The sequence below is a fragment of the Notechis scutatus genome, chromosome 3 (assembly GCF_049901735.1).
Source record: "Notechis scutatus isolate UNSWTSFEM ecotype Mainland chromosome 3, rNotScu1.2, whole genome shotgun sequence".
In the NCBI taxonomy this organism is placed as follows: Eukaryota; Metazoa; Chordata; class Lepidosauria; order Squamata; family Elapidae; genus Notechis; species Notechis scutatus.
Window position 1 is genome coordinate 111,571,512 of NC_142011.1, and position 144,179 is coordinate 111,715,690.

A 144,179-nucleotide genomic window follows, 5' to 3' on the forward strand; every position below is an offset into this window, starting at 1 on the left:
AAAACTATAATTGATAAAACACAGCTGTCTGTTTACTGTAACGTGTAACAACACAAAAATCTCACTTTTTATATAAACCTGTTTTTATCCTAGTTAAACTGACTTTGCAGTCTCTCTGGGCCCATAACCAGTGTTAAGCCTGGATTCCCCAACGGGTGTTAAGGAAAACAAACTAAACAGAATGTACAGCGAAGTCAGATAGGAAGACAGGTAAATGTGTGAGATAAGTTTTCTAGTTAACACGCAGTAAAAATACAGATACGCTTGTGCTATCAAAAATTATAATTTATTCCATTTAAGAATTATAGCATAGTCATTATAAACAGTCCATTAGTCATATATCAATTTCAGTCAAGTCTTGTCGAGGATACTCTAATTGCAAAGTCCGTGTCGAATAGCCAGTGTCAGTACACATATAATAAATCTGTCCAAAACTTATCTTCTCTCCGTTGAGAAATATCTTCAAAGTAATCCAACACTTCTTCTCCTCCCCGATCCAGCAAGAATGCAGTAAGAGCCAGAGAGTGCCTTGCTGCTTATATAGTACTTTTACAGCTGCACCCTTAATTACATTCCTTTAGCTTAAAGTCACATACACTTTATCTGACAAACCATGATTCATCATTTTATTATCTTTACCCAAAACAGTTAGGGTAAAACAATGTTATCCCTAACAGTAATCATATATTGAATAATGTTGTTAACTCAACAACAGGTGAATTACCATTCACACGGTGGCATGGTAGAAAACCTGACCTAAGCTACATGCACACATTTGGAGCACCAGCATGGGTGCATATTCCTACACAACTGAGACACAAGGGGCAGCATAGGGCTAAAAAGTTATTCTTTGTAGGTTATGAATCTAATCACAAATCATACAGATTCTGGGAAAAAGGTACACCTAGAGTTTACTGTAGTGTTAGTGCACAATTCCTTGAACATGTAGAATGGGAAAAACTGGAACAAGATTCAAGTAAGGATGTAATCATAGAAACCTACAAAAGACCAAAATCACATATCAGTAATAAGAAGAGTACAATTAAAGAGGAAGTACAGGAAGAGCACATAGGACCAGAAGAGGAAGAAATAGGTGAACAGGAAGAAATAGATAACCAGGAACAGGTAGTACATGAAAGTCCACCTGTAAGCCCTGTAATACCTAGACGATCAACACGTGAAACCAGACCACCTGACAGGTACCAAGCAAGCGTAGTTTGCCAAGTTAGTAAAGTTCCAACTACTGTTGAAGAACTTAAAATGTATCCAGCAAAGGAACAGGAAAATTGGCAAAAAGCAATGGAGAAAGAATTAAATTCATTAAAACAAATGGAAGTTTATGAAAATGTTAAATTACCTCCAGGTGAAAAGTCCATTGGCTGTAAATGGATATTTAAATTAAAAACAGGTACAAATGGGACTGTTACCCATAAGGCTAGGTTGGTAGCTCAAGGATTTAATCAAACTGCATGTGATTATGATGAAGTATTTGCACTGAGTCTAAAAGCAACAACCTTGAGAGCAGCTTTAGTGTGGGCAGCTAAGAAGAATTATATTATAAATCACTTAGATGTAGAAACTGCCTATCTGCATGCACCATTGCAGGACACTATATACTTAAAGAAACCTGTAGGAATTAAGGATGATAAAACAAATAATGACTGTTGGAAGCTTAAAAAGAGTCTCTATGGATTAAAACAATCTGGTTACGAATGGAACCAATATATTGTTAAAGAGTTAAACAATATAGGATTTAAAGCAGGTTTAGCTGATCCATGTTTATTCAAGAGAGAGACAAATGGAATAGTGTCATTATTATTGTTGTTTACAGATGATATTGCCTTAATTACAAAAACTAATAATGAAGCTACTGAAATAATATCATTATTAGGTAAGAGGATAAAATTAAAGCAATTAGGAGAGATAAAACAGTATCTAGGATTGACAATAAATAAAACCAAAAGTGGCTATAAGATATCTCAAGAGGATAAGATTTATCAATTACTAAAAACATACAAGATGGAACTTTTTAAACCGGCTAAAACTCCAATGAGTCAGGAATTTGGCCACACTGATGCTCAAAGTCCAAAATTCGATAAGACTATTTATCAATCACTAATTGGTAGTTTATCGTACATTAGTAATTGGTCAAGGCCAGATATTGCCTATGGTGTTAATCAATTGGCAAGATTCAACGCTGAACCCACTGAACAACACTGGCAAGCAATAAAGCGTATATTAAGATATCTTAAAAGGACAATGCAATATGCATTGTATTTGGAGCCAAAAGATGATCTGATTTTAAGTGCATATGCTGATGCAAGTTTTGCAACAGACATTGTTAGGTATAACATTGATACCCAACAAGGTTTGGGTGGATAAATATATAAACTAAGGTATAATAGTTTAAGTGTTTGTAACTTTAAGCACCACACTGCATGTAATTAGCCAATTAAGGGTGCGGTTAGAAACTGCAATAAGAGGAAGCAGTAGAAAGCTTGCTGCTTACTGCCTACTGTTTTACTGTTTACCGTTTACTGTTTTACTGTTTACTGCTGTTTACTGCTGGATACAACTGTTTACTACTGTTTTACTGCGACTGTCTACTGTTTGATCGTTCTACTGAATATCCAGCGTTATCCTCTGGAGAAAGGCATCGGAGGAGGAGAAGATATCTTTATCGGCTGATAAAGATATAGTAAGGACTATTATCTGGACTGAGTTAGTGAGTCTTACTGAATGGATATATTGTGAATGACATACGGACTGATTGACAATGCTTAAACTCTAACTAGATTAAAAACTATTTAAACTACAAACAGTGTTTGTGTTCAGTGTGTGTATACTCTAAAACCCTTCCTCTCTCATTTGGCTGCCTGGCTTGACTGCTGCTGCATACCTTGCTAGGGGTTTATCCCCAAACACTAACAATGGTTATGGGCCCAGCTGCACAGTCTAACTAACCAGGATATAGCAGTGAGAGTTGGTGTGAGTTGCACATTACTGTAAAAACAAACTGTTTTTATTAGTTTAAAATAGTCATATATCTGAAGAGTAATGGCACAAGTAAATCTACCACATCTGTCCCTGATATCCAGGCTGGATGGAACAAACTATGTTTCATGGTCAATGAAATGTGGTTTACTTCTACGTAGAGAAGGTTTGTGGGACATAATAACAAACCCACCAGATGTGAGTAGCTGGGATCCTGATGATGAAGAGGATAACCAAAAGTTACAAGACTATAAACGGAAGAATGAGCAGGCTTTATGCATCATAGGACTGACTCTCTGTGACCAGCAGCTTGTCCATATTCGTGGAGAAGAAAATGCTGCAAACTGCTGGGAGAACCTCAGGAAGATATATGTTCGGGACAGTGTAGGAGCACATATAAATCTTACACGGAAGCTGTTTCGAACACATCTTGAAAGGAATGGAGACATGTTAGCTCATTTAAACTGTATGAAGAGCATTTTTCAAGAATTACAAGAAAAAGAGCTTATCTTTAATGAGCTGCAACAAGTATACATTATATTATCTTCATTAGATCAAAGCTATGATGACTATGTGACTTCGTTGGAAGTATTCCCTAAGGATAGCCTCTCATTAACCGAGATTACAGGCAGGCTACTAGAAGAAGCCAGAAGAAGGTGTGAACGTGACCAGCTGAGAGAAGATAAATCTAAGAAAGAAGAGAAATTATCTTCAAAGCTTGATAGAAACCAGCTTAGTAAAGGAAAGCACCGGAAGAAGAGAATTTATCTTCGACGGCATACACAATTAAAAGTGTTTTAATTGTGGAGGAAGAGACATTTGGCAAGTTTCTGCAAAAAGGGAAAAAGCCAGAATGTAAAAAAGCCCAAGAAAGCCTTTGAACTAACCATGTTTAGCAACTGTGATGTGAAGAATGATTTATGGGTGGTGGACAGTGGTGCATCCCACTGCATCACGAGAGATAAGACAAAATTTGTAAAAATGTCTACAAGCTCTCAACATATATCACTTGCTAATGGCTGGAACCTGAAAGCGAAAGGAGAAGGTACTGCACATTGTCCGTACATAAATCAGGATATAAAAATGTTGTATGTACCGCAACTAAAGTTCAACTTGCTTTCTGTAAGGGTATTAGTCAAACTAGGTTATGTAATTACATTTAAAAATAATAATTGCATAATTGAGAAGGATAAAAAAAGGGTAACTGCAGCTTTAAATGGAACGTTATACGTCTTAGATGATAGTAAGAAAGGGAGGCACAGACTGTATTTAACAATATAAAGCCTCATAATGAATGTATCCATTTATTGCATAGGCGTTTGGGGCATGTAAATTTTAAAATGCTAAAGCGTACAGTAGAGTTATCTGATGGAATAAGGTTAAAACCTTGTGATAAATATTTGCGTTGTAATGTTTGCTGTGAAGATAAGAGCAAAGTATTACCTGCAAATAGGTTAAATGGTTTCAAAACCAAAGAACCTTTAGAAGTGATATTTGCAGACATCATAGGTCCAAAGAAACCCAGTATGGGGGTGCTCGATATATACTGAGGCATTATGGACCACCATTCTAGATATGGGTTTTGCTACTTAATGAAGAGCAAAACTGAAACATATAAACATTTTTTTCAACTGGCTTAAATTTGCAGAAAGAAAGACTAAACGGCAACTGATAACCCTGGTGACAGATAATGGTACGGAATTTGTTAACAACAAATTCCAGAACAGACTTAAGGTAGCTGGAATAGAGCATAAGAAGTCTGCACCATACAGGCCAGAACACAACGCATTCATAGAGAGAAGAGGCCAAACACTACAGGCAATGGTTAGAACGATGTTAACTGATTCTGGATTACCTGATTCTTTGTGGGGGGAGGCTACAATGTGTGCTAATAACATATTGAACAACGTTGTTAACACAACGACAGGTGAAATACCATTCACCAAGTGGCACGGCAGGAAACCTGACCTAAGTTACCTGCACACATTTGGTGCACCAGCATGGATGCATATCCCTACACAACTCAGGCATAAAGGGCAACACAGAGCTAAACGATTTTTCTTCGTTGGTTACCAGGCAAACCATAGGGCATATAGATTTTGGGAGAAAGGCACATCTAAGGTGTTATGTAGTGCTAGTGCCCAATTTCTAGAGCACGTAGGATGGGAGAAGTTAGAACAGGATACCAATAAAGAAGTAATTATTGAATCCTATAGAAATCCCATTAGTTATCCCTGTAACTTTAAGAATAAAGTAAAGAGAGAAATACAGGAAGAAATAGAGCCCATAAAGGAAGAAATAGATACAATAGCTGAGCAGGATGAGGAAGATGAACAGGTAGTAGTTCAAAAAGTCCTCCTGCAAGCCCTGTAATTCCCAGAAGAACTACACGAATATCTAGACCGCCTGATAGGTACCAGGCTAACACAGTGTGCCAGATTAATAGAGTTCCATGTACTGTAGATGAAATAAAAATGTATCCTACTAAGGATAAGGAAAGTTGGTATGCAGCAATGAATAAGGAACTGAACTCATTAAGGAATATGAAAGTATATGAGAATGCGAGATTACCTGTAGATATGAAGTCCATTGGCTGCAAATGGATCTTTAAGGTAAAATCTGATAAAGATGGAAATATAATCCATAAGGCACGATTAGTAGCCCAAGGTTTTAGACAGAATGCCAATGACTATGATGAGGTGTTTGCACCTAGTCTTAAGGCAGCAACCTTGAGGGCAGCTTTAGTGTGGGCAGCTAGCAAAAAATATATAATTAACCACCTAGATGTGAAACACAGCTTACTTGCACGCCCCCATTAAAACACACACTATATATATGAAAAAACCTGTTGGAATTAAAAGTGAAATAATAGATAATAATGATTGTTGGTTGTTTAAAAAAGCATCTATGGTCTTAAACAATCAGGCTATGAATGGAACCAGTATATTGTAAAGGAACTAAACAATATAGGATTCAGAGCTGGGTTAGCCGATCCATGTCTATTTAAGAGGAGACAAATGGGAAAATATCATTATTATTGTTGTTCACTGATGATATTGCATTGATTACTGAAACTAATGATGAGGCCAATAAAATAATAGCATCATTAGGAAAGAAAATAAAGATTAAGCAATTAGGGGAGATAAAAAAATATCTTGGTTTAAATATACAGAAAACACAGAAGGGCTTTAAGATATCTCAGGAAGATAAGATATGCAAATTGCTAATAGATTATAAAATGGAGCTTTGTAAGCCGGCTAAGACTCAATGAGTCAGGAGTTTAGCAACACTGATGCACAAAGCCGGGTTTGATAAGGTAATTTATCAATCATTAATAGGTACTTTGTCTTATATTAGCAATTGGTCTAGACCAGACATATCGTACAGTGTGAATCAGTTAGCTCGTTTCAATTCTGCACCAAGTGAAAGACACTGGATTGCAGCTAAAAGAATATTAAGATATCTTAAAAAGACAATGAATTATTCATTGTATCTAGAGCCAAAAGGTGATCTAATTCTGAGTGCTTATGCTGATGCTAGTTTTGCATCAGAAAGAGACCAAGAAAGTCGACTTCAGGAACAGCCATAATGCTGGGTAAGACATTAATAGGTTGGAAGTCAATAAGACAACAGCATATAAGTTTGTCAACTATGGAGGCAGAATTCTCCTGTTTATCGCTATTATGTACAGAATTGATTATGTATAAGCAAATGATGAATGATATAGGCATAACTGTGAATTATCCTATAATTATACATGAAGATAATCAGGCAGCAATTCAAATGGCCACAAATATTGCAGTCAAAACTAGGAGCAAGCATACAGATTTAAGGTACCTAAACGTTAGACAATCTGTGAGAAGTAAAATGATACAGCTGGAGTACTGCATGTTGGAGGACAATGTAGCTGATAATTTTACAAAAGCCCAAGGTGCCGGGAAGCACCAGGAGAGTTGTGAAAACTATGGGGTTAGATTGTAAAGGTATTATATATTTATATCACCCAAAAGGGGAGAATGTTAGGTATAACATTGATACCCAACAAGGTTTGGGTGGATAAATATATAAACTAAGGTATAATAGTTTAAGTGTTTGTAACTTTAAGCACCACACTGCATGTAATTAGCCAATTAAGGGTGCGGTTAGAAACTGCAATAAGAGGAAGCAGTAGAAAGCTTGCTGCTTACTGCCTACTGTTTTACTGTTTACCGTTTACTGTTTTACTGTTTACTGCTGTTTACTGCTGGATACAACTGTTTACTACTGTTTTACTGCGACTGTCTACTGTTTGATCGTTCTACTGAATATCCAGCGTTATCCTCTGGAGAAAGGCATCGGAGGAGGAGAAGATATCTTTATCGGCTGATAAAGATATAGTAAGGACTATTATCTGGACTGAGTTAGTGAGTCTTACTGAATGGATATATTGTGAATGACATACGGACTGATTGACAATGCTTAAACTCTAACTGGATTAAAAACTATTTAAACTACAGTGTTTGTGTTCAGTGTGTGTATACTCTAAAACCCTTCCTCTCTCATTTGGCTGCCTGGCTTGACTGCTGCTGCATACTTTGCTAGGGGTTTATCCCCAAACACTAACAGACATAAACACTAGAAAATCAACTTCAGGTACGGCTATACTATTAGGAAAAGCACTGATTGGTTGGAGGTCAATTAGACAGCAACACATAAGTATGTCCACAATGGAAGCAGAATTTTCATGTTTATCTTTATTATGTACTGATTTAATTCTGTATAAACAGTTGTTATTGGATATGGGAATAACTGTTAATGATTCCATTGTAGTTTATGAGGACAATCAAGCAGCCATACGGTTGGCTACAAATATTGCTGTAAAAATGAGATCTAAGCATACAGATCTTAGATATCTGAATGTAAGACAATCTGTAAAAAATGGTTTGATAAGATTGGAATATTGCATGACTGAAGAAAATATTGCTGATCAATTTACCAAAGCCCAAGGTTCAGTCAAACATAAGGAAAGTTGTGACAACTATGGTTTAAAGATGTAAATATATATATATATATATATATATATATATATATATATATATATATATATATATATATATATATATATATATATTATTATATTACCCAACTATGATAGTGAATTTAAGTGTGTGTCACTTTAACTGCAAAGCATGTAATTTTGGGTGCAGCTGTAAATCGCCATAAGAGGGAGCAAGAGAACTGGATTGATTGCTGGCTTACTGGATTGCTTGCTGACGATAATGGATTGATGGTTTAATAACTGCATTTTTCTCTGCTGTTGCTGAAGGAAGAAAAGAGGTTTGACTTCTTCATATCTCTACTGCGAAGAGATATATTGCTGGACTGATATTTGTAAGTTTACTGATCTCTTTTTCGACACTGGACTTTGCAACTGAATAATCCCCGGACGGACTGAACTAGTGTATAATATATGGACTGTTTGACTATGCTAAAACTATTACTGGAATAAACTATTTAACTAACACTGTGTATCTGTTTTACTGAGTGTAAGCTACAAAACCGTTTGTCTCATATATTTGCCTGCCTGCCTGACTGCCGTGCAGATTCTGCTAGGGTGTATATCCCTAACAAGTACCTGTCAAAATCTTATCTAAGTCAGTCAATTTGTGATAGAATCCTTCTGTTTTGAGATCTTCATCATACCTTGAATGTATTTGCACATATGAAAACCAATTCATCTTTATACCTTGTTCCTCAAAATTTTGCATCGATTTAAGTTCACCCTTTTCATCCAATATTTCCCCATATCTAACTGTTTGTTCCTTTTTATATATTATAGGATAGGAAAATGCTTCAATAGTCGATAACCAGACTGGAATTTTCAAATAACATTGTCTTTTAATCTTTTCCCAATTTAACCACAGAGACTCCCGTATGTGATGTCTTCTAAAATAACCCTGTGTTTTAGTTCCCTTATACCATAAAAAAGCATGCCACCCCAACAACAAGTCATGTCCTTCTAATGTCAACAATCTAGTATTTCTTAATGTTATCCATTCCTTGACCCACATCAAGTTTGTAGCTTGGTAGTACAACTCCCAATTAGGCAAACCAAATCCTCCTCTAATTCTAGCGTCTTGCAAAAGTTTTAACTTTATTCTCACTTTCTTACCTTGCCATATATATTTCAAGACAATTTTATTTAAATCTTCAAAATAATCCTTTCCAAGCCTAATTGGTATTGTTTGAAACAGATATAAAATTCTGGGTAGGATATTCATCTTGATTGTTGAGATTCTCCCTGTTAATGACAATTGTAGATTTTCCCATTTCGTCAAATCTAACGCTATCTGTTGTTTAAGTTTAATGTAATTGTTCTCTTTTAATGTACTACATCTTTCTGTCAAATGTATCCCCAAATACTTGACCTTGCTTGTAACTTGAATTTTCAATAGATCTGCCAGTTCTTCATTTTGTCTTAACAGCATATTCTTTGTCAGGATCTTTGTTTTATCTTTATTTATTTTCAAACCAGCCACCTTACCATATGCCTCTATCTTTTCCAATAATTTTGGTGCTGTCTCTAAAGGATCTTCTAATATGAAAGCCAAGTCGTCCGCAAAGGCTTGCAATTTAAATTCTTCTTTTTTAATTTTCATTCCTTTTATACTCTTATCGTCTCTGATATTTTTATTCAACACTTCCAAAGTTAATACAAATAGCAAAGGTGATAGTGGGCATCCTTGTCTTGTACCTTTTCTTATATTGATGGGATCTGTCAATTCTCCCTCTATCATTATCTTTGCCGTTTGCTTATGGTATATGGCTTCTATTGCTTGAATGAATTTTCTAGCAAAACCCATCTGTTCCAATTCACATTATCAAATGCCTTTTGTGCATCTAAAAATATCAATGCCATTTGCTTTTTGGGGTGTGCCTCATAATATTCCAAAGTATCCAAAATTACCCTCATATTATCTTTAATTTGTCTCTTTGGCAGAAATCCATTTTGATCAGGGTGAATAAAGTTGTTTAAGTATTTTTTAAGTCTTTCTGCCAAAATTGAAGCAAAAATTTTATAGTCTGCATTTAGTAAAGAAATAGGTCTATAGTTATTAATTTGCAGTGGATCAGCCTCTTCTTTTGGAATAAGTGTAATATAGGCTTCTGACCATGTTTTAGGTATCTTCTTCTTTAGCATAACTTCATTCATGACTTCTAGAAGTGGAAGGCTCAACGATTCTTGTAATGTCTTATAAAATTCTGCCGGAAGCCCATCTGGACCTGGTGCCTTTCCATTATTTTGCTTCTTAAGTGCTTCAGTTAATTCCATCATTGTTATATTGCTTTCTAACATTTTTTCAGTCTCTTTAGGTATCTTAGGTAGATTAGCATTCTGTAAGTACTGTTTAACTCTTTCCTCATCAATATTCTCTTGTTTATATAGTTGTCCATAGAAGTCTTGAATAATTTCCTTTTTCTCTTTGTTGCCATAGCAAACTTGACCTTTATTATCTATTAACTGCAATATTTTCCTTGATTCTTTCTCTTCTCTCAATTTGTATGCTAACCATCTACCTGGTTTGTTTGCATCTTCAAAGTAGTTCTGTTTAGCACTTCTAATTTTTTGTGCTAATTCCTCTTTCTCTATTTGACCGATTTTGTGTTTAATTATGTCCAATTTTAGTTTAATGTCTTTTTTCTGTGGCATTTTCTGTAGCTCTTTTTCAAGTCTTTTATGCTCGTCTTCTAAAACTTTAGTGGCTTGCCTTTTCCTGATGTTCCTTTTCCTTGTATAGTCTATTATCAAGCCTCTGGCGTATGCCTTCATTGTATCCCAAACATTCTGAGTTGAAGTATCTTCTTTTCTATTTTTTCTAAAGAAGGCCAATTCTTTCTCCATCTGCTGTGTAAAGTCTTTTTCCTTTAAAATAGTATTATTTAATGTCCAACTTGATCTTCTTTTTTGTCCTTTCCATTTAATTGTCACTGGATTGTGGTCTGCCCAAGTACTTGTTTCAATGTTTGCTTCTTGAATATTAGATATTAGTTCTGTTGAAATCCAAATCATATCTATTCTGGACCATGATAAATGTCTATTTGAGTAGAAAGTATATTGTTTGGTTTTAACATTTCTTTCTCTCCATATATCTTTTAAGTTTATTTCATCTGTCATTTTAAAGAAGGATTTAGGAAGAATCTTTCTATTTTGTTTTGTTATTGTTGCTATATAGTCCAATTTATTGTCTACTATTCCATTGAAATCTCCCATCATAACTATATTAACATAGTCCAGTTCAATTATTTTCATATGTAATTTTTTATAGAATTCTTCTTGTTTATCATTCGGAGCATAAATTGCAATCAGGAGTGTTTTCATATTATTGTCCATTATTTCCACCATTAATATTCTTCCATCTTCATCAGAATGAATCAATTTTGCTGAAATAGTCTCTTTAATATATAAAACCACTCCTCTTTTCTTACATTGAGTCAAAGAAGTAAATATTTTCCCTAATTTTGGCTGGACCAACAATTGTTCATATTGTTTTTTAATGTGTACTTCTTGTAGACAAATTATATCAAATTTTAATTTCTCTAATTTGTGAAAAATTTTCCTTCTTTTAATGGCCGAATTAAGTCCATTTATATTCATTATAATCAGTTTTTTCTCTTCCATGGTTATACTTTGTAGTTAGGTTTGGTAGCTCTCGTGGATCTTGGTTCACGTTCTTTAATTTCCACCTGTCCACCTACTGCGCCTTCTTCTTTTCCAGTCTCCATTTGGTCCTCTTGAAATTCAATTAATGATAATGAAGCAACCTCGAAACAAAATATTTGGGATACATTGAAGGCAACTATAAGAGGAATAACAATCTCTTATAATGCCATGAGAAATAAAAGAAAATACGCTCAACAAAACAAATTACAACAACAAATTAAGGAATTAGAAATTCAATTACAAAAAACCCCTAAAAATCAAAGAATACATAACCAGTTATTAACAACTAAACATGAATTGAACTTATTCGAACAAGAAAAAATGGAAATAAATTTGAAAATGACTAAACAAACTTATTTTGAGCATGCAAATAAACCAGGAAGATGGTTATCTTATAAACTTAAAAAAGGGAAAGAAAAGAGATTGATACATCAATTAATGGACGAGAAGGGTGATTTACAACATGAGATAGAGAAGAAAAAAGACATCATTCATAAATACTTTGAAAAATTATACAAAAAGGAAGTAGTCAACGAGGATAAAATAAGAAACTATCTAGAGAAAACGAATGACAAAGTAATTGGAGAGGAATGGATAGAACTACTAAATAAAGATATTACATGGTCCGAATTGAAAACAGCAATAGAGAATCAAAGTAATAATAAAACTCCAGGGCCAGATGGGATTCCGGCAGAATTATATAAAGCAATCATGGAACTAATTGGACCACTGATGTTGGAAGTGTTCAATGAGGTACTATTAGCAGCTAAGATGCCAGACTCGTGGAGGGGAGCACTGATTTCACTGATCCCGAAGGAGGAAGCTGATCATAGATACATTAATAATTACAGACCAATCTCACTCCTAAACGCTGATTATAAAATATTCTCCTCCATCATAGCCAATAGATTAAAACAAGTTTTAAACCCACACATCCACGAAGACCAAAATGGATTCCTCCCGTCTAGACAAATAAAGAATAACTTAAGAACAGTTATAGATGTCTTAGAATTCTATGAAGCCCACCCGGAGAAACAATTCGCACTTATGTTTCTAGACGCAGCAAAAGCATTTGACAATTTAAATTGGCATTTCTTAATTCAAAAAATTTACAATATGAATTTAGGCACCAAATTCGAAAATATTATAACAACAATTTACGACACACAACAGGCCAATATCTTAATAAATGGGGAACAAACAGGTCCAATAAAAATAGGAAAAGGTGTTAGACAGGGCTGCCCTCTCTCACCACTTCTCTTCATATTCGCCTTAGAATCACTTTTAATACGCATTAGGCAAAATTCCGAAATTAAGGGATTGAAGATTAAAACAGAAGAATACAAACTACAAGCGTTTCCCAATGACATGGTCTTCTTTTTGGAGGAACCAATAGAAAAAGGATATAATTTAATAAAAGAATTAGAATGATTTGGCGCAGTAGCAGGACTTAAAATCAATAGAAAAAAAACAAAATTAATGACCAAAAACTTAACAGAAGATCAGAAAAAAGAATTAGAGGCAAGGATGGGAATACAGGTAACCAAGAAAGTCAAATATCTAGGAATATGGTTAACACCACAATGCAAATCACTTAAAGAGAAAAATTATGACAAATTGCTCCAACAAGTAAAGAAAGATTTAGAATCCTGGAGCAAGTTGCAGCTTTCCTTATTGGGCAGGATTGCTTCGATCAAAATGAGTATTTTACCAAAATTCCTATACCTATTTCAGACAATTCCAATTAAATTACATAATTTTTTTTTTGAAGAACTAAACAAGATAACACTTAAATTCATTTGGCAGGGAAAGAAAGCTAGAATTAATGTAAAGGCATTACAAGACCTGAAGAGTAGAGGGGGATTTGCACTTCCAAATTGGGAATTATATTATACAGCAGCCACCTTATTATGGTTAAAAGATTGGGTGAACTTACTCAATAAAAGAACATTATTATTAGAAGGCCACGATTTGCAGAGAGGTTGGCACGCCTTCTTATGGGAGGTGGGGAAACCCAAGCAGTCATATTTTCATAGACACCTTATTAGGGATTCTCTATTAACTAACTGGAAAAAAAGTAAGGAAAAAACACTATCTAAAAGTACCGATTTGGCTATCAACAATGGAGGCAATGGTTCACCCCAACAATTTGGATATCTCAAAAATGATCAAATATAAAGACTTATTAGACTCACAAGGAAATCTGAAAACACGACAAGAATTACAAGAACGAGGATTTAAAATTGATCATTGGGTTTATCTCCAAATACACAGTAGATATAAACAAGACAACAAAGACTTTGGAATTTATAACAAACCTCAGCACTTAGATAAAATTTTATTAGGACCAAACAAAAAGAATATAACCAAATTTTACAAATACTTACTGGAAGTAGAATTAGAACAAGAGATAGTCAAAGGAAATATGATAGCCTGGAGCAAGAATGTTGGACGGAGTATTACATTAACAGTATGAGAAAGGATTTGGAACAGAAATAACAAGATCACAAAATCGGCAGCCTACAAAGAAAATGCATACAAAATGTTTTACAGATGGCATCTTCCCCCTTCGAGGTTGGCGAAGATGCACCCCAACACGAGTCCAAAATGCTGGAAATGCAAAAGCATAGATGGAACTTTTTTCCACATGTGGTGGTCATGTAAGGAAACCCAGAAATACTGGCAAAGAATCAGGAAATGGCTGGAGGAGATAACCCAAGAACAAATCGAATACAAACCAGAGTCCTTCCTTTTAGGGATTTTTGACAAACAATTATCAAAAAAGACGAAATACATAATTATACATATCTTAACAGCGGCTAGGCTAGCGTTTGCTCAGTGCTGGAAATTACCCCATACACCCAAAGAACAGGTGATTATTCAGAAAATTTTAGATTGCGCAGAAATGGACAAATTAACTCTAGCTTTAAAAAACAAAGAGTCCTCAATATATTACAATAACTGGAATTCCTGGTATAATTGGTTAAATCAAAGATAGATTGTGCATAAGATAAACTTAGTCAAGGGTAATTCAAATATAGATACCAAAAAGATGTGCGTATACGATATAACTTAAGAAGAAAAGATCTTACAAATTGTCAAAAATGAAGAAGTTTTTAATTGTTCACTTTCTTCTCTTCTTTCTTCTTCTTTCTTTTTTCTTCCTTTTTGCGTTTCCTTCTTTCTTTTTTGCTGGCCTTTCTTGGCTGTGTTATTTGTGTATATGTTGTAGATGTGTTTTTTTAATTGTAAAATTAATAAAATTTGTTTAAAAAAAAAGAAATTCAATTAATGAGACCTCTTTTTCTGCCTCATCATCTCTCTTTCCAAAGAATTCTGCGTAGAATAATTCTGCTTTCTCAATTGAATCAATTCTATGTCTCTGTTCTTGCCATGTAAACATTAATCCTTCTGGAATTAGCCATCTGTAGTTCACCTCTTTCTTCAGTAGCATTTTAGTTAAAAATCGATATTCTCTTCTTATCTCTCTCACTTTTCTGGGTATTTGTTTTAAAACCACAATCTCCTTGCCCTTATATTTTAGCGTTTTCTCTCTTGCCACTTGCAATATTTGGGTTTTAATGGCTTTTTTTGTAAATCTAATATGAACTAATATGAACTTCTCTTGGTAGGTTATTTCTAGGTAAGTTAGCATTCTGTAAATACTGTTTGACTTTTTCCTCATCAATATTCTCTTGTTTATATAGTTGCCCATAGAAATCTCGAATAATTTCCTTTTTCTCCTTATTACCATAACAAACTTGGCCTTGGTCATCTATTAACTTCAATATTTTTCTTGATTCTTTCTCCTTTCTCAATTTATATGCTAGCCATCTACCTGGTTTATCTGCATCTTCAAAATAATTCTGTTTAACATTTCTAATTTTCTGTGCCAATTCTTCTTTCTCCATTAATTCAATTTTATGTTTAGTTATATCCAACTTCAATTTAATATCCTTTTTCTGTGGCGTTTTCTGTAATTCTTTTTCAAGTCTTTTATACTTATCTTCCAAAGCCTTAGTGGCTTGCCTTTTCCTAATATTATTTTTTCTTATATATTCTATTATCAAACCTCTAGCATATGCCTTCATTGTATCCCAAACATTCTGTATTGAAGTATCTTCTTTTTTATTTTCTTTAAAGAAGAAAGCCAATTCTTTCTCCATCCATTGTGTAAAATCTTTTTCCTTTAAAATAGTATTGTTTAATGTCCATCTCGACCTTTTTTTTGTCCCTTCCATTTAATTGTCATTGGGCTGTGATCTGCCCACGTGCTTATTTCAATATTTGTTTCTTGAATATTAGATATTAATTCTGTTGAGATCCAAATCATATCCAATCTGGACCATGATAAATGTCTATTTGAGTAAAAAGTGTATTGTTTAGTTTTAACGTTTCTTTCTCTCCAAATGTCTTTTAAGGATAATTCGTCTGTCATTTTAAAAAAGGATTTAGGGAGAATCTTTCTATTTGCTATATAGTCCAGTTTATTGTCCACAATTCCATTGAAGTCTCCCATCATAATTATATTAACATAGTCCAGTCCAGTTATTTTCACGTGTAATTTTTTGTAGAATTCTTCTTGTTTATCATTCGGAGCGTAAATTGCAATCAAAAATATTTTTATATTGTTATCCATTATTTCCACCATTAATACTCTTCCGTCTTCATCAGTATAAATCAATTTCGCTGGGATGGCCTCTTTAATGTATAGAACCACTCCTCTTTTCTTACATTGAGTAAAAGAAGTAAATATTTTCCCTAATTTTGACTGTACTAACAATTGTTCATGTTGTTTTTTAATATGTACTTCTTGTAGACAAATTATATCAAATTTTAATTTCTCTAATTTATGAAATGTTTTCCTTCTTTTAACAGCTGAGTTGAGTCCATTTATATTCATTGTAATCAATTTTTTTTCTTCTATGATTATGCTTTATATTTAGGTCTAACAGCTTTCGCGGATCTTACTTCCCGCTGTTCTTTACTATCCACCTGTCCACCTACAGCGCCTTCCTCTTTTTCAATCTCCAGTTGTTCCTCTTGAAACTCAATTAATGAGACCTCTTTCTCTGCCTCTTCTTCTCTCCTTCCAAAAAATTCTGCGTGGAAAAGTTCTGCTTTCTCAATTGAATCAATTCTATATCTCTGTTCTTGCCACGTAAACATTAATCCTTCTGGAATCAGCCATCTATAATTCACTTCCTTTTTCAATAGCATTTTGGTCAGGAATTGATATTCTCTTCTCATCTCTCTCACTCTTCTGGGTATTTGTTTTAAAACCACAATCTCTTTGCCTTTGTATTTCAACGTCTTCTCTCTTACAGCTTGTAATATTTGTGTTTTAATGGATTTTTTGGTAAATCTGATATGAACTTCCCTTGGTAAGCTATTTCTCATCGCGTATCTTGTATAGACTCGGTATACCTCGTCTACTCCATCCATCATCTTTTCCTCTGTAATTTCCAAAGCATCCGCCAACAATTCTATCATTATCGCAGCCAAGTTTTGTCCTTTTTCTTCTTCGATATTTTGAAATCTGAGATAGAATTCTGACCTCTCCATCTCCCACCTCAACATCCCACTTTTATCTTGTTCAACCACTGTTAATCTGCTGTCAATATTTCCAATCTTCTCCTCTCTTTGTTTACCTTCTTCCTCAATTTTTTGGAATCTCTCATCATACTTCACCATCATTTGTTGAATATTTTCCACTTTTTCATCTGTCTTTTCTGTTCTTTGTTCAATAGTATCTGTTTTTATCTTGAGATTTTGGATTCCCTGCATAATCATCTGTAAAGTCACTTTTTCTTGTTCTTTATCTTGCTTCAACATTGTCTGAATTAAACGTTGTCCTCCAGCTGGTGGGGAGGCAGAGGTAGAGGTAGAAACGCCAGAAGATATGGGTTTCCTGCTCATTTTGACGCTTCAAGACCTTCAAATTCTTTTTAACTTTTAATCCAACTGGTAGAATAGCCAATTATAATCCAAAATGGAAAAATCCAATAGTAAAAAGCCCGATGCCAAAAAAGAAAAAGGAGAAAGAGAAGAAGAAAAATCTTCAGGTTCTTCTAAACCCTAATCCAATTATGAAGTAGTCCACCATAAAAAATAAAAAATAGAAAGAAGAAAAAAGCCCAAAAATAATAATAATAATTAAGAAGAAAAAGAACAAAAATAAGGAAAAGAAGAAGAAATTCCTTCAGGTTCTTCACACCTTAATCCAATTGGGAAGTCTCAATAATAAAGAGGAAAAGGCAGAATGGTCCAAAAACATGGATGGAAAAAGCAAAAAAAATCCCAGTAAAAAGAAGGAGAAGAAAAGAAAAATAAAGAAAAAATTCTGAGGCTTTCCCTTTAAAATAAAAAGCAAAAATAAGAATATTACTAGAATTAACATTTACAAAGAGGCTGGTGAGTAGGGGTACCACAGCTGAAAAAAGATAAGAAAACACACTGCACTTTGTTTAGTTATCCAAGGCTCTTATTATGACTCTCTTCTCCACAAGCTTCAAAGCCAAGCCTCAAGTGTTGAAATGTTGATAAGAGTCCAGGAAAGCACCTGTAATAATATTCTGCTGCGCTCTCCCTCTATCTTATCAAATTGAAATGTCCTTGAGAAGGAGTCTTTTCACAGTTCTCTCCAATTCAAATAAAATATTTTCAAGCCTCTAGTTGGCAGTGTGACAAAGTTTCTTAATACACTCCCCCCCCAGCCAGAAACACATAGTTTAAGTTAAGAAAAAAGAAAAAGTATTTACACATATATATATATATAAAGAGAAAATAGCCAAAGGGAGCCTCTATCCTAAAAGAAAAGTAAAAAATCAAAAATGAGCATAAGAATATATATAAGAGAAAATTCAGTCCAGTTAACTACAAAGTCACGCTGAAGTCCAAAGAAAAAAAAGTAAGAAAAAGAAAAAAAATCCAAGCCTCAATTTGACATCCCTTTAAAAAACGCCGCTCATAGTTTTGTCAAAAAAAAAAAAAATCTCACAGATTTCTTCTCATATTCAGAGTGTCCTTTCAAATCTCAGCGAATTAACAAAAAAGAAGTTTCTCACCCAGCCGACACACTTTCACTTTCAGCCTCTTCCTTCCGGAGCTGTCCCGACTTCAGCAGCTATGGAGGCTGCCTCTCCGCCGCCAGCAAAAGGACTTCTCCCGGATCTAACCAGGGACTTTGCGATGTCCCTGGGATCCAGGGAGTGTGCCCTTCACGGTCACCGTCTCTACGGGATGGTTTAGGTCCGTTGGGACTGACCAGGGGCGAAAATATCAGCTGCGATCTCGGAGCCCCGAGATTGCAGCTGTATCGCCGAGACGAAGCTCCGCCTCTGTCCATTTTTTCTAACGTTGTACTGCCCCCCTACAAATAGTATTTCATAACCCTGCCTATCTAATTTGGATATACTCAACATATTATGTTCTAATTCAGGTACATACAAGACATAGTACAATGTATCACGTATTTCTGGTACATAAACATTACCTTCTCCTTTTACAGCAGCTCTTTGTCCATCAGCCAGACTAACCCACATTTGTTTTGCTGGTTTCAAACCAGAAAACGCTTGTGGATTGTTAGCAATATGCTGGCTTGCCCCACTGTCCAACAATCACGTATTCCTGGTGTGTTCATTCGTTGACGCTGCCAGGGAAAAACGATGCTGGAGAACTACTCCACATGTGATTAGTCCTGCTCCCTTGTCTCGCTGCTTCTCTGTTCCTCCTCTCAGGGCAGCGTCTCTGGAGATGCTCAGTAGAACCACACGTGTAGCATCTCTTCACAAAGTTCACTGTCTCAGCTACTCTGCTGCCATCCTGGACCTTTGTAGATGCTGGTCTGTGCTGAACGCTCTCTCCTCCCTTTCCTGTTCTCTCCAGCCATTTCTGCTCCTCCTCTAACAATGGACCAGTTAAATATGCCATGGTTAAATCCTGCTCTTGCACAGACTCTAGACTGGTCACAAGAACGTCCCATGAACTGTCCAAGGAACTGGGCACAACATACACCTTGTGTGCCTCAGTAAATGTCATTCCTCTTTCCTCCAACTCAAAGAATGTTCTTCTCATATTCTGCAAATGTGTGGACATACACTCTCCCAGCTTTAGCTGTGCCTTATACAGTCTCCTAGTCAGCAACACTTTACTGCCCACAGTTTATCTCATGTACACACTGCGCAATGCCTCTGAGCACTCTTTCGCAGACTGGAGACCCCTCACATGTATCAGCTGACTGTCCTCCAAAGCCAAAATTATGCTGGCTAAAGCCTTTTCATTTTTCCTCTGATCCCCATCATCTAGGACTGCCAGTGGATCAGCAACAATCATCCACAGCTCCTCCCTCCGCAGGTACATCTCCATCTTCACATTCCAGGAGAGGTAGTTTGTCTCATTCAGACAAGACACCAAGAAACCTCCTCCCATTACGCTGACGGATGCCATGCTGCCTGGTTTCTTTTACAAGCCACTAACCACGATTTAAACCACTTACTCTGGTGCAAGCTCCCACTGGGTTTCTCTTCTCTCTAGGCTCTCCAGTCACTCTGACCTTCTCTCTATACTGTGCCCATAACCTGTCAGAGCGTTTGCAGCATGACTATTATTATGAGACAACCCAGGAGCAAAACACAGCACACAGAAACTTAGATTTTTAACAGTGGTGGTTTATATACAACAGTTATATACAGAAATATATGTGGTAGGCAAGATACCTTTACAAGCAATCTTTCTTCTTAACTCTGCTCGGAGAACTTATGCAATGAATACTGGACACAAGGAGAGAGAACCACGCCCTCGAATGTCTGCAATATATAAACACCTCTTATTCTTATTGCATCAGCCATATCTGGTAAGCTTCACTGTTGGTCAGCTCTTAAATCCCAAGACCTGAACAGATCTTTTGTTCCTCTGCTGTTTGGGTGGTTTTCTTTCTGCTCAGGTGGAAAAAGCTTGTTTTCAACTAGATACTGTTGGACTGCATCAGCTACCACAACAGTTAGCAATTTGAAAGTTCTTGGTAAGCAAGTAATTGGTCTGTAGTTGCCTGGGATTGTCCCTTTTGTTGGATCTTTCATTATCAGGTAGGTTTTGCCCATCTTCAATTTCACCTCCTTGCAGTATGTTGTTAAACTGCTTGGCAATGAATGGGCGTAGACCAGTCAAATGTTTCAACCAAAAACCATGCAGTTCACCTTCACGTGGTGCTAACCAATTCTTGATCTTCCTTGTCCTTTTCTCCGCTATTTCTGCTGGACCAAAACTTCCCAAGCAAACTTAACTTATGATAAATGGCTTAATGTATGTCTACCCTCTCCCTTAAACAATTCTTTAAAATAAGACTTCTTTCATTTGATGTAGAGTTTGACAAATCAACTTTGTGACTAATTGGAGAAAGTGTAAAATCTGTATAGTATGGGTCTCCAAACTTGGCAACTTTAAGAACTGTGGATTTCAACTCCCAGAATTCCTTAAAATAACCATGCTGGCCAGGGAATTCTGGGAGTTGAAGTCCACAAGTCTTAAAGTTGGCAAGTTTGGGGACCCCTGCTGTATAAGATATAAATATGTATTAAATGTATTATAGATGAATCAGGTCACTGTTTTGAACATTTAACATGCTAAATTTTGAAAGGATGTTTTGTTTTTCTTTGCGCTGAAAAAAGTGATCCTTTCATAGGAAAAAATGATGAATTCTCTAGTCAGCTTAACTTGGTATTGAGATTGGCTGATCTGGCAAAGATTACTGATCATGCTGTCAGAACTGCAGAATATCAAGATGGGCAGTGATTTCTATGAGAAGTCTTCATCTTTCATGAAGTGTTCATCAAAGCAGCAGCTTAGAATTTTGACCATTTTCATTTCCCTTTGTAGTAAAGAGGGAATGTTGTACTTCAGGAGTCATATTCCTGATTTGATATTTTTTCCTTATGAAATAAACTTGAAATAATGTGTGTTGAAATAATGTGTGTGTGTGTGTGTGTGTGTGTGTGTGTGTAAAAAGAGAGAGAATAGAATTAGAATTAGAATTAGAATTAGAATTAGAATAGAATAGAATAGAATAGAATAGAATAGAATAGAATAGAATAGAATAGAATAGAATAGAATAGCAGAGTTGGAAGGGACCTTGGAGGTCTTCTAGGCCAACCCCCTGCCTAGGCAGGAAACCCTACACCACTTCAGACAAATGGTTATCCAACATCTTTTTTAAAACTTGCAGTGTTGGAGCATTCACAACTTCTGGAGGCAAGTTATTCCACTGATTAATTGTTCTAACTAACTGTCAGGAAATTTCTCCTTGATTAGTTTCCACCCATTGCTTCTTGTTTTGCTTCAGGTGCTTCAGAGAATAGCTTGACTCCCTCTTCTTTGTGGCAGCCCCTGAGATATTGTAACACTGCTATCATGTCTCCCCTAGTCCTTCTTTTCATTAAACTAGATGTACCCAATTCCAGCAACTGTTCTTTATATGTTTTAGCCTCCAGTCCCTTATTCATCTTTGCTGCTCTTCTCTAAACACTTTCTAGAGTCTCAACATCTTTTTTACATTATGGCGACCAAAACTGAATGCAGTAGGACTCTGAGATCCCTCTCACAGTTACTACTATTGAGCAAGGTACCACATATATTGTACCTGTGTATTTGATTTTTCTTGCCTAAATGTAGAACCTTACATTTTTCACCATTGAATTTCATTTTGTTAGATAGTGCCCAATCTTCAAGTCTGACAAGATCCTTGTTCTATATTACCATTCTCCAAATCCTAAATTCTGATTGGTCCGCACGGACCGTAACCTGATTGGCCAACTAAGCGACCGTGATTGGCGCGCTAAGAATCTACCGCGATTGGCCGAGCCGATCACGGGAGATTCAAAGCGATGTCATTGGCCGCCGAGCCGCGCACTAGCTCTATATGAAGAGCCGCCGCGAAGCACAGGTCTTGTACAGAACTGTATATTCAATAAAGAGCTGACTGTTCACTTTGGTCTCGCATCTCAATGGGACCGATCTACCCGATCTAACACTGGCGACGAAGGTGGGATCGTGAGACAAAGTGACCAACCAAGCACGTGGCGAATGGCGTGAAACGACCACCAAGATGGCCAGCAGCACCTCGCCACCCGCACCCTTCAACCCGGCCACTGAGGACTGGGAGTCCTACACCGACAGGTTCCAGATGTTCCTGGAATGCAGCAACCTCAAGGATGCCAACGGGCAGAGAAAACGGGCCGTGTTCCTGACACACTGCAGGCCCGCAGGGTTCAAGATGGCCAAGGCCCTGGCAAAGCCCGCGGACGTAAAGGAAATGGACTGGGCCGACCTCGAGCCCATCCTACGGAACCACTATGCCCCTGCCGTGCCCACTCTCATTCAACGGCACGAGTTCTACCGACGGGACCAGCGCGAGGGCGAGGGCATCAGCGACTTCGTGGCTGAGCTGAGGGACCTTGGAGGCCTGTGCAGGGTCACCGATCTGGACGAGGCTCTGCAAGACCGAGTAGTCCTCGGACTCAGAGACCCCATCCTACAGAGCAGGCTGATGGCCAAAGGCGACATCTCCCTCGCCGACACCGTCGCAGAAGCAACCGCGGCCAAGGCCACCCACAAGTTAGCGGCCCGGATGCAGCAAGCGAACGGGGCAGACCACCCGGCAGCCATTGAGATGGGCCCAGCACCGGAGAGACACGTGGAGACCAGCCACCGGGCGACCACCACCACCCACCACGGCGACGTCGATTCCCCTCCGACACCGATGACGAGGAGGAAGAAATCCACTGACTCCAGGCGGAGCGCGATCGGTGGGACCAGAGAGGACGTAAGTCGGGGTTCCAGTGTGCCGGCTGCGGAGGCGATCACCCCCGCTCCAAATGCCGTTTTCTCGATGCCATTTGCTGGCATTGCGAAAAGCGGGGGCACATCGCCAAGGTATGCCGGAACAAATGGAACCACAGTCCCCGGCATCGAGGCAGCAGCCCCAGGCAACGAGACGGCACCCCCCCAGGAACCGAGACCGCCAGACCGAAAACCGATGGAGCCGGGACGGCTGGAACAGACGACTCAGCGAGGTGCAGCGGAGAGAGGAAACCCACCAGACGGTCGTCATCGGCCACTCCTCAACCATCGATGCCCGGAAGGTACGCGTGGAGGTAGGCATCGAGGACCAACAATGCGAGATGGAGGTGGATTCCGGGTCCTACCTCTCCATGGTTTCCTGGCGCACTATTAAACGCCTGGTGCCTACCATCCGCCGCCACGAGCTGAACGACCAAAAACTGACCCTGAAGGACTATCAGGGAAACCGTATCCCTGTAGTCGGCATCGGACATTTTAAAATAACTTTCAAAGGCCACACCGAGGTACTGCCGCTCACAATCATGGACAAAGACCGTCCCAGCCTGCTCGGACTACAATGGTTCACGCTGCTGTGAATCGAGGTGACGGGCATTCACCACACCGACGAGGCGGACTGGGAGGCAACGCTCGTAAGGGACTTCCAGGAGGTCTTCGACGACACCCTAGGCAAGTACAAGGGGTCCCCAATCTCCTTCAACATTAGCCCAAACGTTGCCCCAATTCGCCTTAAGCCGCGGGGAGTGCCATTTGTGCTCAAGCCCAAAATCGATGAGCAATTAGATAAGCTCATCGCACAAGGGGTCTTAGAGACAATTGACCATGACCGTTGGGAAACACCCATAGTCACCCCCATCAAACCGGATGGCTCCATAAGAATCTGTGGTGACTATAAGGCCACCCTCAACCATGCCCTGCAGCAAAGTGCCTACCCTGTCCCAGTGGTACAGCACCTTCTGCACTCACTGGGGGGAGGCCGGGTCTTCGCGAAGCTCGACCTGGCTCAAGCCTATCAGCAACTCCCGGTCGACGCCGAAACCGCCGAGGCACAAACAATTGTAACACACCGAGGGGCATTCTGATGCAACCGATTCCAATTCGGAGTCAGCGTCGCGCCAGGAGTCTTCCACAGCCTCATGGAAAGACTGCTGCAGGGAATAAAGGGAGTGGTGCCGTACTTTGATGATGTGCTGGTGGCAGCCACCAACAAAAAACAATTGGAAACCCGCCTAAGGGCGGTACTGCAAAAATTCAAAGACTCTGGCCTTAAAGTTAAAAAGGGGAAATGCCAACTCTGCACCGAGAGGGTCGAATTCCAGGGGTATCTCCTAGACAAGCACGGAATCCACCCCACCGAGAAAAAAATCAGAGCCATCAAGGAAGCCCCTAGACCAAAAAACAAGGTGGAACTGCAGGCGTTTTTGGGACTTATTAACTTTTATAATATTTTCCTACCCCAAAAGGCGACCGCGGCGGAACCTTTGCATAGGCTGTTGGACAAAACAGCCGCCTGGACTTGGGGGAAGCGGGAGGAAAACGCATTCCAACAGACCAAAAACCTACTAACGTCTGACGCAGTCCTCATTCAATATAGTGAGACCCTGCCACTGACGGTAACATGCGATGCATCGCCCTTTGGCGTCGGGGCGATCCTCAGCCACACGTTACCGGACGGGAAGGAAGCACCCATCGCCTTCTTTTCAAGAATGCTGTCCCAACTGGAAAGAAACTACAGCCAGCTGGACAAGGAAGCCCTAGCGATCATCTCCGGAGTGAAAAGGTTCCATGAGTATCTCTACGGTAGGACCTTTTCAATCGTTACCGATCACAAACCATTACTAGGGATACTGGCAGGGAAAAAAGCCACCCCGAACATCCTGTCACCCAGGATGACAAGGTGGCCCGAGTTCCTTGCCGCCTACAGTTACCAGCTGACACACTGGCCCAGCAAGGACATCTCGCATGCAGACGCACTGAGCCGCTCCCCCCTACCAGACCTGGAGGATGACCCAGCACCCACAACAACAACCCTGCAGATAGAGACTTTACCCAGCCCACTCCTGACCATGCCAGACATTGCCCGAGAAACAAATAAAGACAAGCGGCTGGCGCGAGTCTTGAGCTGGGTAGAGAAAGGATGGCCAGAAAGCGACGGGAACGAACACTTCAAAGTGTTCAGAAACCAACAAACTGAACTTTTCTCGCAGAAGGGGTGCTTACTTTGGGGAGACCGGGTGGTAATACCAGAGACATTACAAAAAAGGGTACTAGCCATGTTGCATGAGGGACACCCGGGCATCGTCAAGATGAAAGCCCTGGCCAGAAGTTACGCTTGGTGGCCAGGGATGGACAACAAATCGAGACATGGGTGGCCGCATGCAAAAGGTGCCAGGAAACGCGATCCACCCCCCACCCCGCCGCACCAGTCCTGGAATGGGAGACCCCTAGAGGCCCCTGGTCGCGAATCCACATAGATTTCACCAGGCCTACCAAGGGACACACATTCCTGGTCACAGTAGATGCTTACTCCAACTGGCTGGAAGTAAGCACCATGAAAACCACAACAACAGAAGCCGTCATAAAAAACTGAATAAACTCTTCGCCACACACGGGTTGCCAGATGTGCTAGTGTCGGACAACGGACCACAGTTTACGGCACTAGCGTTCGAAAAATACCTGGCCGAACAGGGCATAAGGCATGCCCTAACATCGCCCGCTCACCCGGCGGCGAATGGGCGGGCGGAGCAAATGGTTCAGTATACAAAAAAAAACCATACAAAAATTAGAAACCGGCGACATACAAGAGAAAATAAATAGAATGCTGCTCGTACAACACATCACACCCAACACAACTACAAATAAAAGCCCAGCAGAACTACTGATGGGTAGAAAACTAAGGTCCCCACTAGACCGATTGCACCCCACGTACAACCCGGAGAAACCCCCAGACTCATCCAGTAAACACCGAATGTTTAACATCGGAGACACCGTCTACGCAAAAAATTTCACGGGAGACCCACTCTGGGTACCGGCACAGATAACCCAGGTAACGGGCCCCCAGTCGTACCGACTGCAAACCACTGACGGACGGAGCTGGAAGCGGCACATCGACCAGCTACGATCAAGACTAGCCACTGACAGCACCAACACCCCGCAAACAACCACTAATGAAGAAATCAGAAGGGGGGGACCCCAAACGCCAGACAAAGGGAAGAGGAAAGGCCTAAAACGCAAGCAGAACACCCCCCCAACCAGAACAAGCCAAACCCAAACAATAAACCAGCCATACTCACCAGTAGACCTCGAGCCGTTGCAGACGGGAGCTTCACCTGGAAGGAGCAGCCGAGCCAGCTCAACCAGCCCGGAGAGACCAGGCGGGAACGGCGGAGCCGACAACTCGACCGACCCAGGTAGACCGGGTGGGAGTTGCAGCAATGGGCCCGGCTCACCATTCCAGGCGGTTCCATTGAAGGGTTTGAGAGCGACGCGGAGCCCGTCCGAACCGGTCGACGACAAGACACCTACTGAAACGTGCAAGTCAACTAGGCAAGTACGAAGACCCACCTACCTGCGCGACTACGTCACCACGCTCCGTCGGGCGAAACCAAGAGGGGAGGGGTGTTCTATATTACCATTCTCCAAATCCTAAATTCTGATTGGTCCGCACGGACCGTAACCTGATTGGCCAACTAAGCGACCGTGATTGGCGCGCTAAGAATCTACCACGATTGGCCGAGCTGATCGCGGGAGATTCAAAGCGATGTCATTGGCCGCCGAGCCATGCGCTAGCTCTATATGAAGAGCCGCCGTGAAGCGCAGGTCTTGTACAGAACTGTATATTCAATAAAGAGCTGACTGTTCACTTTGGTCTCGCGTCTCAATGGGACCGATCCTGACAGGAGGAAGAGATTTGGCTATTTGACCGTTTTAAAGAATATAAGTTGATTGTACTGTAATGTCAGCAGTGAGTACTTTGAAATATCTGTTGGTGATTGTTGATCATTTGACTGGATGGTTGGAAGCTTTTCTGTGTGTGAGAGCGAATGCACAAATGACTGTGAAGTTAATATTGGAACAGATATATACAATTATAAATATATGTAGATATGCATTGATAGTGCATTTATAGTAATAGAAGTATACATTTTACTTTTCATGTGGTAAAAGGGTATAAGGAAAGAATTGGAAATAGATTGGCAATAGACCTGTTGGGCCTTTTTCCTCAGGTAGGGTGAAAAATAAGAACTATAAAACAATACATTAAATAAATTAATGTTAGAACTTCAATTACCCTGGATGAAATGTTTACCTCTAGTTCTATTGTGAGTGTGTACTTGTTTGAGAAAAGATGTTGAAATTTCACTGTGTGAAATGATGTTTGGAATACCTTATACTGGAAGTGTGGGTATGTCTAGAATTGTACTTGAAGATATATTTTTTTAGAAAATACAGTATATACAGGGACTGTCCCAGTGTTTTTCTCTTTTAAGGTCTGAAGGACTTTTGGCGCAAACACCACCATTTGATTTCCAAGTGCATGATTTTAAGAGTGGAGACTGGGTCCTGATAAAGCAGTGGAGAGCTTTGGGGAAGCTGAGGCCTATCTGGGAAGGACCATTCCAAGTATTGTTGACTACTGAGTCAGTTGTGCGGACATGTGAGTGAGGTTGGACACATCATTTGTGTGTGAAAGGACTTGTGGATCCGGTTCCTGTTTCCAGTGGAAGCAAGCTTCAGAAGGACTGGACTTTTTATTTTCTATTTCTTTTAGACAGTGGGGATAGATAATTACATGTCTAGTTTAGCTTAAGTTTGTGGAACTTTGAGATGTATTGTTGATTATTTGGTTGAGTGTAATACATGTTTTCCTTGTATTGTTGATTATTTTAAGACATGAAATAATAGATTGTTGTACAAAGGTATTGTGTCCTCTGAGTGTGGAAGAAGATAAAGAAGTGGATGTAAGTCCCCAAAGACTGGTTGTAAGTTTTGAAGTGTAAAACTACATACGTTAAGGTGGGTTGGGGGCCTAGTCTATTTGTTAATATGATGTAGATAGTGATTATTGCCTTATGTGGGGTAGGTATGGAGGCTTCTGAGGTATTGCCTGGTTATCCATTAACGTGGCAATGGTTATGTTTCCAAACTGAACCCGACAGTATAGAATATGAAGTGCAGATATCACTAACATTGATGAAACCTATGGCTGAGGTTGGAATCTGTATAAGATCCACCTTAGATGATGGTTTGTATTTGAGAAAATATCCAACATGTAACCGCACATATGACATAAGGACTTGTCTAAGAGGATGGAACAACTATATGATCGTTGTTTTGACATGTATGACAATTATTCTCCTTCCTATATGAGATTTAGAGCTTTGGAGAAGGGATTGTTTATGCCATTCATTGAATTAAGAAGTACTCTAATGAAGTTGATGTTTTTGTGTGACAGTTTAGCTATTGCAAAAGTTCATTTAACTGGATAGGTAGATGTACAGTTGGATGTTTTGAGTACCAAGGGTTTTACATAGAAGTGTAAGATACTGAAGGAAAAGAGCCTGTTGTTGCTAAGAGTGAAAATGTTTTTCTGGAATTAATGAGACTAGCTTTGAATAGTTTTTCTTTTTGTGTGAAAGGAGAGACTACACTTACAGACATCATGTCTACTTGTTTTATAGAAGTTCCAGTGTCAGGAAGATTTTTTCTGATAGCAGAATTTAAGATTATTATACATCCTGATGCTTATATTTTGGATAATTTGTCAAAGATGATATTTTGTTTGGATTTCCTGTGAAGCCAACAAAATAGACTAATCAGAAAAAGCTTACAGTTTTTCCAGCTTATGATTAAGTATAAACATCCAGGTGACAAAACAATTTATACTTATTTGCCTACTGAATAAGTTTTTTTATTGTATGGAGGTTGAAGACGTAGGTGGAATGACACATGTGTTGTATTTACCTAGAGGTTGGTTTATGTTTTGTGGAATATATGCATATGTATTTATACTAGTTAATACAATGGGTGTGCAATTGGTCGCTTAATGACTGTTACGGCAACTGCCCATGTTAAGGATATAAACAAAGAAATTAAGTTATATGATGAGATGCTGAATATGAATCTGTGGGTGAACATGTGAAGAAATATAGAGGAAAAACATTAGTGTTTAATGATGCTTCTTTTATAGAATGTGATGATATGTAAGTTGTGTTTCCGCTGTTGTAAGGTTAAGAAACCTGTCGTAAAACGTAAAACATTTAGTCAGCAGGAAGTTTGGCTTATGTTGCGAGAGCCTGATGGAAATTCTCAGGTGTAAATTAGTTACAAAAGAAAAACGGTGGATTTGTTATAGGTGAAAATTTGGTTATTATACCTGAGAATGTGAAGAGCTGAACTGAAGCCATTTTGTGTTCGCAGTCTGAACTTTTGAAGCTCAGAACATTTATGTAATGTGTTTTCTGCTAGAAATTATACAAAAGTGAAAAACTATGTACTTGGCATAAGTTAGAGGTATGTGCTGGGGTGATCTGACATTATAAATCACATTAAGAGATATTAATGGTTTTCTTATAATCTTCTGGTATTTGAATAACAGGAAATCTGACTATAATGAGAATGTTGGGAGTTTTCCATGGAAGGTTGGAACTTTCTTATGAAAACGTTGTATAACTTCTACATATATGGACAACAGGAAGTGTTATGTAACCATGTGATTTGATAAACCTATATAAGCTGTATTCACTAAATGGAAGGGTCTCCTTTTCTCCTAAACATAGTTTTGGAGTAAGCGGTCCAGTACTGCAGTATCTTACCTAATAAAGCATCCTATGGATCAAATTATCAATAGTCGGTTGTTTCATTTTTATGTACTTCTCAGAATACTCTTGGCAAAATATTCATCTTTATTGTAGCTATCCTTCCTATCATCAATAATTGCAAGTTTTTCCATTTTTCCAGATCTATTGTCAGGGTTTCAGAAATTGTCCGTTTCAATCAGTAACTCCGAGACTAGCATATTCTCAAAGTGCTTTATTAAAACAGAATCTTGGCACGTCTGTGGAATTCCAAAACTAAGTTTCCTCCCAGACTTCCCACAATACTCAATCAACACCCACCCCTTTACTCCCACATCATAAATCACACGAACCAATCTCCCTTCAACTATAATTCTTGCTGCACCATAGAAAATGACCTTGACAGTCTTACATATCTGTTATGTCTACTGAAAATTACTCAAATAACAACAACCCCCATTCCATCCTTCGTAGCTGTGTGGCAGCTTTTAATAGAGATTCCAAAGCTGACAGGCATCCCCCTTGGAAAATTCACCTCCCAAAAAAACATATAAGAAACAAATACAAACAGGGGTTAATGGTATATTTTAACCCGATCTCCCTCCTCCAGGAGGACCTTTCGGTTTGTTAGGAAATTCCTCATGAAATTGTTTAACCAATCTATCTGCATGTACATCCCAACTTTTGATCCAAGTAGCATCTGATACAGGGTAACCCTTCCATAAGACCAGATATTGTAATTGTCCTCGATGTAATCTAGAATCGAGGATTTTTTTTTATTTCATAATGTGTTTCACTCTGTATGATTAAAGGGTTTGGGGGAGCGATTGGTATTGGTCTTATCATTGATGTACTAGCTGGTTTTAATAAACTACTATGGAACACTGGGTGAATTTTTCCTAATAGCCAGGGAAGAGTTAGTTGGACCGTGACCAGATTGATTATTTTGGAAATCAGGAATGGACCTAAGAATTTAGGTCCCAACTTCTTACTAGGAAGTTTCAATCTAAGATATTTGGTTGGCAAATATACTTTGTCTCCCACTTTAAACGGTGGTTGAAGGGATCTGTGTTAGTCTGCTTGCTTTTTGTAATCTTTTGCAGCTTCAGTCAAAGCTTTTTTTGTGTTCTCCCAACCTTTTTTTAATGAGTTCATCCATTCTGTTACAGACAGGGATGTAGGAGGTTCTCTAGGAAATTCTGGCATCGGGACAAATTCCATGCCAGTGTTGATTTGGAATGGAGTCAACCCTGTGCTGCTATGTACTGCATTATTATAAGCAACCTCTGCAAATGGTAATAATTCAGCCCAGTTTTCCTGTTGATAATTTACATAGCATCGAATGTATTGTTCCACCATGGCATTCGCTCTCTTGGCGGCTCCGTTGCAGACCAGATGGAATGCTGAGGATAACCCTTGGGAGAACCCAATAGACTTTAGAAACTCCCTCCAAAATTTAGCGGTAAATTGTACCCCTCTGTCTGATATTATTCTATGAGGTACTCCATGTAGTCTATAAATATGCTTCACGAACAGTTTTGCAAGCTTTTTTGCAGATGGAAGTCCTTTACAGGCTGTAAAGTGGGACTGCTTAGAGAATAAGTCAATAACAGTCCAAATAATCGTATTCCCTCCACTCTCAGGTAATTCTACGATAAAGTCCATTGCGATTTCTTCCCACGGATGTGTTGGTTCAGCTACTTGTTGGAGGAGACCGGGTTTTTTTCCAGTTCTGTGTTTCATTGTGGCACAAATTGAGCAACTTTTTACATAGTCGTCGATATCAGGTTTCATTTTTGGCCACCAGAACTGTCTTCTGACTAAATGTAGGGTTTTTAAGAACCCGAAATGTCCCCCAGTCATGGCTACGTTTTAGTACCATTAGTCTTAGGGTTGCGGGTACATAAAGTTTAGTCCCTTTCCAAGCCCGTCCTTCATTGATTGTTAATTTGGATTGATGTTCCACAAACCAGGGATCAGTCAATGGGGCTGCTTTCAATTCTGTGGTCAGTTTGTCTTCCAGGTGGTTGGGGTTGCGGTTGGCTTGGTCTTGAGTGGTTACTTGGCCTGCCGATTGAGGTTCTGATATTAAAGACTGTACTATTTCCTCTCGGTGACTATCAAACTGGGGCTTCCTGGACAGGGCATCTGTCAATATGTTTTTCCCTCCGGGGATATATTTCAGGTTGAAATTGAATCGTTTGAAATATCGAGCCCAGTGGACTTGTTTAGGGGATAGTTTCCAAGGTGTCTTTAGCGCTTCGAGGTTTTTGTGATCAGTCCGTACCTCAAACAGCTCCTTCACCCCTTCTCTGAAATTGCCTACAAGTCAACAAAGCCCATCTTACTGCAAATGCTTCTTTCTCCCAGACCGCCCATCTTTACTCTGTGTCCGTTAGTTTTTTGGACATATACGCACAAGGCATTAGTCGGTTCTGAGAGTCCTTTTGTAGCAGAACGGCCACTACTGCCACATCACTAGCATCAGCTTGGACTATAAAAGGTTTGGTCGGGTCTGGGTGTTGAAGAATGGGTTCAGCTGCAAAAAGGCGTTTTAGAGTTTCAGATACAGATAATCAGAGTTGGAAGGGACCTTGTAGGTCATCTAGTCCAACCCCCTGCCCAAGCGGGAGACCCTACACCATTTCTGACAAATGGCACTCCAATCTCTTCTTGAAAGTCTCAACTGATGGCGCTCCCACAACTACCGAGGGCAAGCTGTTCCATTGGTTGATTGTTCTCACTGTCAGAAAGTTTCTCCTTGTTTCCAGGTTAAATCTCTCCTTGTTCAGTTTCCATCCATTATTCCTTGTCTGGCCTACAGGAGCTTTAGAAAATAGCTTGACCCCTTCCTCCCTGTGGCAGCGCCTCAAATATTGGAAGACCACTATCATGTCTCCCCTGGTCCTTCTCTTTACTAGACTAGCCAAGCCCAGTTCCTGCAACCGTTCGTTGTATGTTTTAGCCTCCAGTCCCCTAATCATCCTGGTTGCTCTTCTCTGTACTTTTCTAGAGTCTCAACATCTTTTTTATAATGTGGTGACCAAAACTGGATGCAGTACTCTAGGTGTGGTCTTACTAAGGCTTTATAGAGTGGTATTAGTACTTCCCTTGATCTTGACTGTATCCCTCTGTTAATACAACTTAGGATTGCATTAGCTTTTTTTGGCGGCTGCTGCACACTGCTGGCTCATATTTAGCTGGTTGTCCACTAAGACTCCAAGATCCCTCTCACAGTTACTGCTATTGAGCCTGGTTTCACCCAGTTTATATGTGTATTTTTGGTTTTTCTTGCCTAAGTGTAGGACTTTACTTTTCTCTACATTGAATTTCATTTTGTTAGATATGGCCCAGTGTTCTAGTCTGTCAAGATCCATCTGGATCTTGAGCCTATCTTCTTGGGTGTTAGCTATTCCTGCCAGCTTAGTATCATCTGCAAATTTGGTAAGTTCCCCTTCTATTCCCTCATCTAAGTCGTTAATGAAGATATTGAAGAGTACTGGGCCTAAGACGGAACCTTGTGGCACCCCACTGCTTACTTCCCTCCATTTAGACTTAGACCCATTAAGGACTACTCATTGAGTACAATTTGTCAGCCAGTTGCGAGTCCATCTAGTGGTAGTGCTATCTATTCCACTTTTTTCTAGCTTACTAAGAAGTAGGTTGTGGTCTACTTTATCGAATGCCTTGCTGAAATCTAAATATATTATGTCCACAGTATTTTGCTGGTCTACTAATTTAGTCACTGTGTTGAAGTATGAAATAAGATTGGTTTGGCATGATCTGTTCTTAACAAAACCGTGCTGACTGCTAGTTATTACTTTACTTGTTTCTAGATGTTGGCAGATGTGTTTTTTTATTATCTTTTCCAGTATCTTCCCGGGTATTGATGTTAGGCTGATTGGTCTATAGTTTCCTGGGTCTGGTTTTTTCCCCTTTTTTGAAGATGGGAACCAAAAAAAGCTTTCTGACAGTCCATGGTCCAAGCAAGGGGTTGGCTGGGTTTTGGTTTGAGGGGGGAGGGCCCCGTTTTTAACAAATCCGTCAAAGGAAGAGCGACCTCGGCAAAAGAAGGAATGAATTGTCTATAAAAGTTGGCAAAACCCAAAAAACTTTGAAGTTGCTTGTGTGTTTGGGGGGGTTGCCAATCCAGTACGGCTTTCACTTTTTCTGGGTTCATTTCAATTCCCTGGTTGGATATTCGGTATCCCAGGTAATCCAACGACTCCTTGTGGAAATCGCATTTTGATAGTTTTACGTATAACTTGGTGGCTAGAAGGGTTTTCAGCACTTGTCTGACCAATTTAACATGTTCTTCTATGGTTTCGCTGAATATAAGGATGTCACTCAGGTAGACTAGGACCCCCCTTGTACAAGTGCAGATGTAACACCTTGTTCATGAGTTGCATAAATACTGCAGGGGGCCCCTTGGAATCTGAAAGGCATGACTCAGAATTGGAAACTACCTAAAGGGCAGTTGAAAGCTGTTTTCCATTTGTCTTCTTTTATGCGGACTCTGTAGTACGCTTCTCTCAGATCTAGCTTGGTGAAGATCTTGCCTTTTGACAGGTGGTTTAATAAGTCTTTCATGAGGGGGAGAGGGTACATGTTTTTTATGCATACAGCGTTTATGCCCCTAAAGTCGACACATAATCTCAACCCGCCATCTTTCTTTTCCTTGAATAGCATGGGGGCAGCTAACCTTGATTTGGCAGGTTCAATAAAACCTTTGTACAAACTGTCATCGATGTATTTCCTCAATTTGGTCATTTCAGCTGGTGTCATGGAATACATCTTTGGTTTTGGTAGTTTTGCCCCGGGTTCTAATTCTATGGCACAATCAGTTGCTCGATGTGGAGGTAAAACATTATATTCCTCTTCACTGAATGCTTCAGCCAAGTCTCTGTATTCTTTGGGTATTTGGGGAGTACCTGTGAGAAGGTTCGAGGCTGTGGCTGCTGTTTCAGGTTTTGGATTCAAGTCGGGTGGTGGTTTCTTAGTGGGTTGCTGGGGTTCCCCCAATTAATGTCCCATCCACTTGTTCAAATCTGATTGGGTGTCTTAGTGGGTTAGTCTTTATGCCCAATTGTTCAACAATGAGAAGCCCAATAAGACATACAGAGCATCCAGTATCAATGACAGCTTTTAACTCCCCTGCCTCCCCTGTGTTAGGTACCACTAACTTGACTTTGACAGTAAAAGGTATGATGGGAGCACTCACCATTGGGTCATCTTGTCGGTCGGGTTTTTGGGGAGGTGGTGTCAGTCTGGAAGTCCGCTGCTCCCTTCTGCGTAGAGGGGACTTTCCAGGCTGTGTCTAGCAAACCAGCTAATGTCTGGAGGTCTTCCTTGACTTTTCCGACCTCTGACAGCCGTACTAGACTTCAATTGTGGTGCTCATGGTACAGGTGCAGGAGCCAGACAGTCAGCTGCTCTATGGCCATCTTGGCCACAACGGTAATGTCTTATCATTCTGTTGGGTCAGATGCGGTTGGCTTCAGCAGGTTTGATAAGTGGTCGTCTGGTCACGGTTCTCTTAGGCAGGTCTTCCAGAAGGGGTTTTTTATGTGGGTTGATATCGCGGTCTAGTCTGAGGGTGGTGGAATACCACGCTTGCAGAGTCTCTGGTATTCCCCTAATGTTACAGGCCTTCTTAACTTCTGGGTTAATGGCGTTCTTAAAATAGTGTAAGGTCATTCTTTCAGGCCAATCCCTGAGATGGCTCGTGACCCTTCTGAAGTCCCAAATAGTCTAATAAGGGTCAGTTGCCCTGTTTCAATTCCATTAACTTCTCTTCATTTTCTGCCACCCTGTCTGGATTTTCAAATATGAGTCTCAATTATCGAATAAATCCATTGACATCATGTAATTCTGGGGCTTGTTCGTCATGTAGCTGGGACACCCAGTCAGAAGCATACCCTTCATTCATCCCATCTGTTATTGCAGTAACCAAATCGCGCTCTATCGCATATTGGTCTCCAAATTGGTCTATATGGGACCAGATTCCAGTGAGGAAGTAAGAAAAATGTTCATGGTGCCCATCGAAAATGGCCTTGAACTGTATCTGGTCTGGTCTGGGTCATGGGTGGGGAGTTGGTACTGGCCTGGCACCTGCAGGTTGAGCTGGAATGGAAGGAACCTGATGAGGTGCGTATGTAGATTGGGCAGGTCTTCTGAGGCCTGGCTGGGGTGTGTCTCTCTGTGACAGGGGCCTCTGCAGGGTTGCTGCAATTGGGGTTTGAATGGGTGGTTGCCATGAGGACGGTGGGTATTGTGTCATTCTCTGCCTGGGTGGAGGGGGAGTGGCTGCTGTCTTCTGTCTGTGCAGATTCCCTTGTGGGTCAAGGATTGCTGACTCCCCTTTGGACCAGGGCTTTTTTGGCGCTGGCGTCCATTGGCATTGAATCCACCCCTGGTCTGGATAAAACCCCCACCCTGGAGGGATACTCTCTGCAGGGGGTAAACTTCTTTCTGGGTGTTGGGGAGGACTTGGAGGTTGCAACATACCTCTTGTAGCCAGCACCTCTGGTCACCATGGGCTGTCATGTTGGGCCTCTCCAACTGGCATCTGGGCAATATCCTCTTCCCTCATAACACTTGGGAAAGAGAAGATGGGTTGTGCCAGGCTCCAACTTGAACAGATAGGTTGTGGCTTTGAGACAAAACTTCCCACTTTTAATTGCTGGAATTGTTGTGGTAATCCTGCAAATGATTGGCTTCTAGAATAAATTGGGGGGGTTGTCATCTTGAGAGGGTTCCGATCCAATTTGGGCCTCACCTCTCCAGTCTGCTTCCTTTGCTGTCTGCGGAGGGCTCGTGAAGGACCTTTCCCCAGGCAGTCTGGTTAGTGTCGTTTGACAACTCCCCCATGAGTTGGAACGTCTTGGTTTGACTCCTAAATCATGTCTCTCTTCTGCATCTCTAAATGCCTTCATTAACTCCTCCAAAGGGGGGCTGAGAGATTCAGCTAATGCTCCAGAGGGCCCTCCCCAAGCTCCCTCCGTCTCACCTTCTGGGTTTGTTGAAATTTGGGCTTCCTCCATCACTGGAAAAATTCCCTGGGGTTTTCAGCAGCCCCTTTTGCTGAGTTTGCTGAGTTTCGGAATATTTTCAGGGTTCCAGAAATTGTCCATTTCAATCAGTAACTCCGAGACAAGCATATTCTCAAAGTGCTTTATTAAAACAGAAACTTGGCACGTCTGTGGAATTCCAAAACTAAGTTTCCTCCCAGACTTCCCACAATACTCAATCAACACCCACCCCTTTACTCCCACATCATAAATCACATGAACCAATCACCCTTCAACTATAATTCTTGCTGCGCCATAGAAAATGACCTTGACAGTCTTACATATGTGTTATGTCTACTGAAAATTACTCAAATAACAACCCCCCTTCCATCCTTCGTAGCTGTGTGGCAGCTTTTAATAGGGATTCCAAAGCTGACATCTAGTTTAATTTGTTGCAGCAGCTTAGTATAATTATCTTCTTTAATGGTTGCACATCTTGGTGTTAATTGAATTCCTAAGTACAGTATTTCACTTTTTTATCTATCTGAATATCTATCTTCTCATCAATTCTTTTTTTGTTTATCTGTAACATTTTTGACTAATATCTTCGTTTTCTCTTTATTTTCAATCCTGCAACTTCACCATATTTTTCTATTTTTAAAAATTAATTTGGGTCCAGTTTCTTGCAGTTCTTGAATAAATACCAGGTCATCTGCAAATGCCTGTAATTTATATTTTTATTTTTTAATTTCCATACCTTTTATTTCTGAGTCTTGTCTAATGTTTCTATTTAATACTTCCATTGTTAATATAAATAGTAAAGGGGACAGAGGACATCCTTGTCTTGTGCCTTTCCTTATATTAAAGTTTTCTGTCATGTCCCCATTAACCATCACCTTTGCAGTTTGTTTAGAATATATTTCCTTAATCATATTAGTACATTTTTCACCAAAGTCCCTATGTTTTAATTGTAGTACCATAAATTGCCAATTTACATTATCAAATGCTTTCTGTGCATCTAAAAAAACGCCATTTGTTTTTCAGAATGTACTTCATAATACTCTAACGCATTCAAAATAATTCTCATATTATTTTTAATTTGTCTTTTAGGTAAGAATCCATTCTGGTCTGAATGTATAAATTCAAAAATCTTTTTAGTCTCTCTGCTATTATTGAAGCATATATTTTATAATCTACATTTAATAGTAATATTGGCCTATAATTTTTTATCTGTATTAAGTCTGAATCTTTTTTTGGTATTAAAGTGATATTTGCTTCCATCCGAGTATTTGGTATCTTGACTTCTAACAATACTTCATTGTAAACTTCCAACACTGACAAGCCTAAAGTGTCTTGTAAATATTTGTAAAGTTCTGCCGGTAACCCATCTGGTCCTGGTGTTTTATTATTTTTTTGTCTGTTAATTGGCTCTGTTAATTCCATCATCGTTATCTTTTAATTTAATATAACCTTCACTGTTTCAGGCACTTTAGGTAGTTCAGCTTTTTCCAAGTATTGCTTTATTTTTTCTTCTGAAACCTTCTCCTGGTCATATAATTTTTCATAGATGTCCTGAATTATTTTCTTTTTAGTTTCATTTTGATAGTGAGGAGTTCCCTTCTTATCTAAAAGACTATGTATCAGTTTCTTCTCTTTCTCCTTTTTCAACTTGTATGCTCACCATCTTCCTGATTTATTAGCATTTTAAAAAAAGTTATGTTTTGGTCTTTTAATTTTTTGTGCTAATCCTTCTTTTTCCATTAAATTTAACTTATGTTTTATTAAGTTCCTTTTTTGCAGGTCTTTCTGAAATTCTGTTTCAAGTCTTTTGTGTTCTTCTTCTAGTTTCTTTTGATATTGTTTCTTTTTCTTTTTATTTTTGCTATGTAAGTTATGGCTTGAGAGAGGAGGAATATATCCATTGGAAAGTTGCAGGTAATAGGGCCTATGTGAAGGCTTGTGGGCCTTGATGAACCAAAGTCCTTGAGTATTGAAGATTTGTCTTGAAAGGAACATTGGCTTACCTGAATGTTCGTTTTCTGTCTATGTGGAGTGAGTCCAGATAGGATGGGTTATCTCAGCTTAAACCAATAGGACTGAGTCTGTTCAAATTCAAGCTCCGCCCCTTTGCTGTGGCCACTCCCCAGCTTTTGACAAAGCATCAAGGCAGACGAGACGTGATTCAAATAAGCAGACAAACATTAATGCACCCCCCTTGCCCACCCCCGACCAGACGAATCAGGGTGGGGCTGGACTCACTCCACATAGACAGAAAACAAACATACAGATAAGCCAATGCTCCTTTTCCTGTCTATGGTTACGTGAGTCCAGATAGGATGGGACATACCCAAGCCTGCTAATTCCAGGGAGGGCAAAAGTCTGGTCCTACTTGCATCAGTGTTCATGCACACTTTGCAGGACTTTTCTGCCGAAAGCGGCATCCGCCGCAGCAAAGGTATCAATGTGATAATGGTGGATAAAAGGAGATGGAGAAGACCAGGTGGCCGCTCTGCAAATCTCCTCAATGGGGGTTTGGGGAGCCCAGGCCGCCATTGTTGCTGCACTCCTGGTGGAATGTGCTGTCACCCCTCTTGGAATGCGATGCAGGCCCTAATCCACCTGCCCACCATCATTGGCGACACCTTCAACCCTAAGGAACTGGGTTGAAATGAGACAAACAGGGCCTCCGTCCTTCGGAACGGAAGGGTCGTCCTGATGTAAGTCTTCAAAGCCCTCCGCACATCCAGAGTGTGCCAAGATCACTCGAGAGAGTGGGAAGGAGCAGGGCAAAAATTGGGAAGGACAAGTTCCTGTGCTCTATGAAATCTGGAATTGATTTTAGAAATAAAGGAGGGATCTAAGCGCAGCACCACTCTGTCTGCGTGGAAGACACACAAGCCCTCCTTGACAGAAAGAGCGGCTAACTCCGAAATCCTCCTAGCCAAGGTGATGGCTATGAGGAATGCCACCTTGAGAGAGAGGAAATACAAGGTTATGGATTTAAGGGGTTCAAAAGGTGGGGACATTAAAGCATTTAGAACTTTGTGAAGGTCCCAAGTGGAAAATCTGTGAACCACTGGTGGTCTTATGTTGGAAGCCCCTTTTAAAAATTTACGAATAGTCTGATTGAGAGACAGGGGACCTTTACGATGCAAAAACAAAACTGAGGAAAGGGCTGCTACCTGTCTATGCAAGGTATTAGTGGAGAGTCCCTTGTCGAGACCCTCCTGCAAAAAGTCCAAAATATTGGCCACAGAGGCTGAAATGGGGGAAATTTTGGCTTTCGAACACCACTGGCAGAAAACTTTCCAAGTGGCTTGGTAAATTCTGTTCGTGGAAGGCCTTCTGGCTGCTAAGATGGTCTGGATGGCCTGCTCAGAAATCTTTTGCTTCCTCAGCACATTCCGCTCAACCGCCATGCGGTCAGTTGGAACCACTGGGGGTCCGGGTGAGAGACCTCTCCCTGGAGAAGAGACACTTTGAGAGGAGTGGAGTATGAGAGGTTCACCAGGTCTGCGAACCAAGGACATCTGAGCCAGTATGGAGCTAGTAACAATACCTCCACCTCCTCCTCCAAAATCTTTTGAATCACTGCTGGTAACAACGGAAGAGGAGGGAAGGCATACAGCAGACCCCGAGGCCAATGGCACCTCAGGGTGTTGGTCCCTTCTGCTTCCTGGTGCGTGAACCTGGTGAAGAATCTGGGAAGTTGGGTGTTGGTCAGAGAGGCGAACAGGTCCACCACTGGAAGTCCGAATATCTGAACCAGCTCCTGAAACAAAAGAGGGGGAATACTCCACTCTGAGGGATCAATTTTTGCTCTACTTAGCCAATCAGCCTGTGTTATCCCCCCAGAGATGTGTTCCGCCCTAATAGAAAGGAGATTCCTTTCCGCCCAAAGCCCCAGACACTCAGCCTCTAACATAAGAGCTTGGAATCTGGTACCTCCCTGTCTATTAATGTGCACCTTGGTGGTGGTGTTGTCCGTCAGGACAAGGACATGAGAATGAAATATGTGTGATCTAAATTGTTTAAGAGCAAACCTGACTGCTCTTAGTTCTACTAACCACTTAATACTCTTCCCTTTTTCTAAGGGGGACCACAGGCCTCCTCAAATTGGAGTCCAGATGGGCTCCCCAGCTGGAGAGACTGGCATCTGGGGTGATGACAATATGAGAAGGTTCTTTGAATGTTTGTCCAACATGCAAGGCTGGAGAAGACCACCACAACAATGACCTCTTGACAGTTGTAGGGACAGAAACCCTAACAGCCGAATGACTCCTGCCCGCCTTTTGATGAGGCAAAAGGAACCACTGAAGCTTTCTGGAGTGAAGCCTGGCCCAAGGCACAATGGAGATGGAAATCATCTTCCCTAATAGTTGGGATAGAGAAGCCAGGGTGGAAGAACGAGCCTTCACAATCTCCCCAATCATAGAAAGCAAACTGTCTATCCTTTCTTGTGAAAGAAAAACTTTGCAAGAAAGTGTATCTATGTTAGCTCCCAAATGCAATAAACTTGTAGTAGGAGAAAAATGGCTTTTCTTCTTGTAACATGTTAATAGTAGTCTGTAGATCCCATAAGGCTTGATTCTTAGAAGAGGATTGGATTAAAATGTCATCTAAGTAACATTGAACCCTAATGGGGATATTCCTCAAACGGGCTGCCAGGGCTGCTAAGATTTTCGTGAAAACCCTGGGCACAGAGGACAAGCCAAAAGGCATGGCTCTGTATTGGAAATGTTTGCCTTGGTAAGTGAAACATAAGTATTGCCTATGTGAATGGCAAATTCTGATATGAAGATAAGCTTCAGTATAGAGGTGAGGAAGTCACCCTCCCTAACGAAGATAGTCTATAGTGAATGCATCCTGAAACGCTTGTACAAAACAAATTCTCAGCTACTCTTTGGCACAAATGCAGGGAGAAAATAAGATACTCTTCGCTTCAGTATTTCGTAACACAAAAGCTTATTGTTTATTCCTTCCTCCGCAAGAAGTCCGAGATAATAGCTAAGCAAACAAAATAAAGTTGGATCTAACCCAACTTTCCTGGGACTCGATATTTATAATGATTTCCCCTCATTACCCTTCATTACCCCGATTATCCTTATTACCAATGATTACTGTTTTTAATGATAATTATTTGTATGAACTCAATCACATGAATCGTGGTTAATGCATAGAGCTTCACCTCACAGCATTTTACATAGACTCTGCATATTATTATGATACAGAGTTTATTCTGATGAAGAGGAATTCCATCCTTCAGGTCGCTGTGGCTTCAATGCAAATGCGTGTGTTGCGTAGTCGCGACATGCGTCCCTCTCTACCAGGAACCAGTCTATAAAACAAGATACATTATATCACTAATTATGTCTCTACTTGTGGTCCAGGTTTATCAGGATATTTGGTATGAAATTGCCTTATCAGTCTATTTGCACACACATCTGCTACTTTCACCCAGGTTGCTTCTGTTTCAGGATATCCTTTCTGTTGTGGTTCCGGGCTTGGATTCTGCTTCTGTGGAAGAACGGAGTTCAAGTGAGGAGGACATGGCAGAACTATATGAGCCGGCATTGCTCAGTGAAGGGAATAGTAGCCAGGATGAGGAGATGGATGTGACAAAGGATGACAGACCTGACGTATTGGAATTGTCAGGACCTTTGACCTCCTCTGGTTCCTTATCTGATCATCAGCCGGGAATGGCTGACAGGGAAGTTTTGAGGGAGTCTTCCAGTGGAGATGAGAACTTGGTTAAACGTCAGGAACAGACGACGTATGAGGAGGCAAATCCAGCTGGAACGAAGGAGGAGGGCGAGCCAGTAATTAAGGAAATTAGCTCGTTACCTCAATGACTATAAAAGGACACAGCTGGGCTAGTACAATTTGCCAGGAACAAAGTGACTTATTGAGTGAGGACATTACAGCAAGAAGCTCTGAGGCTTGAGATTATTTACCAGGACTGGTTTGCCGGACAGAGTAAAGATTTATTGCTGTGGACCATGGATTAAAAGCAGCCGTTATCTTGTGAGACTTCATTCTGTTTGAATTCCTTTTGAAACGGCTGCTTTCTGTTTTGTTCGCTTTAATTTGAAGGGGAGTCATAACATTTTTGTTCCTGGCCACAAACAAACCATCTTTAAAGCAAGATGGATTCAAACCAACTGCAGCGTTTGGTAGAGCAACAACAACAGCAGATAAACCAGTTACTACAAAGCAATGTAACGCTTCAGAACCAGGTAACACAACTGCTGAATTATGTTTCCAGCTTACAAAGCCCTGCTGCTGCTCCCCCTGCCCCTCCCTTGAGGAAAAGCCCGATATCCATGCCGGAGAAATTTTCTGGGCAAACGGACATGTTCCCGGCATTTATGGGTCAGTGCCAATTGTTTATCTCTCTGAGGCCTGAAGACTTCCCAACCGACCGGGCTAAGGTAGGATTTATGATCAGTTTATTAACTGGGCAGGCTGCCAAATGGGCTACTCCCTTGTTAGTTTAAGATAGCCCATTGTTGGACAATTTCCAGGGTTTTCTCCAACAAATGAGAGTAATGTTTGAGAACCCAATTAAAATACAAACTGTGGCTAGAAGGTTATGGAACATTAATCAGGGGAAACGTCCCCTGCAGGAATACGTTGCAGAATTTCGTTTGCTGTGTATGGACTCTAACTGGAACGAACCGGCTCATATGGCTGCATTCCAGGAAGGCTTGTCTGATGCCATCAAGGATGAGCTAGTCCATGCAGAGCGGGCTTCAACTTTGGATGCATTGATAATCCAGTGCTTACGTATTGAAGCTCGTTTACAGCAATGTGGGAGAAAACGGCCCGTTGTGGAACCACCTGTGTTTTCTCGCGCACGCATCACGCCACCGAGAGTTTTCCAACCCACGGTTCAGGCTGAGGAGCCAATGGAGATAGGCGCACTCCGCCCTCGCTTAACGGCGCGAGAACGTTCGAGAAGGTTCCAGGAAGGCTTGTGTCTTTATTGCGGGGGTCCGGGACATTTTGCAAATTCCTGCACTCGGAGAGGGACTCGCAGACCTGTGCCCGAAACCACTCCTGGCCCGTCGGGAAACGGAGTAGGCCCGACCTCGGGGAAACCCTAGGTTGGGCACATCCTACACCCCCATCCCAAATTGCTGAAGTAAATCCTGGCCCTCCTCGGCATTTACTTTTGGACACTCGTATATTTCTGCAGAAGGAGGGAATTCCCGCCATTGCGCTGGTGGATTCAGGGGCTACAACCAGCTTTATGGACTGTGCTTTTGTTAAACATTTTGGCATTCCTTTGATTCCTGTGAATCCCCCCATTAAGGTGGAAACTGTAGATGGGCATGAACTCAAGTCGGGACCCATTCGCTTCGCCACTCAGCCAGTGCGTATGCTTATTGGGGATCATGAGGAGGCGATAAGTTTTTATGTCACCTCGAACCTCCATCTCCCTTTGGTGCTTGGAGTATCCTGGCTGCGTTTGCACGATCCGTTGGTGGCTTGGGCGCAGAACGCCATTTCTTTTCCAAGCCTACAATGTGTGGACCACCTGAGGCATGTCTGCGCTGGCCAAGATATCGCCGCTCCTGCTGTCTCCATTCCTTCGGAGCTGTCGGACTTCTCCGATGTTTTCAGCGAACAGGAGGCAGACCGATTACCGCCACATCGTGCCTATGATTGTCCCGTGGACCTGATACCGGACGCTCCATTGCCAAAGGGGAGGTTATACTCCATGTCGGAGCCCGAGTTGGTTGCACTCCGAGAGTTTTTAGATAAAAACTTAGCTCGGGGATTTATTCGACCCTCCTCATCCCCTCTTTCGGCGCCCGTTCTTTTTGTTAAGAAGAAGTCGGGAGAACTTCGTCTCTGTTGTGATTATCGACGCCTGAACTCTATCACCGTGAGGAATAGCTATCCCTTGCTGCTCATTCCGGAATTGATGGAGCATTTGCGGGAGGCTACTATCTTCACTACACTCGATCTGCGTGGGGCCTACAACCTGGTTCGGATGCGCAAGGGGGACGAGTGGAAGACAGTGTTTGGCACTCGTTATGGTCATTTCGAGTACACCGTCATGCCATTTGGTCTGACCAACGTTCCTGCTGTATTCCAGCATTTGATGAATGATATTTTCCAGGACATGCTGGATAGGTTTGTCATGGTGTATTTGGACAACATTTTAATTTACTCCCGGTCCAGAGATCACCACCTTCAGCAGGTTCGCCAAGTGCTTCAGCGTCTTCAGGAGCATAAACTCTACGTGAAACTGGAGAAGTGTTTCTTTTTTCAGTCGTCGATAGAGTTTTTAGGGCACATCATTTCTCCCGTGGGCATTGCTATGGACCCTAAAAAGGTTGAAGCATTATGTAGTTGGGAAGCCCCTCGTCGAGTCAAGGACGTACAACGTCTGTTGGGATTCGCCAACTACTATCGGACTTTTATCCCGGACTTTGCTAAAGTAATGGACCCCATAACTCAGCTCCTCCGTAAGAAGGTCCCATTTGTGTGGGGCCCCCCGCAACAACAGGCTTTTGATATTTTAAAGAAAGCGTTTGTAGCTGAGCCGATATTGAGGTATCCTGATCCGAATCGTCCATTTGTGGTCAAGACCGATGCCTCTAATGTCGCTATTGGAGCGGTACTGTTACAAGCTTCGAAAGATGGCACACCCCTTTTCCCATGCGCATACTATTCTAGGAAACTCACAGCTTCAGAGCGCAACTACATCATCTGGGGAAAGGAGTTGTTGGCCATTAAGGCTGCCTTTGAGACCTGGAGACATCATTTAGAGGGGGCTCGGCACAAGGTAGAGGTTCGGACGGATCATCGAAACTTGGAACATTTAACCACAGCTAAGAAATTGAATCAACGCCAGATTCGGTGGTCGTTGTTTTTCGCCAGGTTCAATTTCTCCGTTACTTATGTTCCAAGTGGACAGAACCGGAGGGCAGATGCGTTGTCTCGGAAGCCTGAGTATATCTGTCCCGAGGATCCTCTTCCTCTATGAACGGTGTTACCACCAGAATCCTTGGCCGTACTGCAAGATCCAGTAGATTTGCGGGCTCGCCTATGGGAGGCGCAATGATTGGATGCGTGGACGCAGCAGAGACGGGGGGACGTTGGACCTGATTCTCCATGGTCCTTTGAAGAGGGCCTGCTCCGACATCGGGGTTTATTATATGTACCTACCAGGTCGTTGAGAGCTCTCATCATGACACAATGTCATGATAACCCCGCTGCTGGCCATTTTGGATTTTATAAAACCTTGCATTTGGTCACCCCGACTTTTTGGTGGCCTCGGGTTCGTCACGATGTGTTCTCTTACGTCGCTTCTTGCGTTCAGTGTAGGCAAGAGAAAGCGGTGTCGGGTGCGCCCCCTGGACTCCTCCAACCATTGCCGACTCCGAGCAGACCATGGGGAGCGATCTCCATGGACTTTCTCACGCATTTACCATCCTCGTCGGGCTTCACGACGGTGCTCGTGGTAGTTGATATGCTGACTAAAATGGCTCATTTCATCCCCTGTCGGAGATTGCCATCGTCCCGCACTACGGCCCAGCTATTTTTGCAGCATATCTTTCGTCTGCATGGACTGCCGGATAGAGTGGTTTCTGATTGTGGGGTTCAGTTTACTGTGCAATTTTGGAAACAGTTAATGGCGGCGCTACAAGTTTAGGTGTGCTTAGCGTCAGCGCACCATCCGGAAACTGATGGTGGGACTGAGAAGGTGATTGGTATTCTTACCCAATACTTGAGGTGTTTCGTTAATCAGCGACAAAGCGATTGGGCGAAATATCTCCCATTGGCAGAATTCGCTTTTAATAACTCGCAGCACACCTCCACTCGTGTCACGCCATTTTTCGCGAATGTGGGTTATCATCCGCGCTTCTTCCCATTAACGATGATGGATTCCCCGGTTCCTGAGACCCAAGATTTTCTGGAGGAACTACAAGCGGTCCACCGTTTAGTAGTACAACAACTCGACAGGGCGAAAGATTACTATAAACGGTTTGTGGACCGATCACGTCGCACAACGCCTCCGTTAGCTGTGGGTGACAAGGTGTGGTTATCCACAAAACACCTTCGGATCGATCGCCCAATTAGGAAGTTGGACCATCGTTTCATTGGTCCCTTCCCGATTGAGGCGGTTATCAACCCTGTGGCATACCGTCTCACCTTACCGCGCTCTATGCGTATTCACCCTGTTTTCCATCGCTCTCTTTTGGTTCCTGACTCCCCGGAGTGTCCTCTGCGTGCCCCCGCTCGTACGACTTCCCCATCGACGCCCCGTGAGGAGGCTGCTGTTGATGACACGGTGGTCAGCGTTACTGATTCGCATTGGCTCAAGGGTCGTTTTCAGTATTTAGTCGGGAGGAGAGTGGATGACTCGGAGATTTGCTCATGGACGGATGCGTCTGCGGTTCATGCTCCAGACATGATTCGGGACTTTCATGAATGTTTCCCTTCAAAACCGCATCCGGATCGTCAGACCCAGGGGAAGGGCCCTGCGGTGAGGGATAGTGTTGTGGTTCCGGGCTTGGATTCTGCTTCTGTGGAAGATTGGAGTTCAAGTGAGGAGGACATGGCAGAACTATATGAGCCGGCATTGCTCAGTGAAGGGAATAGTAACCAGGATGAGGAGATGGATGTGACAAAGGATGACAGACCTGACGTATTGGAATTGTCAGGACCTTTGACCTCCTCTGGTTCCTTATCTGATCATCAGCCGGGAATGGCTGACAGGGAAGTTTTGAGGGAGTCTTCCAGTGGAGATGAGAACTTGGAAGACTTATGGTTAAACGTCAGGAACAGACGACGTATGAGGAGGCAAATCCAGCTGGAACGAAGGAGGAGGGTGAGCCAGTAATTAAGGAAATTAGCTCGTTACCTCAATGACTATAAAAGGACACAGCTGGGCTAGTACAATTTGCCAGGAACAAAGTGACTTATTGAGTGAGGACGTTACAGCAAGAAGCTCTGAGGCTTGAGATTATTTACCAGGACTGGTTTGCCGGACAGAGTAAAGATTTATTGCTGTGGACCGTGGATTAAAAGCAGCCGTTATCTTGTGAGACTTCATTCTGTTTGAATTCCTTTTGAAACGGCTGCTTTCTGTTTTGTTCGCTCTAATTTGAAGGGGAGTCATAACACCTTTCCATCTCACTAAATATTGTAACACTTTTCTACATATCCGCGAATCTAGAATTTTATCAATTTCAGCATGGGTTACATCTTTAACTATTACAGATTCCTCAAGTTGAGGTATATCAATGTGTTCTACAGGCTTAAGTAAACTAGCATGAAATACAGGATGTATTCGATGTAAACGTGGTGGCAATTTAAGTTTTACAGTTACGGGGTTTATCACTTTCGTAATTTGGAAAGGTCCAATATATTTTGGTCCCAATTTTCAACTATTTAGGTGTAATTTTATATTTTTAGTTGATACGTAAACATGATATCCAGGTTTGAATGCTTTATACTCTTTTCTTTTCTTGTCTGCTTGATGTTTATATTCTAGTGCTGTTTTATTGAGAGTCTCTTTTACTTTATCCCAACTATCCTGAACTTTTTTTGACCACATTTGGACATTTATGGGTTGTTGTTCATCAGATTGTAAATCAGGGATTGGCACAAATTCTATCCCATTTACTACCTGGAATGGGCTATATCCTATGCTTTCATGCATAGCATTATTATATGCTACTTCAGCAAATGGAAGTAAATCAGCCCATTCTCGCTGTTGATAAGATGTATATGATCTCGAATACCTTTCAATCATTGCATTAGCTCTTTCAGCAGCACCATTGGTGCTGGGATGATATGCAGAGCTAAGACCTTGAGAGCATCCTAAAAGGCGTACAAATGCTCTCCCAAATCGTGCTGTGAATTGCACACCTCTATCCAAAATTATCCTCCTAGGTGTGCCATGTAATCTATATACATGTTTTATAAACAGGTTGGCTAATTTTGTTGCCGAAGGTAATCCTTTACATGGTATAAAGTGAGCTTGTTTTGAAAACAAGTCTATAATAGTCCAAATTACTGTATATCCATTACTGCTGGGCAACTCCACAATAAAATCCATGGCTATATCTTGCCACGGCCGGTTTGGATCCGATACTGTTTGTAATAGTCCTAAAGGTTTTCCTACTTGAGGTTTCGTAGTAGCACAAATGTGGCATTCTTTAAGGTACTGTTCAATGTCTGATCTCATATGTGGCTACCAAAACTGCCGCCTTACCAAATGTAGTGTTTTTAAAAATCCAAAGTGTCCAGCCTGCCTTACATCATGACATTGGGATAATATTTTTTTTCCCACAATTTGATGGAACATATATTTTATCCCCTCTCCAATACAATCCATCTTTATGTAAACAGGCACTATTATTTGTTTTTATCCATACATCCATTTTTGTAGCTTCTTCTAATTCCTTTTTGGTTATCTCTTTCGTGGTCAACATCTGAATTTGTTCGGTTGACGGTCCTACAGAGATCATGGGCTGAATAACTTTGTCTCTAGACACATTGTATTGATGTAGTCTAGATAGTGCATCCGCCATGAAGTTTTTACCTCCCAGAACATATCGCAACTGGAAATCAAAACGTTTAAAATATAAAGCCCATCTTACTTGTTTAGGGGATAGTTTTCTCAGTTTCTGTAATGCTTGTAAATTTTTATGATCCATCCAAACTTCGATTTTTTCTTTCAACCCTTCTAATAGGTGTCTCCATGTACTAAGTGCCCATTTTACAGCAAAAGCCTCCTTTTCCCAAATAGCCCACCTGCATTCTGTGATTGTAAATTTCTGTGATGTATATGCACATGGCTGTAATTGTCCATCAATGTTATATTGTAAGAGGACAGCCCCCACAGCCACATCACTTGCATCAGCTTGTACTACAAAACTTTTAGTTGTAACAGGATGTTTTAAAATGGGCTCTTGAGCAAATAAAGCTTTCAGGTCATCAAACGCTCGCTGACACTCCTGTGACCATACAATGGGTTGACTAGGTCTGGGTTTTGGTGCTTGATGTTTAGTTTTTAACAATTCTGTTAGTGGTAAAGCAATTTGCACAAATTTAGGAATAAACTGCCTGTAAAAGTTCGCAAATCCTAAAAAACTTTGTAATTGCTTTTGTGTTTTTGGCTCTTTCCAATCAACTACGGCTCTGACTTTATTGGGATCCATTTCTATTCCTTTATTGGATATTCTGTACCCCAAATAATCCAACGACGTACAGTGAAACTCGCACTTCGAAAGTTTCACATATAATTTGGCATCAAGTAATTTTTTCAGAACTTTCCTCACTAAGGTCACATGTTCCTCCATTGTTTTGGTATAAATTAAAATATCATCTAAATATACTAGAACGCTATTATATAAATGTTCTTGTAATACTTCATTTATAAGTTGCATGAAGATAGCGGGTGCCCCTTGCAACCCAAATGGCATAACGTTAAACTAAAAACTTCCAAGGGGGCAATTAAAAGTAGTTTTCCATTGATCCCCCTCTTGTATTCGAACTCTATAGTAGGCTTCTCGTAAGTCCAATTTTGTAAAATACCTGCCAGTCACTAACGTTGCTAACAAATCGTTGATCAGTGGTAAAGGATATACATTGTCTATACAAATAGCGTTGAGCCCGCGGAAATCAACACAAAGATGTAATCCACCATCTTTTTTCTTGCGAAACAAAACAGGGGCTGCTATATGTGATTTCCCGGGTTGAATAAATCCATGTGCCAAATTTTTATCTATATATTATCTCATTTCCTCCATCTCTTTTGGAGTCATGGCATACATTCGTGGTTTTGGAAACTTTGCTCCAGGAATTAAATCAATTGCGCAATCAGTTGTTCTGTGTGGTGGTAATGTTTCACACTCCTTTTCGCTAAACACATCTGCTAGGTCTTTATATTCCTCTGGATAACGTAGTTCTTCAGAATCATCTATAGCTGTTACAACTTCCCTATTATTTATATATGGAGGGGACATAGGGCCAACTGCAATTCGTAACTTCCTAAAACCGTCTTCCCACCATATCGTGGGCTTCCATTTGTCTAACCATACTAGACCTAAAATTAGTGCCTCCCTCATCTGTGGTACTACAATAAATCGTAAAGACTCCCAATGACTCCCTATCTCTAGTTTGATAGGGGTTATCATTATTGTAGCAGGACTCCCACCTAATAATGAACCATCCGCTTGTTCAAAACGCATAGGTTTGGGCAGTTCTTCCACTGCTAACTGTAATTCATCGACCACTTTTTTACTAATTAAACATCTAGTACATCCAGTGTCGATTAATGCTCCATACTGACCCCTCAATTTGCTTGTTAGATTTTCCAATACTACTGGTATAACAAATGGTTGCACAGGATTACTCACCAAATCATCCTCATCCGGATTGTCATCTCCACTATCGTATAACCCCGAGACTACCTTCGGTAGTTGTTTGCCATCAGGTGTTTTCCTCTCACGTCTATTTGTCATTACTTCCGTGTTCGTTTTTTGTGACACCCCTTGAGATCTTCCAGATGTAACTGTCCCTTGTTTCGTACCACGGGGCATGATACCACCTGGTAAATTGCTACTTGTGGCACTAGGAATGCGAGCCACCTGTTTTCTATTATCTAGTTCTATAGATGGACACTCCATTGCCCTATGTCCCAGACCTTGGCATCGGAAACACCTCATGGGCCCCATTCCCCTACCAATCCTTTTAGTCTCCTCCCCCACTTTACCCCGTGGTGCTACTGCTCCTATTGGTTGTCTTTTGGGCCCTCCAAACATAGGACGGAACTCCCTCAGTCCCACATCCAACTCCACAACTGTTTTATACCATTCCCCCAGTTTCTGGGGAACCCCCCTATAAAGACAAGCCTGCCTCAATCCTCTATCTAAACCAGATCTAAATTCTCTAATCAATAGTCTTTCTGGCCAGGTGTGCAACCTAGCTGCTAATTTCTGAAATTCTCTGACATACTCCACAGCAGGCCTCCCATCCTGCTTCAATGACATTAATGCTGCTTCATATTGATGTATCCTTGACCTATCTTCAAATTGAACTTTGAGTGCATCCAAAAACAAACCAACATCAATCAATTCCTTTGCATGCACACTATGCAACTCTGCAGCCCAATCGGCATCATCACCTGTTAACACTGTAGTTATCGCAACTATAATAGACCATTGAGAAGGATAGCAATCTGAATATAATTCTAGGTGGTTCACAATTTGGCTTAAAAATAATGCTAACCTATCAGGGTTCCCATCAAAGGAAGTGTTTATAGGAGGAGGACCACCCCAAACCATTCTTTGGAGCCAATATCCAGACGTGCCTGATGGACCCCAGGAGTGAATTGTTTGTCTATTCCCCATTTGTGCATCCCTAAATTCAACCCTGGAACCTGGGACTGGTTTAGAGCTTTTACTCTGAGTTCCTGATACTCCTACTACATCTCCTAATGATTCATCTACTTCCATAGAAAATGCTCCCTCTGACCTCCTCCTACTCGTCTCCCTGCTATCTCTGGCACTTGAACTAAAGAAAGATGTGTCTTCCATTCTAAATCCCCTCCCTGGACTTTCCCAAATGGTCGGGGGAGTAGAGTCACGAATGCTTAAGTCACCATACTTGACACGGAGCAGTTCCAACGTACTAGCATTTAAACTGGTCGTAGAAGTACTACATTCATCTTCATCAGCAATCCGTCGTTCTCTCCACTTCTCAAACGTCCCGGAGGTCAGCAGCATAAAAGTAGGAGGTTTCCCTTGTGAAACTTTTCCCCTCATATCGTCTCTCAACTCCAATCCTGCTTTCCGTTCCTTCCAGATTTTTGGCTGTACCACAGGCTGAGGATCCTCTTCACATCTCGCATTATCTGTTTGTCCACTTTCCAAAGACACATTATCATCCAACTGAATTGAGGGCTGCTCAAGCACCACTCCAGCCCCTCCAACAGCACTATCCGCATCCACCTCTGAAATGTCCTCAAAACCTCCATCAACAGCAGTACTTTCAGCCATAATATCACAGGTAATGAAATATTATAGGATGTAAGAGATCCAACTTTCCTCTCAGCTACTCTTTGGCACAAATGCAGGGAGAAAATAAGACACTCTTTGCTTCAGTATTTTGTAACACAAAAGCTTATTGTTTATTCCTTCCTCCGCAAGGAGTCCGAGATAATAGCTAAGCAAACAAAATAAAGTTGGATCTAACCCGACTTTCCTGGGACTCGATATTTATAATGATTTCCCCTCATTACCCTTCATTACCCCAATTACCCTTATTACCAATGATTACCATTTTTAATGATAATTATTCGTATGAACTCAATCACATGAATCGTGGTTAATGCATAGAGCTTCACCTCACAGCATTTTACATAGACTGCACATATTATTATGATACAGAGTTTATTCTGATGAAGAGGAATGCCATCATTCAGGTCGCTGTGGCTTCGATGCAAACACATGTGTTGTGTAGTCGCGACACAAATTTATTGAGCCTTTTAAGATCTAAGATGGCTCGCCATCCTCCAGAAGATTTGGGTACAGCGCCAATCAGCTAGCTGCCCTTATCGGCCCGATCACTCAGGAGCCGTCCCACGTGATCTAGGCTCCCCACGCTGAGTCTGAAGCCCTTCGCACCGTTTCCCGGTTCTGGAAGCTAAAACTAGCTCACTCACCAGTCTCCAGCAGATTCCAAGCCTCAAAGGTCTGTTTAAAACTTTTTTTCCCCTTTTTACGATCAGGCTCCAATTACAGCTACATTGGAGCCTTGTAAAAGACGTCAAGTCCTGGCTAAGACTGAGTCGAAAACTGGGGAGTGGCCACAGCAAAGGGGCAGAGCTTGAATTTGAGCAGACTCAGTCCTACTGGTTTAAGATGAGATAACCGATCCTATCTGGACTCACGTAACCATAGACAGGAAAATGAATACAAACACCAGCTCTTTAGGGCAATGATGGTTTATTCAATATATCAGCAAACAACAAATAATCTTATCTGGCAAGAAAGTCTCAAAGCCAGGCAAGGTTAGTGTTGAAACTGCTTTACGTCCCTTTCCCTTTTATTATCATTACTCTAGGCATACCCAACCACACCCATGCCCAGGGGTGGGATTCTACCAGTTCGGACCAGTTCTATACAACCGGTTGTTACGATTCTGTGGAGTTCAGAGAACTGGCAAATTGCGCCACTGACTGGCCCCTCCCCCCTGTCGGATTTCTGCTTTCTAGCTAATCTAAATCGCTGTTGTACTGCTTTGCCTTCACCCAGGAGGCTTCTCTGAGGCCCAGTCAGGGTTGGTATTCAGGGGATTGAGGGGTGGGGGAGAAGTGGCCTGAGAGCAGAGCCAAACCTTCCTTAGGACTGAAGCTTCTATTTTTCAGTGCAGACTCAGGCAGCAGATTGCAGAAAGGTAGATCTGTGAGTGAATCTATGATTCTGCAAGCAACTCAATCTGCCTTGCCTTATTTTGGGTAAAAGTTGCTCTTTTTATATATATGTATATGTATATGTATATGTATATGTATATGTATATGTATATGTATATGTATATGTATATGTATATGTATATGTATGGCCTTCAGCTTTGTTCGGGTATTTTCCCACGTCATAGTAGTGGTGCTTTTAAAGTTGTAGCAACGTTTCAGCAGAATCTCATCTGCCATCATCAGGCTTTTGTATTGTGTTCGTCTATATGTATATGTATACACACACACAATATTTACATAAATATTTACAATATTTATGTACAAGCCACACCCACCCAGTCACATGACCAAGTCACCCCCAGTCAGCAAGCCACACCCACCCAGTCACATGTCCAAGCCACACCCACAAATTAGGCCATGCCCACAGAATTGTTTGTTAAGAAATTTGAATCCCACCTGTTGTGACTCCGGGATTGGAATCTGCTCCGTTGGCAGATGTGAGTTCGAGCGAAGAGGATATGGCAGCGAAATATGAGCCGGCATTGCTTAGTGACTTGGATGTTAGCCAGGATGAGGAAATGGATTTAACAAGGAGAGATGAACCTGATTTAGTAGAGATGTCAGGACCTTCGACCTCCTCTAATTCTTCCTCTGAGCAGCAGCCGGGAATAGCTAACAAGGAAAACATGCGAGAGTTTTCCAGCGAAGAAGAGAACTTTGAGAGATCCTGGCTTGATGTAAGAAATAGACGGAGATTGAGACGTCAATCTCAATTGGGAAGGAGGCGTCGAGCCAGTGACTAATTAGGGAAATTAACATGCTCCATAAGAGGATAAAAGGAAAAGGCTTGGCTGGTGAAATTTGCCAGAAGCAAAGTGATTAATGGGAGTGAAAACACGGAGAGAACTCTTTGAGGCTTTGAGAATTATTGCCACATCAGGATTGCCGGACAGAGTGTGGATTTACTGCTGAGGATTGGAAATACCTCAACAGTTCTCTTGTGGGGGTTTGTTTTTTGGTTTGTGATATTTCTGGAACTGCTGAATTTCATTTTGCTCACCTGTAATTAAAGGGGAGACATAACACTCACCCCTGCCCATGCCTACACACAGCTATAATCCTGGCCACACCTAACATATTATCCCTAATTGCTATTAAACTATTGAAATGCCTACGTCCCTATCCTATCCTGACCCTTACTAGCTGATCCCCACCTTGTGCCTCCTTCACCCTCCACCCAATCCGTTCCTAGTTACCACCCACGTGTGCCCCAACTGTCCCTGAAGCGATGCGCCGATCCGAGCCACCAAATGATCTATGGATCCTTCTCTGGCCCCACAGCTGTCAAAGCAAATTACCAGTAGCTGACAGGGGCGCGCCATGCTGCTTATGTTGTCACAACACGACTCTCAATGTCGGTGACTCTCGGCGTCGGGGTCCATTGGCCAGCATGCAGGAGAAGGAGACAGTGCCGGGAGCAGCTTAGGTGAGCTGGCTGGCTCTGAGACTGCCGTGTTGTAGTCGGAGTCCTTCCTGACCAACAGGGCCTCCAGCTTGGAAATCTGTCTGGCCGACGTGATGGCCACAAGGAAGACCACCATGTAGGTGAGAAAGCGCAGGCTGGCTGATCTTATTGGCTCGAAGGGACCCCCAGTGAGAGATTGCAAGACCTTGGACAGGTCCCAGGTCAGGTACCTGTGCACCACCAGAGGCTTCAAGTTCGTTGCGCCTCTAATAAACCTGCGCACTGTAGGGTGCTGGGCGTGAGACTCCAACTTCCCACAAGATAAAACAGAGGACAGGGCTGCCACCTGTCTACGGATGGTATTGGGTGATAGCCCCTTGTCTAGCCCGTCTTGGAGGAACTCCAGAACCTGGGCTACTGACACAGATGTGGGAACAAGGCTCGCCCTAGAACACCAGGCACAAAAGGCCTTCCAAGTGGCATCGTATATCCTATTGGTCGAAGGCCTCCTAGAGGACTGTATAGTCTGAATCACCCTGGAGGAAAAGTTGTCCTGGCTCAGAGGTCTCCTCTCAAGTGCCAGACGGTCAGTTGGAGCCATTGCGGATCCGGATGGACCAAGGCTCCTTGGCTGAGTGAGATTCTGCTCTGAGGGATCCTCCATGGCCAGGCTACCAACAGGTTGACCAGGTCGGCAAACCAAGATCTTCTGGGCCAGTGGGGGGCCAGGAGCAAGATCTCTGCTTTGTCTGCCAGCACTTTCCTGATTACCCCTGGAATGAGGGGAAGAGGAGGAAAAGTGTACAGCAGCCCCTGGGGGCACTGGCTGCAAAGTGCATTGATCCCCCCCACCCCCGGTGCTGGAAGCCTGGTAAAGAACCTGGGTAGCTGTCTGTTGGATGGGAAAGCAAACAAGTCTACGACTGGGAGACTGAATTGTTCCGTCAGCTCGTCGAACAGGAACGGATGCAGGCACTGCTCTGAATGGTTGATCCTGGCCCTGCTGAGCCAGTCCGCCTGTATGTTGTTCACCCCGGAAATGTGTTCTGCCCTGAGGGACAGAAGATGTCTCTCTGCCCAGAGGCCTATTTGCTCGGCCTCTTGCATGAGAGCCCTGGAACGCTTGGTGGTTGATATGGGCCTTGGTGGCCACGTTGTCTGTCAAGATGAGGACATGCCAGCCTGACACCACGTCCTGGAATCACCTGAGGGCCAGATGAACTGCCCTGAGCTCCAGCCAGTTGATGTTGTGACCCAGCTCCACCTGAGTCCACTGTCCCTGAGCCATCAGGGACTGGAGATGGGCCCCCCCAACCGAAGAGGCTGGCATCCGTAGTGTGGGTAAGGTGGCTGGGTTCCTTGAACAGGCATCCTCTGGTGATGGTCTGGGACTGCCACCACTGGAAGGACTGGAGCACTCCCAGTGGCACTCGGACCTTGACTGATGAGTGACTCCTGCTTTACCTTTGGTAAGGCAGGAGGAACCATTGCAGGGCCCTGGCGTGCAAGCATGCCCACAGAATGATAGAGAAACAGGAGACCATCTTGCCCAGGAACTGTGAGAGAAGGGCCAGTGACACTGTTCGCTCCTTCTGGATGTGACTTGCCAAGGACTGTAAGCTCGTCTCTCTCCTGGGAGAGAGAGACCTCGCAGTGTGTCGTGTCTATGACTGCTCCCAGGTGGAGCAAACGATTGACCAGAGACAGGTGACTTTTGTTGACATTGATAAAAAATCTGTGGTCCTGAAGGACCCGGATAGCAATCTGCAGGTCCTCCCTCACCCCGAGGAGGACTGAATCAAAATATCGTCCAGGTAGTACTGGATGCGCACTGGAAGTACTGCTAGTAGTTTGGTAAATCCCTGAGGTGCGGACGATAGGCTGAATGGCAGGGCCCGATATTGGTAATGCTGGCCCGCGTAGAAGTGGAGAAACTGGCGGTGGGATGGTAAGATGGGACCATGTAGGTAGGCCTCCGTCAGGTCAATCGACATGAGGAAGTCGCCCTCTTGGATGCTCTCCAGAATGGTATGGAGGGACTGCATTTTGAACCGCCTGTAGACGAGGTGGTTGTTTAGCCTTTTTATGTCCAGAATTGCCACCCCCCAAGTCTTTGGGATCACAAAGAGAATAGAATAGAATCCCTGTCCCTGCTGGTCCTCTGGAACCAGTTGGATCGCCTGAATGTCCAACAGGAGTTGTATAGAGGTTGCCATGAGGACCTTTTTTGCATTGTCCCTTAAGATGGGACAACAAATGTAAAACCTCAGGGGTGTGGAGAAGAATTTGAGGGAGAAGCCCAACCTCACTATCTCCAGGACCCAGGCATCCATGGTAGTTTCCTCCCAGTGACTGGCAAAGTGGGTAAGGTGGCCTCTCATGGTTGGGTTGGATCTGCAGTCACTTAAAACGATGACTTCCTCCTGTTGGGATCCAAGTTCACTTGGAGCCCATCAGCTCCAAATATGCCTTGCAGCATGTCAACTGGCCATGTCACCTTATCTCTGCTGCTGCCGGATCTGTATTTCTGCTTGTGTGCTGGCAGATGGCTTTGGAATGACTCAGCAGAGCTGAGGATGGATTCTGCAACAACTGCGGGGCTGCAGGATGGATTCTGAAACAACTGCGGGGCTGCTGGAAATGGCTCTTTTCATGTATTGATGTGGTGCATATTGTTAAAGGGGGTTGGGGCACATATAGGTGGTAATTAAGCCTTAGGTTAAAACATGGTGAAGGTGGCACCAGGTGGGGATCAGTTAGTGAGGGTCGGAATACGGTAGGGATGTAGACATGTTATAGGGTTAATAACATTTAGGGATAATGGGTTAGGCATGGCCAGAATTAGAACTGCGTAGAGCAGTGGTCGCCAACCAGTGGGCTGGGGACCGCTGGTGATCTGTGAGAAAATTTTGGTGGTCCGCAGAGAAATCTCACCTCCAAAGCACCCCCCAAAGCAATTAATCCAGGGTTCGCGGGAACACAAGTCTTGTGTTGCTTGCATTGTGAACAACACGAGGTAGTGAGGGGAGGGGGGAAAGGGCAGAGGGGGGAACTTGCCCCACTCACCCCATGCACCTGACCTGGCCACCGGGCTGCTTCTTTCTGCTTCTTTCTTCTTCTGCTTTTGGCTTCATGCAAGGAAAGCAGAAGTCTTTCTTTCTCTCCCCCAAACTCTGGCAGAAATGAGTCTTTGGGACCCTGCAAGGCATCCTGCTCCATGGCTGCACCATTCTGATGGAGTTTGGGGGAGAGAAAGAAAGACTTGTGCTGCTTCTGCTGCTTTCCTTGCATGAAGCCAAAAGTCTCTCCCCGAGAAAGGAGCTGGAGACTGTAGCCTGTGATCCCAAATAAAGAATGATCGATCGATAGGAAAATGGGGGTTTGGGGATTTTCCCAGGGTCTCTGGTCTGTGGGATTTAAAATTATGAGCTTGGTGGTCCCTGAGGTCCAAAAAGTTGGCGTAGAGGCCTGGGTGTGGTGGGGTGTGTCTCATGATAATGGTAATAAAAGGAAAGGGAGCAAACTCAAACCCAACTCTAACCTTGCCTGGCTTTTAGCCTTTCTGGTCAGAGAAGAGTGTTGTTTGCTGAGCTAATGAATAAACCACCATTGCACTACAAAGGAGCTGGAGTTTGTATTCATTTCAGGACAAATCTTCAATACTCAAGGACTGGCTGAGACCTCCGCCACGAAAGGGACGATTGATTTGGAACTACTGCCTGTTCTTGCCCGATCGATCTGGCTGCTGCTCTTGCCTCAGAGGGTAGGGCCTTTGAGGACATTGAAAGCCCGAGCCGGAGTCTGACGCTTGAAAGGATGAGTGACGAAAATATGGGGAGGGGCAGTAATTGGCCCATCTGGAGAGTGAAGGAATGACCTTTCTCTTTTCCCTTGACTCCACTGGGATGGGGTCTAAGGCCTCCCTGAACAGCTTCTCCCCTTGGAAAGGTGCAGATGCAAGTCTCCATTTACGCTTTGTGTCCGCATGCCAGTGTCGAAGCCACAGCAGGTGGCAGGCTGCCACTGATGATGCTATGGCCTTGGACGCGAACCGTGCCGCATTAAGTGTATCAGCGTTCCAGAAAACCTCCACTCCAACAAATAACTCCGAAACAAACATCTTCTCAAAAGTTCTGTTTATTTGGATAGTAAGCTGGCACATCTGGGGAATCCCGAATCTGAAACTTCCAGGCTTCCTTGCAATAAATAAAAACTACAAATCCACCCCCTGCACCCATCATCGCATCACATGCCCCAATCACCATTCATCCCAACTTGAAACTTCCCCTCACCCAGATGCAGAATAACATGACCTTGACTTAGAAGAAGAATTCTATTATGTCTCACCACATACACTCCAAGAACCTCCCCCCTCCCATTTTCCCAGGCTCAAGAATGTGGCAGTGTGGAAGTGTTTAGTGTCAATATGGCTTCCAAAGCTGACAAAGTGTGGCATCTGCAGAAAATTCTGCAGCTGCCACAAGCTTATTGATATCTTGGTGCATGTGGACGTCTCCAGCAGGAACTTCTCCTGCAGCTGGTGAAGCCAGCACAGGAAAGCCCTGGTAAAGAAGGAGGCAGCAGTGGATGCCTTAACCGCCCAGGCTGCCTCCTGATGAGCCTTCTGGAGAGTCTGCTCTGCCCATTTATCTTCCACCCTCAGGGCATCCTCCGGCTCAGTCAGTATGACTGAGAAGGATGCTAAGGCTGCCACCAGACAATCTATTGTTGGCATCTGGAGTGCCTTAGCAAGTTCTTGGCATACATTGTAAAACCTCCGATTGTTGGATCTCTAGCTGGGGCCTGTCCCCGGAGAAGCCCATTGCCTGTGGACCATGTTTAAAAACAACTTTGGTGAGGGAATCACCTCAGCTTGTATGGTCAGCTCAGAAAACAGAGTGTCCTCCTGGTCAGGTAAGTCCAGGGCTGGATTTGGGGCCGCAGGGTCTGGCCCCAAGTGGGCCGCATTCTTTGCCTTGAACAATAGGGATTTGAATAAGGAAGGGCAAAAGAGCCCTGTAAAGGCTGGGTGGTCCGGCATTAATCCCTCATCCTCCGAGAGCTCTGGGTCTCTGTGTTCATCCTCCCCAGAGAATGATGACTGGCTCTGCCCAGAGTGAGCTATGGAATAAGGTTCCTGGAGGTCAGAAAAATCCCCAGGGGTCTGGATTGCCTGTGTTTGCCCTGGCACCAGGAAAAATTCAGACGGCCCAGATGGTGTTCGCTTGCACTGCTGAATGCCTGCTGAGATGCCTTGTCTGATGGCTTCTGTGATCAGATCCTTCATGCTACAAGGGATCTTAACCTTTGGTGCAGCCCCTGGGTGCAGCCCTGCCTTTGTGGGGGTGAATGTTGCCTTCGTGACAGGTCTCAGCCTGCTCAGAGGCTGCTCCTAATTCCCTGTTGTGGGAAACAGGTTTGCTGGAGAATTCAAATAGGCCCTGTTGCTATTAGGCATGTTAGGAATTGATAGTCACCTAACAGTTGGGTTGGAAATATATAAACCAGGATAGACATTTAATACTGTATCTTTAAGGGAATGCTAAAATTGTAATTGTGTGTGGTTCCTCAAATGGCCATAAGATGGAGCCAGAAACCTGTTCTGTTCTGTTGTTGTTAGTTGCTAGTTGTTCTGATGTTCAATGTTCTTGGTTCCTGCATTTTTCCCTATTGACTGTTGCTGATCGTCGTTCTTCTTGGATTGCTGTAAGTTTGTTACTGAACTGTTTATGATACTGGACTTTGTTATCTGGATTATCCCTGGACTGAATACTGACTACTTTAACCATGTATGACTTGGACTGTTTGTTGGACTTTGCTTAACCTTTTACTGGAAGTAAAACCTACATTTTACTATTCATTGTATCTTTGTGCTAGTCGTGTGTTATTCAACATCACTCTCACTACGTCTCCCTGTGTGCACTCATTCTCCTAACGGGGAATTACCGCAACAAGGCAATTGTTGAGGAGCTGGCTCTCCACCTCCATCTGGTGACCAGGCCTGGGAGTACAGCTTGTTTACTTGGCTTGCCTCTATTTCCAATGGCTGAGTGTAATTCTGGCGGGAAATGACAGGTTCCCCTGAGGGGATTGTCATCCCACCCCACCATTCAGTGTTCTTCTGTCCTTTGGCAACATGTCTATCTAAGGCCTTCTGACACTTTTTCATGTCCTTTTCTTCTGCCTTAAGAGGTTTTCCTAGAAGCTAAAGCCTTTGCCTTGATCTTGGCAGCTGATCTTCTCACTGCTGACCTCTGTGCAGAAGAAGGGACGTTAGGGCCTTGACTGCTGGATTGGAAGGTCGGCTCCTCCCCATGGCCCGTACTCTCATGGCCACAAGTGGCCTGAGCCTCTGCCATCTTAATGTGGCCTGTTAAGCAGATGCCTTCCCTGGGAACTCTGCTGCTGTTTCTGCCTGCGTTGGGAGGTGAAGGTCTTGGGGTTGTCTCCCTGGGTGGTCCAGGAGCCAATCGACCCAGTCATGTGATTCACAAGCTCTATGGTGTTGCGCTCCCGATCCTATGTCCCCCAGCTGTCAGCGGCTCGAGCTTAGCTCTACTCACCAAGCCACTTCCTATGCTAAGCTGGTCTTCAAATTACCTCCTGACAGTCCTGCTGACTCCTCGGCCTGCAGCGGGGTCAAGCAAGAGCTCTTCACGCTGGGATGATGCTTTGACAGCCTGCCGAATCCTCGGTCTTCCTTCAGCGGAATTGAGCAGAAGCTCTTCACGCTGGAATCCCCTTCTGTCAGTCCTGCCGGATCCTCAGCCTTCAGCGGAGTTGAGCTGAAGCTCTTCACACTGGAATTGACAGCGGCTCCATTGGTAGACCGGGAGCTCATCTGCCGGAAGAGAGAGAGAGAGACTCCTAGAAGCTGCTGTAGTAGAGAATCCAGGAATCTTTGAATTTTAACTGTAAGAACAATTTTTGACACATCCATCCTAGCTAGAGACTGAGTCAAAAGCCGGGGACCACAGGCAACGGAGGCGTGTCCACGCAACTTTGGCAGACTCAGTCCAATCAGCTAGGAGACAAAGTTAACCCCTTCCTGGATTCTCTCATCAGCACAGTGGAGAAGTGTCAACAGCAGAATCATGAATTGTACACCACCTTCGTGGATCTCACCAAGGCTTTTGACACTGTCAGTTGCAAAGGTCTGTGGTGCATCATGTCGAAGTTTGGGTGCCCTGACAGATTCATTCTGATGGTATGCCAGTTCCATGACAGCATGGTGGCTCGTGTTCTGGACAACGGAGAAGCTTCAGAGGCCTTTCCTGTTACAAATAGCATCAAGCAAGGGTGCGTATTGGCACCGACCCTGTTCAGCATGTTTTCAGCCATGCTGTCAGATGCCTTCCAGAACAGTTCCTTGGGAGTTAGCCTGAGATACAGGACCAATGGAAAACTGTTCAACTTGAGAAGACTCCTGGCTGTCACCAAGATAATGAAGACTGTGCTTCAAGACCTCCTTTTTGCTGATGACTGTGCCTTGAATGCTGGATCAGAGCAGGAAATGCAAGCCAATGTGGACAAATTTGCAGCAGCATGTGACAACTTCAGCCTCCTCATTAACACAAAGAAGACCGAAGTGATGCACCAGCCAGCTCCGAAAGCCCAATACCAAGAGCCCAACATCACAGTGAAGGGACAAAAGCTGCAAGCAGTAGACCAATTTACATAATTGGCAGTGACAATTGACATTGAGGTCAACTGCAGAATCGCCAAGGCAAGCTCTGTATATGGCACACTACTGACCAACGTGTGAGACTGCTGTGGAATAAGCCTTGCTATAAAGCTCAAAGTCTACCGAGCAGTAGTGCTAACTACCCTGATGCATGCCAGGGAGACTTGGACTGTATACAGGAGGCACGCTAGGCAATTGAACCACTTCCACACAACCTGCCTTTGCAGACTTCTGAGGATCTGGTGGCAGGACAAAGTGCCAGACACAGAAGTCCTCTCAAGAGCAGGCCTGACATCAGTTCACACCCTGCTGATGAAAGCCCAGACATGCTGGGCAGGCCATATTGCAAGGATGCCAGACCATCACATCCCTAAACAGCTCCTCTATGGTGAGCTGTCTCAAGGAAAGCGATCGCAAGGGGGACAAAGGAAGCAATACAAAGACATGCTGAAAGCCTCCTTCAAGTCCCTGGACATCGACACCACCTCCTGGGGAACCCTGGTACAAGATCGATCGAGATGGTGCATGTTGATCCACCAAGGCTACCAGACATTTGAAGACAGAACAATTACAGCACAAAAGTAGCGAGCACTCCGCAAAGCCAGAGGCACAAAGGCAGCAACAATGGTGCCCACACATCTGCCCAACATGCGGCAGAACATTCCGTGCCTGTATAGGCCTTACCAGCCACCTGTGGACACACTGTGGACAGCCCATAACCCGTTAGATGTCAAGGTCCTCTTTGAACACGGATGATCACCATCACTTGCCCTTTGTATGCGTGCATGCAATTGCAAAAATGTGACTATTTTTATTTGCATGTATCTGAAGACAACCAATAAATTAACAATTTTGAATAAGTGAAAAAAAATGCTGGAGAACTTTTATAAATGACCTAAAGCCATAGAGGATGTGGTGGCCAAACACAACTCCTGAGAGAATGCACTCTGGAACTTGAGAGAGATTGTGTGTACATGTATGGCAGGCATTTTAAAACACTCTCATTTGAGCTGGCTTCAGTGTGCAAGAAAATTGCATGAAGCTAATCTTCCCCAGCTGATTGGTTGGACTTAAATGTAGGACAGTTTGTAGGACAGAACAAGTAGGACAATTTGGTTGATACAGATTAGGGAAAGGACCTAATGAGAAAGTTTTTGCAGGTGAATGGACTTGTAGAACTTCCTGAAGGCATTGGCTGCCTTTGCCCAGATATGTTCACTCTTATATATTTTCATATTGTCAGGAATATAAGTCACCTAACAGCTATTTGGGTTGAAAATATATAAAACAGGATAAACATTTTAATACTGTATCTTTAAGAAAATGCAAAAAATTGTAATTGGGTGTGGTTTCACAAACGGCCATAAGATGGAGCCAGAAACCTGGGTTGTTTAGTCTTAGTCTCAGAAGAGAGTGTGAGTGTATCTCTGTTTCCTTCTGTTGGAAAGGATTGCCGTTGCTCCATTTCTTCTAATTGACTGATATTACTGGATTTAATGTAAGTCTGATACTGAACTGTTTTTGACACTGCACTTTGTTATTGGATTATCCCTGGACTGAAAACTGACTGATTTTACCTGTGAATGACTTTGGACTGCCTATCTTGAACTTTGCTTAAACCTTTCTGGAAGTAAAAACCTACATTTACTGTACAGTGTATCTGTGTGCTGTGTGTGTATTATTCAAACACTTCTCTCAAATACGTCTCCCTGTATGCGCTCATTCTCCTAACGGGGAATTACCTCAACACATATGTAGCACTGTACAAAGCCCTTTTGCTGGCGGCAGAGAGGCAGCCATTCAAGCTGCTGAAGCTGGGACAGCTCCGGAACAGAAGAGATTGAAGGAAAGTGTGTCAGTTTGGTGAGATGAACTTTTACCTATTGTTGCTTGAAGAGAACACCCTGAAAGATTTAAAGTGAAATTAAAAGTGAAGAAAAAAGTGCTTAAGCGGCGAAATTAAGCTAGTTAAAGTGAAAGTTTTTTCCTTTTCCCTTTTTATTGTAACTTTGAATTTGGTAAAGTTACTGAATTTTAAACTGGACTGGTTTCTTTTAAATTTTCCATCTTCGTTTTTATTTTTATTTTTTTAACAATTTTTTGAAAGTCTGTTTTGATTAAGACTCTTCTTTTGGATTTGAGTTTTATTTTTATTTTTATTTTTCAAAAAAAGGGAAGGATTCTATTTTCTCTTTTTGTTTCTGGTATTGGATACATGAGGGGGGAGTGAAAGTGAAGGGGGAAAAAAAGTAGCACTGCCATCTAGAGGCTTGGACATATTGTTTCTTTCTTTCCTCAGTTTGTTTATGTACTTGTGCTATACTCAAGGACTCTGAGCTTTGCACTGGAAAAAAATAGTGGGATGAGCATGGCAGATTGTTTATACAGGTGCCCATCTGTGAAACTAAATAATTAGAGCTTTGAGCTGAAGTTGAAAGAAAGAAGATTGAAGTGACCTTGAAAATACTGGAACCAGAAACATTGAGTTGATTTATTAAAGAGCTTTGGATACTCAGTGGCAGTGGCTGGCTTAACTTTAGGTTATTTTCCATCTCCTTTTTCCCCCCCATTGGATTTTTGTATTTGGATTTTAACCTTCTATTCCAGAAACTAGAACATAAATTTTTTACTTTTTTTTTTATCCTCTTCCCTTTCTCTCTTTTATTAAGAGAAATAATTGGATTAAGGTACATAAGTACCTGAAGATTTTTCTTTTTCCCTTTTCTTTTTTGGAGTGGCAATTGCCTGCCTGTACTCCTTCCCCCCCTTCTTTTTCCTTTTCTCATTTTTCTTTCTCCCTCTCTACAGGTAAGCACTAAAAGATGAGCAGAAAGACAACAGCACCAGCTTCCTCAATACCAATAGCCTCTTCACCATCTGGAGGACAACGGTCAATACAGACAATCTTACAACAGGAGAAAGAGAAGGAAGTGACATTACAGATGATTTTGCAAGGAATTCAGAAGATTGAAAAGAGAATAAAGAATATTGAGCAAAGACGAGTGTATAGCAGTAATTGAAAAAGAAAAAGAAGGTGCATTAGGTGATGTACCCAGAGAGCAATGAGAATTAAGACCTACTAGAGCAATAAAAACCCCTCACAAAGCCTAACATGGATGAAAGAAATTTGATTACGATTAACATAAACGGACTTAATTTGGCTACTAATTTCACAAATTAGAGAAATTAAAATTTGATATAATTTGTGTACATGAAGTACATATCGAAAAACAACATGAATATATATTGGAACAAAAAAAATTAGGGAAATTATTTAGGTCGCTGGCACAATCTAAAAAAAGAGATGTGGTTTTATACATTAAAGACACAATTTTGGCAGAACTAATTTACACAGATGACGATGGAAGGATTTTGATGGTGAAAATAATGGACAATAATGTTAAAACACTTTTAATTGCAATCTATGCTTCGAATGATAACCAAGAAGAATTTTACAGGAAATTACATATGAAAATAATTGAATTGGACTATGTTAATATTTGTATGATGGGAGATCTTAATGGAATAGTTAATGATCGGTTGGACTACAAAACGCAGAAATCAACAAAGAAAGCTAGAAAGATATTACCAAAATTTTTCTTTCGAATAACAGAAGAATTCAACTTAAAAGATGCATTGATTGGGAAAATATCTACAATTAAGATGAATGTATTGCCTAGAATTTTATATTTATTCCAGACAATTCCAATCCGACTAGGGAAAGAGTTTTTTGAAGACTTAAATAGAATTGTGCTGAAATATATTTGGCAGGGCAAAAAAGCAAGAATAGAATTAAAATTGTTACAAGATGCAAGAATAAGAAGAGGGTTTGCCTTGCCTAACTGGGAGTTGTATTACCAGGCGACAAATTTGATGTGGGTAAAGGAATGGATAACATTAAGGAACAATAGACTATTGACCTTAGAAGGGCATGACTTACTGTTGGTATGGCATGCCTTCCTTTGGTATAAGGGAACTAAAACAAAGGGGTATTTTAGAAGACATTATATTCGAGAGGCATTGTTTTTGAATTGGGAGAAGATAAAAAGACAATATTATTTAAAAATTCCATTATGGATATCTACCATTGAAGCTTTTTCTTATCCAATAATATATAAAAAGGAACAAACAGTTAGATATGGTAAGATATTGAATGAAAAGGGTGAAGTTAAATCTATGCAAGCGTTGGAAGAACAAGGTGTAAAAATGAACTGGTTTTCATATTTGCAAATACAATCTCGATTTGACAAAGATGTTAAAACAGAAGGTATTTATGATAAGTTGACTGATTTAGATAAAATTCTGATGGGTACTGATGAAAAGGTAATTAAAAAACTTTATGGACACTTATTAGAATTTAAATTGGAGGAGGAACAAGTTAAAGAAACGATGATTGCTTGGGGGGAAAATTTTGGATATGCGATTGATTTAGAAAAATGGCAAAAATTGTGGTCTCAAAATTATAAAATGACAATGTCAACTGCATATAAAGAAAATTTGTGTAAGATGTTTTACAGGTGGCATCTACCCCAGACGAGACTTGTGAGAATGTTTAAGAATAAATCAGATAAATGTTGGAAATGTCATCAGATACCTGGTTCATATTACCATATGTGGTGGACATGCTCGGATGCAAAGAAATATTGGACTAAAATCCACACATGGCTGGAAAAAATGATAAAACAACATACAGACTTTAAACCAGAGATCTTTTTGTTGGGAATTATACCGGAAATATACAACAAAGAGTTGAAATATTTGATTGTAAATGTATTAACATAGGCTAGGATTGTATTTGCTAAGAATTGGAAAACGATAAAATACCTATGCAGGAGGAAGTTATTAAGAAAATTATGGATTGTGCTGAAATGAGTAAATTGACATTTGACATTAGAGAACAAGAAGATAAACAATTTTATATGATATGGGATTTGTTTTATCAATGGTTGGATAAAAAGACATGGTAATGTAATAGACTAGATAATTCTGTGATAGAAATTTAATAGATTGATATAAAACATAATGTAGACATATATAACCATTGGTTGAAAGTATAACATAAATTTTAAGATAAAATTTGGAATATCTCATATAAAATGATGGAATAAATAGTTTAGCCATGGATGATTAATAACTGATAAATATATAAGCATATGTTAGTTTGACAATGTGAAAATTGATATAAACTGTAAGTAAATTACTATAAAAGGATAGCACAAAAGATTGGTAACCAACTGACACACTGTATGTATATAAAATGGAAGATGGTTTTGTTTTTATGTTTTGTATGTGCATGTTTGTTTGTTTTTTAAAAATAAAAACTCTTTATAGATAATAAATTTGGATACTGTCCTATTTGTAAGCACATTACTGGTCTACATGGACAGATTATTTATCTAGAGTTTCTAGTCTGTGTTCTTCAGGCAGAAATTAGGTGTCCAGCTCAGCCGTTCTGTTCTATTGAGCTGCCCCACTGTCAGCCCCCTCTACCACAAAGATCCTGCAGGAGAACGGCAGTTAGGACAACTGTTGGATGTGGCAGAGTGAGAACTGTGAACCATAAACACAAAGCTTTTGGTGTGTCCTTGCATAATAGATACAGTGGCCTTGCTGACCTTAATAGGGATACTAAGGTGTCAGGTCAAGCTGGTTGTGATGATGATAACTCAAATGAGGAGGAGATCATGGTCCGAGACAAACAATTTGTTTCAGATAGGGGAAGATGTGAATCAGGTATTACACATCAGCCATGCAAGAAGAGCAAGGTATTCAAAAAGAGAAGTCATCTTCTAGTTGGTGATTCAATTGTAAGAGATGTGAATTTAAGAAAGGATGTGGAGGTTTTGAAAGAGGTGAGGTGTCTGCCTGGTGCTACTGCCAACAGAGAAAAGAGGTGCATTGTTAAGATAGTTAAGAAAACTAGTAAGACTGTGATGTTGATGTTGTTGTACACCTTGGCACCAATGACCTACCTGAAAAAAAATGTACTCTGTGCAGAAAGACTTCCAGAACTTGGGGTGGGAACTTAGCAGGATAGGCCACTGTAGTCATACCTTTTCAGAGGTTTTACCTGTGTATAAGGAGCAAAAAGGAAAAGGCCAGCATATAGCAGAGTTCAATGTGTGGCTAAAGGAGTGGTGTAAAATGGAAGGTTTTGGTTATATTAGTCATGGTGTCTGCAGGCAGTTTGATAAAGAGATGTACAAAGAGATGGTTTGCATCCATCAAAGAAAGGGATTGAGTTACTTGGCATTACATTCAGGGATTTTCTGGAGAAACATTTAAACTAAACAATGAAGACAGAGAGTTAATTGATACAGAACATTTCTGTCCCCAACAATCTAAAACTAATAGGGTTGTCAGTACTTGTAACGTAGATGTTTGTAAGAATATCAACCTTGCTGTCAAGGAAAATCAAGCTGTTGATAGTGTGTGCCATACCATCTGCACTAATCAAACAGGTGGCAACGAAGTAGGGGAACTCAGACACAAAACAGATTATGTAGAAAGTAAACACAGGGTCAGTCAAAAAGGACTCAAATGTCTGTACACCAACACACAGAGTATGAGGAATAAACAGGGTGAATTAGAAATTCAAGTAAATGAGGGCAGATATGATAGTTGCAGAGGTAGTATTCAGCAGGTTCTGACCAGTTCTGGAGAACCGGTAGCGGAAATTTTGAGTAGTTTGGAGAACCGGCAAATCCTACCTCTGACTGGCCCAGCCCCCATCTATTCTCTGCCTCCCGAGTCCCAGCTGATTGGCTGGGTCTTCTTTGGTTGCCTTGCACATGAGAATGGAGCTGGAAAGCAGGTTAGTGGGGTGGGGAGGGAATGGGGATTTTGTATTAACCTTCCCCTGCTACGCCCACCAAGCCACACACACAGAACCAGTAGTAAAAAATTTTGAATCCCACCACTGGATAGTTGCCATTACAGAAACTTGGTGGGATGAAACCCACAAAGCTAGGGGGATTTAAATTACTTAAAAGAAACATATCAAATAAAAGAGGAGGTGGAGTTGCACTATATATAGGAAATAACTACATCTCCACAGAAATAGAGCACAGCAATGATGAAAACTGTCTTGAATGCATTTGGGTCAATAGAAAAGGGGGGGAAATGACATTGCCATAGGTGTATACTATAGGACACCCAATCAACCAGAGGAAATAGTCAGTTACCTAAGGTATGTAGGAAGTACACTACAATAGTAATGGAGGACTTTAACTACCCTGACATCAACTAGGAGACAAATTCTGCACTAAGTGGAAGATCAAACAGGTTCCTGACAAATCTAGCAGACAAGTTTGTCTACCAAAAAGTAGAGAAGGGAACTAGAGGGTCAGCCATCTTGGACTTAATTCTCACTAACAGAGATGAAATAATAGAAGGTGTTGAAGGTACAGGAACCTTGAGGGGGAGTGATCATGCAATACTGGAATTCAACATGCAAGCACAAGCAATAGAACAAACTCAAACTAGAGTCTTGGACTTTAAGAGAGGTAATTTCAAGAAACTTAGACCTTGGGAAGCATTCCATGGATGAGAATCCTCAAGCGGAAAACTACTTAAGAAGGTTGGAAAATTTTGAAAAGTGAGATTATAAAAGCCAAGTCTAGAACAATACCAATGAAGAAGAAAATTAACAGCTCTCAAAAGAAACCAGCATGGCTGCATAAAGAGCTCTCTGATAAATTGAAAGACAAAAAGGGCAAGTATAAAAAGTGGAAAGGGGGGCACATAACTAAGGCAGAATATCAGCAAATAGCTCGAGCCTGCAAAGATGAAGTCAGGAAAGCTAAGGCTCAAAATGAACTCAGGCTTCTTTCAACATGTAAAAAACAAGAAAAATGACAAGGTCCATTAATGGGAGAAAGTGGCAAGGTGACAAGCAACACAGAGAAAGCAGAACTGCTTAATCAATTTTTTTTGCATCTGTCTTTACACAAAAGGAAAACAATCCAACCTATCAAAAACAGTACCATAAAAATACAGATTAGGAATACAAGTTAAAATAGGCAAGAAAATGGTGAGAGCACCTGTCCACCCCAGATGAGTTCAAATCACCAGAACCAGATGGATTACACCCCAAGGTTCTGAAGGAACTGGCAGTCGAGATCTCAGAACCACTGAACTATATCTTTTAAAGATCCTGGAGCACCGGGGAACTGCCAGAGGACTGGAAAAGAGCTGATGTAGTTCCCATCTTCAAAAAAGGAAAAAAAAAATAGATCCAGGAAACTACAGACCTATCAGCTAGACCTCAATACCAGGGAAGATTCTGGAAAAGATAATCAAGCAACGAATCAGCGAACACCTAGAAGCAAACAAAGTAATAACCAAAAGCCAACATGGGTTTGTCAAAAACAGATTGTGCCAGACAAATCTTATTACATTCTTTGACAAAGTGACAAAATTAGTGGACCAGAGGAATGCTGTCTATATAACTTACTTGGACTTCAGTAAGGCATTTAATAAAGTAGACCACAACCTACTACTTAAAAAGATAGAAAAATGTGGGTTAGACAGCATCATCAATGTTAGGAATGTAAGTCACCTAACAGCTATTTGGGTTGGAAATATATAAACCAGGATAAACATTTTAATACTGTATCTTTAAGAAAATCCTAAAACTGAAATTGGGTGTGGTTTCTAAAAACGACCATAAGATGGAGCCAGAAACCTGGGTTGTCCTAGTCTTAGTTTCAGAAGAAGTCTCAGTGAGTCTCTCTGTTTCATTCTGTTGGAGAGTTCTGCCGTTCCTTCTAAATGGACTGATATTCCTGGATTTGATGTAAGTCTGATACTGAACTGTTTTTGACACTGGACTTTGTTATTGGATTATCCCTGCATTGAAAACTGACTGATCTTACCTGTGAATGACTTTGGACTATGTTTGAACTTTGCTTAAACGTTTCTGAAAGTAAAAAACCTACATTTACTGTACAGTGTATCTGTGCTGTGTGTGTATTATTCAAACACTTCTCTCAAATACATTTCCCTGTGTGCGCTCATTCTCCTAACGGGGAATTACCTCAACAATCACCAGATCGATTCGTAACTGGCTGACCAACCACACTCAACATGTAGTCCTCAATGGAACTGCATCTACATGGAGGGAAGTATGTAGTGGAGTACCCCACGGCTCTGTTTTAGGCCCAGTACACTTCAACATCTTCATCAATGATTTGGATGGGGGGATAGATAGGGAACTCATCAAATTTGCAGACATCACCAAGCTGGTGGGAATAGCCAACACTCCAGAAAATAGGCTTAAGATACAGAAGGATCTTGACAGACTTGAAGATTGGGCGCTATCTAACAAAATGAAATTCAACGGTGAAAAATGTAAGGTTCTACATTTAGGCAAGAAAAATCAGTAGTAACTGTGAGAGGGATCTCGGAGTCCTAGTGGACAACCATTTAAATATGAGCCAGCAGTGTGCAGCAGCTGCCAAAAAAGCCAACAGTCCTAGGCTGCATCAACAGAGGGATAGAATCAAGATCACGTGAAGTGTTATTACCACTTTATAATGCCTTGGTAAGGCCACACTTGGAATACTGCATTCAGTTTTGGTCGCCATAATGTAAAAAAGATGTTGAGACTCTAGAAAGTGTTTAGAGAAGAGCAGCAAAGATGAATAAGGGACTGGAGGCTAAAACATATAAAGAACAGTTGCTGGAATTGGGTACATCTAGTTTAATGAAAAGAAGGACTAGGGGAGACATGATAGCAGTGTTACAATATCTCAGGGGCTGCCACAAAGAAGAGGGAGTCAAGCTATTCTCTGAAGCACCTGAAGCAAAACAAGAAGCAATGGGTGGAAACTAATCAAGGAGAAATTTCCTGACAGTTAGTTAGAACAATTAATCAGTGGAATAACTTGCCTCCAGAAGTTGTGAATGCTCCAACACTGCAAGTTTTAAAAAAGATGTTGGATAACCATTTGTCTGAAGTGGTGTAGGGTTTCCTGCCTAGGCAGGGGGTTGGTCTAGAAGACCTCCAAGGTCCCTTCCAACTCTGCTATTCTATTCTATTCTATTCTATTCTATTCTATTCTATTCTATTCTATTCTATTCTATTCTATTCTATTCTAATTCTAATTCTAATTCTAATTCTAATTCTAATTCTAATTCTAATTCTAATTCCTATTCTAATTCTAATTCTAATTCTAATTCCAATTCTAATTCTAATTCTAATTCTATTCTCTCTCTTTTTACACACACACACACACACACACACACACACACACACACACACACACACATTATTTCAACACACATTATTTCAAGTTTATTTCATAAGGAAAAAATATCAAATCAGGAATATGACTCCTGAAGTACAACATTCCCTCTTTACTACAAAGGGAAATGAAAATGGTCAAAATTCTAAGCTGCTGCTTTGATGAACACTTCATGAAAGATGAAGACTTCTCATAGAAATCACTGCCCATCTTGATATTCTGCAGTTCTGACAGCATGATCAGTAATCTTTGCCAGATCAGCCAATCTCAATACCAAGTTAAGCTGACTAGAGAATTCATCATTTTTCCTATGAAAGGATCACTTTTTTCAGCGCAAAGAAAAACAAAACATCCTTTCAAAATTTAGCATGTTAAATGTTCAAAACAGTGACCTGATTCATCTATAATACATTTAATACATATTTATATCTTATACAGCAGGGTCCTCAAACTTGCCAACTTTAAGACTTGACTTCAACTCCCAGAATTCCCTGGCCAGCATGGTTATTTTAAGGAATTCTGGGAGTTGAAACCACAGTTCTTAAAGTTGCCAAGTTTGGAGACCCATACTATACAGATTTTACACTTTCTCCAATTAGTCACAAAGTTGATTTGTCAAACTCTACATCAAATGAAAGAAGTCTTATTTTAAAGAATTGTTTAAGGGAGAGGGTAGACATACATTAAGCCATTTATCATAAGTTAAGTTTGCTTGGGAAGTTTTGGTCCAGCAGAAATAGCGGAGAAAAGGACAAGGAAGATCAAGAATTGGTTAGCACCACGTGAAGGTGAACTGCATGGTTTTTGGTTGAAACATTTGACTGGTCTACGCCCATTCATTGCCAAGCAGTTTAACAACATACTGCAAGGAGGTGAAATTGAAGATGGGCAAAACCTACCTGATAATGAAAGATCCAACAAAAGGGACAATCCCAGGCAACTACAGACCAATTACTTGCTTACCAAGAACTTTCAAATTGCTAACTGTTGTGGTAGCTGATGCAGTCCAACAGTATCTAGTTGAAAACAAGCTTTTTCCACCTGAGCAGAAAGAAAACCACCCAAACAGCAGAGGAACAAAAGATCTGTTCAGGTCTTGGGATTTAAGAGCTGACCAACAGTGAAGCTTACCAGATATGGCTGATGCAATAAGAATAAGAGGTGTTTATATATTGCAGACATTCGAGGGCGTGGTTCTCTCTCCTTGTGTCCAGTATTCATTGCATAAGTTCTCCGAGCAGAGTTAAGAAGAAAGATTGCTTGTAAAGGTATCTTGCCTACCACATATATTTCTGTATATAACTGTTGTATATAAACCACCACTGTTAAAAATCTAAGTCTCTGTGTGCTGTGTTTTGCTCCTGGGTTGTCTCATAATAATAGTCATGCTGCAAACGCTCTGACAGGTTATGGGCACAGTATAGAGAGAAGGTCAGAGTGACTGGAGAGCCTAGAGAGAAGAGAAACCCAGTGGGAGCTTGCACCAGAGTAAGTGGTTTAAATCGTGGTTAGTGGCTTGTAAAAGAAACCAGGCAGCATGGCCTCCGTCAGCGTAATGGGAGGAGGTTTCTTGGTGTCTTGTCTGAATGAGACAAACTACCTCTCCTGGAATGTGAATGGGCATTGGTTCTTACCTGACATGCCATTTCTCTTCGAGCTGCGAGGATCATCCAGAGAGTGGGAGGTGCTTCAGTCTCTGCTGTTGTAGGCTGAGCTTAATTACTGAGGAACGCTCCTCCTTCCATCACGTGACTCCATTACAGCATTCCCCAGTTTATGCGAATGCGAGAGGAAACAGAAATTCGTACTCTCATCTTACTAGACTTAAGGGTTCATTGGTCAAACAAGACCCCACCAGATGGTGAAAGATAGTAGGGCTGGATGATCCTCGCAGCTCAAGAGAAATGGCGTGTCAGGTAAGAACCAATGCCCATTCTCCTTAGAGCTGCTCAGATCATCCAGAGAGTGGGACATACCAAAGCTTGGCTGTCCTACGGGAGGGACTCCGTCTGTCTGGGAGCCTCTCCGGGTCCTTGAGGACCCGCTGTAGGACTCGCTGCCAAACGAGGCCTTCGCTGAGGCAAATATGTCGATCTTGTAATGCCTAATGAAGGGAGACGGGAAGCCCAGGTGGCAGCCCGGCAAATATCAGTGATTGGGGCCTGGGTGGCCCAAGCTGCCGAGGTAGCCGCACTTCTGGTGGAATGTGCTGTTATTCCGCTGGGTACTGGCAGAGCCTGTGACAAGTAAGATCTAGAGATAGTAGCTCTGATCCAGCGGCCGATGGTTGAAGGGGTTACTTTGTGGCCCAATGTCTTGGGTTGGAAGGAAAGGAATAGGGATTCGGACCTCCTAAAGGGCTGGGTGCGCTTAATGTAGATGCGAAGGGCACGTCTCACGTCCAGGGTATGCCAAAGCGTCTCCCTATCCCGCAAGGGTTTGGGGCAAAAATTTGGGAGAATGAGTTCCTGTGCCCTGTGGAAGGTTGAGTTGACCTTGGGCAAGAAGGTAGGGTCAGGCTGGAGAACCACCCGGTCGGTGTGAAAGATGCAGAGATCCTTTCTCACTGACAAGGCTGCAATTTCTGAGATTCGACGGGCCGACGTAATGGCCACCAGGAACACAACCTTGAATGTTAAAAACTGGAGGGTGGATTCCCTGAGAGGCTCAAAGGGGTGTTTAGTGAGGGACACAAGGACCCTATTAAGATCCCAGGTAGGGTATCTGTGAACGGTTGGGGGGCACAAATTAGTGGCTCCTCTGAGGAATGCCCTGATGCGAGGGTGGTGGGAAAGGGAACCGATGTTGTCACAAGAAATAACAGTTGTGAGGGCTGCGACCTGTCGTCTCAAGCCCTTTCTTCAGACCCTCTTGGAGGAAATCCAAAACCCGAGCGATGGAAGGCGAGAGTGGGTTGACCTGGGCTTTATAACACCACTTGCAGAAACTATTCCAAGTGGCATCGTAAATTCAGGTAGTTGAGGGCCGCCTAGCGGCTAAGATGGTATCAATAACCTGGTCAGAGAACTTCTCGTTTCTTAGGCGGTTCCGCTCAACCTCCAGACAGCTAACTGGAGCCATTGGGGATCCGGGTGCAGGAGGGCCCCCTGAGAAAGGGAGATCCTGTTCGGGGGGATTTTCCAGGGGGGGCTACTGACAGGTTGCGGAGGTCCGCAAACCATGGGCGTCTGGGCCAGTAGGGGGCCACCAGAAGCAGTTCCGCCTTCTCGTGGATCAGTTTTTGGATGACTCTGGGAACTAGGGCTAGTGGGGGGAATGCGTATAGGAGCCCTGGGGGCCAGGGGCAACGCAGGGCGTTGTAATTCTCGGCCCCGTGGGAGGGGTACCTCAAAAAAAATCTTGGGAGTTGTGTGTTGAAAGAGGATGCGAAGAGGTCCACTATCGGTTGGCCGAAGATTGTGGCCGCCTCCCTGAACAGAGACGGGTGGAGGCGCCATTCTGACTGGTCCACCGTGGCCCTGCTCAACCAGTCTGCTTGGGTGTTTGAAACCCCTGAGATATGCTCTGCTTTGAGGGAGAGGAGATTGCGCTCCGCCCAGTGGCAGAGGCGCTCGGCTTCTCTCGTCAACCATATGGACTGTGTGCCCCCCTGTCTGTTGACGTGAGCCTTGGTGGTGACGTTGTCCGTGAGGATAAGGACATGACGTCCGCGTACCTGAGGGAGGAAGCTGCGTAGGGCCAGGTGTATGGCGTGAAGTTCCAACCAGTTTATACTGCATACCCATTCTGTCTCCGACCATCTGCCCTGTGCCGTGAGCGAGTGGATGTGAGCGCCCCATCTGGATAGGCTGGTGTCTGTGGTGAGGGTGAGCCGCTGGGGCTCCTTGAAGTAATGACCCTTGTTGATGGCGGGGTTGGTCCACCAGAGGAGAGACGTGAGGACCTTTGGAGGTACCTTGACCGTGGATTTTGAATTGCTTCTGCCGGATCTTTGAAATGGGAGCAGGAACCACTGTAGTGATCTGGTGTGTAAACGGGCCCAGGGAACAATGGAAATGCATGAGACCATCTTACCCAATAACTTAGACAAATCTAATAGAGTTACCTTTTTTGATCGCCGGATATGTTTGACAGATTCCTGGATGCTAAGGAGTCTTTCCGAGGAAAGAAAGACCTTTCCTTTAACCGTATCAATTACGGACCCCAAGTGGGTTATTCGGGTAGATGGCGACAGTTGGCTCTTTTGCCAGTTTACGAGGAACCCATGGTCTTGGAGGGCAGAGAGAGTAACTCTGGTGCCCCTCTCTGCTTGACGTCTGGAGGGTGACAGGATGAGGATGTCATCCAGGTAGCAGTGGAGACGCACGGGGAGGTTCCTAAGGTGAGCCGCTAGTGCCGCGAGGACCTTAGTAAAGTTTCTAGGGGCCGATGCCAACCCAAAGGGGAGGGCCACATATTGGAAGTGGTGGTGATTGTAACAGAACCTGAGGAATTTGAAGTGGGAGGGCCAGATTGGGATGAGTAGATATGCTTCTGAAATATCTATAGAAGAGAGCCAGTCCCCTTGCCTGGTGCCCAGGAGAATGGACTGTAAGGTGTGCATCTTAAACCTGCGATGGATCAGGTAGCGATTAAGTCGTTTTAGGTCTAAGATTGCTCTCCATCCCCTGAGTGTTTGGGGACCACGGAGAGGTGGGAGTGAAAACCCCGCCCTCGTTGAGAAGGTGGGACGGGTTGGATAGCCTGAATGTTGAGGAGATGCTGAATAGCAGAATCCATCAAATTGCGTTTGGTGGGATCCTCGAGGGGGATGCCATGAAAAGTCGGGGGGCTGAAATTCCAGGGCGAGTCCGAACCTGATGGTGTCTCTGACCCAGGCATCGGAAGTAGAGGAATCCCATTGGTCGGCAAATGTCTGAGACGTCCGCCAATGGGGGAGGAACGGGATCTATCTTGGGTGCTGGAAGGGCCTCCCACCTGATCCCCGAAAGGGTCTCTCTGTAGCTGCCGCCCTTCTGTTCCTGTCGCCCGAATCGGCCCGATCCTGGGGTTGGGATGGCCGAAAGGAGGGGGGTCTCAGGTACCTGGGCGGGAAGGGAGACTGGTAGAAGGGTCGGAAGGACCCTCTCCGAAATGGCTGAGGGGCTCTGACCTGCGAAAAAGAGAGGGAAGACATTTTTTCTTGCTTCGGCTCTCGACTAGCAGGGGTTCCAGAGCTGTGCCGAATAATTTGTCTCCCTTGATGGGGGCAGTGGCCAATTTGACTTTGTTTTTGACATCCGCCTGCCAGTGTTTGAGTCAGAGCAGGCGGCTGGCTGTAACATGTGAGGTTATATCTCTAGTGGAAAACTTAACCGAGTGGTAGGTGGCGTCGGCCGAGAATTCTGCCGCGGCCGTAAGTTTAGCGATGTCCTGGTGCGCCCTTGTATTACAGGAGGGGACATGCTGTTTTAGTTGGCGGAGCCACCAGATCGAAGACCTGGTGAAAAAGGAAGCGGCCGTGGCCGATCTAATGGCCCAAGCGTCGGCTTGGTGAGCCCGGCGTAGGGCTAGTTCAGCCCTCTTGTCTTCGGGTTTCAGAGCCTCCAGAGGATCACTAGGGGAGGAGGAGGATGCTAAGCCAACAATGGGCTCATCAACCTTGAGGGTATTAAGTAGGTTGGAGAAGTCTGAGTCGAGGTTGAAAAACCTCTTGTCCTGGCTGGATGGGGCAGGGCCCCTGTGGAAGCCAGCTGTTTTGATACCAGGTCAGAAAAAATGGGCAGAGCCGGAATGACTTCAGCTTCCACAACAGGCTGCTTGAAAATGGAGTCCTCTGGACCCTCCGCCGGGGAAGGGTGGGCAGAGGGAGACTGTGTGTACAGGCCAGAGATGTTTTTGGCCTTGAAGAGAAGTGATTTATACAGGTGTGGATTGAACAAGCCCACAAAGGTGGGTTGGTCGGGGGTGAGGCCCTCATCCTCGGACATCTCCCCCTCCATAGGCTCTGTCTCCGATAGGGGTTCACTGTAATGTGTTGACCCCAATTCGAATTCTTCCTCCTCCCTGAATTGATCCAGGCCCCTTTCCTCCTCCTCCTGTTCCCTTTCTGGAAGAAGGCTGTCCCTCTGTAAAGGTACTTGACCGTGGGGAGGGTCCGATCTAGGCAGGGAGCTGGCCGATAGAGACTCGTGTTCGGGAGCCATCGGGAAGAAGCCGGGTCTGGACATCTGATGGAGACCTTCCGCAATCCCCTGGCGGATAGCCAGCTCCATCCATGACCTCATTTGTTCTGGAATCTCGACTATGGCGGGCTCCTCTTGGCGCAGACCAGCGGCCGTAGGAGTAAATGTAGCTTCGGGTGTCCATCTGGGCCTTGGTCCAGGGGCCTGATGCCTCTGGGGTGAGCTGTGCCTGGAGAGGGAAGAGTAATCTGGAGGAGGGGGGGTGAGTAGAGGTAGAAGGATTGGAGGGAGGGAGGGCTGGAGGCACCGAGTGTGACTCCCTGGATCGCCTGTTGAATTCCTTTTCCAATGCCTTATGGTGCCTTAAGGCGTTTCTTTGAGAGGCCTTGGAAGTTTCCTTAGCCTGTCTGCGCAAATGGTGAGACTTAGATTTGGCCTTCAATGAAGGGCCTTTAGAAGAATTGTCGCCTGCCATTTTAAGAAGTAATGAGCATATGTAAAGATACTAAGGCGGTTGGCTCGCCTAGGATTCGGCCTGCAGCAAAGGCCGGGTGTCCTTTCAACTGGTCCGCGCCCCTTTTGGAATTTGGTATACTATGATATAATGGGTGTATATAATATATATATATATATATATATATATATATATATATATATATATATATATATATATATATATATAATTATTATATATATATAATTATTATATATATATATATATATATATATATATATATATATATATATATATATATAATTATTATATATATATATATATATATATATATATATATATATATATATATATGTATATGTATATGTATATATGTATATATGTATATATGTATATATGTATATATGTATATATGTATATATTTATTTATTCTTTTTTTATTTTTTATTATTTTGTATTATTATTTTTTTTAATATAAAAATATGTAATTTGATCGAAATTAAATTGGATCTTGGTCCAACAAGAGTAACAACCTAGGAGAAGTGATTAGTTGTCCAATTGGTCGAATGAACGCCTGAGGCCAATGGCACAGAGTTGGAGAGATAAGGCCTCCAGCAGCTTTTACTCCCAGACGACAACCGGGGGTGCTGCTATACTTCGCCCTGAGCACAGCTGCGGAATAGCCAACAATACAAGGTATCCAATATATAATGAAAGGCTCTGAACAGGCTGGTAAGGCCTGTTTTGGCGAGCTAGAGACACTCGCAGCAGAGAAGTGAGGCCGGAGGAAACAAAATGGCGCCCGACCACGAGGCTTGCCCAAAATGGCGGACGCCTACTGATATAATGTCGGGGCCGCTCAGGACGGAATTAAGCCCCTCCGGCAAGCTTAGAATGCCGAGAGGGGCAGCGAGGAGAAAATCGCCCCTTCCTGGGACGATTGGCGTCGGGGTGGACCAGTGGCGCTTTGGAGCGTGATAAATTCAAGCCGCTAACGAGGGCAGCGTGAAAAGCGGCAGGAATTATAAGAATAAGGGTGGGGGGGGTTAGCGCAGGAGCGCTGCTAAACCGCCTGCTTTTTTTCCCCTGGGGGGCAAGGAACGCGCTCCCCTGAATCTAACAACAAACCCAATTGCGCAGAGGCTAGAAGAAGAATTTTAAATCAAACCTTCAAATAAGAGTAGAAGAGATCCTGAATCGGCCAAGGAGCTTTATCAGAAACAGCCTAACTCTCACGAGGCTGAGCATAAACTGGGGAACGCTGTAATGGAGTCACGTGATGGAAGGAGGAGCGTTCCTCAGTAATTAAGCTCAGCCTACAACAGCAGAGACTGAAGCACCTACCACTCTCTGGATGATCCGAGCAGCTCTAAGGAGAAGATGGAGATGTACCTGCGGAGGGAGGAGCTGTGGACGATTGTTGCTGATCCACTGGCAGTCCTAGATGATGGGGATCAGAGGAAAAATGAAAAGGCTTTAGCCAGCATAATTTTGGCTTTGGAGGACAGTCAGCTGATACATGTGAGGGATCTCCAGTCTGCGAAAGAGTGCTGGGAGGCATTGCGCAGTGTGTACATGAGAGAAACTGTGGGCAGTAAAGTGTTGCTGACTAGGAGACTGTATAAGGCACAGCTAAAGCTGGGAGAGTGTATGTCCACACATTAGCAGAATATGAGAAGAACATTCTTTGAGTTGGAGGAAAGAGGAATGACATTTACTGAGGCACACAAGGTGTATGTTGTGCCCAGTTCCTTGGACAGTTCATGGGACGTTCTTGTGACCAGTCTAGAGTCTGTGCAAGAGCAGGATTTAACCATGGCATATTTAACTGGTCGATTGTTAGAGTAGGAGCAGAAACAGCTGGAGAGGCAGCCTGGAAAGGGAGGAGAGAGCGTTCAGCACAGACCAGCATCTACAAAGGTCCAGGATGGCAGCAGAGTAGCTGAGACAGTGAACTTTGTGAAGAGATGCTACACGTGTGGTTCTACTGAGCATCTCCAGAGACGCTGCCCTGAGAGGAGGAACAGAGAAGCAGCGAGACAAGGGAGCAGGACTAATCACATGTGGAGCAGTTCTCCAGCATCGTTTTCCCTGGCAGCGTCAACGAATGAACACACCAGGAATACGTGATTGTTGGACAGTGGGGCAAGCCAGCATATTGCTAACAATCCACAAGCGTTTTCTGGTTTGAAACCAGCAAAACAAATGTGGGTTAGTCTGGCTGATGGACAAAGAGCTGCTGTAAAAGGAGAAGGTAATGTTTATGTACCAGAAATACGTGATACATTGTACTATGTCTTGTATGTACCTGCATTAGAACATAATATGTTGAGTATATCCAAATTAGATAGGCAGGGTTATGAAATACTATTTGATACAATGTTAGAAAAAATGGACAGATACGTGCAAGAGAGGTTAAGAAGAATGGCCTGTACGTTCTGGGAAGGCAGGAAAATAATCGTGCACGTGTACTTAAGAATGTTCCCACACATGATAATTGTGTACATTTGTCACATCGGAGATTGAGGCATGCAAGTTTTGATGTACTTCGGAAAATGCCGGACCTAGCTGAGGAGCTGAAGTTAAAGAAATGTAATGTATATTTAGATTGTGCTGTTTGTAAGGAGTCAAAATCCAAAGTGTATCCTGTAAGTAAGAAAAGTACAAGAATAACAAGAGTATTGCAATGAGTTCATGTTGATTTGTTTGGCCCCATGGCACCCTCTTTGGGAGGAGCTAGATATGCCTTAGTCATAGTGGATGACTACAGTAGATATGGGTATTGTTATTTGCTGAAAAACAAGACTGAAGTATTGCAACAATTCAGGCAATGGGTAACATTTGTAGAGTGACAATATGGGTGTAAAGTATGCCAGCTACAAACAGACAGTGGATCAGAGTTTCTGTTTGAGAAGTTCCAAAGGTGGTTAAGCAGTCTAGGAATAAGGCACAGAAAAACAAATCCATACTCGCCTGCTGAAAATGGAGCGGCTCAAAGACGGAATGGTGTAATACAGACCATGAAAGACACATTGCTTGCTGATGCAGGTATGAGTAAAGCATACTGGGGGGAAGCCATGAGGACAGCAAATTATATCATTAATAGGTTATGGAATGTGTCAATACAGGAAACACCATATTTCATATTGCATGGAAGGAAACCCTCATTAGCTCATTTAAGGACATTTGGCAGTTATGCCTGGGTGCATATTCCAAAAGGTACCAGGAAAAAAGGTCAGAAAAGGGCCAGGAAGCTTAGGTTTGTTGGGTATGAGCCAGGAACAAAAGGGTACAGGTTTACAGATGGTACCAAACAAGTAGTGATTTCAAGATCTGCTAGTTTTGCGGAGCAGAACAATTGGAACAAGATACATGCAAATCACGAGGTGTTCATGCCAATGCATAGTCCCAGTTTATCGGAAAGTGAGACAGGGAAGGAGAGACATGAAACTGGGTTGGATATAGATATAGAAGAGGATAGAGCTGCAATAAAAAGAGAAGACACAGAGGATATAGATATAGAAGAGGAGAGACCTGTAAAAGAAACACAGGAACATATAATTCCAAGGAGATCTGAGAGGAGAAATAAAGGTATACCTCCTGAACGGTTCACTGCAAGTGAGGTTAGAGCATACAGTGTCAGGTATGAACTCCAAAGTTTATTTTATTTTTATTTATTTTATTTTGTCAAGCGATTATAAGATAACAGGTATAAGTATAAACATAGTTATGAATACATGAAATGGACACATGTAAGAAAAATAAAAAGAAACAATAGGACAGGGACGGTAGGCACATTGGTGTGCTTATGCACGCCCCCTACAGACTTCTTAGGAAAGGGGTGAGGTCAATAGTAGACAGTCTAAGGTTAAAGTTTTTGGGGTTTGGGAAGAAACCACAGTCAGGCAGAGTATTCCAGACATTGACCACTCTGTTGCTGAAGTCGTATTTCCTGCAATCAAGTTTGGTGCGGTTTACCTTGAGTTTGTATCTATTATGTGCTCTTGTATTGTTATGGTTGAAGCTGAAGTATTCATTGACAGGTAGGACATTGCAATATATAATTCTATGTATTATACTTAGATCGGACTGAAGGTGGCGTAGTTCTAGGTTTTCTAGGTCTAGAATTTTGAGTCTGGTGGCATAAGGTCTTCTGCAACAAGTAGAGGAGTGGAGAACTCTTCTTGTGAAATATTTCTGGACTTTCTCAACTGTATTAATATCAGATACGTAATGTGGGTTCCAGACTGATGAGTTGTATTCAAGTATTGGTCGAGCAAATGTTTTGTATGCTCTAGTTAGTACTGTGATATTACCAGAGAAAAAGCTATGCAGGATTAGGTTAACAACTCTTAATGCCTTTTTGGCTATGTAGTTACAGTGGGCTCTAGCACTTAGATCATTAGAGGTGAGTACTCCAAGGTCTTTGACAGAGTTTGGATCATCAACAAGGTCTTGACTATTCAGCTTGTATTTTATTTTCTGATTTATTTATTTTTGCCAGGATGTAAGACAGAGCATTTATTTGTTGAGATTTGAAGTTGTCATTTGTTTGACCATTCTGATACATTGTCGAGGTCTTTTTGAAGGGTAGTAGTATTGTTGGTGGTGTTGAATAGCTTTACATCATCGGCGAAGAGAACGCAGTTGCTCTTAATATGATCACAGAAGTCATTTATGTAGAGTATGAAGAGAGTTGGTCCTAGAACACTGCCTTGGGGGACACCACTGTTGACAGGTACAGAATTTGATAGGACGCTGCCAATTTTGACCATTTGTTGCCTCTTTGACAGGAATGCCTCTATCCAGTTATGCAGGTGTCCAGAGATACCATAAGATTTTAGTTTTAGGATAGATTGGTGGCCATACATGTAAATTCAGGGGAGATATCAGAAGGACAAAGAACAATTTGGTTTCTGCATGGAAAAGCATCAATTAGATAAAATTCTACAAGAAATGGAAAAGAAAATGATTTCAAGAATATATAACTTTCTACTAGAATGGAAGAGGAGGCGGTCAAAGAGATGATGGTGGTATGGGCAAAAAATGTTGGCCATAATATAGACCTGGAAAATTGGGAGAGAATATGGGGATCAAATTACAAGCTAATTACATCCACAGCATACAAGGAAAATCAATACAAAATGTTCTACAGATGGCACCTTCCTCCCGCTAGATTGGCAAAAATGTTTAACTCAGACCCAAATTGTTGGAAATGTGGAAAAGAAGAAGGCACTTATTTTCATACCTGGTGGACATGCCAGGAAGTGAAAAAATATTGGAATACAATTAGATGATAGAAGAAATCACGAATCAGAAAATTGAATTTAATCCGGAAACCTTTTTATTAGGTATAATAACACAAAAAATGCAATAAAACAGATAGACATATTATGTTACATATATTAACAGCTGCAAGGATTTCATACGCACAACTCTGGAAGGAAAAAAGGGTTCCACCGGAAGGCATGGTTATAAAAAAATAATAGATTGTATAGAGATGGACAGGCTAACGATGAAAATAAAAGACAGAGAAGATTCAATTTATTATAGGGCCTGGGATGCCTGGTATGAGTGGTTTAGAAATAAAAATAAAATAAAATGGCAATTAGGAAAAGAATGACGGAATATGTAAATATGTAAATATACCATGGAAAAGATTGAGCTGTAAGGATAAAAGATATTGATTTATAGTAAGAGCAAGATGTAATGGTAAAGGAATAAGTAAATACATATACTGAAAAATGTGAGATGCAAAAGATGTCTTGATGTTGATAACAATGTATAAAGTTTTATTTTATGTTTTTAAATTTGGAAACTTAATAAAATTTATTATAAAAAAAACCCATCATCAATGATTTGGATGGGGGGATAGATAGGGAACTCATCAAATTTGCAGACATCACCAAGCTGGTGGGAATAGCCAACACTCCAGAAGATAGGCTTAAGATACAGAAGGATCTTGACAGACTTGAACATTGGGTGCTATCTAACAAAATGAAACTCAATGGTGAAAAATGTAAGGTTCTACATTTAGGCAAGAAAAATCAAATGCACAGGTACAATATATGTGGTACCTTGCTCAATAGTAGTAACTGTGAGAGGGATCTCGGAGTCTTAGTGGACAACCATTTAAATATGAGCCAGCAGTGTGCAGCAGCTGCCAAAAAAGCCAACACAGTCCTAGGCTGCATCAACAGAGGGATAGAATCAAGATCACGTGAAGTGTTATTACCACTTTATAATGCCTTGGTAAGGCCACACTTGGAATACCGCATCCAGTTTTGATCACCATAATGTAAAAAAGATGTTGAGACTCTAGAAAGAGTATAGCGAAGAGCAACAAAGATGAATAAGGGACTGGAGGCTAAAACATATAAAGAACAGTTGCTGGAATTGGGTACATCTAGTTTAATGAAAAGAAGGACTCGGGCAGACATGATAGCAGTGTTCCAATGTCTAAGGGGTTGCCACAAAGAAGAGGCAGTCAAGCTATTTTCCTATCTGTGGCTACGAGAGTCCAGATAGATTGGGTAGTATCAGTTCCTGCACTTGTGGACTGAGTCTAAGTTAAAACTGAAGCTCTGCCCTGTGTTGTGGCCATACCCCAGTTTTCGACTCAGTCCAGCCAGGACAAGACATGAGTTGCAGAGCTCCATTTGAATAACAAGTGGAGCCTCAAACAAAAGGAAAAAAGGTGTCTAAACTGCAAGCAGAGGCTTGAAAAGGCTTGCAGCCAAGTGAGTGGGATTTTTTAGCCTCCGGGGCTTGGGGATTGCGCTAAGGGTAACCAACCCAGCGTGTGGAGCTAGGACCATGTGGGACGGCTCCAGGCGATCGGTCAGATAAGGGACAACAGCTGATTGGCGCAGCAGTGCAGCAGCAACAGAAACCACTTGCGGTTTCTCTTTTACTTTTGTTTCTGCTCGGATCGCCTTGGCTGCAAAGTGTGAAGCTTAGCAGCCTGCAACAGTGGCTCAGTGAACAATCGGCTCAGGAGAACTTTGCAGCAGCGCAAAGTAGCTGCTAGATCGGGCAATCGGGCCGGTCCCAACTGGGGGGGGGGGGCAGTCAGACGAGGCAGCAGGATAGCCCCCAGCTGAGGGCGCATTCGACCACGGTGCCAATTTTGCGTTTCCAGCTCCAACACTGAGGTGATCACGTGGGCGACTATAGACCTGGTCCTGGAATTCTGTTGTGACCAGCAGGGCATTGCTGCAGCCCAGCAGTTGCCTATATAGGCTTGCTTCGCCGGTTTACAGGTAAGGAAACCAATTATTATTCTGGATGGGACCTTACTTGATACTATTTATGTGATTGTGTTTTTAACACCTCATCTCTCCCCCAGCAGGTTCCATCCTCCCTCTGGTTGTTTAACCTGGTTTAGCCTAACTCCCTGTGGGATGGCAGATAAGGATCAGGAAAGGGAGCCCAGTCCCTCCACTTCCAGAGGCAGATCCAGGGGCAGGCAGAAGAGAAAGGCCCCTGAACCCAAAGCACCTTCCAGGGAAGAACTAGACTAGAGGCCCAAAAAGGGCTTTGGAAAAAGTTTGGAAAAATGCCACCATGTGGCTGGGGGGAGGAGCAGGAGATCACCCCCACCCCCCCGAGGACTCAGATCCTGCTGACCAACCTCCTGTTTTGCAAATGGAAGCAGGACCTTCTACTTCTGCTGGTGTAACTCACCCTCAAGTCTGATCACTTGACAATTCCTCTGCTATTGGGGATCCAACTCCTTTAGAGGAACAGGGAGAGGATGAGGGTGATTCCCTAGTCCTGGAGGAATCTCTTCCTCCACCACCCAAGAGAGCTAGTCCTAGGGCTGAGGCAACCTGTACAACAACAACTGCCTTGCACAATCCAGAGGGCGATGATGACGCTATACCAGCGCATCTGGAGAGTATCATCTCCAAAGCTATAAGAAAAGGGATTGCAGGTCTCCAGGTAGCAAGAAGACCTGAATCTGAAGTCTCAGACCACTCAGAGCTAGAGCAATCATTTCATGACAGAGGCAGAGAATCCTTCAGGGACAGGGCTTCTCCTGACCCTTCCATACATAGTGTTACCTACAGAACACATGAGGATGAAAAGAAGGATTCAGACTTCTCTGCTGATGAAGATATGGCCCCAGAGAGACCTTCTTTCATAGGTCTGTTTGATGCTCAGAAGTTTCGAGCATTATTGTTCAAGGCCAGGAAGACGGCCAAATTGGGCCCAGGAGCTGATGTTGGAGAAGTAGAAGGTGACATTATGGTCCCCCCCAGACCAACTGTTTGATGAACCTGCAGTTAGGCCTGAAATGGTTCCAGTTCCCAGACTATTCTTGAATGTTATCAAGACACAAATGGAATCCCCAGGCACATCTACAATGTTATCTGCCAATGAGCGTAGCTTTTTCACTATGGGGCCTGAACTCACCAGTTCCTTACAAGTACCATCTGTGGATGCCCCTGTGGCAGCTTTGATTTCTGCTTCTTCAAACCCTGCGGATCCAGAGGAGGCATTAAAGGCAGAAGACAAGAGGATTGAACAATCCCTTCAATGCACACACCTGGCGACTGCCTGGGTGGTAAAGTGGCTTCAGCTGCCTCTTTCTTTATCAGGTCTTCTTTACGGTGGCTACACCAGCTACAAGACAGGGTTCCAGCCACAGATGTCAGGGTTCACCAAGACATTCACAAACTAGTGGCTGCGGCCAAATTCACTGCTGATGCATCCCTAAACAATGCCAGGTTTGCCTCTAAGGCCATTGCCACTTCAATTGCAGCCCGCATAATGATCTGGCTTAAGAACTGGCAAGTTGATGGGCGACGAAAGTGGAAGGTGGCATCTTCCCCTATCAAAGGGGACAAATTTTGGGGGGACATCTTGGATCCCCACGTAGAGACCAGGGATAAGAAATACCTCCTCTCTCTAGCAAGGCGCTCCAGTTTCAGAGCTGTGCCTTATATCCACAGATCCTCTTTCAGAGGAGAGGGCAGCTCTGGGGCTCAAGGGTCTGAGACAGCCCTTCAACCATCAAGAACGCCCCCAAGAAAGAGCAGCCAGGGATAGACCACAATTTACAGGCAAGCGGCCCTTTTGTGGGGGAGGAAGTCGCTTTTTCAGGTGCTCCTGCTGAATGTAGCAGTAGTTCTCCCATTGGGGGCAGGTTATCCAATTTTGCTGCCCAATGGGAGACTACTACATGCTTGGGTTTTGAAGACAATTAGACATGGCCTATTTCTGGAATTTAGATTGCAGCCCCCCAGATCTTTTTTTAAACAAACTTTATTAATTTTATCAATTAAAACAAAACAAACAACATAAAACAGATTAAAAGATCTTCAACAACGACAAATTGTGATTCCTCATTTGTAACATATTGTGCTGTATTTACAACTATTATATTATGCGTATATATATTTACTACAACTAGTGCACATCTTCTTTTGCTATTTACTATAACACTCTGTCTTCGCTCAATCCATTCATACCAATATTCCCAAATCCTGTAATACTCTGATAATTCTTTGTCCTTTAAGGCTAGAGTTATTTTATCCATTTCTGCACAACTCATTATCTTCTGGATTACCATTTCGTCTGGGGGAGTATAGGACTGTTTCCAACATTGGGTGTATGCCAGTCTGGCTGCAGTCAGTATATGTAATATTATATATTTTACATTTCTAGCATATTTTTCCTTAAATAATCCTAATAAGAACAATTCTGGTTTTAATTCAATTTGTTCCTTCGTGATTTCTTCCAACCATTTTTTTTTTACTCTCAACCAATATTTTTGGGATTCTGAGCAGGACCACCACATGTGGTAGAATGTACCATCCTTTTTTTTTTTACATTTCCAACATGCCAGACTCATATTGGGGTACATCTTCGCCAATCTCGAAGGGGGCAGATGCCATCTATAAAACATTTATTAGGCATTTTCTTTGTATGTTGCCAATTTTGTAATTTTGTTGTTTCTATTCCAAACACTCTCCCATTCTGCAGAAATTTATACTACGACCAATATTTCAGCTCCAGGCTATCATGTTACCTTTAACTATTTCTTCTTCTAACTCTATGTCCAGTAAATAGTTATAAATTTTAGATATTTTTTTTTATCTGGGCCTAATAGAATTTTATCTAATTGTTGTGGTTTCACATGTATTCCATATTCTTTCGTATCCTGTCTGTACCTATTTTGCACTTGAAGAAAAGCCCACTGATCAGTTTGTATCCCTTGTTCCTGGAGGTCCTGCCATGTTTTCAAGTTTCCTTGTATATCTAATAGATCTTTGTATTTTATCATCTTATTCATGTCTAAATTATTGAGATGGATCGCTTCCATTGTTGATAGCCAAGGGGGGATCTTTGTATAATGTTTTTTCCTAATTTTGTTCCAGTTACATTATAAAGAATCTCTAATTAAGTGTCTATGGAAATATTTCTGTTTAGTAGTCCCCGTATCCCACAGAAAGGCATGCCAGCCCCTCTGCAAGTCATGACCTTCTAGAATTAATATTCTTTTATTGGGTAGATTCACCCATTCTTTCAGCCAGACCAGAGATGCTACACTATGATATAACTCCCAGTTCGGGAGTCCCAAACCACTCCTGCTCTTCACATCCTGTAGCGCTTTTAGATTTATTCTAGGTTTTTTGCCCTGACAGATAAATTTTGCAATAATCCTATTTACGTCTAAAAAATAATTTTTCTGTATTCTAATTGGTATTGTCTGGAATAGACATATAAATTTTGGTAAAATAGTCATTTTTATGGCAGCAATCCTCCCCAATAGAGAAAGTTGCAGCTTAGCCCATAATTCTAGGTCCTTTTTTACTTGTTGTAGTAATTTGTTGTAATTGTTCTCCATTAATGTCTTACATTGGGCCGTCAGCCATATACCTAAATATTTAATTTTTGTCACTTGTAGTCCCACCACCCTTTCGATTTTTTTTTTAATAAAAGTTTTTTATTTTTATCACAACAACAAAAACAAACATAAAACCTTCTTTCTGTTCCAGTGTGTCAGTTGAGTACATATTTCTTCATGCACAAAATAATATCATACATATTTAACTTGTATATATTTATAATTGTTCTTATCAATATTTTATATCACATCTTCTTCTTCTTCTTCTTTTTCTTCAGCGTTTGTCTCGCGCTCTGGCGAGGTCCGCTAATGTCCTTGAGTACTGCTTCCACGCCTCTCTGTCTGCCACGTATGTCGGGTCTGCCTTCGCGATCTCTAGATCGGCCTTGATCGTGTCCATCCAGCGTTGCTTAGGTCTACCACGCGGTCTCGCTCCTCCGACAATCACCTTCATCGCAGATTTGATGATGGATTCTTCCTTGGCGCGACTCACATGGCCGAACCATCGTAGCCGGGACTGCCTCATGACCGTGGGGATGGGCACGACGTTGAACCGTCTGCGCACTTCTTCATTCCTGACGCGATCGAGTAGGGTGAGGCCTACCGACCATCGGAGCATTCGCATCTCCATTTTATATCACATATGTCACTTATTCTATTATCCTTAACTTTTAAATCCTTAACTTTCAATAATATATTTCAAGTTCATTTTCTTACTCTAACTCATCTATTTATCAGTAACAATATGTTATACTATACTTTTATAATTCAGTTCTTTGCTCTTCTATCCAACCATTCATAAAATAGATTCTAAATTTTATAATAGTCTTTTTCTTCTTGTTCCCTAATTGCCATTGTTAATCTACTCATTTCTGCACATTCCATTATTTTCTTAATTATTTCCTCTTCTGTCAGAATTTTTTCATTTCTCCAATTTTGTGCAAATACAATCCTAGCTGCTGTTAAAATAAAAATCAAATAAGTTATTTCTTTGTTATAACCCTCAGGCAAAATTCCCAATAAATATGTCTCTGGTTTTAAGTCTATAGGTTGTTTTATCATCTTCTCCAGCCACATGTGTATTTTAGCCCAATACTTTTTAGTCTCTGTGCATGTCCACCACATGTGGTAATATGATCCTGGTAACTTCTGGCATTTCCAACACTTCGCCGACTTATCTTCAAACATCTTAGCAATTCTCATTGGGAATAGATGCCACCTGTAAAACATCTTATACAAATTCTCTTTATAGGCCATTGACATAGTTAATTTATAATTTCTAGACCATAATATCTGCCATTTATCAAGATCTATTCCATATCCAAAATATTTCCCACACACAATCATTGCTTCTTTTACTTGTTCATCCTCTAACTTCACTCCTAATAGATAACCATATAGTTTTTTAATCAACTTCTCATCAGTGCCTGTTAGGATTTTATCTAATTCAGTCAATTCCTTATAAAACCCAGTCATCTTAATGTCTTTTTCATACCTTGTGTGTATTTGCAAATACGAGTACCAATTTATATTTATCCCTTGTAAATCAAATTCTTGCTTTGTTTTGAGTTCACCCTTTTTGTTTAAAATTTCATCATATCTAATTATGTGCTCCTTTTTAAATAGCTGTGGATATGAAAAGTTGATAACCAGACAGGTATTTTCAAATAATGATAGTCTCTTATCTTTTCCCATACTGTTAATAAAGCATCTCTAATATAATGTCTCCTAAAATATCCATGTGCCTTACTTTCTTTATACCATAAAAATGCATGCCAACCCAATTGTAAATCATGTCCTTGTAACATTAGTAATCTGGCATTTTTCAATACAATACAATCCATTCCTTCATCCACATCAATATTGTTGCCTGATAGTATAATTCCCAATTGGGTAATCCAAAACCCCCACTCAACCTTGCTTCCTGTAGTAATTTTATCTTGATTCTTGCCTTTCCGCCCTGCCAAATAAATTTCATCATCATTTTATTTAAATCTTCAAAATATTTTTTTTCAGTCTTATTGGAATCGTTTGAAATAGATACAATAGATACGAGATGTTTTATACTTCCAAGAGAGGTTCATATACGATTCTTAAAGAAACAACTGAGAGATGAGATATACAAAGTGACGAGAGACGAACTGCTGATATTTAAGGGAACAGAATTTGTAACGTTGAAACAAATTCCAAGAAGAATAAGGGAACAAAGAAAGAAATATAGATTCCTGACCGCCCAAATGAATAAGAATAACATCCTGTTCAAATGGCTCATCCCAGAGGAAATGTTAATATCATGGCAGGATAAAAAATTTAAAATAGATAGTATAGAAAAAGCGAGGGAATTTTTTGAACTGTATGTGGTATCAGGAGAAGACCAGAACAGCAATGAGGAAGTGGAAACCATGAGCCAAGAAGAAGGTCGGGTGGAAGAAAGAGAAATAGAACAAGAGGAAAGAGAACAGGAAGAAGTGGAAAGAGAAGGCGTAAGAACGAGACACCAAACAAGAGCAAACAAGCTTCAACAAGTAACAACTACAGAGTAAGATGGTGGAAGAAATCAAATTGATTTCAATTAACATCAATGGTTTAAATTCACAAATTAAGAGGAAAAAAACGATAACTAAACTACAGAAATTTAACTTAGACATTTTTAAAAAAATATATTTTTACTAATTTTCTTAAAACATCGTAAAACATCATGGTATCAACAACGTTCTTGGCATCTATACAGGGTTTTGGTTTAAATATCATAATACATTATATGGCATTTGTCTACTATTAAATAATATCTTTAGCTATAATTACTATTCTTATATCTTTATATAGTTTACAAAATTTTATTTTACTTTCTTATGGGTTGTTTCAATTAACATTTTTGTCTCACTTCTTGGTTCTGTTTGTTAGCCATTTATACCAATTGTTCCAAATTGTAAAGAATTCAGAGTCGTGTTTTTCTTTCAATTTCATTGTTAGCGTATTCAGCTCAGCACTTTCTGTTCCTTTGTGTATTATTAGTTCTTCATTGGGGGTATTTGGTGTTTTCCATACCTGCGCAAAGGCTATTCTGGCAGCTGCTGTAATATGTAACACTAAGTATTTTACTTCTTTCAGTAATCTTTCTTTGATGATTCCTAAAAGGAAGGATTCCGGTCTGAGCTCAATCTGATAGCCAGTGATCTCTTTTAACCAATTTTTAATTTGAATCCAGTATGTCCTGGCCTCGGGGCACATCCACCACATGTGATAAAATGTACCATCAACTTTTTTGCACTTCCAACATTTGGGACTCATGTTGGAGTAGATTTTTGCCAATCTTGTTGGAGCTAAATACCATCTATAAAACATTTTATATATGTTTTCTTTTAATGCTGCAGATACCGTAAACTTATAATTTATGTTCCATATTTTCTCCCATTCCTCTAATTCTATAGTGTATCCAAAGTTCTGTGCCCATGCAATCATTGTACTTTTGACTATTTCCTCTTCCATTTTAAAATCTAATAAATTTTTATATATTTTAGTTATAAGTTTTTGTTCCGGTCCCATTAATATTTTATCTAATTGGTTCTGCCCTTTGTCAAATCCAAAATCTTTTGAGTCTTTTTTATATTTATTCTGAATTTGCAAATATGGCCACCAATCGATTATAATTCCATTTTCCTTCAGTTCTTGGTTTGATTTTAATTTCCCTTGACTATCTAATAATTCTTCATAGCTTACCATTTTCCGTAGGTCTAATCTATTTGGATGTATTATGGCTTCCATGGTTGACAGCCATCGTGGGATTTCTGTATAGTGTTTACCTTTGATTTTTTTCCAAATTGTAATCAATGAGTCTCTTATTAGGTGTTGATTGAAATAGGTATGTATATTACTTTTGTTTTCCCACAAAAATGCATGCCAACCTATCAAGAGGTCATGTCCTTCTAATGTTAAGATTCTCTTGTCTCTTAATTTAACCCAATCCTTAATCCAACTCAACACCACTGCCTGGTAATAAAGCTCCCATTCTGGTAGTCCAAGACCGCCTCTACTCCTATTATCTTGTAATAGTTTCATTTTAATACGTGGCCGCTTGCCCAACCAGACAAACTTGGATGTCATTTTATTTAGTTCTATAAAAAAAGATTTCCCTAATTTAATTGGAATCATTTGGAATAGATATATTAGTTTTGGTAAGGTATTCATTTTCAACGTTGCTATTCTTCCTAATATAGACAGTTTCAATTTGGCCCATAATTCCAATTCTTTCTGATTTGCTTAATCAGTTTAACATAATTGTCCTCTTTTAATGATGGACATCTGGGTGATATCCAAATTCCCAGGTATTTCACCTTTTTTACTATTTGCAGTCCTATTATGTTTTCTAATTCTACTTTCTGTTTTGTTGTACAGTTTTTGACTATCATCTTAGTTTTATTTTTATTTATTTTAAATCCTGCCGCTTCCCCAAAATTTTTCTATTTGTTGTAACAATATTGGTCCCGAATTCATTGGATCTTCCACTATAAATACCAAATCATCGGCAAATGCCTGAACTTTATATTCCTCATTTCTAATTTTAATTCCATAAATCTCTGGGTTTTGTCTGGTTGCAGCTAGCAACACTTCTAAAGACAAGATAAATAACAGAGGCGATAATGGACACCCTTGTCTCACTCCTTTTGCAATTTCAAAATCTTCAGTACGATCTCCATTTAATAATACACTTAATTGAGATTATCGAATGCTTTTTGTGCATCTAAAAAAATTAAAGCTGCCTGTTTTTCTGGGTGAGCTTCGTCATATTCAATTGAATTTAGTACTGTCCTAATATTGTTTTTAATTTGTCTATTTGGCAGGAAACCATTCTGGTCTGTATGTATAAGTTCACTCAAAATTGGTTTCATTCTTTCTGCTAATATTGTCATGAATATCTTATAATCCGTATTTAGCAACGAGATTGGCCTATAGTTCACAATTAGTTGTTGATCAGTGTCATCTTTTGCAATTAAGGAGATGTATGCCTCGGACCAGGACCTTGGAAGTCTAGCTTGCGTTAATGCCTCATTATATAGTTCCAGTAATATTGGTTCAAATATTTCAGATAAATTTTTGTATAGTTCGCCTGGTAGACCACCTGGTGTTTTATTACTTTTTGTTTTTGTATCACCTTTTGTAACTCTGTTAATGTTATTTCTTTATTAAGTACTTCTCTGTTTTCTTCTGAGATTGGGCTCAGACCGTTTCCCTCCAAGTAGTATCTAATGTTTTCTTCCATAACATCTTCTTGCTTATAAAGCTCACCAAAATACCTTTGCGCAATTCTCTTTTTCTCCTCCATCTGATAATACACTGTCCCTTCCTCATCCTTGAGTTGCTGAATTAGTCTTTTTTCCTTCTCTGTTTTTAATTTATGGGACAACCACCTTCCTGGTTTATTTGCTGATTCAAATAAATTATGTTTAAGAGTTTTTAAGTTACGTGCATTTTCCTCAATGTCTATCAAATTTAGTTCATGTCTAATCATCCCTATTTCTTTCTTAACTTCCATATTTTTGGGGTCTTTTTGGAGCTCATATTCAATTTTTTTTTAATCCTTTCTTGTAATTCGTTCTGTTTCTTCCATTTTTCTTTATTTTTCTTAGCTATATAGGCTATTGATGTCTCTCACGAAGGCCTTTGTAGTGTCCCATAAATTTTGTAAACTAGTATGTTGTTTTAAATTAACCTTAAATAATGTTTCTAACTCATTTTTAATTCTTGAGATATAGTCTTTTTCCTTTGTTATTTGTGAATTTAATATCCATCTCCTTTTCCTTTTACTATGTCCTTTCCATGTAATTTTAACCGGGCTATGGTCAGCCCATATATTAGGCATTATCTATACTTCACTAATGTCTTTCTCGATTGCCCCATTAACCCATACCATATCGATTCTGGACCATGATTTTTGTGGACTAGAATAAAATGTATATTTCTTCTCATTTGGATTCCTCTTCCTCCATATATCTTCCAAATTGGTCTCATGTGTTAAATCAACAAATTTTTTTAGTAGAATTCTCTTTTTTTTCTTCCTAGTCCCTTCCATACTAATATAGTCTTTTTTAACATCAACAATGGCATTAAAGTCCCCTATCAAGCAAATATTTTCTTCACCTACACTAATTATTTTATCATACAGTCCCTTATAAAACTTCTTCTGGTTATCATTAGGGGCATATATCCCCACTAATAGTAATTGTTTTTGATGTAAATTAATTTGTATCATTAAAATTCTGCCTTGTTCATCTGCATAGATTTTTTTTGCGTTTATCCCTTTTTTACGTAAATTGCTACGCCCCTTTTCTTTTGATCTGCCAATGCTGTAAATAATACACCCAACTTGGGATATTTTAGATATTTTTTATGCTGTTTTGGGATATGTACCTCCTGTAGGCATATAATATCGATGTTTTGTTTAGTTAGTTTGGTTAATATTTGTTTCCTCTTAATCTGGGAGTTTAATCCATTGATGTTTATTGAGAGTAATTTAATCTCTTCTTCCATTGTTAATTCTGAGTCTACCTAAATCTTCTGTTCTTGCTTCTCTTTGGGGTCTTACTCTTAGTCCTTCTCTCCTTGAGTACTCTCTCTTTTCTTTGCCTCTCTCTTCTTGGTCCGTTTCCTGTATTCCCTGTTGCTGGTCTTCTTGTTGGTCCTCCTGACTCTTGCTTTCTGATTCTTCTTTGCTGCTCCCCTCTTCCTCTGTTTCCATCAACTGATCGTAAAGTTCTTGCGCCTTTTCAATACTATCAATTTTTACTCTTCTTTCTTGCCACGTCACCAGCATTTCTTCAGGGACCAGCCATCGGAACCAGATGTTTCGTTTATTCAGGAGTATTGCCAGAGATCTGTAGTCCTTCCTCAACTCTCTTACCCGCCTCGGAATTTGTTTCAAGGTCGTGATCTCTTTTTCTTTATATACCATCAGCTCGTCCTTTGTGATTCTATATACAATATCTCTTACATTTTTTCTGGCGAACCTGATGTGGACCTCTCTAGGCAGCTTGTTTCGTCTGGCATAGTTTGTATGGATTCGGTAGACCTCATCTAATTCTTTCACTATTTCCTGTTGGTCCCTTTGCAATGCCTCTGCTATTAAGTGGGACATTATGTCTCCCAGGTCTTTGTCTTTGGATTCCAAATACATTTTGGAACCTCAAATAGAATGCTGCACGTTCCATTTCGAGATGGATAATCGAATCTTCTAAATTTAACCTTATCAACGTTCATTTCTATTACTTTCCTATCCATCCTTTCCAATCTCTTATCTGTTTGTTCAGCTTTAGTTTCTATATTCTTTATTCTTTGTTCATTCTTCTCCAGTGTCTGTTGGATCGTTCCCATCTTCTCCTCTAAATTTTGAATCTTACCCTTCATTTCTCCCATTTCCGTCTTCATATCTGTATGGTTATTAACCATTGCCTCCTGCATTTTAAGCATCGTTTCCTGAATAGCTGTTAATGTTACTTGCATCGTCTGCATGTTGGCCATGTTGCTCGTCTTTTCTGGGTTCAACATTCCTTCTATTGTTTTTGGGCCCGCTGGAGATGCAATAGACATTGATGAACCAGACATCGTTTTTTTCCCTTTCAAGTTCGCTGTTGTAGTACTGGTCATATTCCTAACTTTATTGTAGATGTCTTCCCACTTTACCATTCACTATTTAATTTTTCTTTGGTTATTAATTCTATTCAGTAGTTTTCCTTAGAATATAAATATCTTTTCCCACTTATGATATTCTAAATTATTCAGATTTGATTCAATCTTTTACAGAATCTGAAACTAACTGAATCACCAAAATTAAACAAGATAAAGAAGGGAGAGAGCAAAAGGGATGACAGGAAGGATAATATCAAAATGAGAAAGAAAAGAGAGGAAGAGTGTAATATAATATCCTAAAATATACTTCCTGTAAATTGTTCTTATACAACTATTTTATATTACTATATTATGGTATATCAGCTGTATTCTTTATCTTTAACTGTAAAGTTCGGTTTCCTTTAAACAATTCTATATTCCACTTCTTATATATATATGACCTTACTTATTTCATTAGTTGTTAATAATCAATCAATCAATAATCATCAAAATAGTATTTCACCAGTTTTCACAATTTCATGTCATTTAAACTTTTACATTCTTAATAAATTCAATCAAACCTTAATCAAAATGTTATTTCATTAATTATATTCTATGAAAAGAAGTCCAGTAATATTCAATCACTTTCCTTTCCTTGTCCGTTCACGTTTTGTTTAGTCACAGTCTGTTACATCAGCTTCTCTTCTCTCTGTATAATGTCAAAATGTCACTTCCGTTCTTGGGTTCAGTCCTGTCTCTTACTTTTTTCCACTGTTCTTCTTTTACAAGTCACAGATCCATCATGTTAAACTCCAAATTCCTAAATAATCAGTCTAAATCAACTCCAAATTTTTCAGAACAAGTCCAAAACACCAGTCAATCTTTAATCAACTAAATCGGCTTTGATCTCTGTCTTAAGAGTTCCGTGCTTTCACCGCCAGATCACCATTTCCCTTCGGACTTCCGTCCTCTTATTTAAGACTCACAGTTCTGCCATCTCTCTCTGCCGTTTCTCTCCTCGACTTTCACTTTCCGCCTCCTTCACTCCAAGTTTAATCCGTCAATTGATGCCAAAAATGCTGTTCATGCTCTGGTATCTTCCTCATTGGGCTAAAGCGCTGCGACTTCGGTCTGCCATCGAGATGGCCGATGACTCACACGTCAGAGCAAATGGGGTCTCCCTCGAAGCTGTCAACTGCCCCCACTGTCAAACTTCTCCTCGGGCTTCCTCACACCTTCATCTTCCCCTCCAGGGTCTATGTGCCCTTCACCGGGGCCTCCAAACATACAGATTGGGGATGAGAGAGCAGAGCTTGCTCTTCTCTCCCCACCCCGCCGCAGCGCTGCAACTGGAAGCCTCAGAAATTTAACTTAGACATTATATGCCCTCAAGAAACACATACCCAGAAACATCAAAGTAAACTGTTAGAAGCAACAAAATTAGGAGATTTATATGTATCTCTAGCCCAACAAAAAAAGGGGGATAGCAATATATATTAAGAAACATTTACAAGCAAAGCAGGTATATGCAGAGGAGGAGGGTAGGATCCTGATGTTAGAAGTTTATATAAACTATAAGAAAATGTTATTGACAGTGATATATGCGCTGAACGTGAAACAAGAAAAATTTATACTAAATGATACAGAAAATTAGTAGAACAGGAATATGAGAACATATGCCTGCTAGGTGATTTCAATGCAATAGCAAGTTTAGGAAAAGATTATAATAATGAAAACACAGGGGAAAAAAGGAAAAGGAAAACATTACCAAAAGTATTTTATCAAATGGTGGAAGAATTAGGATTAAAAGACATATGGAGAGAAAGAAATCCAGACAAAAAACAATATACCTATTATTCAGCACCACACACATCATGGTCAAGATTGGATGTTATGGACAAATGTGGAAATTGAGCGTAATATAAAAGAAATAGAAATTGAAACTAACACATGGGCGGACCATAATCCTATTAAAATAACTTGGAAAGGATTGAAAAAGAACAGAAGATGGATGCTAAATAAGGAGATCCTAAAAGAAAAAGAATGTGTCAAGATGATGGAAAAAGAATTGGAGTTCTTTCTGAAAGAAAATAAAAAACAACAAACATCAATTCCAAACCTATGGGACATGACTAAAGCATACATCAGGGGCTTAGCAATTTCATACAATACACAAAGACACAAGGAAATAAAAGGAGAACAATCTAAACTACTAGATACCCTTAAGGAATTAGAAAAAACACCACCACATAATAAGACAGCAAATACAGAAAGGATAATGATTAGACACAAATTGAATATGTTAGCACAAGATGAATGGTTACAGGACATGAAAATGATAAAACAGAATTATTTTGAGCATGTGAACAAGCCGGGAAGGTGGCGAGCCTACAGACTTAAGAAAGAAAAGGAAAAAAGATCAATCCAACAATTGAAGGATGCTGATGGTACGTTACAACATCAAACTGAAAAGAAAAAACATATTGTTAAACTATATAGTAGGAACTATATAGTAGGGAAGATGAACCAGAGGAAAATATCCAACATTATTTAGAAAGGAAAGGGCTACCCGCGATCCCAGAAGAGAATAAAGAAGAAATAAACAGGGAAATAACACTAAAAGAACTCCAAGAAGCAATCCTGAAACAGAAAAACAATAAGACACCGGGACCGGATGGTCTCCCAGGGGAACTGTATAAAATGCTCCCAGAAAAATTAGAAATGCAATTGTTAGAACTCTACAGTGAGGTACTGACAACAGCAAAGTTACCCAAGTCATGGAGGGAGACATACATAACATCGATCCCAAAAGAAGATTCGGACCATCAATTAATTCAAAATTATAGGCCCATATCCCTTTTAAATGTTGACTATAAAATATTTATGTCCATAAAGTCAGAAAGATTGGAAAAAAACCCTGAACCAGATCATTCATAGCGACCAAAACGGATTCTTACCAAATAGACAAATCAAAAATAATACCAGAATGGTAATGAATATAATAGAATACTATGAAGCAAACCCAGGAAAACAATTGGCAATGGTCTTCCTTGATGCGCAAAAAGCATTTGACAATTTTAATTGGCAGTTCATAATACAACAATTAAAAAGCATGTAATTTGGCAATAAATTTATCAAACTGATTTCGACAATTTATACGACACAGATGGCCAGTGTAATACTGAATGGTGACAGAACGGAAACGTTTAAGATCAACAAGGGAGTAAGGCAGGGATGCCCACTGTCACCCCTCCTCTTCATCCTTACCTTAGAAAACTTATTGGAAAACATTAGGAAAAATGAAGAAATCAAAGGGGCTCTAATTAAAAAGGAGCATTATAAGGTACAGACATTTGCCGATGATATAGCATTTTTTCTGGAAGATCCAGAGGATACGGGAGTAAAATTAATAAAGGAAATAGAGGAATTCGGCAAGGTTGCAGGCCTTAAGATAAATAAAAACAAAACAAAATTATTGACTAAAAATTTAAAAGATAAGCAAAAAAAAAAAAAAAGAATTAGAAGGAAAATTGGGAATGCAAAGTGTGAAAAAAGTAAAATATTTCGGCATTTGGTTAACAGCAAGATGCTCTTCAATCAAAAAAGATAATTACAACAAATTAATAATACAAATTAAAAAAGAATTAGAAATGTGGGGGAAATTACAGCTATCATTACTGGGAAAAATCACGGCAATTAAAATGTCTACTTTACCAAAAATACTATATCTTTTTCAAACTGTACCAATAAGATTGGATAAAACCTTTTTTTAAAGAATTAGATCGAATAAGTAAATTTGTTTGGGATGGGAAAAAAGCCAGGATAAAAATGAAACTATTACAAGACAAAAGAGAAAGGGGTGGCTTTGGACTCCCTGACTGGGAAATGTATTACCAGGCTGCGGCTATGGTATGGATTAAATATTGGATCATCCTGGAAAATAGAAGAGTATTGTCGATAGAGGGTCACGACTTGCAGAGAGGGTGGCATAATTTTCTATGGGATGGGAAATGTAAACAGCATGCATATTTTCAGAGACACATGATTAGAGATTCATTAATTCAGACATGGAACAAGATTAAAAAGAACCATTATACTAAAATACCGAACTGGTTGTCAACTCTGGAAGCACAAATCTACCCAAACACAATGGATCTGGGAAAAAAGAGGACTTATAAAGACTTATTAGACACACAAGGAAGATTAAAAATGAGACAAGAATTACAGCAACAAAATATAAAGATAGATTGGTGGCCATACATGCAAATTCAGGCGAGATACAAAAAGGACAAAGAACAATTTGGTTTCTGCATGGAAAAGCATCAATTAGATAAAATTCTACAAGAAATGGAAAAGAAAATGATTTCAAGAATATATAACTTTCTACTAGATTTTAAAATGGAAGAGGAGGTGGTCAAAGAGATGATGGTAGTATGGGCGAAAAATGTTGGCCATAATATAGACCTGGAAAATTGGGAGAGAATGTGGGGATTAAATTACAAATTAATTACATCTACAGCATACAGGAAAAATCAATATAAAATGTTCTACAGATGGCACCCTCTTCCCGCTAGACTGGCAAAAATGTTTAACTCAGACCCAAACTGTTGGAAATGTGGAAAAGAAAAAGGCACTTATTTCCACACCTGGTGGACATGCCAGGAGGTGAAAAAATATTGGAATACAATTAGACAATGGCTAGAAGAAATCACAAATCAGAAAATTGAATTTAATCCAGAAACTTTTTTATTAGGTATAATAACACAAAAATGCAATAAAACAGATAGATATATCATGTTACACATATTAACAGCTGCAAGGATTTCGTACACACAACTCTGGAAAGAAAAAGGGGTTCCACCAGAAGGCATGGTTATAAAAAAATAATAGATTGTATAGAGATGGACAGGCTAACGATGAAAATAAAAGACAGAGAAGATTCAATTTATTATAGGGCCTGGGATGCCTGGGATGGGTGGTTTAGAAATAAAAAGAAAATAAAATGGCAATTAGGAAAAGAATGACGGAATATGTAAATATACCATAGAGAAGATTGATGTGTAAGGATAAAAGATATTGATTTATAGCAAGAGTAAGATGTAATGGTAAAGGAATAAGTAAATACATATACTGAAAAATGTAAGGAGATACAAAAGATGTCTTGACGTTGATAACAATGTATAAAGTTTTATTTTATGTTTTTTAAAATTTGAAAACTTAATAAAATTTGAAATAGATACAATATTTTTGGCAGTATGTTCATTTTAATTGTCACTATTCTACCTATTAAGGATAGTTGTAGATTTTTCCATTTTTCTAGATCTATCGCAATCTGTTGTAATAATCTGTCATAGTTATTTTCTTTAAGTGTTCCACATCTAGCTGTCATATGTATCCGTAAGTATTTCACTTTTTTCTAATTTGAATATTTAATTTGTCCATTAGTCTTTTCTTTTGTTTTTCTGTCATATTTTTCACCAAAATTTTTGTTTTTTCTTTGTTTTTTTATCAGTCCTGCTACTTCGCCAAACTCCTCTATTTCTCTAATCAACTTTGGGCCTGTTTCCAATGGTTCTTCCAATATAAAAACCAAATCATCTGCGAATGCTTGTAATTTATACTCTTCATTTTTTTATTTTCATTCCCTTTATTTCTCCATTTTTTCTAATATTTCTATTCAAGACTTCCAATGTCAATACAAATAATAGTGGGGATAACGGACAGCCTTATCTAGTTCCTTTTAAAATATTGAAGTTTTCTGACAATTCTCCATTTATCATTACTCTTGCTGTTTGCTTGTTATATATCACTTTTAATGCATTCGTACACCTGTCTCCAAAACCCATCTCCTCCAATTGCATCAACATAAACTGCCAATTCACATTATCAAACGCTTTCTGTGCATCTAAAAACACTAATGCCATTTGTTTCTCTGAGTGGGTTTCATAATATTCCAAAGTGTTCAATATTATCCTCATATTGTTTTTTATTTGTCTCTTGGGCAGAAATCCATTTTGATCTGAATGTATAAAATAGTTTAAATATCTTTTTAATTTTTCTGCCATTATTGAAGCAAATGTTTTATAATCAGCATTTAGCAGGGATATTGGTCTGTAGTTTTTTATTTGTTGTGGGTCAGTATCTTCTTTTGGTATAAGTGTAACATATGCTTCTGTCCATGAATCAGGTATTTTATTTATTGTCAAAACTTCATTCAATAGTTTCAACATTGTAGTAGAAATTGTTTTCTGAATTGTCTTATAAAATTCAGCTGGTAGCCCATCTGGGCCAGGAGCTTTTCCAGTATTTTTTCTATTTATTGCTTCTATCAACTCCATCATCGTTATTTTTTCATCTAACACGGTCTTTACTTCCTCGGGTATTTTTGGTAGTTCTGCCTCTTGTAGATATTGCTGTACTTTATTTTAGGATATTGTCCCTTGATCATATAGTTTCTCATAAAATTTCTGTACTATTTTTTTTCTCTTCATTTTCATAATATAACATGCCATTTTCATCCATTAGTTGTGGTATTCTCTTTGATTCTTTTTCTTTAATTTGTATGCTGACCATCTCCCTGGTTTATTTGCATTTTCAAAATAGTTCTGTTTAGCTCCTGTAATCTTTTGTGCCAGTTCTTCTTTTTCCATTAGTCCAATTTTGTGTTTGATTATATCCATTTGGTTTTTGGAATTTTTATGTTGTGGATATTTTTGTAAATCCTTCTCCAGTTTTTTTATACTCTTGTTCTAAAGATTGTTGTGTTTGTCTCTTTTTAGTATTCTTTCTTCTTGTATAGGTTATAATTATCCCTCTGGTATACGCTTTCATGGTGTCCCATACATTTTGTAATGAGGTTTCTCCTGGTTTGTTTTCTTTAAGGAAGAAAGCTAACTCTTTTTCCAGATGTTTAATAAATTCTTTTTCTTTCAAAATTGAATTATTCAAAGTCCATCTTGATCTTTTCTTCTGTCCTTTCCATTTAATCCTTATTGGGTTGTGGTCAGCCCAAATGTTTGTATCAATATTTGCTTCATGAATATTAGATATTAAATCTGTTGACATCCAAATCATGTCTATTCTTGACCATGATAAATGTCTATTTGAGTAGAATGTAAATTGTCTATTTTTGCTATCCAATTATCTCCAAATATCTTTAATATTCAGCTCCTCCACCATCTTAAAAAAAGATTTAGGTAATATTTTCCTGTTCTCCTTGTTTGTTTTCTGTGTTTTATAGTCCAGTTCAGTATTTACAATTGCATTGAAATCTCCTAGAATGCATATCTTATCATAATCCAGTTCAATTATTTTATTATGTAGATTTTTATAGAATTGGTCTTGCTGGTTATTGGGAGCATAGATTGTGATTAAAAGTACTTTTGAGTTATTATCTATTATTTCAACCATCAATATTCTTCCTTCTTCATCTGCATAGATTTGCTTGGCTTTAATTGTATTTCTAATATACAAGACGACTCCTCTTTTATTTTGTTGTGCCAGTGATGTAAATATAGTCCCAATTCTAGAACAATTCAACAAATGTGCGTGTTGTCTTTTGATATGCACTTCTTGTAAGGAAATTATATCCATATTTAACTTTCCTAGTTTATGGAATATCTTCTTCCTTTTAATAGCTGAATTTAATCCATTTATATATATATATATTTTTTTTAAAACAAGTTTTATTAATTTTTAAAACACACAAATTATCATTATTCATTACATGTTTAAACCTTTTTCCATTGTAAATTTAACAAGTCAGATAAATTATGATTCTGTTTTAAACCATTTCCATATAATATACCAAAACCTCTTATTCAATTTCTCTTTACTTCTCTTTACTCTTATTCAATATCATTATTATTATTTCATCTGATTCTTTCTGACTTAGTTACCATTATTCTCATTCTATATTTCTACAAGTTTTTACCAATTCTCCCCCAAAAAGACATATACACACAACACACAAAACATAAAAAAATCTTTTGGAAAGTAACTTGGACCCAGGTGTCTCTCTCTTCATGGACTTCAATTATATTCATGCTCATCTTACATATCATTACTTATTTTATTTACCATTCTAAGCCTTCTATATTAACTTCTCCACATATTTCACACTTCTTAATTCTACCTTAATTAATCATCTTAGTTTAAATCATTATATTTGTATCTTTTGTCCATTTTTTATCATCCCTTTGTCTCATCCCTTATGAAAAAAAAGAAAATCAGTTTCTCCTGAAATCATTAATCAGAGTATGATGCCTTTCTATCTCCCCTAAGTTAATCAAATTAATCTTTAAAATAATATCTAATACCCAATCAGATTTTGCTTGGTACATTCTATCTAACTAATACATCCAACACAATTAAGTGCATAATTAGACAATAAATCCAAATATTAAAAAGAAATACTATAATAAAAATTTTATAATAACATCAATACCATAATTTTATTAAACTCTTTAATTAAAACAATATTCTAAACCTCTCCTATTATTAAGTTTTAAAGCCAATCATTTTTAAACATTTTAACATTTTAATCTCTTATCAACTCTTAAACCATTGCAATACTACCATCTCATCTTATGTACCTTGCAAAATCTTTTTTTTTTTTTAAAAAAAAAATATACTTTATCCATTATCCATAAAAAATTCCTTTTTTCCATTTAATTTCAAAACATTGTAGCTTTTCTCCACCTTTTCCCTTTCTTTCTTCTCCCAACAAACCTTTCTACCCCCTTCTTCTTCTAGCCTCTGCCTTACCGGCTTCCCTTCTCTGTCGTATTTCTTTTCCCTTTGTTTACAATCATCATATTGGTTTTGCACTTTATTTTTCCCTTTCTTAAATGTTTTTTAGATCTTAAGTCCTTAAGTCCTTTAGTTTTCTTCTTTTCTCTTCTTTTCTTTTCTTTCTCTCTTCCTTTTTCTGGATCAAATTCTGAGATTCATTAAAGATGGCTCCTTCCTTTCTTTCTTGTTCCTCTGCTGTCTTCATCTGTTGTAATTTTTGTTGATAATTAGTAAGCGCCATTTCTAAGAAAAGGAAAGCTTCTTCCACACCATCTTTACCATTTTTTTTGCTTGTTCATATTCTTTTCTTAGTTCCTCAACAGAAAGAGCCATTATAAATCTTTTCTTTTCTTTTCTCCTTCTTTCTTCTTACAACAACCAGAATATTCAAAAGAAAATAAAAAAGATAAAACAGTCCCAAAGTTATCAATCAGTCCAAACCAAGGCAGAGTTCTCACTTTCTCCTTCTGGGGTAATATCAATCAAAGAGAAAGAAAGTCCAAATCTGTTTAAAATCTTATTACAATATATTCTAGTCTTCAAATCCTTAAGGCATCTGCTCCAACAAAATCTTAGCATACAAATATTTTCTTTTTAATCCTCTCTCTTCCCACTCATCGCTTAAAACCAATTTCCACCTAAAAAAATAGGTTTCTTAATATCCAGTTATTTATTCCGTAGGAAAAGAGGGAAAGCTATCCTTTCAGCACCTTCCAGCAGCCGCTTTTTCCTCTTCTGGCAGGTATTATTCAGAAAGTCATACTTTTCAGGAATTTTATTAAATATGTCTTAGAGTCCTAGGAGCCAAGAAAAACTTTCTCCTCTCAATCACTTTCTCCACTTCCTCCTGCGCATTCTTACCCGGCTGCCAGCTTCTTTGTGGCGGCCATTACGGACCGCCGCTGCACCGTCCTGGGAAAAGGGGGTTCTGCCGGCCAGGGAGGGGGTCTGCAACACCCCCAGTCCCTTCTCCGGATCCCCCCTACCTTCAGCTGCCCCTGCAGGGCAGCCTAGCTCCGTACCCGTGTGGATCGGAGCCCCAAAAACGGCTAGCGCGGCAGGGATCGCGCAGCTTTGCAAATCCCTGCCGCTCGCGAAGCCGACAAACCGGAAGTCCCAATCCATTTATATTTATTGAAATCAGTTTCTTTTCCTCTTCCATTATTATTTATACTTTATAGTTAGGATTTATTGCTCTTGTTGTTCTCTGTTCCCTTGGTTCTGTAATTATCATTTGGCCACCTACTGCTCCCTCCTCCTGTCTCCTCTCCTCCCTTTGTTCCTTCTCCATTTCCTTTGCCATTTCTGCTCGCATTTTAAGTTCCTCTTCTCTTGCTCTCTCGTCTTCTGTTCCTCCAAAGTATTCCTCATAGAATAATTCTGCACTCTCCATTGAGTCAATTCTGTGTCTTTGTTCTCACCAAATAAATGTCAAACCTTCCGGAATCAACCATCTATAGTTAATTCCTTTTTTGATTAACATCTTTGTCAAGAATTGATATTCTCTTCTTAAATCTCGATATATTTCATCCATTCCATCCATCACCTTTTCCTCGGTCATCTCCAAGTGTTCCGCTAGTATTTCTGTCATAATTTCTTTAAGATTTTCTCCCTTTTCTTCCTCAATATTTTGAAATCTTAGATAGAAATCAGCTTTTTCCATTTTCCAAGATATTGAATCTTTCCCTTTCTTGCTTTCAACCCTTGTCAATCTATTACCTATTTCTCCCACTTTCCTGTCTGCTTTATCACCTCTTTCTTCCATCTTCTGTATTTTTTCTCCATATATCGTTAATACCTGTTGTATATTTCCTTCCATCTTCTCCATCCTTTCCTCTAACTTCTCCATTCTATCTTCTGCACGCTTCCCTTGGTCTTGTATTACTTGTAACATATTAATTTCTTGCATGGAAGTCTCCTTTTCTTTTTCTTTCTCCTGTCGCAACATCGTAGTAATAGATCATTGACCAGCTGGGCTCAGTGATGAGGAAGTAGGAATTGATGATCCTGTAGGTATTTTCTTACTCATGTCAAATCAAATTATAATCCATTCGCAAAGACCCAAGGGAAGATAAAAACCAATCTTCAAATTCCTCTCTACCTTAATCCAATTTTATCCAATAAAAAAGGGGATCAAAAAGAAGAGGAAAAAAAAGGAGAAAAAGAAGACAACCCCCCCCAATGATGGAATTGATGAACAGATCAAACAGATCAAACAAAAAGATAATCAGAGTTGGAAGGGACATTGTAGGTCATCTAGTCCAAACCCCCGCCCAAGCGGGAGACCCTACAACCATTTCTGACAAATGGCAGTCCAATCTCTTCTTGAAAGTCTCAACTGATGGCGCTCCCACAACTTCCGAGGGCAAGCTGTTCCATTGGTTGATTGTTCTCACTGTCAGAAAGTTTCTCCTTATTTCCAGGTTAAATCTCTCCTTGTTCAGTTTCCATCCATCATTCCTTGTCTGGCCTACAGGCGCTTTAGAAAATAGCTTGACCCCTTCCTCCCTGTGGCAGCCCCTCAAATATTGGAAGACCACTATCATGTCTCCCCTGGTCCTTCTCTTTACTAGACTAGCCAAGCCCAGTTCCTGCAACCGTTCGTTGTATGTTTTAGCCTCCAGTCCCCTAATCATCCTGGTTGCTCTTCTTTGTACTTTTTCTAGAATCTCAACATCTTTTTTATAATGTGGTGAACAAAACTGGATGCAGTACTCTAGATGTGGTCTTACTAAGGCTTTATAGAGTGGTATTAGTACTTCCCTTGATTTTGATTGTATCCCTCTGTTAATACAACTTAGGATTGCATTAGCTTTTTTGGTGGCTGCTGCACACTGCTGGCTCATATTTAGCTGGTTGTCCACTAAGACTCCAAGATCCCTCTCACAGTTACTGCTATTGAGCCTGGTTTCACCCAGTCTATATGTGTACTTTTGGTTTTTCTTGCCTAAGTGTAGGACTTTACTTTTCTCTACATTGAATTTCATTTTGTTAGATATGGCCCAGTGTTCTAGTCTGTCAAGATCCATCGGGATCTTGAGCCTATCTTCTTGGGTGTTAGCTATTCCTGCCAGCTTAGTATCATCTGCAAATTTGGTAAGTTTCCCTTCTATTCCCTCATCTAAGTTGTTAATGAAGATATTGAAGAGTACTGGGCCTAAGACAGAACCTTGTGGCACCCCACTGCTTAATTCCCCTCCATTTAGACTTAGACCCATTAAGGACTACTCGTTGAGTACGGTTTGCCAGCCAGTTGCGAGTCCATCTAGTGGTGGTGCTATCTATTCCACTTTTTTCTAGCTTACTAAGAAGTAGGTTGTGGTCTACTTTGTCAAATGCCTTGCTGAAATCTAAATATATTATGTCCACAGTATTTTGCTGGTCTACTAATTTAGTCACTGTGTTGAAGAATGAAGTAAGATTGGTTTGGCATGATCTGTTTTTAACAAACCCGTGCTGACTGCTAGTTATTACTTTACTTGTTTCTAGATGTTGGCAGGTCTGTTTTTTTATTATCTTTTCCAGTATCTTCCTGGGTATTGATGTTAGGCTGATTGGTCTATAGTTTCCTGGGTCTGGTTTTTTTTTCCTTTTTTGAAGATGGGAACCACATCAGCTCTTTTCCAGTCCTCTGGTAGTTCCCCGGTGCTCCAGGATTTTTGAAAGATATGGTGCAGTGGTTCTGAGATGACCTCTGCCAGCTCCTTTAAAACTCTGGAATGTAATCCATCAGGCCCTGGTGATTTGTTTTTATCAAGATCAGACAGGTGTTCTCTTACTATTTTTTTTTTTTTTTTTGCTTATTTTAACTTTTATTTCTGGTCTGTCTTTTATAGTTATGTTTTTGGTGGGTTGAGCTATAGTTTCTTTTTGCGTGAAGACGGATGCAAAGAATGAGTTAAGCAGTTCTGCTTTCTCTCTGTTGCCTGTTACTTCCTTGCCATCTTCTCTCTTTCGTGGACCAACTGTTTCCTTGATTTTTTTCTTGTTATTTATATGTTGGAAGAAACTTTTTTTATTATCTTTGACTTTTGTTGCAAGTCTTTGTTCGTTCTGAGCCTTTGCTGTCCTGACTTCGTCTTTGCAGATTCTGGCTATCTGCTGATATTCTGCCTTAGTTGTATGTCCTTCTTTCCATTTTTTGTACTTGTCCTTTTTTTCTTTAAATTTGCCAGAGAGATCTTTGTGTAGCCATGCTGGTTTCTTCTTGGATTTGTTGTTTTTCTTTCTCTGGGCTTCTATGATCATACTTTTTAGAGTTTCCCAAGATTCTTGAGTTGTTTTCCCCTTTAGGATTTTCATCCATGGAATCTTTCCCAAGTTCTCTCTGAGTTTATTGAAATCAGCTCTTTTAAAATTCAAGACTCTGGTGTCATTATGTTCTGTTGCTTGTGTTTAGTCCAATAGCAAAAAAACAAAAAACAAAAAACTGTAAGATTCAAAAAGCCCAATCAGGAGATCAGAGGAAAAATTCCCCCAAAAAATAAGAGGGGAAAAGAAAATAGCAATGCAAATCCATCCACTTCTACGTAAAATAGAAAGAAAAAAAAAAAGGAATGCCAAGAGAGAAAAAAAAAACAGTTACAAATCCAAGGATAATCCACTTACTAGTCAATCAATCAACAATGGGAAGAAGAAAAAGTAAAAAAAAGAGAAATATAAAAAAACAAAAAAAACCAATCCAAAATTAATCCAAACTGGACCAAAAAATAACATAAGGTAGTAGAGGGGGGAAGAGAAAAAATAAAATAAATCCAAAATGTACTACAGCAAAAATAGGATGGTCAAAAACAAAACAAAGCACAATAAAAAAAAAGTGCCAGCTATAATTTATAAATCCATTGTAACTAAGTAAAACAAAGTCTCAGTGTAACATTCAGTAAGTCCAGAAAGCTTTCAAAAATCTTGTTCAAGGTCACACTGTTCTTTCTCTTAATCTTATTCAACTTTAAAGGCAGTACCTGTCTTCAGCGCTGACTTCTTATCTTTCTCTACTTCTCTGTAGTCAAAATAATTAATTTGTTATTCTTAAGAAGATTTTTCATGTGACCTCCAGATGGCAGTGCTGCTTAGCTTTCCTTATAATTGTTCGTTAGTTACGCTGTATCTCTATACTCTAACCAGTGAAAGTAAAAAGTAAAAGGGGAAAGTCACAAAAGAAAAAAAGAAGGAAAAGTACTTCGTATGTTTAAACTGAAAAAGCAGAAAGGATTCAATTTATTCTTGTTTTTAAGCTCAGTCCAGTCCAGTCCAGTTATTGAAACAAAGAAACCAGACAGTATAATCCTTTTTTCCCCCCCACAAAATTAAAAAAAAATCCAAACAAGATTGACAGTTCTTGCCATTCGCCGCTATTCTTAGCTTTCCTGTCTTCCCTTTCTTTAATAATTCTTTTATCTGGTGTACTCCTGTTTTTTGAAATAAAAGTTTCTCACCCAAACCGACACACTGTTTCTTTCTTTCTTCTTCTGTTCCGGGGCTGGCACAGCTTCTTAGCGGCTCGCCATAAATGGCCACTTCCCTCCGCTGTCAGACCGCTGGAGCTTTCCTGGATCTACCAGGGACTTTGCAATATCCCTGGGATCGACAGGATGTGTTCCTTTCACTCACCGTCTCACCAGGACAGTTCGGGTCCCCTGGGACCGTCTAGCTGCGGGGGTATCGTCGGCTTTCTCAGAGCCCCAAGAAAACCATCTTTTCGCTGCCGCTCAAGCCCTGCCCTCCCACCCTTTCAAATTCTAATATCTGAACTTCTGTTCAGTTTTTGGTTATTAGTTTTGTTTTCTTTTTATTAATTTTAAGTCCTGCCACTGTTCCAAATCGTTCTAACTCATTAATTCTTGTCCTCTCTCTATTGGATCTTCAATAAAAAAAACCATATCGTCCACGAATGCTTGTAATTTGTATTCTTCTTTCTTGATCTTCCTTTTATTTCTGGGTTTTGTCTGATTCGTCTTAGTAGTATTTCCAAGGATAGTAAGAAGAGCAGAGGTGATAAGGGGCACCCCTGTCTGACTCCTTTCTCTATTTTTAGTGTCTGAGTGTATTCCCCATTAACCATAATATTTGCCTTTTGTGTAGAGTAAATTGTGGTTATAATATTTTCAAATTTGGTGCCTAAATTCATATTATAAATTTGTTGGATCAAAAATTGCCAATTTAGATTATCAAATGCCTTCTGGGCATCCACGAATACAAGGGCTATTTGTTTCTTTGGGTGGGCTTCATAGTACTCCAAAATATCTAACACAATTCTTAAGTTGTTCCTAATTTGCCTGTTAGGGAGAAATCTGTTTTGGTCCTTATGGATATATTCATTCAAAATTCTTTTCAATCTGTTTGCTATAATGGTAGTGAAAATTTTATAATCAGCATTTAGTAGGGAGATTGGCCTATAATTTTGTATCAATCAGGCATCTGTATCGTCCTTCGGGATCAACGAAATCAATGCCTCCGTCCTTGAGTCCGGCATCTTGGCTGCAACCAGCACCTCATTATATAGTTCTACCTATTATATAGTTCTCCTATTTGTTCTTCCATTACTTTATACAGTTCTGCTGGAATACCATCTGGGCCCGGTGTTTTATTATTTTTCTGATTTCCTATTGCTAATTTCAATTCAGTCCACGTTATATCTTTAGAGATTCTTTCATTTCCTCCTTAATTACCATATCTTTTACATCTCCAAGATAGCTCCTTATCAAATCCTCATCCACCTCCTCTTTTTTATACAAATCTTCAAAATATTTATATATGATATCTTTTTTCCTTTCTATCGCGTGATGGCTGTCCCCATTTTCATCTAGTAATTGATAAATTATTCTCTTCTCCTTTTCTTTTTGGAGTCTATAAGAAAGCCATCTCCCTGGTTTATTGGCCTGTTCGAAATTTATTTGTCTAGTTATGTTCATACTTTTAATCATTTCATCTTGTTCTATTAAATTAAGTTTGTGCTTAGTTAATATCGTCTGATTTTTTAAGCTAGCATCTTTTGGTGTATTTTGTAGTTGGGTTTCTAATTCCTTAATCTTTTGCTGTAATTTGTTTTGTTGGGCATATTTCTCTTTATTTCTTTTTGCAGTATATGATATTGTAATCTCCCTTATAACTGCTTTCATGGTATCCCATAAGTTCTGTATGGTGGTTTCATCGTTGTTATTTTCATTAAGGAAATAATTTAATTCTTCCTTGAGTCTCTTAATAAATTCTTTGTCTTTCACTAATTGGGTATTTAAGGTCCATCTTCTCCTTGCCTTCTTTCTACCCTTCCAAATTATCTGGAGAGGGTTATGGTCTGCCCACACGTTTGGTAGAATTTCTATCTCATCTATTTCATTCACTAATTCTCCATTCATCCAAGCCACATCAATCCTTGTCCACAATTGATGTGGGTGTGAATAGAACGTGAATTGTTTTTTATCTGGATTTAGTTTCCTCCAGGTACCTATCAAATTGAATTCTGCCATCATATCTAAACATGTTTTTGGTAATTTTCTCTTCTTCTTCCCTTCCTCCCCCCCCCCCCACCCCAATGGTCTTTTTAATGGTCTGCTATGGCATTAAAATCCCCTATAATACAGATATTTTTTTTTCTAGTTTTGCTATTGTTTCATGTAGGGTTTTAAAGAATTCTTTTTGATTTTCGTTGGGGGCGTAGATTACAACTAATAATATTGGCTTTAGATTAATCAAAACTTGTAAAACCAGAATTCTTCCATCAGGATCTGTCAAAATAAAATCTGCTTTAATATTATCTTTAACATATATAGCTATCCCTTTCTTTTTCTCAGAGTCTGCAGGTGTAGTAAATAACTTCCCTAGTTTAGGACATTCTATATGTTTTTCGTCTGATTTTCTAATATGAGTCTCCTGTAAACATATAATATCCGCTTTCTGTTTTATTAATTTCGCTATTGTTCTTTTCCTTTTCGCTGTTGAATTTAGACCATTTATGTTAATGGATAGTAATTTCAGCTCCTCTTCCATTTCCTTGATTATCTCTTGCCTTTTGTCTCGTAGTTGCTCTGGTTTCTCTTTGTTTGGTACGCTACCGTCTGGTCTTCTCTTTCTTGTTGTTGTTGGATTATTTTACCATTTCCTTGATTTCTATCTTTGTTTCTTTGTTGTCCTTGGTCTTCTTGGGAGTTAGATTCTAGATCTTCTTTGCTGCTGTGTTCTTCCATTCCCACCAGCTGTTCATAGAATTTTTGTGCCTTCCCCAAGCTATCTATTTTAATTTTCCTCTCCTTCCATGTAATTAACATCCCTTCTGGGATTAACCATTTAAATAAGATATCTTTTTGGTTCAGTTGTGCGGCCAGCAATTTATAATCATGTCTTTGTTCTCTCACCCTTCTTGGGATTTGCTTGAGAACTTGAACCTCTTTACCTTTATATATAGTTGCTTCCTCTCTAGATATTTTGTAGATGATATTGCGAACCTTCCTTCTCGCGAAACTTACGTGGACTTCCTTTGGGAGTCTATGGCATCTTGCATAGCTTGTGCCAACTTTATACACATCATCTCTTTCCGAACTTTGTCTTTGTCCCTCTAATGTTTCAGCCAATACTTCGGCCATCACCTGTTCCAAGTCCTCCTCTTTAGATTCTACTATATTCTGGAATCTTAAGTATGATGCGGCCTTGTCCATCTCTAAATAGACTAATGCAGTGGTTGCCAACCGGTGAGTCATGGCCCACTGGTGGGTTAAGAGAAAATTTTGGTGGGCCACAGAGAAATCTCACCCCCAGAGCACCTCCCCCCAAAGCAATTAATCCAGGCTGCACAGAACACAAGGCTGCGCCACCCACATGGCCCGTGGAACCCTCCCCACCAACTCATTCCTTACCCGGCAAACTTGCCTGCTAAATTGCTATTTTTCCTTTTTCCTGACCATCAGCTGTTCTGCTGTGCCGGGAGATTTAGATTAGCTAGAAAGCAGGAAATCATTGGATTTCTTGCTTTCTAGCTAGTCTTTAGATCTTCAGCTCTGCTTTTAAGCACAGCCAAACCTCCCTTAGGACTGAAGGTTCTATTATTCAGTGCAGACTTACGTCAAGCAAATTTTATGTGTCAGACTGAGCTAGCCGATGACAGATAAAACAGATCACTGAATGATTCTGTGAGCAACTCAATCTGCCTGCCTGCTTTGCCTGATTTTGGGTAAAAGTTGCTCTTTTTTTAATAAAAAATTCAATATTTACACACATGGTGTGTTGTGAGTTAATTTTATGAGTTTGCTTGCAAGCAAATGTTATGTGACAGACTGAGCTAGCCGATGGCAGTTAAATAGATCTCTGAATGAATCTGTGATTCTGTGAGCAACTCAATCTGCCTGCCTGCTTTGCCTGCTTTTGGGTAAAAGTTGCTCTTTTTTATTAAAAAAAATCAATATTTATATAAATATTTATAATATTTACATACAAGCCACGCCCAGCCAGTCACATGACCAAGCCACACCCACAAATTAGGCCATGCCTACAGAACCGGTTAGTGGTCCCTGGGATTTAAAATTATGAGTTTGGTAGTCCCTGAGGTCTAAAAGTTTGGCAACCCCTGCTCTAAAGGGTCTCTCTTCGGTGCGATGGGGGTCGCCTACCCCCAAATCACACCTCGAGTATCCCCACTCCGACATGCTTCTCTATGGGGTTCGTGCACCCCGAGGGGTTGCACCAGCAATAAGTAAAGGGGGTGAAGAGCCAAGAGCAGTCTCCAACACCTCTCTCCGTCCCTGCGTCGCCACCGGAATTCTCACAATACTGCCCCCCAGATCTTATGTGCCTTGCTCAGTTTCCAATGTAGCATCTTGCAGGAAATTGATGGAACAGGCAATCCAACATCTATTGGATATTAGGGCCATCCAGTTGGTCACAAATAATCAGCAGGGTAAGGGATTCTACTCTCGTCTGTTTGTGGTTCCCAAGGCCTCTGGGGGGTGGAGAGCCATTCTGGATTTAAAAAGACTCAATAAATTTTTGATGTACAAGCGTTTTCGGATGCATTCGCTGCAGTCTATTTTAGCAAGCATCAGGGAGGGTGACTTCCTCACTTCTATCGATCTAACAGAAGCTGACCTTCACATTAGAATTTGTCAAACGCATAGACAGTAATTACGTTTCTCCTATGAAGGCAAACATTTCCAATATAGGGCTATGCCATTCGGGCTGTCCTCTGCACCCAGGGCGTTCACTAAGATCTTAGCGGCCTTGGCAGCTCGCTTGAGAACCATCCCTGTCAGAGTGCAATGTTACTTGGATGGTATTTTGATCCAATCATCCTCACATGACTGGTCCCTAAAGGATCTACACACAACTGTTTCCCTGTTACAGGACCACGGCTTTTCTATTAACACCAAGAAAAGTCATTTCTCACCTACCACGTTTATTACATTTGGGTGCTAGTATTGGCACATTATCTTTCAAAATTTTTCTCTCCAAAGAACGGATAAATAGTTTACAACTAATGGCGAAGGAGGTTGTGAAGGCTCACTCTTCCACTTTGGCTCTTCTCTCTCAGCTCTTAGGGAAGATGATTTCATGTATCTCCATCGTGCCTTGGGCCAGACTCCATTCTAGGAAACTACAATGGTTTCTATTGCCCCATCAAAAGGTTGGCAGAAGTCATTCCTCTCTCAGGGTCACAGTCCCATTATCAGTCAGTCATTGTCATGGTGGTCTTCTCAGGCCTTTCATAAAGGGCAATTATTCAAGGAACCATCCCATATGGTTATCACCACATATGCCAGTCTCTCTGGGTTGGGGGGGGGGGGCATCTTCAGTCTCAGTTGGCACAGGGCCAGTGGTCTTCCTTAGAGAAGGGAAAGAACATTAATTGGTTGGAATTGAGAGCAGTACGATGAGCTCTCAAAAAAAATTAGAAACAAGATACATCACACACGTTCTTATTTTAACAGATAATATTGTTAAGCCTGGATTCCCCAACGGGTGTTAAGGAAAACAAACTAAACAGAATGTACAGCGAAGTCAGATAGGAAGACAGGTAAATGTGTGAGATAAGCCTTCTTGTTAACACGCAGTAAAAATACAGATACGCTTGTGCTATCAAAAATTATAATTTATTCCATTTAAGAATTATAGCATAGTCATTATAAACAGTCCATTAGTCATATACCAAATTCAGTCAAGTCTTGTCGAGGATACTCTAATTGCAAAGTCCGTGTTTAATAGCCAGTGTCAGTACACATATAATAAATCTGTCCAAAACTTATCTTCTCTCCGTTGAGAAATATCTTCAAAGTAATCCAACACTTCTTCTCCTCCCCGATCCAGCAAGAACGCAGTCTTCAATAAGCCAGCCAGTAAGAGCCAGAGAGTGCCTTGCTGCTTATATAGTACTTTTACAGCTGCACCCTTAATTACATTCCTTTAGCTTAAAGTCACATACACTTTATCTGACAAACCATGATTCATCATTTTATTATCTTTACCCAAAACAGTTAGGGTAAAACAATGTTATCCCTAACAAATATGACCACCAAGGCTCACATTAATAGACAGGGGGCACCAGAGCTCAAGCATTAATGTTAGAGGCTCAGTGCCTGGGGCTTTGGGCTGAAAGAAATCTCCTGTCAATCAGGGCAGAACACATCTCCAGGGGGGATAATGTGCAAGCTGATTGGCTAAGCAGAGCCAAAATTGACCCCTCAGAGTGGAGTATTCCCCCAACTTTTATTTCAGGAGCTGGTTCAAGGTTCGGGCTTCCAGTGGTGGATCTGTTCACCTCTCCGTCCAATGCCCAACTTCCCAGGTTCTTCACCAGGTTTGTGAGCCAAGGGCAGAGAGGACCAACGCTTCAGGAGATGGCCTCAGGGACTCCTGTATGCCTTACCTCCTCTTCCGTTGTTGCCAGCGGTAGTCAGAAAGGTACTGGAGGAGGCGGAGGTCATACTTCTGGCTCCTTACTGGCCCAGACGCCCTGGTTCGCAGATCTGGTGAACCTTCGAGCTCTCGCCCGTGGAGAATCCCATCTCACAAGGTAACTCTCCTCCAAGGAGAGAAATCCCACCCGGATCCTCAGTGGTTCAAACTGACTGCATGGCAGTTGAGCGGAATGTGCTGAGGAGACAGAATATTTTGGATCGGGCCATCCAGACCATTCTATCAGCCAGAAGACCTTCCACCAACAGGATCTATCAAGCCACTTGGAAGGTTTTCTGCCAGTGGTGTATCAAAATCAAGATTTCCCCTCTTGGCCTCTGTGGCCAACATTCTGGATTTTTTGCAAGAGGACCTTGACAAAGGCCTCTCAGCAAATACACTGCATAGACAGGTGGCCACCCTTTCTTCAGTTTTGTTCTTACACAGGAAGGGTTCCCTGTCTCAAAACCAAACCATTCGAAAATTTCTGAAAGGGGCCTCAAACATTAGACCCACGGTTTTGCATAGATTTCCTACTTGGGATCTTCCTAAGGTTCTGAAGGCGTTAATGTCAGAGCCATTTGAACCACTGAAATCAATTAATTTACACCACCTATCTCTCAAGGTGGCTTTCCTTGTACCCATCACTTTGGCTAGGAGGATCTCAGAGATGGCTGCCCTTTCAGTTAGGGAGGACTTATGTGTCTTCCATACAGATAGAGTGGTGTTACGATTGGATCCATCTTTCATCCCAAAAGTTAACACTAGATTCCATAGGGCTCAGGAGCTCATTCTTCCCAATTTTTGCCCCAATTCTCCCCACGATTTGGAGCGAGCATGGCACACTCTGGATGTACGAAGGGCCTTAAGAACCTACATCCGGAGGACACGAACTTTCCGCAAGTCAGAGGCTCTGTTTGTGTCGTTCCAACCTAGTTCGTTAGGGTTAAAGGTGTCTTCAACAACTGTGGGCAGATGGATTCGGGCCTGCATTGCCAAAGCTTATAAAAACAGGGCTCTTCCAGTGCCTCGAGGAGTGACGGCTCACTCGACTAGGAGCGCAGCAACGACAGTGGCATGGGCTACTCAGGTGCCCATTGAGGAGATCTGCAGAGTGGCCACATGGTCTTCACCGTCTCCCTTCATTCGCCATTACCATCTGGATGCCTTCGCAGCGGCTGACACTGCTTTTGGCAGAAAGGTTCTACAGAGTGTGCATGAACACTAATGTAAGTAGGACCAGACTCTTGCCTTCCTGGGACTAACAGGCTTTGGTATGTCCTTAATCTATCTGGACTCTCATAGTTACAGATAGGAAAATGAACATTGGATTCCCTGAATGTTCCTTTTCTTCTGTGGCGTAGAGAGTCCAGCCCCGCCCTGGTCTGGTCTGGGTGTGGGTTGGGGGAGCAATAAAGTGTTCTTTTTACCTTGCAACTCTAGAATCACGTCCAGTCTGCCAAGTGCTTCGTTGAAAGCTGGGTGTGGCCACAGCACAGGGCGGAGCTTCAGTATTAATGCAGACTCAGTCCACAAGTGCAGGAACTGATACTACCCTGTTATGCCTCACCTGTACAAACGAAGTAATAAGTCCAAATTTCCAACTGAAACACAAATAAGCAGGCAAGTCCGGTAATTACTGGGTTAAATTCCTTAAGCCGGTAACATTCTTGGCAGTCTCACGCAAACTGTCTGCCAAGTCCGATAAGGAAGCAGGAACATAAATCACAAGCTGTCGCCACACACAGGATAATTCTGAAGCTTCTCTCACTAAATAACACGTTGTCCCGAACAAGAACTCAGAGCTAACACACCCACTTTTATTCCCTGTGGGGCGGTCAGTCCCTCATCTCATTCTCTGATTTGTCCTTTCTTTCATGCGTGCATCTCACGCTTTTGCTCATGCGCTTTGCCTTGCATCAAACCAACATTCCTCAGTCAGAGGCTCTGATACGCCCTCCCTGATTATCTGCCGACACCTGAGGCACAACCAGGGAGGAAGGTCTTGTCAAGAGGAAAGTCCTGGGGAGGAAGGCAATTCCAAATCCTCTAACACAGCAGGCTCAAACCTCAGAGCCAAATCCTCCTCTTCCTCATTATCCAAGTCTGTGTCCTCTAACAGAGCAGGCTCAAACCTCCGAGTCACAACACTATCCTCACCGCAGGGCCCTTCCCCGAGTCTGACGATCAGGACGTGGTTTCAATGGAAACTGCTCATGGAATCTCCAGATAAGGTCCGGGCGTGAACCGTGGGAAGCATCCACCCAGGAAAGTGCCTCCGGTCCATCCCCATGCCTCTCGACAAAGTACTGAAACCATCCTTTCAGCCAGCGAGAACCCCAATGCTGACCACCGTGTCGCCAGCAGCGGATCATCGCCAGGTACAGGTGGAGGAACCATAGCAGCAGGAGAACGGAGAGCACATGAAGGGGCGTCAGGAACCAGAAGGGAATGGTGGAAGACAGGATGAATGCGCATGGAGCGCGGTAGGGTGAGCCGATAAGCAACGGGATTGATGACCGCCGATAGGGAAGGGACCGATGAAGCGATGGTCCAACTTCTTAATCGGACGATCGACCCGTAGATGCTTCGTGGATAACCACACCCTGTCTCCCACGGCCAGCAGGGGTCGATCCACGAACCTTTATAGTCTTCCTTAGCCCGCTTCTAATTGCTGTGAAATCAATTGATGAACCGAATGCAGTTCCGACAAAAAGTCCCGCGTCTCGGGAACCGGGGAATCCAAGATCGACAATGGGAAAAACCTCGGATGGAAACCCACATTCGCGTAAAAAGGTGTCATGTGAGTGGAGGTGTGCTGGGAGTTGTTGAAGGCAAACTCCGCCAGAGGGAGATAAGTCACCCAATCGTTCTGTCGGTGGTTGACAAAACATCTTAAATATTGCGCGAGGATGCTAATCACTTTCTCCGTCCCACCATCAGTCTCCGGATGGTGCGCCAACGACAAACACACCTGTACCTGCAATGTGGTCATTAGGCTCTTCCAGAATTGAGCGGTAAACTGGACACCGCGATCCGAAACCACCCTGTCTGGCAGACCATGAAGACGGAACACATGTTGCAAAAATAACTGGGCAGTAGTACGAGCCGACGGTAACTTCCGACAGGGGATAAAGTGGGCCATCTTGGTTAACATATCAACCACCACGAGCACCATCGTATATCCCGATGAAGAGGGCAAATGTGTTAAGAAGTCCATGGAAATTGCCCCCCATGGTCTGTCCGGAGTCGGCAGTGGTTGAAGGAGACCAGGAGGCACACCCGTCGCAGCTTTCGCTTGCCAGCACGGTACACAGGACATGACATAGGCGTAGACATCATGCCGGACTCGAGACCACCAAAAAGTCCGTGTGACAAGATGAAGGGTCTTAAAAAATCCAAAATGGCCGGCAGCAGGGTTGTCGTGACATTGAGTCATAATAAGTGCTCTAAGTGTCCTCGTGGGCACGTATAACCGGCCCCGATGTCGTAGTAAGCCCTCCTCCAAAGTCCATGGGGAGTCAGGTCCAATTTCCCCCATTCTCTGCTGCGACCAAGCGTCCAAGCGCTGCGCCTCTCATACCCGAGTCCGCAAATCCACTGGTTCCTGGATAACGGCCGAAGATTCCGGTGGCAACACCATACGTGGAGGAAGGGGGTCCTCGGGACAAAGGTACTCCGGTTTACAGGACAGGGCATCTGCTCTCCGATTTTGACCACTGGGGATATAAATCACAAAAAAGTTGAACCGGACAAAGAACAACGACCACCGGATCTGTCTCTGGTTCAATTTCGTCGCAGTGGTCAAGTGTTCCAAATTACGATGATCCGTCCGAACCTCCACCTTGTGCCGGGCCCCCTCAAGATGATGTCGCCAAGTCTCAAATGCAGCCTTGATAGCCAGCAACTCTTTTTCCCAGATAGTATAGTTGCGCTCGGAAGGAGTGAGTTTCCGAGAATAGTAAGCGCAGGGAAAAAGAGGTGCGCCGTTGGGGCTTGCAACAACACAGCCCCAATAGCCATGTTGGACGCATCCATCTCCACCACAAAAGGACGATGAGGATCAGAATGCCTCAAGACAGGTTCCGCGATGAAGGCCTTCTTGAGAGCCTCAAAGGCCTGTTGCTGCGGGGGACCCCACTGGAACGGGACCTTCTTCCGAAGGAGCTGGCTTATGGGACCCGTCAGCTTGGCAAAACCCGGGATGAAAGTCCGGTAATAATTAGCAAACCCCAAGAGAGGTTGAATGTCCTTCACTCGACGAGGGGGTTCCCAACTACACAAGGCCTCTACTTTACGCGGGTCCATGGCAATACCTTTGGGAGAGATGATGTGCCCCCTAAGAACTCTATGGAAGTCTGGAAAAAGAGGCATTTCTCCAGCTTCGCATAGAGTTGATGCTCCCGAAGACATTGCAATACCTGACAAACTTGTTGAATATGGTTGTCCCTGGACCTGGAATAAATCAAAATGTCACCCAGGTACACCACCACGAACCGATCGAGCATGTCCCGGAACACGTCATTCATCAGGTGCTGGAAGACCACGGGGCGTTGGTCAACCCAAACGGCATCACGGTGTATTCAAAATGGCCGTATCGGATGCCAAATGCCGTCTTCCATTCATCCCCCTCTCGCATCCACACCAGGTTGTAAGCCAGCCAGTAAGAGCCAGAGAGTGTTTTGCTGCTTATATAGTACTTTTACAGCTGCACCCTTAATTACATTCCTTTAGCTTAAAGTCACATACACTTTATTTGACAAACCATGATTCATCATTTTATTATCTTTACCCAAAACAGTTAGGGTAAAACAATGTTATCCCTAACATTCTCCCCTTTGGGTAATAATAATAATATTACAATAATATAACCGTTTACACCTTTAAATCATAATTGTCACAACTCTCTTTAAATTTTACAACACCTTGTGCTTTTGTAAACTGGTCTGCAATATTTTCTTCCGTCATGCAGTACTCAAGTTTAATTAGACCATTTTTACAGATTCTCTAACATTTAAGTATCTTAAATCAGTATGCTTTGATCTAGTCTTTACAGCAATATTAGTAGCTAATTGTATAGCTGCCTGGTTGTCTTCGTACACAATAATAGATTCTTTAACAGTTATACCCATGTCTAATAATAACTGTTTGTACAGAATTAAGTCAGTGCATAGTAATGACAGACATGAAAATTCTGCTTCCATCGTTGACAAGCTAATATGCTGTTGTCTGATTGACCTCCACCCTATTAGTGTCTTACCAAATAATATAGCCATTCCAGATGTTGATTTTCTAGTGTTTATGTCAGTTGCAAAACTTGCATCTGCATAGGCACTAAGAATCAAATCACCTTTGGCTCTAGATACAATGCATGGTGCATTGTTCCTTTAAGATATCTTAAAATTCTCTTTAATGCTTGCCAATGACATTGATGTGGATCATTATTAAATCGTGCCAGCTGATTAATACTATAAGCTATATCTGGCCTAGACCAATTGCTTATATATGATAAGCTACCAATCAAAGATTGATATATGGTCTTATCAAATTTGGGACTTTGAGCATCATTTTTGCAAATTTCCTGACTCATTGGAGTCTTTGCAGGCTTACAAAGTTCCATTTTATACAATTTAATTAATTGGCAAATTTTATCCTCTTGAGATATCTTAAATCCTTTTGTGGTTTTGTTAATTGTCAATCCTAGATACTTTTTAATTTCACCTAAATGTTTTAATTTTATCCTTTTTGCTAATAATGAAATAATCTCAGTAGCTTCATTATTGGTCTGAGTAATCAAAGCAATATCATCTGTAAATAATAACAATAATGACACCGCTCCATTATTTTCTCTTTAAAACATACATGGATCTGCTAAACCAGATTTAAACCCTATATTGTTTAATTCTTTCACAATATATTGGTTCCATTCATAGCCAGATTGTTTCAATCCATATAAACTCTTCTTGAGTTTCCAACAATCATTGCTATTTACTTTATTATCTTTTATACCAACTGGTTTTTTCAAATATATTGTATGCTGCAATGGTGCATGCAGATATGCAGTTTCTACATCTAAATGGTTAACAATATAATTATTCTTAGCTGCCCACACTAAAGCTGCTCTTAAAGTTGTAGCCTTAAGATTTGGTGCAAATACCTCATCATAATCATATACATTTTGGTTAAATCCTTGTGCTACTAATCTAGCCTTATAAGTTACTTTCCCATTATTTCCAGTCTTTACTTTGAATATCCATTTGCACCCAATGGATTTTTCTCCTGGAGGTAATTTGGTTTCTTCATAAACCTTCATTTCCTTTTAATGAATTTAACTCTTTTTCCATTGCTTTTTGCCAATTCACCTGATCCTTAGCAGGATACATCTTAAGTTCATCTATGCTAGTAGGAACTTTATTTACTTGGCAACTATACTTGCCTGATATCTATCAGGAGGTTTTGTTATACGCGTAAGTGCGCCTAGGTATAACAGGACTTACAGGTGGACTTTCCTTTATTTCCTGTTCTTGACTATCTATCTCTTCTTGATCAATTATTTCCTCTTGATCTGATTCTATTTGCTCTTCATGGACTTCTTCTTTAATTGGACTTTTCTTATAACTAGTCTTTTCTTTCTGCCTCTTATAGGATTCTATAATAACATCATTATCTGAATCCTGCTCTAATCTATTCCATCCTATATGTTCTAGGAATTGTGCACTAGCACTGCAGTATACTCTAGATGTACCTGGTTCCCAGAATCTATAAGATCTATGGTTTGCTTGATATCCAACAAAATTAATCTTTTAGCTCTATGTTGTCCTTTGTGCCTGAGTTGTGTAGGGATATGCACCCATGCTGGTGCACCAAATGTGTGAATATAACTCAAATCAGGTTTCCTACCATGCCACAGTGTGAATGGTAATTCACCTGTTGTTGAATTAACAACATTGTTTAATATGTGATTCCCACACATTATAGCTTCTCCCCACAAATTGTCAGGTAATCCAGAATCAGATAACATTGTCCTTCCCATTGATTGCAGTGTTTGACCTCGTCTCTCTATAAATGCATTATGTTGAGGCCTATATGGTGCAGACTTTTTATGTTGAATACCTGCCATTCTAAGTCTACTCTGGAATTTATTATTTGTAAATTCCGCACCATTATCTGTTATAAGAGTTACTAATTTCTTTTTAGTTTTTCTCTCTGCAAATTTTAACCAATTAAAGAAATTTGTATACGCTTTCAGTTTTTCTCTTCATTAAAAAACAGAAACCATACCTAGAATAGTGGTCCATTATGCTTAATATGTATCTAGCACCACCTACACTTGGCTTTTTAGGACCTATTATATCGGCAAATACTACCTCTAAAGGCTCTTTGGTAGTAAATCCATCAACTCTATTTGCCGGTATAACTTTGCTTTTGTTTTGATTACAAGCAGAACATTGCAAATACTTATTACAAGGTTTCAAACTTATTCCTTTAGATAGTTGAACAGTTCTCTTAATCATTTTAAAATTTAAATGACCTAACCTTCGGTGTAACAAGTGAATACATTCATCATGAGGTTTCTTATTTTCATAAATTGTGTTAGCCACCTCTAAACCATTATCATTTAACACATATAAGTCACCTCTTAAAGATGCAGTAATTTTCCTACCTTCTTTTTCAATTAAACAAGTATCTCCCTTAAAGGTAACTATGTATCCTAATTTAACCAACATTCTAACTGAAAGCAAATTAAATTTAAGTTGAGGTACATATAACATTTTTATGTTCTCCTTTATACTAGAACAATGAGCTATACCTTCACCTTTTGCCTTCATTTTCCATCCGTTTGCCAATGAGATATGTTGTGAACTCATAAACATTTTTACAAATTTTTTGTTATCATTTGTAATACAGTGGGACGCACCACTGTCAACCACCCATAAATTATTTTTTACAACTCCATTACTATACATTGCTAACTCATAATTCTTATTTCTTCTTTGTTGGCTTCCAGCATTCTGGCTTGCATTCTGGCGCTTTGGTTTCTTACAAAATCTTGCAAAATGTCCTCTCCCCCCACAATTAAAACACTTTTTAATTGCGTATGCAGTAGGAGATTCATTATTTTCCTTTTGAGGTTGCTTCCTCCTTAACTGATCTCTTTCAAGCCTTCTTCTGGCCTCTTCAATCAATCTGCCAGTGATATCAGTTAAAGTTAGGCTTTCTTTAGGCAATATTTCAAGGGAAGTTACATAGTCATCAAAACTTTCATCTAATGAAGATAGAATTATGTAGACCTGGTGTAGCTCAGAGAAAATTAACTCCTTCTCATGAAGTTCTTGAAAAATGCTTTTCATAGTATTCAAATGACTCAGCATATCACCATTCTTTTGGAGATACGTCCGGAAAGCTTCCGTGTTAGATTTATGTGAGCACCAACGTTATCTCGAACATAAATCCTCCTCAGTTTTTGCCAACACCCAACAGCAGTTTGCTCTCCTCGTATATGAACAAGCTGCTGATCAGTTAATGTTATTCCTATGATGCAAAATGCTTGTTCATTTTTCTTTTAAATTCTTTTATCTTTAGACTATCTTCCTCATCTTCAGGATCCCATTCTTCTACGTTTGGTGGATTCTCAATTATGTTCCACAGACCTTCTCTTCGTAGAAGTAGACTACATTTCATAGACCATGAAACATAGTTTGTTCCATCCAGCTTGGATATAAGGGACAAACTTTGTAGACTGACTTGTGCCATGTTTCACTATATGGATATAAAACTATAATTGATAAAACACAGCTGTCTGTTTACTGTAACATGTAACAACACAAAATCTCACTTTTTACATAAACCTGTTTTTATCCTAGTTAAACTGACTTAGCAGTCTCTCTGGGCCCATAACCTGTGTTAAGCCTGGATTCCTCAACGGGTGTTAAGGAAAACAAACTAAACAGAATGTACAGCGAAGTCAGATAGGAAGACAGGTAAATGTGTGAGATAAGCCTTCTTGTTAACACGCAGTAAAAATACAGATACGCTTGTGCTATCAAAAATTATAATTTATTCCATTTAAGAATTATAGCATAGTCATTATAAACAGTCCATTAGTCATATACCAAATTCAGTCAAGTCTTGTCGAGGATACTCTAATTGCAAAGTCCGTGTCGAATAGCCAGTGTCAGTACACATATAATAAATCTGTCCAAAACTTATCTTCTCTCCGTTGAGAAATATCTTCAAAGTAATCCAACACTTCTTCTCCTCCCGATCCAGCAAGAACGCAGTCTTCAATAAGCCAGCCAGTAAGAGCCAGAGAGTGCCTTGCTGCTTATATAGTACTTTTACAGCTGCACCCTTAATTACATTCCTTTAGCTTAAAGTCACATACACTTTATCTGACAAACCATGATTCATCATTTTATTATCTTTACCCAAAACAGTTAGGGTAAAACAATGTTATCCCTAACAAATATGACCACCAAGGCTCACATTAATAGACAGGGGGGCACCAGAGCTCAAGCATTAATGTTAGAGGCTCAGTGCCTGGGGCTTTGGGCTGAAAGAAATCTCCTGTCAATCAGGGCAGAACACATCTCCAGGGGGGATAATGTGCAAGCTGATTGGCTAAGCAGAGCCAAAATTGACCCCTCAGAGTGGAGTATTCCCCAACTTTTATTTCAGGAGCTGGTTCGAAGGTTCGGGCTTCCAGTGGTGGATCTGTTCACCTCTCCGTCCAATGCCCAACTTCCCAGGTTCTTCACCAGGTTTGTGAGCCAAGGGGCAGAGAGGACCAACGCTCTCAGGAGATGGCCTCAGGGACTCCTGTATGCCTTACCTCCTCTTCCGTTGTTGCCAGCGGTAGTCAGAAAGGTACTGGAGGAGGCGGAGGTCATACTTCTGGCTCCTTACTGGCCCAGACGCCCCTGGTTCGCAGATCTGGTGAACCTTTCGAGCTCTCGCCCGTGGAGAATCCCATCTCACAAGGTAACTCTCCTCCAAGGAGAGAAATCCCACCCGGATCCTCAGTGGTTCAAACTGACTGCATGGCAGTTGAGCGGAATGTGCTGAGGAGACAGAATATTTTGGATCGGGCCATCCAGACCATTCTATCAGCCAGAAGACCTTCCACCAACAGGATCTATCAAGCCACTTGGAAGGTTTTCTGCCAGTGGTGTATCAAAATCAAGATTTCCCCCTCTTTGGCCTCTGTGGCCAACATTCTGGATTTTTTGCAAGAGGACCTTGACAAAGGCCTCTCAGCAAATACACTGCATAGACAGGTGGCCACCCTTTCTTCAGTTTTGTTCTTACACAGGAAGGGTTCCCTGTCTCAAAACCAAACCATTCGAAAATTTCTGAAAGGGGCCTCAAACATTAGACCCACGGTTTTGCATAGATTTCCTACTTGGGATCTTCCTAAGGTTCTGAAGGCGTTAATGTCAGAGCCATTTGAACCACTGAAATCAATTAATTTACACCACCTATCTCTCAAGGTGGCTTTCCTTGTACCCATCACTTTGGCTAGGAGGATCTCAGAGATGGCTGCCCTTTCAGTTAGGGAGGACTTATGTGTCTTCCATACAGATAGAGTGGTGTTACGATTGGATCCATCTTTCATCCCAAAAGTTAACACTAGATTCCATAGGGCTCAGGAGCTCATTCTTCCCAATTTTTGCCCCAATTCTCCCCACGATTTGGAGCGAGCATGGCACACTCTGGATGTACGAAGGGCCTTAAGAACCTACATCCGGAGGACACGAACTTTCCGCAAGTCAGAGGCTCTGTTTGTGTCGTTCCAACCTAGTTCGTTAGGGTTAAAGGTGTCTTCAACAACTGTGGGCAGATGGATTCGGGCCTGCATTGCCAAAGCTTATAAAAACAGGGCTCTTCCAGTGCCTCGAGGAGTGACGGCTCACTCGACTAGGAGCGCAGCAACGACAGTGGCATGGGCTACTCAGGTGCCCATTGAGGAGATCTGCAGAGTGGCCACATGGTCTTCACCGTCTCCCTTCATTCGCCATTACCATCTGGATGCCTTCGCAGCGGCTGACACTGCTTTTGGCAGAAAGGTTCTACAGAGTGTGCATGAACACTAATGTAAGTAGGACCAGACTCTTGCCTTCCCTGGGACTAACAGGCTTTGGTATGTCCCAATCTATCTGGACTCTCATAGCTACAGATAGGAAAATGAACATTGGATTCCCTGAATGTTCCTTTTCTTCTGTGGCGTAGAGAGTCCAGCCCCGCCCTGGTCTGGTCTGGGTGTGGGTTGGGGGGGAGCAATAAAGTGTTCTTTTTACCTTGCAACTCTAGAATCACGTCCAGTCTGCCAAGTGCTTCGTTGAAAGCTGGGGTGTGGCCACAGCACAGGGCGGAGCTTCAGTATTAATGCAGACTCAGTCCACAAGTGCAGGAACTGATACTACCCTGTTATGCCTCACCTGTACAAACGAAGTAATAAGTCCAAATTTCCAACTGAAACACAAATAAGCAGGCAAGTCCGGTAATTACTGGGTTAAATTCCTTAAGCCGGTAACATTCTTGGCAGTCTCACGCAAACTGTCTGCCAAGTCCGATAAGGAAGCAGGAACATAAATCACAAGCTGTCGCCACACACAGGATAATTCTGAAGCTTCTCTCACTAAATAACACGTTGTCCCGAACAAGAACTCAGAGCTAACACACCCACTTTTATTCCCTGTGGGGCGTGTCAGTCCCTCATCTCATTCTCTGATTTGTCCTTTCTTTCTGCGTTGCATCTCACGCTTTTGCCTGCGTCTTTGCCTTGCATCAAACCAACATTCCTCAGTCAGAGGCTCTGATACGCCCTCCTGATTATCTGCCGACACCTGAGGCACAACCAGGGAGGAAGGTCTTGTCGAAGAGGAAAGTCCTGGGGAGGAAGGCAATTCCAAATCCTCTAACACAGCAGGCTCAAACCTCAGAGCCAAATCCTCCTCTTCCTCATTATCCAAGTCTGTGTCCTCTAACAGAGCAGGCTCAAACCTCCGAGTCACAACACTATCCCTCACCGCAGGGCCCTTCCCCCGAGTCTGACGATCAGGACGTGGTTTCAATGGAAACTGCTCATGGAATCTCCAGATAAGGTCCGGGGCGTGAACCGTGGAAGCATCCACCCAGGAAAGTGCCTCCGGTCCATCCCCATGCCTCTCGACAAAGTACTGAAACCATCCTTTCAGCCAGCGAGAACCCCGAATGCTGACCACCGTGTCGTCAGCAGCGGGATCATCGCCAGGTACAGGTGGAGGAACCATAGCAGCAGGAGAACGGAGAGCACATGAAGGGGCGTCAGGAACCAGAAGGGAATGGTGGAAGACAGGATGAATGCGCATGGAGCGCGGTAGGGTGAGCCGATAAGCAACGGGATTGATGACCGCCTCGATAGGGAAGGGACCGATGAAGCGATGGTCCAACTTCTTAATCGGACGATCGACCCGTAGATGCTTCGTGGATAACCACACCCTGTCTCCCACGGCCAGCAGGGGTCGATCCACGAACCTTTTATAGTCTTCCTTAGCCCGTTCTAATTGCTGTGAAATCAATTGATGAACCGAATGCAGTTCCGACAAAAAGTCCTGCGTCTCGGGAACCGGGAATCCAAGATCGACAATGGGAAAAACCTCGGATGGAAACCCACATTCGCGTAAAAAAGGTGTCATGTGAGTGGAGGTGTGCTGGGAGTTGTTGAAGGCAAACTCCGCCAGAGGGAGATAAGTCACCCAATCGTTCTGTCGGTGGTTGACAAAACATCTTAAATATTGCGCGAGGATGCTAATCACTTTCTCCGTCCCACCATCAGTCTCCGGATGGTGCGCCAACGACAAACACACCTGTACCTGCAATGTGGTCATTAGGCTCTTCCAGAATTGAGCGGTAAACTGGACACCGCGATCCGAAACCACCCTGTCTGGCAGACCATGAAGACGGAACACATGTTGCAAAAATAACTGGGCAGTAGTACGAGCCGACGGTAACTTCCGACAGGGGATAAAGTGGGCCATCTTGGTTAACATATCAACCACCACGAGCACCATCGTATATCCCGATGAAGAGGGCAAATGTGTTAAGAAGTCCATGGAAATTGCCCCCATGGTCTGTCCGAGTCGGCAGTGGTTGAAGGAGACCAGGAGGCACACCCGTGCCGCTTTCGCTTGCCAGCACGGTACACAGGACATGACATAGGCGTAGACATCATGCCGGACTCGAGACCACCAAAAAGTCCGTGTGACAAGATGAAGGGTCTTAAAAAATCCAAAATGGCCGGCAGCAGGGTTGTCGTGACATTGAGTCATAATAAGTGCTCTAAGTGTCCTCGTGGGCACGTATAACCGCCCCGATGTCGTAGTAAGCCCTCCTCCAAAGTCCATGGGGAGTCAGGTCCAATTTCCCCATTCTCTGCTGCGACCAAGCGCCCAAGCGCTGCGCCTCTCATACCCGAGTCCGCAAATCCACTGGTTCCTGGATAACGGCCAAGATTCCGGTGGCAACACCATACGTGGAGGAAGGGGTCCTCGGGACAAAGGTACTCCGGTTTACAGGACAGGGCATCTGCTCTCCGATTTTGACCACTGGGGATATAAATCACAAAAAGTTGAACCGGACAAAGAACAACGACCACCGGATCTGTCTCTGGTTCAATTTCGCCGCAGTGGTCAAGTGTTCCAAATTACGATGATCCGTCCGAACCTCCACCTTGTGCCGGGCCCCTCAAGATGATGTCGCCAAGTCTCAAATGCAGCCTTGATAGCCAGCAACTCTTTTTCCCAGATAGTATAGTTGCGCCGGAAGGAGTGAGTTTCCGAGAATAGTAAGCGCAGGAAAAAGAGGTGCGCCGTTGGGGCTTGCAACAACACAGCCCCAATAGCCATGTTGGACGCATCCATCTCCACCACAAAAGGACGATGAGGATCAGAATGCCTCAAGACAGGTTCCGCGATGAAGGCCTTCTTGAGAGCCTCAAAGGCCTGTTGCTGCGGGGGACCCCACTGGAACGGGACCTTCTTCCGAAGGAGCTGGCTTATGGGACCCGTCAGCTTGGCAAAACCCGGGATGAAAGTCCGGTAATAATTAGCAAACCCCAAGAGAGGTTGAATGTCCTTCACTCGACGAGGGGGTTCCCAACTACACAAGGCCTCTACTTTACGCGGGTCCATGGCAATACCTTTGGGAGAGATGATGTGCCCCAAGAACTCTATGGAAGTCTGGAAAAAGAGGCATTTCTCCAGCTTCGCATAGAGTTGATGCTCCCGAAGACATTGCAATACCTGACAAACTTGTTGAATATGGTTGTCCCTGGACCTGGAATAAATCAAAATGTCACCCAGGTACACCACCACGAACCGATCGAGCATGTCCCGGAACACGTCATTCATCAGGTGCTGGAAGACCACGGGGGCGTTGGTCAACCCAAACGGCATCACGGTGTATTCAAAATGGCCGTATCGGATGCCAAATGCCGTCTTCCATTCATCCCCCTCTCGCATCCACACCAGGTTGTAGGCCCCTCGAAGATCAAGCTTGGTAAAGACAGTAGCCTCCCGTAACCGCTCCATCAACTCTGGAATGAGCGGCAAGGGATAACTATTCCGCACCGTAATGGCGTTCAACCGGCGGTAATCGCAGCACAAGCGCAAGTCTCCCGTCTTCTTTTTAACGAAAAAAACGGGAGCAGAAAGAGGGGATGACGACGGCCGGATAAAACCCCGGGCCAAATTCTTTTCCAAGAAATCACGAAGGGCGGCTAATTCAGGCTCAGACATAGAATACAGACGTCCCTTGGGTAGTGGGGCATCGGGCAGAAGGTCCACGGGACAGTCATAGGGTCGATGCGAGGGTAACCGATCCACCTCCTTCTCACTAAATACATCGGAGAAATCGGAGAGTTCAGGAGGTACGGAGACGGCGGGGGCGGCGATGTCCTGGCCAGCACAGGTGTGTCGTAAATGGTCCATGCACTGGAGACTCGGGAAAGAAATGGCGTTCTGCGCCCATGCCACCCGAGGATCATGTAACCGTAACCTGGCCATTCCGAGGACCAAGGGGAGATGGAGGTCCGCTGTGATATAAAAACTAATCACCTCCTCATGATCCCCAATGACCAGGCGCAACGGCTGGGTAGCGAAACGAATGGGCCCAGCACGAAGTTCCCGCCCATCAATCGTTTCCACCTTGATTGGAGGCTCCACCGCAACCAAGGGGACGTCAAAATGAGTTGCAAAGGCCTGGTCCATAAAATTGGTCGTAGCCCCCGAGTCCACCAACGCAATTGCAGGAATCCCCTTCGATCGGGACGGGCAGAAAACCCAAGTGTCTAGAAGTAAATGTCGAGGGGGTCCAGAGTCCACCTCTGCTACTTCGGGCGGTTGGTTGATACGTGTCTGGCCTAGGGTTTCCCTGATGCCGGACCGACCTTGTTTCCCCGACTGATCAAGTTTAGATTCGGGCACAGGCCTGCGTGCCCCCCATTGTTTAACAGAACAGGAATTTGCAAAACGTCCAGGCCCCCCACAATACAGGCATAAGCCTCCCTGGAGTCTCCATGTGCGTTCTTGGGCCGTCAAACGAGGTCGGACCGCACCCAACTCCATCGGCTCCTCGGCCATTGCCACAACACTGTGGGAGTCCTGGGGCGCTGGTTGTACAGGACGCTGTGGCCTTGAGGTGGATGGCTGCTCCAGAACGGGGCTTCGAGTCCTGCGCCGTTGAAGCCGGGCGTCAATGCGCAAGCATTGCACCACCAGAGCGTCGAGGGTTGGGGCCGGCTCCACGTGAACCAATTGGTCCTGTATGTCCTCCGACAGGCCATCTTGGAAAGCGTCCATTAAAGCCGCATCATTCCACGCAGAGTCCAAACAGAGCAGTCGAAACTCTGAAATGAACTCCTGCAAGGGGTGTTTCCCCTGGCGAAGTTCCCTCAGGCATCTGGCTGCTGTCTGAGCCTGTGTGGGATCCTCATACATTAGTCTCAGGTGACGCCAAAACCCGATAGTCTGTTAGCAATGGACTGTCCTGCACCAACAAAGGAGTGGCCCACCTGGCAGCTGAGCCCGACAGAAGGCTGATTACAAACCCCACCCGAGCCCGGTCATCAGGAAAATCCTCCGGCCTCAGAGCCATAAACAATTGGCACTGTCCCATGAAAGCCGGGAACATTTCAGGCTGCCCAGAGAACTTATCCGGCACAGCTACCGGACATTTCCTACGGGGAGGGGCAGGAGGAGCAGCACGAGCCTGCAGCAGAGTGAGTTGATTAATCAGCTGAGTAACTTGCTGCTGCAAAACTTGGTTATCGTTCTGCAGCTGGTTAAGCTGCTGCTGCTGCTGCTGCTGTTGATCCATCTTGGTCAAAAGATGGCTTTTGTTAGGGTTCGGGACAAAAATGTTATGTCTCACCTGTACAAACGAAGTAATAAGTCCAAATTTCCAACTGAAACACAAATAAGCAGGCAAGTCCGGTAATTACTGTGTTAAATTCCTTAAGCCGGTAACATTCTTGGCAGTCTCACGCAAGCTGTCTGCCAAGTCCGATAAGGAAGCAGGAACATAAATCACAAGCTGTCGCCACACACAGGATAATTCTGAAGCTTCTCTCACTAAATAACACATTGTCCCGAACAAAAACTCAGAGCTAACACACCCACTTTTATTCCCTGTGGGGCGTGTCAGTCCCTCATCTCATTCTCTGATTTGTCCTTTCTTTCTGCGTTGCATCTCACGCTTTTGCCTGCGTCTTTGCCTCGCATCAAACCAACATTCCTCAGTCAGAGGCTCTGATATGCCCTCCTGGTTATCTGCCGACACCTGAGGCACAACCAGGGAGGAAGGTCTTGCCGAAGAGGAAAGTCCTGGGGAGGAAGGCAATTCCAAATCCTCTAACACAGCAGGCTCAAACCTCAGAGCCAAATCCTCCTCTTTCTCATTGTCCAAGTCTGTGTCCTCTAACAAAGCAGGCTCAAACCTCAGAGCCAAATCCTCCTCTTCCTCATTATCCAAGTCTGTGTCCTCTAACAGAGCAGGCTCAAACCTCCGAGTCACAACACTACCCAATCTATCTGGACTCTCTATGCCACAGAAGAAAAGGAACATTCAGGTAATCCAATGTTCATTCTCCAAAGCACCTGAAGGCAGGACAAGAACCTATGGATGGAAACTAATCAAGGAGAGAAACAACCTAGAACTAAGGAGAAATTTTCTGACAGTTGAAACGATTAATCCGTGGAATGACTTGGCTCCAGAAGTTGTGAATGCTCCAACACTGGAAGTTTTTAAGAGATTGGACAACCATTTGTTTGAAATGGTATAGGGTTTCCTGCCTGAGCAGGGGGTTATACTAGAAGACCTCCAAGGTCCCTTCCAACTCTGTCTCCCCACCCCTCCCCTTTATCCTATCCTATCCCATCCTATCCTAATCACCTATCCTATTTTATCCTTCTATTGATTCTAATTTTATTCTAATTCTATTCTATTCATTCTTATTCTATTCTAATTCTATTCATTCAGTCCAATATTTTTGTTGCTGAGGTATTTGTGTTAATTTTGCCCATTTCTTAATTTTGTTAAATTTGCACCATTTTACAACCTTTCTTGCCACAATTGTTAAGTGAATCATTGCAGTTGTCAAATTAGTAACACAGTTAAATGAATCTGGCTTCTGCATTGACTTTGCTTGTCAGAAGATAGCAAAAGGTGATCACATGACCCCGGGACACAGAAACTGCAATAAATATGAACCAGTTGCCAAGTATCCAAATTTTGATCATGTGAACATGAGGATGCTGCAAAGTGTTGGATCTTTGAACAGTCATTAAATGAACTGTTGTAAGTCAAGAACTACCTGCAGTTATGACATGATCAAAAGGTGATCACATGACCCAGGGACACTGCAACTCTCATAACATGCCAGGTGTCAACACAGAATCCAGGGGATTAAAACAAAAAGTGTTTGTGTGTGTATGCCTGTGATCCTCCCCTTCCCATGCAAAAGGATCGCCTGTCTGATCCTGCAGCGGAGTGACCGTGTGTGTGTCTGAGACAAAATGTCACTTTCTGACACTGCAGTCCCCCCAGTCTCTTCATGAAGGCTTCAATCCTGGGTCAAGCATCCAGCTACTGCTGCCACCCCGCCTGCCACTCCCTCCACGGCTCAGCAGAGGCCCACCCCTCAGAGCCCTGATTGGCTGTTGGGAGGTGCGGCTGCTTGTCCCTTGGGGCAAATCGCTCAAGTACAATGATCCCTCTGCAAATCACCTGTGACTGGCGGGACAGAGGTTGAGGGCTGGGGGTCCATTGGCGTTGGAGAAACGCCGGCAGAAGGCCCAGCTGTGTTTGAACGCTGTCAATTGGCTGTGGCTGGACGGCTGGCGTGAAGGGTGTGTGAACATGTACGGAGACAAAAAGTCCTAGACCAACAGGTCAATTCCATAGAGGCTGATGGAATATGATCTAGCAGTTGAAGAATTCAATTTGGAATATATTTTTCCTTTTGACTTTGGAATGGGCGTTGTTTACCTGAACACCAGTTCTCCTTGTTAGGCAAGACAGATCAGGATGGGTGTTACTCTTCTTCAGCTGCTAAGGACTGAGTCTGTGTAAAAGGCTTATTAGCCTAGCTCCACCCACTCTGGGTAACTCTTCCCCAGTTCTGCGAAGCTATTGTGACAGACTGAATTGCTTCGAAGAAAAGAAAAAGAACAAGATCGTTATCAGAAACCAACCCCCCCCTCCCATAGGTCTCCAGGCCGGACCACTTCCCAGGTGGGGCTGACCTGTCTTGCCTAACAAAGAGAACTGGCGTTCAGGTAAACAACGCCCATTCTCCCTTGTAAGGCTGTGACAGGTCAGGATGGGACATACCAAAGCAGGGTTGTCCTCGGGAGGGTTAAGATTGGTCCTGGCCTCCACGGTCTGAAACGACCTGTTGAAGGACCCGTCTTCCAAATGCCGCATCCACCAAAGCAAAGGAGTCCAGCCAGTAGTGGCGGATGAAAGGCGAAGGAGACGTCCACGTGGCTGCTCTGCAGACCTCCTCTACTGATGTTTGCATGAACCCAAGCTGCCGTCGTTGCCAAACTGTGAGTGGAGTGTGCTATGATGCCCCTAGGTCCCGGAAGGGACTGACTGGAATAGGCTCGAGCTATACATGCCTTGATCCATCTACTTCCTGTGGATGGAGTCACCTTTCCTCCCAATGTCGAAGGTTGGAAGGAACAAAAAAGAGATTCTGTCCTGCAGAATTCAGCAGTCTGTTTGATATCAATCTTTAAGGCTCTGCGCACATCCGAAGTGTGCCAAGCCTTCTCCAACTCATGGACCGGATGGGGACAAAAATCCAGGAGAACCAGTTCCTGAGCTCTGTGGAAAGAAGTGTTGACTTTAGAAATAAAGGCCGGGTCCAAGCGTAAAACCACCCGGTGGGGATAGAAGAGACAGAGATCTGGATGAACCGACAGGGCTACCAACTCAGAAACTCTCCTCACCGAAGTAACTGCCACCAAGAATGCCACTTTCAGTGTAAGAAGGTACAGGCTGGACTGTCTGAATGGTTCAAATGGAGGTCTGGTAAGGGCCTGCAGGACCTTGGGCAAATCCCAAGTAGGGTACCTATGTACCATAGGAGAACAAAGGTTGGTCGCACCTCTGAGGAACCTATGGACAGTAGGGTGCTGAGACAAAGATTCTAATTTCCCACAAGTCAACACCAATGAGATAGCTGTCACCTGCCTGCAAAGGGTGTTGGGGGCAAGGCCCTTATCCAGGCCTGCCTGCAGAAATTCCAACACAGTAGCCACCGAGGCCTGCAAAGGTGAAATGGTAGCCTTGGCGCACCAACTGGCAAAGGATTGTCATGTAGCCTCATAAATACGGATGGTTGAGGGTCTCCTGGAGGCCTGAATGGTTTTAATCACCTTGTTGGAGAGGCGGGCGCTTTTTAAGATGCCCCACTCAATCGCCAAACTGCCAGATGTAGCCACTGGGGCTCTGTATGAATCAGGGACCCCTGAAGAAGAGAGACATCCTCCTCAGGAATCTGCCAAGGGGGGGGCCACTGAGAGACCCATCAAATCAGCGAACCACGGCCAATGAGGCCAATAGGGAGCCACCAATATCACCTCGACCTTTTCCAACAAAATATTTCGAATCACCGCTGGGAGCAGTGGCAATGGAGGAAAGGCGTACAACAAACCAGGAGGCCAGCTACAACACAAGGCATTGGTCCCTTCTGCCGCCTGGGTGAAATATCTAGAGAAAAACCTGGGCAATTGGGCATTAAGGGGGGTGGCAGACAAATCTACCACTGGCAATCCAAATCTGTGCGTAATTTGATGAAATAGAGAGGGATGTAAACTCCATTCGGAGTGATCAATGGAGGTCCTGCTCAGCCAGTCCACCTGTACATTAGCCAAGCCCGAGATGTGTTCAGCTCAGATAGACAGAAGGTGCCACTCAGCCCATCTGCCCAGGGCTTCTGGTTCTGTCATAAGCGAGAAGGACCTGGTGCCCCCTTGCCTGTTGATATGGGCTTTAGTAGCAACATTGTCTGTCATGACAAGAACATTCGACCCAGAAACCTGGTGCCTAAACTGTCTTAGGGCCAAACAGACCACTCTGAGCTCTAACAAATTGATGCTATGGGCCTGTTCCCCCACAGACCATAAGCCCTGGGCCCATAGGGAATCCAGGTGAGCCCCCCAACCAGACAAGGAAGCATCTGTCGTGAGGACGAGGCAGGTCTCCACTTTCAAGGATTGGCCTCCGGACATAGCTCTAGATAGTTACCAATGGAAGGAAAGTAACACGTGCTTAGTTAACTTCACCTTCCGAGGGGAACAACTCGACCCAGACCTCTGATGAGGCAACAAGAACCACTGTAGGGACCTGGCATGAAGTCTGGCCCAGGGGACAATGCCAATACAGGAAACCATTTTACCCAAAAGTTGAGATAAATGTGCTAAAGGGGCAGAACGCTTACTCTGAATGCCCTTAATCATCCCCTGCAGGCTGTCCAACCGATCCTGAGAAAGGAAAACCTGACACACTCTTGTGTCAATAATGGCCCCCAAATGAAGGAGTCAAGTAGAAGGAATAAAACGGCTCTTTTTCCTATTAATGGGAAAACCCAGATCCTGCAGAACCAAAACCATGACCTGCAGATCTCTCTGAGCCCTTTGAAAGGAAGAAGACATGATTAAAATATCACCTAAAAAAGACTGCAGATGCACTGGGAAGGAATGAAGGTGCGCCGCGAGGGGAGCCAAAACTTTGGTGAAAACTCTAGGGGCGGAAGATAAACCAAAGGGAAGGGCCCTGTATTGAAAATGTTGCCCCTGGTAACAAAACCTTAAAAACTGCCTATGTGAGGAACAGATAGGAACATGTAAATAAGCTTCCGTCAAGTCTATGGATGTGAAGAAGTCCCCCTGCCGAACGCTCTCCAAGATGGAAGAAAGAGAGTGCATCTTGAAATGCCTGTACACAACATATTTATTGAGTCGTTTCAGGTCAAAAATTGTCCTCCACCCCCTCGAGGCTTTGGGGATAACGAAAATCCTGGAGTAGAACCCCGTCCCCTGTTGGTGTAAGGGAACCTCCTGAATGGCCCTGAAATCCAGCAAATGCTGGATGGCCGATTCCATCAGATTCCTTCACCCTGTGTCCCTAGATACTGGGCAGGAGATAAAGAACCTCAGAGCAGTTGAGTAGAATTCCAGAGAAAGACCCGATCTAACTGTGGACAAAACCCAGGCGTCAGAAGTAATTCCCTCCCATTGGTCTGCAAACCAAGCTAATCGGCCTCCAATGGGAAAAGACTGGGCACTAGCGCTCGCGATGGTACAGGCGACTTCTTCCTCTTCGAAAGGGCCGTTTTGCAGAAAACTGCTATCTGCCCTTGCCTGAACGATCTAGAGGAGGTTCCTGGTGTTGGTAAGAGGTCTTGGATGGCCGGTGGAAGCTGGAACTGGTTTCCCCTCTGAACTGAGAACGTTTGAAGTAAGGAGGGGCCCGATGCTCTGCCCTCTTGAGAAGCGAAGGAAGGATTTTCCACTTATCCTTGGTTTCAACCAAAAAAGGCTCGAGGGCCTCGCCAAAGAGCTTATCCCCTTGGACGGGGCAGATGCCAACTTCCATTTCCGCCTGCCATCTGCTTGCCAGTTGCACAACACATGCGCCTGGTTGCCACCGAGAAAGCAATGGCTTTCGTGGTGAACCTGGCCCCATGCAGGGTGGCATCAGCTGTGAATTCCGTGGCCGCCATGATCTTATTGATGTCCTGGTGGGCTCAGACATCTGACGTAGGGATTCTATCACACAACTGCTTCAGCCACTTGAGTAACGTCCTGGTGAAGAACGACACTGCAGTAGATGCCTTGACTGCCCAGGCAGCCGCCAGGTGGAATCTCTGGAGGGATTGTTCAACACGCTTCTCCTTGGACTTGAGGACATCCTCCAGATCAGATGGGGCAGACGATGAGGAGGCCAAAGCTGCCACTGGAGCATCCACTGTGGGAAATTGGAGGGTTTTGGTGAGTTCAGGCCCCACGTTAAGGAACCTGTGGTCGGAAGCCAGGGGACTGGGTCCTGAGGCAGGTGATTCCAGACGTTTTTGAATAACCTTCAGGAACAGTCTGGGAGACGGGACCACTTCCTTCCTCACCTCTGGTTCGTCAAAGAGAACATCCTCCCCAGGAGGAAGTGAGGCAACTACCTCATCATCTGTGCCCTTCAGGTTGGCCGTGTTCCTCACCTTGAACAAGGGACTGAACAAGGTGTGTTTGAAGCAACCTATGAACACTGGAACCTCATGGGAAGTGCCTTCATCTGCTGACATGTCAGATTCTGGCTTATCATGTTCCCCCACCAAGGATGGAGCCACTGAGGGAGCAGGAGCAGGAGCAGGAGCAGGAGCAGGAGCAGGAGCAACATCCACCACCGAAAGCGGTTCCTGCATAAAGGAATCTCTGACAGGAGAGCTTCTCGAACCCGGGACCATCTCTCTGATAAATCAGAAGTTGCAGAAGAATGTCGGATCACTCTCTGCATGCCTTCTGAGATGTCCTTCCTGATCGCCTTGTCAATCAGAATCTGAAGGTTGACAGGGACATCTGATTCAGAAGGCTCAGCTGGTCTAAGCCCAGCAGCAGTAGAAGGAAAGGAGGATTCCAACCGCTGCCTACTGCACCCACACTCTTGCCAAGGTACAGCTTCTCCATGAGGGTCACCAAGCTGACTGCCCTCATCAGAGGGAATCGGAGAAGCCCCTCTTCTGGACACATCAAGGGACCAAGTCTGGATGCCGGTTCTAGAAGAAGGTCCAGGCTCCTCCAAATCCGCCTCACTGATGATCAATGCTGGAGAAGTAGCTCTTGTAGTCATTATACGAGTAGAGATCTGATGCACCTTGGCTATCTGCTTCTCTATGGCCTGATGGTGCCTGGAAGCATCCTTCTCCTCCACTTTAGTGGCCTTCTTCACAGGCTGCTTTCCCTTGGTAGAAGCAGCAGGAGCCACTTTTTGAGGCTTGGCAGCTTTGGAGGCTCTGGTTGCCCTTGGGGCTTCAGCCATCTTGGAACAGCAAGGCCTATTCTGGACTGAAAGTCCAGTGCAAAGAGGAGAGCACATGAAGGGGTTTATAAATGTACTTCAGGGGATATCTTCTCCATCCCCACTCCAACCACCACTCTCTGCCCTATGTAACTTCAGTAGGATATTTTAACACTTCCTACTGGGACTCATACCCTCCTGGGCCTAATAGGGCAATTAAATATAGACCAGGCCTGGCAGGAAGCCCGAGGGCCCTGGTCTACCTCGGGATAGGGAAACCAATCCCCCACCGGGAAAAAGGAAATAAAGAGCCTATCCTTTGAAGTCTTCACTTCAGCAACAACAGGAACCGGGCTTGGTGCAGACAAAAGGCACAGGAGTGGCAGGAAGAAGTCGGCCTGGTCTTCAAAATGGCCACCGGTGGCCTGGGATCTTCAAAATGGCCACTTCTGGCCTCCAGGCTCCTTCTTCCTCTGGAAGACCTCAGAATTTTTGCTGCTATTTGCAAAAGCAGCTCTAAAAACAGCCGCACGACCATGCGGCTGCAATCTTCACAGCAGGGGAAACAAGTGATCACGCAGCACTGAACCGAGCGTGGCCACAGCCCCCGCTCTCCGGAAAGCTGACCAAATAAAAAGAACCTGCTTCCTCTTCGCCACGAAAGCTCCAAGCAGCCCCGCAGCTCTGGGAAGAGGGCGGAATCCCCCGTCCTCGAAGAACGTCCAT